The following is a 144,179-nucleotide window of genomic DNA, read 5'->3' on the forward strand; positions in this document are numbered from 1 at the left end:
CTTACTGGTGTGAGGCTCTAATCACACCCTGGCACATTAATTGACAGCATAGTCTGCAGTATATGACGTCAGAGGCAGCTGTCAATCAATATGATAGGGAGTTATTACAGCACATTCATTGCACCACTCCAATAACTGGAAGCAAGCAGCTGCAGGGAAAGTAAAACTTAATTTTCTCCATGTAGCTGCTGGTCAAGTACGATACGATACTATACACTTTATCGATCCTAGGGGGAAATTACAGTATTACAGCAGCAATACAAACAGCAGTACATCAAATATTTGGACACAAATCTTGCACAGGTATACCAACATTATACCAAGTAAGCTGGCCATGCAAGAACATATGCTTTTTTCCTACAGATTTCCTCTATATGTGCTGGTAAAAAGCATTTCTGTAAATGTGCTGCCATGCTCATTATGAAGTGAGCTAGAAACGAGCAGCCATAGGGAGGATATAACTTCATTTTCTCCCTGTAGCTGCTGCTCCAGTAAAGCAGCCAGGCATGATTATCATTATTTCTGCAGGTAAATAGCATATCTGGATTTGACAGGTTCTCTATAAATACACTCTTGTTTTTAAATTTTTCTGATGTCCATAAAAAGTGGATTCAATTCTGTTTCTGTGTCACTTCCAAATACTGTAGAAAACATAGATAGGACTATTTCGATATTTTGGTCTATCTGCAAAGGGCTCCTGAGGTCACATATGCAAGACATTAACTTTTAATTTGAATTTCTATTTTACTAATATTTGCATTTTGGAAAACTGAAACCATTGTGATATATCAAGTGCTTCTGATGACGTACAGGTTCTTGAGAGCTACTTGGACAGGCATGTTAACACAGGCAAATTACATCAGGGGATAAGTTCTCTGTAAATACAATAGAGGAAGAGAGAACAGGATTGTAGGGCCATGGAATGACACATCCATACCTGACAATCCTATGATATTGAACTATTAGAATGTCTGCTATTATTATCTACTTTGAGGTTACAGGCATTAGATGATAGTGGCCATGGCTTGTCTGAACTCAGTTTTGATTTGAGATATACTGTATGGGGATTTCGATATATCGACATATTGACATATCTGAAGATCAAACGATCATTTGGTGATTATAGACTTTTTACTGCTAACCATTTAGGGCTAGTAGTGCAAAGCGCCAATGGGGTGCAACTGTTTGTTCAACCTCAAAGTCCAGAAACATGGTTATGTTGAAGTGTTAGGAAATTGCTTTTCATGTATTTACTACCATTTTTTAGTTATTAGCGAAATCATTCAAAGCACAAGCAGAATCATGTAGAGTTAGAAGGACAAAAGGGTTACTTAAAGGGTTAGTTAAAGTTCTAGGGCCTCAAATCAAAATCTGTAAGAATAAGTTCATATTGTGTTTGGACAGTTCAGTGGCTTCGCCTAAAGCCTTGAAAAATGTGATGCAGCGAAAACCCTAATAGGGCCACTGAAGCAGACAAGGTCGCTTTATACTCTGTCTTGCATCTGTTTTGATAGAGTCCACCTTCTTGAGGTGAGCACAAAAACATGGTCAATGCTGAAATTGAGGCCAGACAGGATACAAAGTGACTCTGTTTCATTAGTGTTAATTACCCTGTCAAGACTTTCACCTAAATCCATTTTCACGGCTTTAGATGGAAACTTCGACAGAACCACAGACTTGTTGCTCAAACGTAATATGAATGTAGTGTCACAAGACCTTTCCTTTTTTGCTCTATGTAAATTTTAATACTTGCATTTTTATGCAACTGCTATCTCTGCAGTCCCTATAGCTACATTGCTGGGGGTAGCTTCACCTTAGCTTATTAAAGAAACAGTCCCATGAAAATGTACATCTTCTTAATTAGATATGGGAGACCCTGAACCAGTGACGCTGCTACCATTAGACGATTTGAGCTCTTTGGCTCAGGCGGCAGAAGAGAGGGGGCGGCAGATTCTGTAGTACCCAGCCCCCCAGCCAGGAGTGGACATACCACCAATGCCACTGCTCTGGGGCCCAGAGGTGGAGGGTGGCCCCTGCAGGCAGGCCCGGTATCATGTAGCATCGGGCCCCTGTCACTGGCTCCTGTAATCCTGCCAACACCCTCAGCTCGGGAGAGAGCGGCGCGGGAAGTGCAGGACTTCAAAAGGGGGGCGTGTCATGCAAGGAGAGACGCTGGCCAATGAACGCTTTCCTCACCAGACTGAGGAGAGCGCTCACTGGCTGCTGTCTCTGTCCTCCTGCATGGAGCGTCCATGGTGAGTGGTGAGTGAGTACTCCCTCCCTTACAGTACAGTCAGGGGCCCCGCAGTGGAGGAAGAGCAGGACTTACAGTGTGTCTTCTTCCTCCACTGCTCTGTTCCCAGCAGGCTGCAGCATCTCCGTCCTCACTGTGAAGAGCTGGGGGAGGAGCTCACTGCACGGGACAGCACAGCAGCACCAGGGGGCTGTTATCAGTGCTGTCTGCTCTGTGTCCCATCCCCCACAGTGAGTTCTGCAGCCCTCTCCAGCTGAACTGCCCTCCTCCAAGGCTCCTCTGATCACCTGTACAAGATTAGTATGTGTGTATGTATATGTATGTATGTATGTATGTGTGTATGTACAGTATGTGTGTATCTATGTGTATGCTTCTGTGTGTATCTGTGTATGCATGTACAGTATATGTGTATGTCTGTGTGTATAATATGTGTGTATCTGTATGTGCGATATATTTGTATGTATATACGGTATGTATGTTTATGTGCATGTACAGTGGGGCAAAAAAGTATTTAGTCAGTCAGCAATAGTGCAAGTTCCACCACTTAAAAAGATGAGAGGCGTCTGTAATTTACATCATAGGTAGACCTCAACTATGGGAGACAAACTGAGAAAAAAAAATCCAGAAAATCACATTGTCTGTTTTTTTATCATTTTTTTTGCATATTATGGTGGAAAATAAGTATTTGGTCAGAAACAAAATTTAATCTCAATACTTTGGAATATATCCTTTGTTGGCAATGACAGAGGTCAAACGTTTTCTGTAAGTCTTCACAAGGTTGCCACACACTGTTGTTGGTATGTTGGCCCATTCCTCCATGCAGATCTCCTCTAGAGCAGTGATGTTTTTGGCTTTTCGCTTGGCAACACGGACTTTCAACTCCCTCCAAAGGTTTTCTATAGGGTTGAGATCTGGAGACTGGCTAGGCCACTCCAGGACCTTGAAATGCTTCTTACGAAGCCACTCCTTTGTTGCCCTGGCGGTGTGCTTTGGATCATTGTCATGTTGAAAGACCCAGACACGTTTCATCTTCAATGCCCTTGCTGATGGAAGGAGGTTTGCACTCAAAATCTCACGATACATGGCCCCATTCATTCTTTCTTGTACCCGGATCAGTCGTCCTGGCCCCTTTGCAGAGAAATAGCCCCAAAGCATGATGTTTCCACCACCATGCTTTACAGTAGGTATGGTGTTTGATGGATGCAACTCAGTATTCTTTTTCCTCCAAACACGACAAGTTGTGTTTCTACCAAACAGTTCCAGTTTGGTTTCATCAGACCATAGGACATTCTCCCAAAACTCCTCTGGATCATCCAAATGCTCTCTAGCAAACTTCAGACGGGCCCGGACATGTACTGGCTTAAGCAGTGGGACACGTCTGGCACTGCAGGATCTGAGTCCATGGTGGCGTAGTGTGTTACTTATGGTAGGCCTTGTTACATTGGTCCCAGCTCTCTGCAGTTCATTCACTAGGTCCCCCCGCGTGGTTCTGGGATTTTTGCTCACCGTTCTTGTGATCATTCTGACCCCACGGGGTGGGATTTTGCATGGAGCCCCAGATCGAGGGAGATTATCAGTGGTCTTGTATGTCTTCCATTTTCTAATTATTGCTCCCACTGTTGATTTTTTCACTCCAAGCTGGTTGGCTATTGCAGATTCAGTCTTCCCAGCCTGGTGCAGGGCTACAATTTTGTTTCTGGTGTCCATTGACAGCTCTTTGGTCTTCACCATAGTGGAGTTTGGAGTCAGACTGTTTGAGGGTGTGCACAGGTGTCTTTTTATACTGATAACAAGTTTAAACAGGTGCCATTACTACAGGTAATGAGTGGAGGAAAGAGGAGACTCTTAAAGAAGAAGTTACAGGTCTGTGAGAGCCAGAAATCTTGATTGTTTGTTTCTGACCAAATACTTATTTTCCACCATAATATGCAAATAAAATGTAAAAAAAACAGACAATGTGATTTTCTGGATTATTTTTTCTCAGTTTGTCTCCCATAGTTGAGGTCTACCTATGATGTAAATTACAGACGCCTCTCATCTTTTTAAGTGGTAGAACTTGCACTATTGCTGACTGACTAAATACTTTTTTGCCCCACTGTATGTACAGTATATGTGTATGTCTGTGTGTACAGTATGTGTATACTTTGTGTATATAACTGTATATGTATGTACGGTACGAGTATGTGTACCTGTATGCATGTACGGTATATGTATGTGTATCTATGTGTATGTACGGCATATGCGTGTATGTATGATGGTATGTGTATCTGTGTGTATGTACAGTATATGTATGTACGGTATGTGTACGGTATGTGTGTGTACGGTGTGTGTGTATGTACGGTATATGCATGTGTGTATCTATAGTACATGTATGTATGACAGTATATATATGTGTATCTGTGTGTATGTACGGTATATGTGAGTGTTTGCATATACAGTATATGTATATGTATCTGTGTGTATGTATGTACGGTATATTTATGGGTGTGTATGAATGTACAGGGTGTGTATGTATGTACGGTATATGTATGTGTATCTGTATGCATGTACACTGCAGTATGTGTGTTTGCATATAAGGTATATGTATGTGTATCTATGTGTAACATATATATTTATTACAAACACACTATATATATATATATATATATATATATACATATCCTCTAGCTGAAGAGCCTGGCGTTGCCTGGGCATAGTAAATATCTGTGGTTAGTTATAGCACCTCACGTCTCTTATTTTCCCATCATGCCTCTCATTTTCTCCTTTACACCTCTCATTTTCTCCCTTTCACCTCTCATTTTCCCCCTCACTCCTCTTATTTCCCTCCTCACTCCTCTCATTCCCCCCTAACACTTGTCATTTCGACCTCACATCTGTCATTTTCCGATCACTCCACTATTTTCCCTCACTCCTCTCATTTTGCACTCACACCTTTTCTTTTTCACCTCACACCCCTCATTTTCACCTCAGTATATACATGTTTGTCATCTCCCTTATATATAGTATACACCTGTATGTCTTCTCTTGTATATAGTATATACCTGTATGTCATCTCCCCTGTAAATAGTTTATACCTGCTGTATGTCATCTCCTCCTGTATATTGTATATACCCATGTGTCATCTCCTCCTGTATATAGTATATACCTGTATGTCAACTCTTCTCTATATACTATATACCTGTATGTAATTTCCTCCTATATATAGTATATACCTGTATGTCATCTCCTGTATATAGTATATACCTGTATGTCATCTCCCCTGTATATAGTATATACCTGCTGTATGTCATCTCCTCCTCTATATACCTATGTGTCATCTCCTCTTTTATATAGTATATACCTGTATGTCATCTCCTCCTGTATATAGTATATACGTGTGTCATCTCCTCCTGTATATAGTATGTACCTGTAAGTCATCTCCTCCTGTATATAGTATATACCTGTGTATCATCTCCTCCTGTATATAGTATATACCTGTATGTCATCTCCTCCTGTATATAGTATATACCTGTGTGTCATCTCCACTGTATATAGTATATACCTGTGTGTCATCGCCCCTGTATATAGTATGTACCTGTATATCATCTCCCCTGTATATAGTATATACCAGGTTGTCTGTTGTGAATTCTGTGGCAGAGCTCCCTCCTGTGGTCACAAGTGGTACTTCGGCTGATTCTCTCTATGAACTTCCGTTGGTGGAGGAAAGTGGTAATGTGGCTTCTGAGTTTCCTTCCTCAGGTGATGTGGTGAAGTCGTTAGGTGCTGCTCTATTTAACTCCACCTAGGGCTTTGATCCTGGCCTCCAGTCAATGTTCTAGTATTGAACTTGCTTCCTCCTGGATCGTTCCTGTGGCCTGCTGCTCTGCATAGCTAAGTTGTTCTTGTGTTATTTTTGTTTGCTGTTTTTTTCTGTCCAGCTTGTTTATTTGTTTTTCTTGCTTGCTGGAAGCTCTGAGACGCAGAGGGTGTACCTCTGTGCCGTTAGTCGGTACGGAGGGTCTTTTTGCCCCCTTTGCGTGGTTGTTTGTAGGGTTTTGTGTTGACCGCAAAGTTACCTTTCCTATCCTCGCTCTGTTCAGAAAGTCGGGCCTCACTTTGCTAAATCTATTTCATCTCTACGTTTGTCTTTTCATCTTAACTCACAGTCATTATATGTGGGGGGCTGCCTTTTCCTTTGGGGTATTTCTCTGAGGCAAGGTAGGCTTATTTTCTATCTTCAGGCTAGCTAGTTTCTCAGGCTGTGCCGAATTGCATAGGGAGCGTTAGGCGCAATCCACGGCTGCCTCTAGTGTGATTGGAGAGGAATAGGGATTGCGGTCAGCAGAGTTCCCACGTCTCAGAGCTCGTTCTATGTTTTTGGGTTATTGTCAGGTCACTGTATGTGCTCTGACTTCTATGTCCATTGTGGTACTGAATTACCTTATCATAACAGTTGTCAACTCCTGTATATAGTATATACCTGTATGTCATCTCCTCCTGTATATAGTATATACCTGTATGTCATCTCCTCCTGTATATAGCATATACCTGTGTGTCATCTCCTCCTGTATATAGTATATACCTGTGTGTCATCTCCTGTATATAGTATATACCTGTATGTCATCTCCTCCTGTTTATAGTATATACCTGTATGTCATCTCCTCCTGTATATAGTATATACCTGTATGTCATCTTCTCCTGTATATAGTATATACCTGTATGTCATTTCTCCTGTATATAGTATATACCTGTGTGTCATCTCCTTCTGTATATAGTATATACCTGTGTCATCTCCTCCTGTATATAGTATATACCTGTATGACATCTCCTCCTGTATATAGTATATACGTGTGTCATCTCCTCCTGTATATAGTATATACTTGTAAGTCATCTCCTCCTGTTTATAGTATATAACTGTGTGTCATCTGCTCCTTTATATAGTATATACCTGTGTGTCATCTGCTCCTGTATATAGTATATACCTGTGTGTCATCTGCTCCTGTATATAGTATATACCTGTGTGTCATCTTCTCCTGTATATAGTGCATACCTGTGTGTCATCTCTGCTGTATATAGTATATACCTGTGTGTCATCTCCTCCTGTATATAGTATATATCTGTGTGTCATCTCCTCCTGTATTAGACCGCGTTCACACGTTATTTGGTCAGTATTTTTACCTCAGTATTTGTAAGCTAAATTGGCAGCCTGATAAATCCCCAGCCAACAAGAAGCCCTCCCCCTTGGCAGTATATATTAGCTCACACATACACATGATAGACAGGTCATGCGACTGGCAGCTGCCGTATTTCCTTTATAGTACAGTTGTTGCTCTTGTAGTTTGTCTGCTTATTAATCAGATTTTTATTTTTGAAGGATAATACCAGACTTGTGTGTGTTTTAGGGCGAGTTTCATGTGTCAAGTTGTGTGTGTTGAGTTGCATGTGGCAACATGCATGTAGCGACTTTTGTGTGATGAGTTTTGTGTGGTGACATGCGTGTAGCAACTTTTTGTGTGTCGAGTTGCATGTGACAGGTTAGTGTAGCAAGTTGTGTGCAGCAAGTTTTGCGCATGGCGAGTTTTGCGCGTGGCGAGTTTTATGTGTGGTGCATTTTCAGTATGTGCAAGTTTTTTGTGAGGCAACTTTTGCATGTGTTGCAACTTTTGTGCATGTGGCAATTTTTCCACGTGTGCAAGTTTTGCGTGTGGCGAGCTTTCCATGAGGTGAGTTTTGCACGTGTGGCGAGTTTTGCGTGAGCCTAGTTTTGCATGTGTCGAGTTTTGCGCATGGCGAGTTTTGAGCGGCGACTTTTGTGTTTCGACTTTTATGTGGCGAGGTTCGTGTATGTGTGGTGAAATGTGTGCTGAGGGTGGTATATGTGTTCAAGCACGTGGTAGTAACATAGTAACATAGTAACATAGTTAGTAAGGCCGAAAAAAGACATTTGTCCATCCAGTTCAGCCTATATTCCATCATAATAAATACCCAGATCTACGTCCTTCTACAGAACCTAATAATTGTATGATACAATATTGTTCTGCTCCAGGAAGACATCCAGGCCTCTCTTGAACCCCTCGACTGAGTTCGCCATCACCTCCTCCTCAGGCAAGCAATTCCAGATTCTCACTGCCCTAACAGTAAAGAATCCTCTTCTATGTTGGTGGAAAAACCTTCTCTCCTCCAGACGCAAAGAATGCCCCCTTGTGCCCGTCACCTTCCTTGGTATAAACAGATCCTCAGCGAGATATTTGTATTGTCCCCTTATATACTTATACATGGTTATTAGATCGCCCCTCAGTCGTCTTTTTTCTAGACTAAATAATCATAATTTCGCTAATCTATCTGGGTATTGTAGTTCTCCCATCCCCTTTATTAATTTTGTTGCCCTCCTTTGTACTCTCTCTAGTTCCATTATATCCTTCCTGAGCACCGGTGCCCAAAACTGGACACAGTACTCCATGTGCGGTCTAACTAGGGATTTGTACAGAGGCAGTATAATGCTCTCATCATGTGTATCCAGACCTCTTTTAATGCACCCCATGATCCTGTTTGCCTTGGCAGCTGCTGCCTGGCACTGGCTGCTCCAGGTAAGTTTATCATTAACTAGGATCCCCAAGTCCTTCTCCCTGTCAGATTTACCCAGTGGTTTCCCGTTCAGTGTGTAATGGTGATATTGATTCCCTCTTCCCATGTGTATAACCTTACATTTATCATTGTTAAACCTCATCTGCCACCTTTCAGCCCAAGTTTCCAACTTATCCAGATCCATCTGTAGCAGAATACTATCTTCTCTTGTATTAACTGCTTTACATAGTTTTGTATCATCTGCAAATATCGATATTTTACTGTGTAAACCTTCTACCAGATCATTAATGAATATGTTGAAGAGAACAGGTCCCAATACTGACCCCTGCGGTACCCCACTGGTCACAGCGACCCAGTTAGAGACTATACCATTTATAACCACCCTCTGCTTTCTATCACTAAGCCAGTTACTAACCCATTTACACACATTTTCCCCCAGACCAAGCATTCTCATTTTGTGTACCAACCTCTTGTGCGGCACGGTATCAAACGCTTTGGAAAAATCGAGATATACCACGTCCAATGACTCACCGTGGTCCAGTCTATAGCTTACCTCTTCATAAAAACTGATTAGATTGGTTTGACAGGAGCGATTTCTCATAAACCCATGCTGATATGGAGTTAAACAGTTATTCTCATTGAGATAATCCAGAATAACATCCCTCAGAAACCCTTCAAATATTTTACCAACAATAGAGGTTAGACTTACTGGCCTATAATTTCCAGGTTCACTTTTAGAGCCCTTTTTGAATATTGGCACCACATTTGCTATGCGCCAGTCCTGCGGAACAGACCCTGTCGCTATAGAGTCACTAAAAATAAGAAATAATGGTTTATCTATTACATTACTTAGTTCTCTTAGTACTCGTGGGTGTATGCCATCCGGACCCGGAGATTTATCTATTTTAATCTTATTTAGCCGGTTTCGCACCTCTTCTTGGGTTAGATTGGTGACCCTTAATATAGGGTTTTCATTGTTTCTTGGGATTTCACCTAGCATTTCATTTTCCACCGTGAATACCGTGGAGAAGAAGGTGTTTAATATGTTAGCTTTTTCCTCGTCATTTACAACCATTCTTTCCTCACTATTTTTTAAGGGGCCTACATTTTCAGTTTTTATTCTTTTACTATTGATATAGTTGAAGAACAGTTTGGGATTAGTTTTACTCTCCTTAGCAATGTGCTTCTCTGTTTCCTTTTTGGCAGCTTTAATTAGTTTTTTAGATAAAGTATTTTTCTCCCTATAGTTTTTTAGAGCTTCAATGGTGCCATCCTGCTTTAGTAGTGCAAATGCTTTCTTTTTACTGTTAATTGCCTGTCTTACTTCTTTGTTTAGCCACATTGGGTTTTTCCTATTTCTAGTCCTTTTATTCCCACAAGGTATAAACCGCTTACACTGCCTATTTAGGATGTTCTTAAACATTTCCCATTTATTATCTGTATTCTCATTTCTGAGGATATTGTCCCAGTCTACCAGATTAAGGGCATCTCTAAGCTGTTCAAACTTTGCCTTCCTAAAGTTCAATGTTTTTGTGACTCCCTGACAAGTCCCCCTAGTGAAAGACAGGTGAAACTGCACAATATTGTGGTCGCTATTTCCTAAATGCCCAACCACCTGCAGATTTGTTATTCTGTCAGGTCTATTAGATAGTATTAGGTCTAAAAGTGCTGCTCCTCTGGTTGGATTCTGCACCAATTGTGAAAGATAATTTTTCTTGGTTATTAGCAGAAACCTGTTGCCTTTATGGGTTTCACAGGTTTCTGTTTCCCAGTTAATATCCGGGTAGTTAAAGTCCCCCATAACCAGGACCTCATTATGGGTTGCAGCTTCATCTATCTGCTTTAGAAGTAGACTTTCCATGCTTTCTGTTATATTTGGGGGTTTGTAACAGACCCCAATGAGAATTTTGTTACCATTTTTCCCTCCATGAATTTCAACCCATATGGACTCGACATCCTCATTCCCTTCGCTAATATCCTCCCTTAAAGTGGACTTTAGACAAGACTTTACATAGAGACAAACCCCTCCTCCTCTCCGATTTTTACGATCCTTTCTAAACAGACTGTAACCCTGTAAGTTAACTGCCCAGTCATAGCTTTCATCTAACCATGTCTCGGTTATTCCCACTATGTCAAAGTTACCTGTAGATATTTCTGCTTCTAGTTCTTCCATCTTGTTTGTCAGGCTTCTGGCGTTTGCGAGCATGCAGTTTAGAGGATTTTGTTTTGTTCCAATCTCCTCACTGTGGATTGTTTTAGAAATGTTCTTACCTCCCTTCTGAGTATGTTTTCCTGGGTCGTCTTTGTTCGAGTCTAATGTTTTTCTTCCCGTCCCCTCTTCTTCTAGTTTAACGCCCTCCTGATGAGTGTAGCATGTGTAGTGTGTGGTGCATTTTGTGTGTGTGTTCATATCTCCGTGTGTGGTGAGTATCCCATGTCGGGGCCACACCTTAGCAACTGTACGGTATATACTCTTTGGCGCCATCGCTCTCACTCTTCCCCTTGTTCACATCTGGCAGCTGTCAATTTGCCTCCAACACTTTTCCTTTCACATTTCCCCATTATGTAGATAGGGGCAAAATTGTTTGGTGAATTGGAAAGCGTGGGGTTAAAATTTCACCTCACAACATAGCCTATGACGCTCTCAGGGTCCAGACGTGTGACTGTGCAAAATTTTGTGGCTGTAGCTGCGACGCCTCCAACACTTTTCCTTTCACTTTTTTTTCCCCATTTTGTAGATAGGGGCAAAATTGTTTGGTGAATTGGAACGCGCGAGGTTAAAATTTCACCTCACAACATAGCCTATGACGCTCTCAGGGTCCAGACGTGTGACTGTGCAAAATTTTGTGGCTGTAGCTGCGACGCCTCCAACACTTTTCCTTTCACTTTTTTTCCCATTATGTAGATAGGGGCAAAATTGTTTGGTGAATTGGAAAGCGCGGGGTTAAAATTTCACCTCATAACATAGCCTATGATGCTCTCAGGGTCCAGACGTGTGACTGTGCAAAATTTTGTGGCTGTAGCTGCGACACCTCCAACACTTTTCCTTTCACTTTTTTCCCCATTATGTAGATAGGGGCAAAATTGTTTGGTGAATTGGAACGCGCGGGGTTAAAATTTCGCCTCACAACATAGCCTATGACGCTCTCGGGGTCCAGACGTGTGACTGTGCAAAATTTTGTGGCTGTAGCTGCGATGGTGCAGATGCCAATCCCGGACATACATACATACATTCACACACACATACACACACACATTCAGCTTTATACTGTACTAGCTGAAGAGCCCGGCGTTGCCTGGGCATAGTAAATATCTGTGGTTAGTTATAGCACCTCACTTCTCTTATTTTCCCATCACGCCTCTCATTTTCCCAATCATATCTTTCATTTTCCCCCTCACATCTCTCATTTTCTCCCTCACACCTCTCATTTTCTCCCTCACTCCTCTCGTTCCCCCCTAACACTTGTCATTTCAACCTCACATCTGTCATTTTCTGATCACTCCACTATTTTTCCTCACTCCTCTCATTTTGCACTCACACCTTTTCATTTTCACCTCACACCTCTCATTTTCACCTCATCACCTCAGTATATACATGTTTGTCATCTCTCTTATATATAGTATACATCTGTATGTCATCTCCTGTATATTATATATACCTGTATGTCATCTCCCCTATATATAGTATATACCTGAATGTCATCTCCTTCTATATATAGCATATACCTGTATGTCATCTCCTCCTGTATATAGTATATACCTGTGTGTCATCTCCCCTGTATATAGTATATATCTGAGTGTCATCTCCTCCTGCATATAGTATATACCTGCATGTCATCTTCTATATATAGCATATACCTGTTTGTCATCTCCTCCTGTATATAGTATATACCTGTGTGTCATCTCCCCTGTATATAGTATATATCTGAGTGTCATCTCCTCCTGCATATAGTATATACCTGCATGTCATCTTCTATATATAGCATATACCTGTATGTCATCTCCTCCTGTATATAGTATATACCTGTATGTCATCTCCTCCTGTATATATATGTACCTATATGTCATCTCCTCCTCTATATAGTATATACCTGTGTGTCATCTCTCCTGTATATAGTATATATCTGTGTGTCATCTCCCTTGTATATAGTATATACCTGTGTGTCATCTCCTCCTGTATTAGACCTCGTTCACACGTTATTTGCTCAGTATTTTTACCTCAGTATTTGTAAGCTAAATTGGCGGCCTGATAAATCCCCAGCCAACAGGAAGCCCTCCCCCTGGCAGTATATATTAGCTCACACATACACATAATAGACAGGTCATGTGACTGACAGCTGCCGTATTTCCTATATGGTGCAATTGTTGTAGTTTGTCTGCTTATTAATCAGATTTTTATTTTTGAAGGATAATACCAGACTTGTGTGTGTTTTAGGGCGAGTTTCGTTTGTCAAGTTGTGTGTGTTGAGTTGCGTGTGGCGACATGCATGTAGCGACTTTTGTGAGATGAGTTTTGTGTAGCAACATGCGTGTAGCAACTTTTTGTGTGTCGAGCTGCATGTGACAGGTTAGTGTAGCAAGTTGTGTGCAGCAAGTTTTGCACATGGCGAGTTTTGCGCGTTGCGAGTATTATGTGTGGTGCCTTTTGAGTATGTGCAAGTTTTGTGTGAGGCAACTTTTGCATGTGTTGCAACTTTTGTGCATGTGGCAATTTTTCCGCGTGTGCAATTTTTGCGTGTGGCGAGTTTTTCATGAGGAGAATTTTGCACTTGTGGCGAGTTTTGCAAGAGCCTAGTTTTTGCATGTGGCGAGTTCTGCGCGTGGCGAGTTTTGAGTGGCGACTTTTGTGTTTTGACTTTTATGTGGCGAGGTTGGTGTATTTGTGGTGAAATGTGTGCTGAGGGTAATATGTGTTCAAGCACGTGGTAGTGTGTGGCGCATTTTGTGTGTGTTCATATCCCCGTGTGTGGTGAGTATCCCATGTCGAGGCCCCACCTTAGCAACTGTACGGTATATACTCTTTGGCCCCATCGCTCTCATTCTTTAAGTCCCCCTTGTTCACATCTGGCAGCTGTCAATTTGCCTCCTACACTTTTCCTTTCATTTTTTCCCATTATGTAGATAGGGGGAAAATTGTTTGGTGAATTGGAAAGCGCAGGGTTAATATTTCACCTCACAACATAGGCTATGACGCTCTCGGGGTCCAGACGTGTGACTGTGCAAAATTTTGTGGCTGTAGCTGCGATGGTGCAGATGCCAATCCCGGACATACATACATACATACACACACACATACACACACACATTCAGCTTTATACTGTACTAGCTGAAGAGCCCGGCGTTGCCTGGGCATAGTAAATATCTGTGGTTAGTTATAGCACCTCACTTCTCTTATTTTCCCATCACGCCTCTCATTTTCCCAATCATATCTTTCATTTTCCCCCTCACATCTCTCATTTTCTCCCTCACACCTCTCATTTTCTCCCTCACTCCTCTCGTTCCCCCCTAACACTTGTCATTTCAACCTCACATCTGTCATTTTCTGATCACTCCACTATTTTTCCTCACTCCTCTCATTTTGCACTCACACCTTTTCATTTTCACCTCACACCTCTCATTTTCACCTCATCACCTCAGTATATACATGTTTGTCATCTCCCTTATATATAGTATACATCTGTATGTCATCTCCTGTATATAGTATATACCTGTATGTCATCTCCCCTGTATATAGTATATACCTGCTGTGTGTTATCTCCCCTATATATAGTATATACCTGAATGTCATCTCCTTCTATATATAGTATATACCTGTATGTCATCTCCCCTGTATATAGTATATATCTGAGTGTCATCTCCTCCTGCATATAGTATACAGTGGGGCAAAAAAGTATTTAGTCAGTCAGCAATAGTGCAAGTTCCACCACTTAAAAAGATGAGAGGCGTCTGTAATTTACATCATAGGTAGACCTCAACTATGGGAGACAAACTGAGAAAAAAAAATCCAGAAAATCACATTGTCTGTTTTTTTAACATTTTATTTGCATATGATGGTGGAAAATAAGTATTTGGTCAGAAACAAAATTTCATCTCAATACTTTATAATATATCCTTTGTTGGCAATGACAGAGGTCAAACGTTTTCTGTAAGTCTTCACAAGGTTGCCACACACTGTTGTTGGTATGTTGGCCCATTCCTCCATGCAGATCTCCTCTAGAGCAGTGATGTTTTTGGCTTTTCGCTTGGCAACACGGACTTTCAACTCCCTCCAAAGGTTTTCTATAGGGTTGAGATCTGGAGACTGGCTAGGCCACTCCAGGACCTTGAAATGCTTCTTACGAAGCCACTCCTTCGTTGCCCTGGCGGTGTGCTTTGGATCATTGTCATGTTGAAAGACCCAGCCACGTTTCATCTTCAATGCCCTTGCTGATGGAAGGAGCTTTGCACTCAAAATCTCACGATACATGGCCCCATTCATTCTTTCATGTACCCGGATCAGTCGTCCTGGCCCCTTTGCAGAGAAACAGCCCCAAAGCATGATGTTTCCACCACCATGCTTTACAGTAGGTATGGTGTTTGATGGATGCAACTCAGTATTCTTTTTCCTCCAAACACGACAAGTTGTGTTTCTACCAAACAGTTCCAGTTTGGTTTCATCAGACCATAGGACATTCTCCCAAAACTCCTCTGGATCATCCAAATGCTCTCTAGCAAACTTCAGACGGGCCCGGACATGTACTGGCTTAAGCAGTGGGAAACGTCTGGCACTGCAGGATCTGAGTCCATGGTGGCGTAGTGTGTTACTTATGGTAGGCCTTGTTACATTGGTCCCAGCTCTCTGCAGTTCATTCACTAGGTCCCCCCGTGTGGTTCTGGGATTTTTGCTCACCGTTCTTGTGATCATTCTGACCCCACGGGGTGGGATTTTGCGTGGAGCCCCAGATCGAGGGAGATTATCAGTGGTCTTGTATGTCTTCCATTTTCTAATTATTGCTCCCACTGTTGATTTCTTCACTCCAAGCTGGTTGGCTATTGCAGATTCAGTCTTCCCAGCCTGGTGCAGGGCTACAATTTTGTTTCTGGTGTCCTTTGACAGCTCTTTGGTCTTCACCATAGTGGAGTTTGGAGTCAGACTGTTTGAGGGTGTGCACAGGTGTCTTTTTATACTGATAACAAGTTTAAACAGTTGCCATTACTACAGGTAATGAGTGGAGGAAAGAGGAGACTCTTAAAGAAGAAGTTACAGGTCTGTGAGAGCCAGAAATCTTGATTGTTTGTTTCTGACCAAATACTTATTTTCCACCATAATATGCAAAAAAAAATGTTAAAAAAACAGACAATGTGATTTTCTGGATTTTTTTTCTCAGTTTGTCTTCCATAGTTGAGGTCTACCTATGATGTAAATTACAGACGCCTCTCATCTTTTTAAGTGGTGGAACTTGCACTATTGCTGACTGACTAAATACTTTTTTGCCCCACTGTATACCTGCATGTCATCTTCTATATATAGCATATACCTGTTTGTCATCTCCTCCTGTATATAGTATATACCTGTGTGTCATCTCCCCTGTATATAGTATATATCTGAGTGTCATCTCCTCCTGCATATAGTATATACCTGCATGTCATCTTCTATATATAGTATATACCTGTATGTCATCTCCTCCTGTATATAGTATATACCTGTATGTCATCTCCTCCTGTATATATATGTACCTATATGTCATCTCCTCCTCTATATAGTATATACCTGTGTGTCATCTCTCCTGTATATAGTATATATCTGTGTGTCATCTCCCTTGTATATAGTATATACCTGTGTGTCATCTCCTCCTGTATTAGACCTCGTTCACACGTTATTTGCTCAGTATTTTTACCTCAGTATTTGTAAGCTAAATTGGCAGCCTGATAAATCCCCAGCCAACAGGAAGCCCTCCCCCTGGCAGTATATATTAGCTCACACATACACATAATAGACAGGTCATGTGACTGACAGCTGCCGTATTTCCTATATGGTGCAATTGTTGTAGTTTGTCTGCTTATTAATCAGATTTTTATTTTTGAAGGATAATACCAGACTTGTGTGTGTTTTAGGGCGAGTTTCGTTTGTCAAGTTGTGTGTGTTGAGTTGCGTGTGGCGACATGCATGTAGCGACTTTTGTGAGATGAGTTTTGTGTAGCAACATGCGTGTAGCAACTTTTTGTGTGTCGAGTTGCATGTGACAGGTTAGTGTAGCAAGTTGTGTGCAGCAAATTTTGCGCATGGCGAGTTTTGCGCGTTGCGAGTATTATGTGTGGTGCCTTTTGAGTATGTGCAAGTTTTGTGTGAGGCAACTTTTGCATGTGTTGCAACTTTTGTGCATGTGGCAATTTTTCCGCGTGTGCAATTTTTGCATGTGGCGAGTTTTTCATGAGGAGAATTTTGCACTTGTGGCGAGTTTTGCAAGAGCCTAGTTTTTGCATGTGGCGAGTTCTGCGCGTGGCGAGTTTTGAGTGGCGACTTTTGTGTTTTGACTTTTATGTGGCGAGGTTGGTGTATTTGTGGTGAAATGTGTGCTGAGGGTAATATGTGTTCAAGCACGTGGTAGTGTGTGGCGCATTTTGTGTGTGTTCATATTCCCGTGTGTGGTGAGTATCCCATGTCGAGGCCCCACCTTAGCAACTGTACGGTATATACTCTTTGGCCCCATCGCTCTCATTCTTTAAGTCCCCCTTGTTCACATCTGGCAGCTGTCAATTTGCCTCCTACACTTTTCCTTTCATTTTTTCCCATTATGTAGATAGGGGAAAAATTGTTTGGTGAATTGGAAAGCGCGGGGTTAATATTTCACCTCACAACATAGCCTATGACGCTCTCGGGGTCCAGACGTGTGACTGTGCAAAATTTTGTTGCTGTAGCTGCGACGCTTCCAACACTTTTCCTTTCACTTTTTTCCCCATTATTTAGATAGGGGCAAAATTGTTTGGTGAATTGGAACGCGCGGGGTTAAAATTTCACCTCACAATATAGCCTATGACGCTCTCAGGGTCCAGACGTGTGACTGTGCAAAATTTTGTTTCTGTAGCTGCGACGACTCCATCACTTTTCCTTTCACTTTTTTCCCCATTATGTAGATGGGGGCAAAATTGTTTGGTGAATTGGAAAGCGCGGGGTTAAAATTTCACCTCACAACGTAGCCTATGACGCTCTCAGGGTCCAGACGTGTGACTGTGCAAAATTTTGTTGCTGTAGCTGCGACGCTTCCAACACTTTTCCTTTCACTTTTTTCCCCATTATGTAGATAGGGGCAAAATTGTTTGGTGAATTGGAACGCGCGGGGTTAAAATTTCACCTCACAATATAGCCTATGACGCTCTCGGGGTCCAGACGTGTGACCTTGCAAAATTTTGTGGCTGTAGCTGCGACGGTGCAGATGCCAATCCCGGACATACACACACACATACACACACACACACACACACACACACACACACATTCAGCTTTATATAGTAGACTAGCTGAAGAGCCCGGCGTTGCCTGGGCATAGTAAATATCTGTGGTTAGTTATAGCACGTCACTTCTCTTATTTTCCCATCACGCCTCTCATTTTCCCAATCACATCTTTAATTTTCCCCCTCACATCTCTCATTTTCTCCCTCACACCTCTCATTTTCTCCCTCACTCCTCTCATTCCCGCCTAACACTTGTCATTTCGACCTCACATCTGTCATTTTCCGATCACTACACTATTTTCCCTCACTCCTCTCATTTTGCACTCACACCTTTTCATTTTCACCTCACACCTCTCATTTTCACCTCAGTATATACATGTTTGTCATCTCCCTTATATATAGTATACATCTGTATGTCATCTCCTGTATATAGTATATACCTGTATGTCACCTCCCCTATATATAGTATATACATGAATGTCATCTCCTTCTATATATAGTATATACCTGTATGTCATCTCCTCCTGTATATAGTATATACCTGTGTGTCATCTCCCCTGTACATAGTATATATGTGTGTCATCTCCTCCTGTATATAGTATATACCTGCATGTCATCTTCTATATATAGCCTATACCTGTATGTCATCTCCTCCTGTATATAGTATATACCTGTAGGTCATCTGCTCCTGTATATAGTATATACCTGTGTGTCATCTCCTCCTGTATATAGTATATACCTGTATGTCATCTCCTCCTGCATATAGTATATACCTGTAGGTCATCTGCTCCTGTACATAGTATATACCTGTGTGTCATCTCCTCCTGTATATAGTATATACCTGTATGTCATCTCCTCCTGTATATATATGTAACTGTATGTTATCTCCTCCTCTATATAGTATATACCTGTGTGTCATCTCTCCTGTATACAGTATATATCTGTGTGTCATCTCCCTGTATATAGTATATACCTGTGTGCCATCTCCTCCTGTATTAGACCTCGTTCACACGTTATTTGCTCAGTATTTTTACCTCAGTATTTGTAAGCTAAATTGGCAGCCTGATAAATCCCCAGCCAACAGGAAGCCCTCCCCCTGGCAGTATATATTAGCTCACACATACACATTATAGACAGGTCATGTGACTGACAGCTGCCGTATTTCCTATATGGTACATTTGTTGCTCTTGTAGTTTGTCTGCTTATTAATCAGATTTTTATTTTTGAAGGCTAATACCAGACTTGTGTGAGTTTTAGGGCGAGTTTCGTTTGTCAAGTTGTGTGTGTTGAGTTGTGTGTGGCGACATGCATGTAGCGACTTTTGTGAAATGAGTTTTGTGTGGCAACATGCGTGTAGCAACTTTTTGTGTGTCGAGTTGCATGTGACAGGTTAGGGTAGCAAGTTGTGTGCAGCAAGTTTTGCGCATGGCGAGTTTTGCGCGTGGTGAGTTTTATGTCTGGTGCCTTTTGAGTATGTGCAAGTTTTGTGTGAGGCAACTTTTGCATGTGTTGCAAATTTTGTGCATGTGGCAATTTTTCCGCGTGTGCAAGTTTTGCGTGTGGCGAGTTTTCCATGAGGTGAGTTTTGCACTTGTGACGCGTTTTGCGTGAGCCTAGTTTTTGCATGTGGCGAGTTTTGCGCGTGGTGAGTTTTGAGCGGCGACTTTTGTGTTTCGACTTTTATGTGGCGAGGTTGATGTATGTGCGGTGAAATGTGTGCTGAGGGTGGTATATGTGTTCAAGCACGTGGTAGTGTGTGGCGCAGTTTGTGTGTGTGTTCATATCCCCATGTGTGGTGAGTATCTCATGTCGGGGCCCCACCTTAGCAACTGTACGGTATATACTCTTTGGAGCCATCGCTCTCATTCTTTAAGTCCCCCTTGTTCACATCTGGCAGCTGTCAATTTGCCTCCTACACTTTTCCTTTCACTTTTCCCCATTATGTAGATAGGAGCAAAATTGTTTGGTGAATTGGAAAGCGCGGAGTTAAAATTTCACCTCACAACATAGCCTATGACGCTCTCAGGGTCCAGACGTGTGACTGTGCAAAATTTTGTGGCTGTAGCTGCGACGCCTCCAACACTTTTCCTTTCACTTTTTTCCCCATTATGTAGATAGGGGCAAAATTGTTTGGTGAATTGGAAAGCGCGAGGTTAAAATTTCACCTCACAACGTAGCCTATGACCCTCTCAGCGTCCAGACGTGTGACTGTGCAAAATTTTGTGGCTGTAGCTGCGACGGTGCAGATGCCAATCCCGGACATACACACACACATACACACACACACACACACACACATTCAGCTTTATACTGTACTAGCTGAAGAGCCCGGCGTTGCCTGGGCATAGCAAATATCTGTGGTTAATTATAGCACGTCACTTCTCTTATTTTCCCATCACGCCTCTCATTTTCCCCCTCACATCTCTCATTTTCTCCCTCACACCTCTCATTTTCTCCCTCACTCCTCTCATTCCCCCCTAACACTTGTCATTTCGACCTCACATCTGTCATTTTCCGATCACTACACTATTTTCCCTCACTCCTCTCATTTTGCACTCACACCTTTTCATTTTCACCTCACACCTCTCATTTTCACCTCCGTATATACATGTTTGTCATCTCCCTTATATATAGTATACACCTGTATGTCATCTCCTGTATATAGTATATACCTGTACGTCATCTCCCCTGTATATAGTATATACCTGCTGTGTGTCATCTCCCCTGTATATAGTATATACCTGTGTGTCATCTCCCCTGTATATAGTATATACCTGTATGTCATCTCCTCCTATATATAGTATATACCTGTATGTCATCTCCTCCTATATATAGTATATAACTGTATGTCATCTCCTCCTATATATAGTATATACCTGTATGTCATCTCCTTCTACATATAGTATATACCTGTATGTCATCTCCTCCTGTATATAGTATATACATGTGTGTCATCTCCCCTGTATATAGTATATATCTGTGTGTCATCTCCTCCTGTATATAGTATATACCTGTATGTCATCTTCTATATATAGCATATATCATATACCTGTATGTCATCTCCTCCTGTATATAGTATATACCTGTAGGTAATCTGCTCCTGTATATAGCATATACCTGTGTGTCATCTCCTCGTGTATTTAGTATATACCTGTATGTCATCTCCTCCTGTATATAGTATGTACCTGTATGTCATCTCCTCCTCTATATAGTATATACCTGTGTGTTTTCTCTCCTGTATATAGTATATATCTGTGTGTCATCTCCCCTGTATATAGTATATACCTGTGTGATCTCCTGTATTAGACCTCGTTAACATGTTATTTGCTCAGTATTTTTACCTCAGTATTTGTAAGATAAATTGGCAGCCAACAGGATGCCCTCCCCCTGGCAGTATATATTAGCTCACACATACACATAATAGACAGGTCATGTGACTGACAGCTGCTGTATGTCCTATATGGTACATTTGTTGCTCTTGTAGTTTGTCTGCTTATTAATCAGATTTTTATTTTTGAAGGCTAATACCAGACTTGTGTGTGTTTTAGGGTGAGTTTCGTTTGTCAAGTTGTGTTATGAAAGGTAATTCAGTACCACAATGGACATAGAGGTCAGTGCAGATACAGTGACCTGGCAATAACCCAAAAAATAAGAACGAGCTCTGAGACGTGGGAACTCTGTTGACCGCAATCCCTGATCCTCTCAAACCACACTAGAGGCAGCCGTGGATTGCGCCTAATGCTGCCTATGCAACTCGGCACGGCCTGAGAAACTAGCTAGCCTGAAGATGGAAAATAAGCCTACCTTGCCTCAGAGAAATACCCCAAAGGAAAAGGCAGCCCCCACATATAATGACTGTGAGTTAAGATGAAAAGACAAACGTAGAGATGAAATAGACTTAGCAAAGTGAGGCCCAACTTTCTGAACAGAGCGAGGATAGGAAAGGTAACTTTGCGGTCAACACAAAACCCTACAAAAACCATGCAAAGGGGGCAAAAAGACCATCCGTACCGAACTAACGGCACGGAGGTACACCCTCTGCGTCCCAGAGCTTCCAGCAAGCAGAAAAAACAAATTGACAAGCTGGACAGAAAAAAACAGCAAACAAAATAGCAAAGAAGAACTTAGCTATGCAGAGCAGCAGGCCACAGGAACGATCCAGGAGGAAACAGATCCAACACTAGAACATTGCCTGGAAGCCAGGATCAAAGCACCAGGTGGAGTTAAATAGGGTAGCACCTAACGACTTCACCATAGCACCTGAAGAAGGAAACTCAGAAGCCGCAGTACCACTTTCCTCCACCAACGGAAGCTCACAGAGAGAATCAGCCGAAGTACCACTTGTGACCACAAGAGGGAGCTCTGCCACAGAATTCACAACAGTACCCCCCCCTTGAGGAGGGGTCACCGAACCCTCACCAGAGCTCCCAGGATGACCAGGATGAGCCATATGAAAGGCACAAACAAGATCGGGAGCATGGACATCAGAGGCAAAGACCCAGGAATTATCTTCCTGAGCATAACCCTTCCACTTAACCAGATACTGGAGTTTCCGTCTAGAAACACGAGAATCCAAAATCTTCTCCACAATATACTCCAACTCCCCCTCCACCAAAACCGGGGCAGGAGGATCAACAGATGGAACCACGGGTGCCACGTATCTCCGCAACAATGACCTATGGAATACGTTATGTATGGAAAAAGAATCTGGAAGGGTCAGACGAAAAGACACAGGATTAAGAACCTCAGAAATCCTATACGGACCAATAAAACGAGGTTTAAACTTAGGAGAGGAAACCTTCATAGGAATATGACGAGAAGATAACCAAACCAAGTCCCCAACCCGAAGTCGGGGACCCACACAGCGTCTGCGATTAGCGAAACGTTGAGCCTTCTCCTGGGACAAGGTCAAATTGTCCACTACATGAGTCCAAATCTGCTGCAACCTGTCCACCACAGTATCCACACCAGGACAGTCCGAAGACTCAACCTGCCCTGAAGAGAAACGGGGATGGAACCCAGAGTTGCAGAAAAACGGTGAAACCAAGGTAGCCGAGCTGGCCCGATTATTAAGGGCGAACTCAGCCAAAGGCAAAAAGGACACCCAGTCATCCTGATCAGCAGAAACAAAGCATCTCAGATATGTTTCCAAGGTCTGATTGGTTCGTTCGGTCTGGCCATTAGTCTGAGGATGGAAAGCCGAGGAAAAAGACAAGTCAATGCCCATCCTACCACAAAAGGCTCGCCAAAACCTCGAAACAAACTGGGAACCTCTGTCAGAAATGATATTCTCTGGAATGCCATGTAAACGAACAACATGCTGGAAAAACAATGGCACCAAATCAGAGGAGGAAGGCAATTTAGACAAGGGTACCAAATGGACCATCTTAGAGAAGCGATCACAGACCACCCAAATTACTGACATCTTTTGAGAGACGGAAAGATCTGAAATAAAATCCATAGAGATATGTGTCCAAGGCCTCTTCGGGAACGGCAAGGGCAAAAGCAACCCACTGGCACGAGAACAGCAGGGCTTAGCCCGAGCACAAATCCCACAGGACTGCACAAAAGCACGCACATCCCGCGACAGAGATGGCCACCAAAAGGATCTAGCCACTAACTCTCTGGTACCAAAGATTCCAGGATGACCAGCCAACACCGAACAATGAACCTCAGAGATGACTTTATTCGTCCACCTATCAGGGACAAGCAGTTTCTCCGCTGGGCAACGATCAGGTTTATTAGCCTGAAATTTCTGCAGCACCCGCCGCAAATCAGGGGAGATGGCAGACACAATTACTCCCTCTTTGAGGATACCCGCCGGCTCAGATACACCCGGAGAGTCGGGCACAAAACTCCTAGACAGAGCATCCGCCTTCACATTTTTAGAGCCCGGAAGGTATGAAATAACAAAGTCAAAACGGGCAAAAAACAACGACCAACGAGCTTGTCTAGGGTTCAACCGCTTGGCGGACTCGAGATAAGTCTAGTTCTTATGATCAGTCAAGACCACCACGCGATGCTTAGCTCCTTCAAGCCAATGACGCCACTCCTCGAATGCCCACTTCATGGCCAGCAACTCTCGATTGCCCACATCATAATTTCGCTCAGCAGGCGAAAACTTCATGGAAACGAAGGCGCATGGTTTCATCACCGAGCAATCAGAACTTCTCTGCGACAAAACAGCCCCTGCGCCAATCTCAGAAGCATCAACCTCGACCTGGAATGGAAGCGAAACATCTGGCTGACACAACACAGGAGCAGAAGAAAAACGATGCTTCAACTCTTGAAAAGCTTCCACAGCAGCAGAAGACCAATTGACCACATCAGCACCTTTCTTGGTCAAATCGGTCAACGGTTTAGCAATACTAGAAAAATTGCAGATGAAGCGACGATAAAAATTAGCAAAGCCCAGGAACTTTTGCAGACTTTTCAGAGATGTCGGCTGAGTCCAATTATGGATGGCTTGGACCTTAACAGGGTCCATCTCGATAGTAGAAGGGGAAAAGATGAACCCCAAAAATGAAACCTTCTGAACACCAAAGAGACACTTTGATCCCTTTACAAACAAAGAATTAGCACGCAGGACCTGAAACACCGTTCTGACCTGCTTCACATGAGACTCCCAATCATCCGAGAAGATCAAAATGTCATCTAAGTACACAATCAGGAATTTATCCAGGTACTCTCGGAAGATGTCATGCATAAAGGACTGAAACACTGATGGAGCATTGGCAAGTCCGAATGGCATTACCAGGTACTCAAAATGGCCCTCGGGTGTATTAAATGCAGTTTTCCACTCATCGCCTCGCTTAATACGCACAAGATTATACGCACCACGAAGATCTATCTTGGTAAACCAACTAGCCCCCTTAATCCGAGCAAACAAATCAGATAACAATGGCAAGGGGTACTGAAATTTAACCGTGATCTTATTTAAAAGGCGGTAATCTATACAAGGTCTCAGTGAACCATCCTTCTTGGCTACAAAAAAGAACCCTGCTCCCAATGGCGACGATGACGGGCGAATATGCCCCTTCTCCAAAGACTCCTTCACATAACTCCGCATAGCGGCATGCTCAGGCACAGATAAATTAAACAGTCGACCTTTTGGGAATTTACTACCAGGAATCAAATCGATAGCACAATCACAATCCCTATGCGGAGGTAGGGTATCGGACTTGGGCTCATCAAATAAATCCCGGTAATCAGACAAAAACTCAGGAACCTCAGAAGGGGTGGATGACAAAATAGTCAGAAATGGGACATCACCATGCACCCCCTGACAACCCCAGCTGGACACAGACATGGATTTCCAATCTAATACTGGATTATGGACTTGTAGCCATGGCAACCCCAACACGACCACATCATGCAGATTGTGCAACACCAGAAAGCGAATAACCTCCTGATGTGCAGGAGCCATGCACATAGTCAGCTGGGTCCAGTACTCAGGCTTATTCTTGGCCAAAGGCGTAGCATCAATTCCTCTCAATGGAATAGGACACTGCAAGGGCTCCAAGAAAAACCCACAACGCCTAGCATACTCCAAGTCCATCAAATTCAAAGCAGCGCCTGAGTCCACAAATGCCATGACAGAACACGATGACAAAGAGCAGATCAAGGTAACGGACAGAAGAAATTTTGACTGTACCGTACCAATGGTGGCAGACCTAGCGAACCGCTTAGTGCGCTTAGGACAATCAGAGATAGCATGAGTGGAATCACCACAGTAGAAACACAGCCCATTCAGACGTCTGTGTTCTTGCCGTTCAACTCTGGTCAAAGTCCTATCGCACTGCATAGGCTCAGGTCTAAGCTCAGGTAATACCGCCAAATGGTGCACAGATTTACGCTCGCGCAAGCGTCGACCGATCTGAATGGCCAAAGACATAGACTCATTCAGACCAGCAGGCATAGGAAATCCCACCATGACATCCTTAAGGGCTTCAGAGAGACTTTTTCTGAAAATAGCTGCGAGCGCACCTTCATTCCACTGAGTGAGTACGGACCACTTTCTAAATTTCTGACAATATACCTCTATTTCATCCTGACCCTGACACAGAGCCAGCAAATTCTTCTCTGCCTGATCCACAGAATTAGGCTCATCGTACAGCAATCCGAGCGCCAGGAAAAACGCATCGATATTACTTAATGCAGGATCTCCTGGCGCAAGAGAAAATGCCCAGTCCTGAGGGTCGCCACGCAAAAAAGAAATAACGATCCTAACTTGTTGAACTGGGTCACCAGAGGAGCGAGGTTTCAAGGCCAGAAATAGCTTACAATTATTTTTGAAACTCAGAAATTTAGTTCTATCTCCAAAAAACAAATCAGGAATAGGAATTCTCGGTTCTAACATAGAATTCTGAACCACAAAGTCTTGAATACTTTGTACTCTTGCCGTGAGCTGATCCACACATGATGACAGACTTTTAATGTCCATTGCTACAACTGTGTCCTGAACCACCCAAATGTCTAGGGGAAAAAAAAGGCAAAACACAGTGCAAAGAAAAAAAAATGGTCTCAGAACTTCTTTTTTCCCTCTATTGAGAATCATTAGTACTTTGGCTTCCAGTACTGTTATGAAAGGTAATTCAGTACCACAATGGACATAGAGGTCAGTGCAGATACAGTGACTAGGGTTGAGCGAAACGGGTCGTTCATTTTCAAAAGTCGCCGACTTTTGGCAAAGTCGGGTTTCATGAAACCCGATCCGACCCCTGTGCGGGGTCGGCCATGCGGTACGCGACTTTCGCGCCAAAGTCGCGTTTCAATGACGCGAAAAGCGCCATTTCTCAGCCAATGAAGGTAAACGCAGAGTGTGGGCAGCGTGATGACATAGGTCCTGGTCCCCACCATCTTAGAGAAGGGCATTGCAGTGATTGGCTTGCTGTCTGCGGCGTCACAGGGGCTATAAAGGGGCGTTCCCGCCGACCGCCATCTTACTGCTGCTGATCTGAGCGAAGGGAGAGGTTGCTGCCGCTTCGTCAGAAGCAGGGATAGCGTTAGGCAGGGTCCATTAACCACCAAACCGCTTGTGCTGTAGCGATTTCCACTGCCCAACACCACCTTCGGTGTGCAGGGACAGTGGAAGCTACATTTTTTTTTTTTTTCCCCCTCAGCGCTGTAGCTCATTGGGCTGCCCTAGAAGGCTCCCTGATAGCTGCATTGCTGTGTGTACGCCGCTGTGCAAACCAACTGCTTTTTTCAAAGCACAAATCCTCTTGTTCCTTCCTTTCTGCACAGCTATCTTTTTTGTTTGTACACACTTTTTATTTAATTTGTGCATCAGTCCACTCCTTATTGCTGCCTGCCATACCTGGCTGAGATTACTGCAGGGAGATAGTAATTGAAGGACACTCCCTGTTTTTTTTTTTTTTTTTTTTTTGTGGGAGATTAAGATTGACATTTCTGCTAGAGTGCCATCCCTGTGTGTGCCATCTCTCAGTCAGTGGGCCATAGAAAGCCTATTAATTTTTTTGCTTGATTTGGGTTCTAAAATCTACCTGAAAAAATCACTGCATCAATCAGTGGGAGAAAAATATTGGCCTCAGGGCTTGTGTGCCACTCCTGACTCCTGTGTGCATCATCACTCACTCAGTGGGCCATAGAAAGCCCTTTTTTTTTTTTTTTGCTTTATTTGTGTTCTAAATTCTACCTGAAAAAATCAATAAATCAATCAGTGGGAGATTAATATTGGCCTTTGGGCTTGTGTGCCAGTCCTAAGCGTGCCATCTCTCTCTCTCAGATAGTGGGCCATAGAAAGCATATTTATTATTTTTTTTATTGGGTTTATAAATTTTCCCTGGAACAAAAAAAAAAAAGTGGGAGATTAATATTGGCCTCTGGGCTTGTGTGCCAGTCCTGAGCGTGCCATCTCTCTCACAAATAGTGGGCCATAGAAAGCCTATTTATTTTTTTGCTTGATTTGGGTTATAAAATCTACCTGAAAAAATCACTACATCAATCAGTGGGAGAAAAATATTGGCCTCAGGGCTTGTGTGCCACTCTTGACTCCTGTGTGTGCCATCTCTCAGTCAGTGGGCCATAGAAAGCCTATTTATTTTTTTGCTTGATTTTGGTTCTAAAATCTACCTGAAAAAATCACTACATCAATCAGTGGGAGAAAAATATTGGCCTCAGGGCTTGTGTGCCACTCCTGACTCCTGTGTGCATCATCACTCACTCAGTGGGCCATAGAAAGCCCCTTTTTTTTTTTTTTGCTTTATTTGGGTTCTAATTTCTACCTGAAAAATTCAATAAATCAATCAGTGGGAGATTAATATTGGCCTTTGGGCTTGTGTGCCACTCCTAAGCGTGCCATCTCTCTCTCTCAGATAGTGGGCCATAGAAAGCCTATTTATTATTTTTTTTATTGGGTTTATAAATTTTCCCTGGAACAAAAAAAAAAGAAGTGGGAGATTAATATTGGCCTCTGGGCTTGTGTGCCAGTCCTGAGCGTGCCATCTCTCTCACAAATAGTGGGCCATAGAAAGCCTATTTATTTTTTTGCTTGATTTGGGTTATAAAATCTACCTGAAAAAATCACTACATCAATCAGTGGGAGAAAAATATTGGCCTCAGGGCTTGTGTGCCACTCTTGACTCCTGTGTGTGCCATCTCTCAGTCAGTGGGCCATAGAAAGCCTATTTATTTTTTTGCTTGATTTTGGTTCTAAAATCTACCTGAAAAAATCACTACATCAATCAGTGGGAGAAAAATATTGACCTCAGAGCTTGTGTGCCACTCCTGACTCCTGTGTGCATCATCACTCACTCAGTGGGCCATAGAAAGCCTATTTTTTTTTTTTTTTGCTTTATTTGGGTTCTAAATTCTACCTGAAAAAATCAATAAATCAATCAGTGGGAGATTAATATTGCCCTTTCTGCTTGTGTGCCAGTCTTGACTCCTGGGTGTGCCATCTCTCTCTCTCTCTCCAATTGTGGGCCATAGAAAGCCTATTATTTATTTAGCTTGATTTGGGTTCCAAAATCTACCTGAAAAAATCACTACATCAATCAGTGGGAGATAAATATTGGCCTCTGGGCTTGTGTGCCACTCCTGACTCCTGTGTGCGTCATCTCTCACTCAGTGGGCCATAGAAAGCCTTTTTTTGTTTTATTTGTTTTCTAAATTCTCCCTGAAAAAATCATTTTATTTTATTTGGTTTCTAAATTCTTCCTGAAAAAATCATTTTATTCTATTATTTTTTTTTCCTAAAGTCTCCCTGAAAAAAATAAATAAATAAAAACAGTGGGAGATTAATATTGCCCTTTCTGCTTGTGTGCCAGTCTTGACTCCTGGGTGTGCCATCTCTCTCTCTCTCCAATTGTGGGCCATAGAAAGCCTATTATTTTTTTAGCTTGATTTTGGTTCCAAAATCTACCTGAAAAAATCACTACATCAATCAGTGGGAGATAAATATTGGCCTCTGGGCTTGTGTGCCACTCCTGACTCCTGTGTGCGTCATCTCTCACTCAGTGGGCCATAGAAAGCCTTTTTTTGTTTTATTTGTTTTCTAAATTCTCCCTGAAAAAAATCATTTTATTTTATTTGGTTTCTAAATTCTTCCTGAAAAAATCATTTTATTCTATTATTTTTTTTTCCTAAAGTCTCCCTGAAAAAAAAAAAAAAACAGTGGGAGATTAATATTTACATTTGTGCTTCAGTGACAGTCCTGCGTGTGTGGCATCTCTCTCATTTGTTGCCACCAACAACAGAGTGTGTAACATTGTGCCTGATTTTCGTTGTGGTCTCACTCACCTGTAAAGGGGTAGCTAAATCATACTGAAGTTATAGCTCACCGTGTAATTTGTATGACAGCAACAAATACCGTTAGTTTGTTTACGTTTTTAAAACAATGAGGAAGTCTGGTGGAAGAGGTCATGGCCGGGGGCGTTCATTGTCAGCTGGTAATGAGGGTAGTGGTAGTGGTGGAGCATCAGCTGGTCGTGGGAAAAAAAATATTGCACCTAAGTCTGGAGCTGTGGAGCCTGGTTCGTCGTCTGGCTACACAAGGCCTCGAACGCTCCCTTTTCTGGGAGTAGGAAAACCGCTTTTAAAGCCGGAGCAGCAAGAGCAAGTTTTGGCTTATCTTGCTGACTCAGCCTCTAGCTCTTTTGCCTCCTCTCGTGAAACTGGTAAATGTCAAAGCAGCGCGTCGTTAGTGGATGTTCACGGTCAGGGACAAGTCGCTTCCTTGTCCTCTTCAGCAAAAACAACAACAGAGAAGAATGCAGCAGGCGACACAACGGGTTACTCCATGGAGCTCTTTACACATACCGTCCCTGGCTTAGAAAGTGAAGCAGTTAACAGTCCATGCCCATTACAAGTTGAATCTGACATGGAGTGCACTGATGCACAGCCACAGCCAGACTACTATGCTGGTCCTTTGACTCAGACCACAACATTGCCCTCGCAGGGTAATGATCAAGAATCAGACCCTGATGAGACTATGTTGCCCCATCACGAACGCTATACCACCAACCGACACGGTGACACAGACGAAGTTGCACACGAGCTACAAGAAGAGGTAATAGATGACCCAGTTCTTGACCCCGATTGGCAGCCATTGGGGGAACAGGGTGCAGGCGGCAGCAGTTCTGAAGCGGAGGAGGAGGGGCCGCAGCAGGCATCAACATCGCAACAGGTTCCATCTGCCGGGCCCGTATCTTGCCCAAAACGCGTGGCAAAGCCAAAACCTATTGGAGGACAGCGTGGCCATCCGGTTAAAGCTCAGTCTGCAATGCCTGAAAAGGTATCCGATGCTAGAAAGAGTGCAGTCTGGCATTTTTTTAAACAACATCCAATTGATCAGCGCAAAGTCATCTGTCAAAAATGTTCAACTACCTTAAGCAGAGGACAGAATCTGAAAAGTCTCAATACAAGTTGCATGCATAGACATTTAACCACCATGCATTTGCAAGCCTGGACTAACTACCAAACGTCCCTTAAGGTTGTAGCACCCTCGGCCAATGAAGCTAGTCAGCAACGCAACATCCCTTCTGGCAGTGTAGGGCCACCATTTTCCGCACCACCTGCAGTATCTGTGCAGGTTTCTTTGCCAGGCCAAAGCAGTCAGGGTCAGGGAATCACCAGTTTTGTAGTAGGAAACACTGCATCTAGGGCACCGGTGGCAACAATACCATCTCCCACCGTCTCTCAGTCTGCCATGTCCACCGGCACCCCCGCTAGTTCCACGATCTCCAGCTCTCCAGTCCAGCTCACCCTACATGAGACTATGGTTAGAAAAAGGAAGTACTTAGCCTCGCATCCGCGTACACAGGGTTTGAACGCCCACATAGCTAGACTAATCTCGTTAGAGATGATGCCCTACCGGTTAGTTGAAAGCGAAGCTTTCAAAGCCCTGATGGACTACGCTGTACCACGCTACGAGCTACCCAGTCGACACTTTTTTTCCAGAAAAGCCATCCCAGCCCTCCACCAGCATGTTAAAGAGCGCATCGTCCATGCACTCAGGCAATCTGTGAGCACAAAGGTGCACCTGACAACAGATGCATGGACCAGTAGGCATGGCCAGGGACGTTACGTGTCCATCACGGCACACTGGGTAAATGTGGTGGATGCAGGGTCCACAGGGGACAGCAATTTTGGGACAGTTCTGCCTAGCCCACGGTCTAGGAAACAGTTGGCTGTAGCCGTTCGCACCCCCTCCTCCTCCTCTTCGTCCTCCTGCAGAAGCGAGAGCTCGTCCACAGACCGCAGTCGCACAACCACTCCATCCGCAGCTGCCACTGTTGCACACCAGGTCTCCCATTATGGGGCAGCTACTGGCAAACGTCAGCAGGCTGTATTGGCTATGAAGTGTTTGGGCGACAACAGACACACCGCGGAAGTTCTGTCCGAGTTCTTGCAGAAAGAAACGCAGTCGTGGCTGGGCACTGTAGATCTTGAGGCAGGCAAGGTAGTGAGTGATAACGGAAGGAATTTCATGGCTGCCATCTCCCTTTCCCAACTGAAACAAATTCCTTGCCTGGCTCACACCTTAAACCTGGTGGTGCAGTGCTTCCTGAAAAGTTATCCGGGGTTATCCGACCTGCTCCTCAAAGTGCGTGGACTTTGCTCACATATCCGCCGTTCGCACGTACACTCCACCAGTATGCAGACCTATCAGCGTTCTTTGAACCTTCCCCAGCATCGCCTAATCATAGACGTTGCAACAAGGTGGAACTCAACACTGCACATGCTTCAGAGACTGTGCGAACAGAGGCGGGCTGTTATGTTTTTGTGGGAGGATACACATACACGGGCAGGCAGTAGGATGGCAGACATGGAGTTGTCAGGTGTGCAGTGGTCGAAGATTCAAGACATGTGTCAAGCCCTTCAGTGTTTTGAGGAATGCACACGGCTGGTTAGTGCAGACAGCGCCATAATAAGCATGAGCATCCCCCTAATGCGTCTGCTGATGCAAAGTTTGACGCACATAAAGGATCAGGCGTCTGCAGCTGAGGAAGAGGAAAGCCTTGATGACAGTCAGCCATTGTCTGGCCAGGGCAGTGTACAGGACGAGTTAGCGGGCGAAGAGGAGGAGGAGGACGAGGAGGATGATGGGGATGATTATATTTTTAATGAGGAAGCTTTTCCGGGGCCACTGGAAATTGGTGGCGCGGCAAGGCCGGGTTCTGGTTTTTGGAGGGACACAAGTGACGTGGATTTGCCTGAAACTGCCCCTCAACCAAGCACAACCGCAGATTTGAGAACTGGAACTTTGGCCCATATGGCTGATTATGCCTTACGTATCCTCAAAAGGGACACACGCATAACTAAAATGATGAACGATGACGATTACTGGTTGGCCTGCCTCCTTGATCCTCGCTATAAAGGCAAATTGCAAAATATAATGCCACATGAGAACTTGGAACTAATATTAGCAACCAAACAATCAACTCTTGTTGACCGTTTGCTTCTGGCATTCCCTGCACACAGCGCCCGTGATCGTTCTCACACGAGCTGCAGGGGCCAGCAGACCAGAGGAGTTAGAGGGGCAGAAATCAGAAGTGGCGTTGGCCAGAGGGGTTTTCTGACCAGGTTGTGGAGTGATTTTGCTATGACCGCAGACAGGACAGGTACTGCAACATCAATTCAAAGTGACAGGAGACAACATTTGTCCAGTATGGTTACAAACTATTTTTCATCCCTTATCGATGTTCTCCCTCAACCGTCATTCCCATTTGATTACTGGGCATCCAAATTAGACACCTGGCCAGAATTGGCAGAATATGCATTGCAGGAGCTTGCTTGCCCGGCAGCTAGTGTCCTATCAGAAAGAGTATTCAGTGCTGCAGGTTCAATACTAACAGAAAAAAGGACTCGTCTGGCTACCCAAAATGTAGATGATCTAACCTTCATTAAAATGAACCACAACTGGATTTCGAAATCTTTTGCCCCACCTTGCCCGGCCGACACCTAGCTTTCCTATGAAAAGGTCTTGCCTGTGGACTATTCTGAATGCCTTTTCCAATCTCGTAATTTTCTGCACCTGATTGTCCAGTATACGACATGTTTACACCTCACTAAATGGCCAAACTCCCCCCACGGGGCCGTGGTATCGACACTTGGCGACAGCACCCGTGAGAGTGCTGTTTGTCTGAAGAGGTGGGTGTGCCCGCTTTTGGTCAACGGCACTGCCACTGGGTCCCTCCTAGTACAATAAAGTGTCTCTGGCGGTGGTGGTGCGCACCCAACGTCAGACACACCGTTGTAATATGAGGGGCCCTGGGCCTGTACCGCCGGCCACAAGACAGTTCCCCCCCAGCTCAAACAGTGCTCTACCACTTGCAAAATTATCTCACAGCTCCACCAATGTTTAGTCTATGCGCTGACATCCTTCAATGCCTGCCACTGACAATACCATTGTATTGACATTTTTGTTATGTTAGGCCTTCGAAGCCTGTCTGCGGTCACTCCTTACACTATGCCTCCACTGACCACACCACTGCTGCCCGTGTACCCCTGGAACCAATTTAAAATTGCCTACAGCCAGCCCAATTTTTTTATTTTAGGCTTTCGATGACTGTCTGCGGTCCGTTCTTTCTACTACTACTACACTGACCAGGCCACTGCTGCCCGTGTACCCCTGGAACCAATTTAAAATTGCCTACAGCCATGTGTTATTATTTTAGGCCTTCGATGCCTGTCTGCGGTCACTCCTTACAATATGCCTCCACTGACCACACCACTGCTGCCCGTGTACCCCTGGAACCAATTTAAAATTGCCTACAGCCAGCCCAATTTTTTTATTCTAGGCCTTCGATGCCTGTCTGCGGTCCATTCTTTCCACTACTACTACACTGACCAGGCCACTGCTGCCCGTGTACCCCTGGAACCAATTTAAAATTGCCTACAGCCATGTGTTATTATTTTAGGCCTTCGATGCCTGTCTGCGGTCACTCCTTACAATATGCCTCCACTGACCACACCACTGCTGCCCGTGTACCCCTGGAACCAATTTAAAATTGCCTACAGCCATGTGTTATTATTTTAGGCCTTCGATGCCTGTCTGCGGTCACTCCTTACAATATGCCTCCACTGACCACACCACTGCTGCCCGTGTACCCCTGGAACCAATTTAAAATTGCCTACAGCCAGCCCAATTTTTTTATTCTAGGCCTTCGATGCCTGTCTGTGGTCCATTCTTTCCACTACTACTACACTGACCAGGCCACTGCTGCCCGTGTACCCCTGGAACCAATTTAAAATTGCCTACAGCCATGTGTTATTATTTTAGGCCTTCGATGCCTGTCTGCGGTCACTCCTTACAAGATGCCTCCACTGACCACACCACTGCTGCCCGTGTACCCCTGGAACCAATTTAAAATTGCCTACAGCCATGTGTTATTATTTTAGGCCTTCGATGCCTGTCTGCGGTCACTCCTTCCACTACGCCTCCACTGACCACACCACTGCTGCCCGTGTACCCCTGAAACCAATTTAAAATTGCCAACAGCCAGCCCAATTTTTTTATTTTAGGCCTTCGATGCCTGTCTGCGGTCCATTCTTTCTACTACTACTACACTGACCAGGCCACTGCTGCCCGTGTACCCCTGGAACCAATTTAAAATTGCCTACAGCCATGTGTTATTATTTTAGGCCTTCGATGCCTGTCTGCGGTCACACCTTCCACTACGCCTCCACTGACCACACCACTGCTGCCCGTGTACCCCTGGAACCAATTTAAAATTGCCTACAGCCAGCCCAATTTTTTTATTCTAGGCCTTCGATGCCTGTCTGCGGTCCATTCTTTCCACTACTACTACACTGACCAGGCCACTGCTGCCCGTGTACCCCTGGAACCAATTTAAAATTGCCTACAGCCATGTGTTATTATTTTAGGCCTTCGATGCCTGTCTGCGGTCACTCCTTACAATATGCCTCCACTGACCACACCACTGCTGCCCGTGTACCCCTGGAACCAATTTAAAATTGCCTACAGCCAGCCCAATTTTTTTATTCTAGGCCTTCGATGCCTGTCTGTGGTCCATTCTTTCCACTACTACTACACTGACCAGGCCACTGCTGCCCGTGTACCCCTGGAACCAATTTAAAATTGCCTACAGCCATGTGTTATTATTTTAGGCCTTCGATGCCTGTCTGCGGTCACTCCTTCCACTACGCCTCCACTGACCACACCACTGCTGCCCGTGTACCCCTGGAACCAATTTAAAATTGCCTACAGCCAGCCCAATTTTTTTATTTTAGGCCTTCGATGCCTGTCTGCGGTCCATTCTTTCTACTACTACTACACTGACCAGGCCACTGCTGCCCGTGTACCCCTGGAACCAATTTAAAATTGCCTACAGCCATGTGTTATTATTTTAAGCCTTCGATGCCTGTCTGCGGTCACTCCTTACAATATGCCTCCACTGACCACACCACTGCTGCCCGTGTACCCCTGGAACCAGGGCCGGCGTCAGCACCCGGCACACCGGGCAAATGCCGGGGCCCTGGGGAGAGAGGGGGGCCCACTCACGCTGTCATAGATACAGCTGGGAGAGCAGAGCAGGAGATAACGTGCTCTCTCCGCCCACAAAGTCTCTTAACCCCTATGTGCCAGCTCTGACACAAGCATCTTCTCACTCAGTGAGTGCAGCCAGGCAGGCACACATAGGGGTTAAGAGAAGGCAGCCAGTGTGACATTGTTTGTGGGCGGAGAGAGCACGTTCTCCTGCTCTGCTCTCCGCCTCTGGCTGGCTGCCATGCTGCTGAAGTTATTATGAGGCAGATTCAGGAGGAGCTCCCAGTCCTACCAGTGCCTGAGTGAGTGGCGCTGCTATATACTACGTGGGCTGCGCTGCTATATACTACGTGGGCTGTGCTATATACTACATGGGCTGCTATATGCTACGTGGGCTGCTATATGCTACGTGGGCTGCTATATGCTACGTGGGCAGTGTTATATACTACATGGCTGTATTTATATGTGATCATGAATCGGGGTATGTGTTAAAGGGGGGGCCCACTGAGACTCTTTCGCCCGGGGCCCTCAAAAACCTGGAGCCGGCCCTGCCTGGAACCAATTTAAAATTGCCTACAGCCAGCCCAATTTTTTTATTCTAGGCCTTCGATGCCTGTCTGCGGTTCATTCTTTCCACTACTACTACACTGACCAGGCCACTGCTGCCCGTGTACCCCTGGAACCAATTTAAAATTGCCTACAGCCATGTGTTATTATTTTAGGCCTTCGATGCCTGTCTGCGGTCACTCCTTCCACTAGGCCTCCACTGACCACACCACTGCTGCCCGTGTACCCCTGGAACCAACATCAGAAAATATAAAAATAAGTATTTTGCTTATAAAAAAGAAAATACTGGAGAGATATCAAATGCAGACATTTTAACATTAAAAACAAACACATACAACAAAAATCTGGTACAGTACTAAAAATGGCCACCAGCTACAATAACTTTCTCCTGCAAGTAGTTAACTGAAAGTTTTTTTCAACTTAAAACACAGATATGGCATCCACCGAGTGTTGTCCTGTCGCGTCTTCTTCATATTATTGCCAAGAAGATGCAAAACAATGAAAATAATAAAATCATTATTTACCAAAAAAATAGAGTAAGTCAAAACCACATTGCAAATAAACATTCATTACAAACAAAGAAGCAGGGCGCGTCCGAGGGTGAGTATATACCTAATAAGAATATAATCACCCTCGGACGCGCCCTGCTTCTTTCCGACAGCCTTCCTTCCTAAGAATCAGCCCTTCCATGGTGTAGAGAGAGGGTTTGTTACACTCCAAGGTGTTCCCCAGGTTGCCTTTCCTGAGCTTCGATCTTCATGCTCTCGTTTAGTAGTTGTCGGAAAGTAGGCTGCATTAGGCCTACAAATTGGGTATGGGGTGGAGAGAGATGGTTTGTTACACTCCAAGGTGTTCCCCAGGTTTCCTTGCCATTGCTTCGGTCTTCCGACTCTCGTTTAGTAGTTGTAGAAAACTACACTGCATTAGGCCTAAAAAATGGGTATCGGGTGGAGAGAGATGGTGTGTTCCACTCCAAGGTGTTCTCCAGGTTGCCTTTCCTGAGCTTCGATCTTCCGGCTCTCGTTTAGTAGTTGTTGGAAACTACGCTGCATTAGGCCTACAAATTGGGTATGGGGTGTAGAGAGATGGTGTGTTCCACTCCAAGGTGTTCCCCACGTTTCCTCGCCAATGCTTCGATCTTCATGCTCTCGTTTAGTAGTTGTTGGAAACTAAGCTGCATTAGGCCTACAAATTGGGTATGGGGTGTAGAGAGATGGTGTGTTCCACTCCAAGGTGTTCTCCAGGTTGCCTTTCCTGAGCTTCGATCTTCCGGCTCTCGTTTAGTAGTTGTTGGAAACTACACTGCATTAGGCCTACAAATTGGGTATGGGGTGTAGAGAGATGGTGTGTTCCACTCCAAGGTGTTCTCCAGGTTGCCTTTCCTGAGCTTCGATCTTCCAGCTCTCGTTTAGTAGTTCTTGGAAACTACACTGCATTAGGCCTACAAATTGGGTATGGGGTGTAGAGAGATGGTGTGTTCCACTCCAAGGTGTTCTCCAGGTTGCCTTTCCTGAGCTTTGATCTTCCGGCTCTCGTTTAGTAGTTGTTGGAAACTACGCTGCATTAGGCCTACAAATTGGGTATGGGGTGTAGAGAGATGGTGTGTTCCACTCCAAGGTGTTCTCCAGGTTGCCTTTCCTGAGCTTCGATCTTCCGGCTCTCGTTTAGTAGTTGTTGGAAACTACACTGCATTAGGCCTACAAATTGGGTATGGGGTGTAGAGAGATGGTGTGTTCCACTCCAAGGTGTTCTCCAGGTTGCCTTTCCTGAACTTCTATCTTCAGGCTCTCATTAAATTGTGGTTAAACGGAACCACTGCATTTGGCGTACTAGTTGGTTTGGGGCCTACTATCGGTGTCTGCCACTCCTTGCTGTTCTCCTGGTTTCCTGTCCTGAAATTCCGTTTTCAGGCGCTCGTTAAGTAGTTGTTAATGTTAGACTGCATTTGGCCTACTAGTTGGGTTGGGGCCTACTATCGGTGTCTGCCACTCCTTGCTGTTCTCCTCCACTGAACAAAGCTGTGCCGCCTGTTTACTACGGTTGCCAATTTTGAACTGCATTTCGACTACTTACTGATTTGGGCCTACTCTCTGTGTCAGCCTCTCATTCCAGTTGTCCTCCACTGCAGTGCCCCCTGGTTATTCCTGTGTTACCAATTTTGAACTGCATTTAGCCAACTTTATTCTTTGGGCCTATATCTGTGTTTCCTCCTCATCCTGCCCATTGCCCAGCCAGTGATAGATGAGTCTGCTGGTACATTGACCCATAACGCAACATTCCCCGTGCACGCTACACAACAACATTGTGACCCTGCTGAAAGTCAGGTTGCTCTTCCCGCATACCATACCACCTTACACGGGGACAAAGAGGAAGGTGCAGATGAAAGTTCAGGTTCCTTCATCAGGTGGGGGGAGGAATACTAGTTGGCGACGTCACTGGCACAGGGCCTCTCATAGTACGCAAAAGTGTTGCTGCCGGTGGGAAGCTCCCCCGCCGTGCAAACACACCGCTGTACTTTGAGGGGCCCTGTGCCAGTGCCAATGCCAACCAGTGGGCCCCCCCTGCTTGCTCAGGTTCACAGCACTTGCAAAGTTGAAATACTTACCTCTCCCTGCTCCACTGCCGTGACGTGGTCCAGATTTCCTGGGCCCACTAATTACTTGAACCAGCCCTACCCACCACAACTTTAGCCAAATGACCCCCAATTTCAAATGCCTTCCAATTATTATAAGGTAAATTACGCTTGACAAGCTTCATTAAGAAGAATGGATGGTTTTGACATTAAAATGGGCACTCTAGGTGTTTTCCTGGCCCCCACTCACTGCCGACTATGCTGCCCCATTGACTTGCATTGGGTTTCGTGTTTCGGTCGATCCCGACTTTACGTCATAATCGGCCGATTTCACTCGACCCGACTTTTGAGATAGTCGGGTTTCGCGAAACCCGACTCGACTCTAAAAAGGTCAAGGTCGCTCAACTCTAACAGTGACCTGGCAATAACCCAAAAAATAAGAACGAGCTCTGAGACGTGGGAACTCTGTTGACCGCAATCCCTGATCCTCTCAAACCACACTAGAGGCAGCCGTGGATTGCGCCTAACGCTGCCTATGCAACTCGGCACGGTCTGAGAAACTAGCTAGCCTGAAGATGGAAAATAAGCCTACCTTGCCTCAGAGAAATACCCCAAAGGAAAAGGCAGCCCCCACATATAATGACTGTGAGTTAAGATGAAAAGGCAAACGTAGAGATGAAATAGACTTAGCAAAGTGAGGCCCAACTTTCTGAACAGAGCGAGGATAGGAAAGGTAACTTTGCGGTCAACACAAAACCCTACAAAAACCACGCAAAGGGGGCAAAAAGACCCTCCGTACCGAACTAACGGCATGGAGGTACACCCTCTGCGTCCCAGAGCTTCCAGCAAGCAGAAAAAACAAATTGACAAGCTGGACAGAAAACAACAGCAAACAAAATAGCAAAGAAGAACTTAGCTATGCAGAGCAGCAGGCCACAGGAACGATCCAGGAGGAAACAGATCCAACACTAGAACATTGCCTGGAAGCCAGGATCAAAGCACCAGGTGGAGTTAAATAGGGTAGCACCTAACGACTTCACCATAGCACCTGAAGAAGGAAACTCAGAAGCCGCAGTACCACTTTCCTCCACCAACGGAAGCTCACAGAGAGAATCAGCCGAAGTACCACTTGTGACCACAAGAGGGAGCTCTGCCACAGAATTCACAACAAAGTTGTGTGTGTTGAGTTTTGTGTGGCAACATGCGTGTAGCAACTTTTTGTGTGTCGAGTTGCATGTAACAGGTTAATGTAGCAAGTTGTGTGCAGCAAGTTTTGCGCATGGCGAGTTTTGCGCGTGGTGAGTTTTATGTCTGGTGCCTTTTGAGTATGTGCAAGTTTTGTGTGAGGCAACTTTTGCATGTGTTGCAAATTTTGTGCATGTGGCAATTTTTCCGTGTGTGCAAGTTTTGCGTGTGGTGAGTTTTCCATGAGGTGAGTTTTGCACTTGTGGCGAGTTTTGCGTGAGCCTAGTTTTTGCATGTGGCGAGTTTTGCGCGTGGTGAGTTTTGAGCGGCGACTTTTGTGTTTCGACTTTTATGTGGCGAGGTTGGTGTATGTGTGGTGAAATGTGTGCTGACGGTGGTATATGTGTTCAAGCACGTGGTAGTGTGTGGCGCAATTTGTGTGTGTGTTCATATCCCCATGTGTGGTGAGTATCTCATGTCGGGGCCCCACCTTAGCAACTGATCGGTATATACTCTTTGGCGCCATCGCTCTCATTCTTTAAGTCCCCCTTGTTCACATTTGGCAGCTGTCAATTTGCCTCCAACACTTTTCCTTTCACTTTTCCCCATTATGTAGATAGGGGAAAAATAGTGTGGTGAATTGGAAAGCGCGGGGTTAAAATTTCACCTCACAACGTAGCCTATGACGCTCTCAGGGTCCAGACGTGTGACTGTGCAAAATTTTGTGGCTGTAGCTGCGACGCCTCCAACACTGTTCATTTCACTTTTTTCCCCATTATGTAGATAGGGGCAAAATTGTTTGGTGAATTGGAAAGCGCGGGGTTAAAATTTCACCTCACAACATAGCCTATGACGCTCTCAGGGTCCAGATGTGTGACTGTGCAAAATTTTGTGGCTGTAGCTGCGACGGTGCAGATGCCAATCCCGGACATACACACACACATACACACACACACACACACATTCAGCTTTATATAGTAGACTAGCTGAAGAGCCCGGCGTTGCCTGGGCATAGTAAATATCTGTGGTTAGTTATAGCACCTCACTTCTCTTATTTTCCCATCACGCCTCTCATTTTCCCAATCACATCTTTCATTTTCCCCCTCACATTTCTCATTTTCTCCCTCACACCTCTCATTTTCTCCCTCACTCCTCTCATTCCCCCCTAACACTTGTCATTTCAACCTCACATCTGTCATTTTCTGATTACTCCACTATTTTTCCTCACTCCTCTCATTTTGCACTCACACCTTTTCATTTTCACCTCACACCTCTCATTTTCACCTCATCACCTCAGTATATACATGTTTGTCATCTCCCTTATATATAGTATACATCTATATGTCATCTCCTGTATATAGTATATACCTGTATGTCATCTCCCCTGTATATAGTATATACCTGCTGTGTGTCATCTCCCCTATATATAGTATATACCTGAATGTCATCTCCTTCTATATAGAGTATATACCTGTATGTCATCTCCTCCTGTATATAGTATATACCTGTGTGTCATCTCCCCTGTATATAGTATATATCTGAGTGTCATCTCCTCCTGCATATAGTATATACCTGCATGTCATCTTCTATATATAGCATATACCTGTATGTCATCTCCTCCTGTATATAGTATATACCTGTGTGTCATCTCCCCTGTATATAGTATATATGTGAGTGTCATCTCCTCCTGCATATAGTATATACCTGCATGTCATCTTCTATATATAGCATATACCTGTATGTCATCTCCTCCTGTATATAGTATATACCTGTATGTCATCTCCTCCTGTATATATATGTACGTATATGTCATCTCCTCCTCTATATAGTATATACCTGTGTGTCATCTCTCCTGTATATAGAATATATCTGTGTGTCATCTCCCCTGTATATAGTATATACCTGTGTGTCATCTCCTCCTGTATTAGACCTCGTTCACACGTTATTTACTCAGTATTTTTACCTCAGTATTTGTAAGCTAAATTGGCAGCCTGATAAATCCCCAGCCAACAGGAAGCCCTCCCCCTGGCAGTATATATTAGCTCACACATACACATAATAGACAGGTCATGTGACTGACAGCTGCCGTATTTCCTATATGGTGCAATTGTTGTAGTTTGTCTGCTTATTAATCAGATTTTTATTTTTGAAGGATAATACCAGACTTGTGTGTGTTTTAGGGCGAGTTTCGTTTGTCAAGTTGTGTGTGTTGAGTTGCGTGTGGCGACATGCATGTAGCGACTTTTGTGAGATGAGTTTTGTGTAGCAACATGCGTGTAGCAACTTTTTGTGTGTCGAGTTGCATGTGACAGGTTAGTGTAGCAAGTTGTGTGCAGCAAGTTTTGCGCATGGCGAGTTTTGCGCGTTGCGAGTATTATGTGTGGTGCCTTTTGAGTATGTGCAAGTTTTGTGTGAGGCAACTTTTGCATGTGTTGCAACTTTTGTGCATGTGGCAATTTTTCCGCGTGTGCAAGTTTTGCGTGTGGCGAGTTTTTCATGAGGAGAATTTTGCACTTGTGGCGAGTTTTGCAAGAGCCTAGTTTTTGCATGTGGCGAGTTCTGCGCGTGGCGAGTTTTGAGTGGCGACTTTTGTGTTTTGACTTTTATGTGGCGAGGTTGGTGTATTTGTGGTGAAATGTGTGCTGAGGGTAATATGTGTTCAAGCACGTGGTAGTGTGTGGCGCATTTTGTGTGTGCTCATATCCCCGTGTGTGGTGAGTATCCCATGTCGAGGCCCCACCTTAGCAACTGTACGGTATATACTCTTTGGCGCCATCGCTCTCATTCTTTAAGTCCCCCTTGTTCACATCTGGCAGCTGTCAATTTGCCTCCTACACTTTTCCTTTCATTTTTTCCCATTATGTAGATAGGGGAAAAATTGTTTGGTGAATTGGAAAGCGCAGGGTTAAAATTTCACCTCACAACATAGCCTATGACGCTCTCGGGGTCCAGACGTGTGACTGTGCAAAATTTTGTTGCTGTAGCTGCGACGCTTCCAACACTTTTCCTTTCACTTTTTCCCCATTATGTAGATAGGGGCAAAATTGTTTGGTGAATTGGAAAGCGCGGGGTTAAAATTTCACCTCACAACGAAGCCTATGACGCTCTCAGGGTCCCGACGTGTGACTGTGCAAAATTTTGTTTCTGTAGCTGCGACGCCTCCAACACTTTTTCTTTCACTTTTTTCCCCATTATGTAGATAGGGGCAAAATTGTTTGGTGAAATGGAAAGCGCGGGGTTAAAATTTCACCTCACAACATAGCCTATGACGCTCTCTGGGTCCAGACGTGTGACTGTGCAAAATTTTGTTGCTGTAGCTGCGACGCTTCCAACACTTTTCCTTTCACTTTTTTCCCCATTATGTAGATAGGGGCAAAATTGTTTGGTGAATTGGAACGCGCGGGGTTAAAATTTCGCCTCACAATATAGCCTATGACGCTCTCGGGGTCCAGACGTGTGACCTTGCAAAATTTTGTGGCTGTAGCTGCGACGGTGCAGATGCCAATCCCGGACATACACACACACATACACACACACACACACACATTCAGCTTTACATAGTAGATATTAGATCTCGGTGAAAAAATATAAATATATATATTTTTTAGAGGTGTGGGGCCCAAAATAGAACTTTTGCTATGGGGGCCCTGTGATTGCTATGTATGCCCCTGCTTGCAGGGCAGTAATAATGTGGGCAATCTGACTTGTTTCTCAGAGTCCGAGGCTCCAGGGTGCCATTGCCAGATTGCCATCATCATAAGCAGTGTATCAGGCAGGAAGGGGGGCCCAGACACATTTCTTGAACAGGGGCAACAAGCTATTAGTGTCCGCCCCTGCCCCCAGCCAGTGGCGTGTCGCTAATAGCAGCACACCATGCAGCTGCTATGGGGCCCGTGAGTCAAAGGGGCTCGCCCGGTGCCAGTGAAGGAAGAGCAGTGGGTGACAAGAGGCAGGTGCTGCGGCTAAAGCCTGTGCCCGCTGCTAAAGAGAAATTCATAGTCACTACTCCCCACACCCATAGTCGCTCCCACCACTATGCACTGAAGCCGATGCCGAGAGATGGGAGGGACTATAGGAGTGGAGAGCAGTGAATATTCACTTCACTTTAATAGGGGTCACAGTAGCCGCAGCTGCAGGCTTCCTGCTGCTAGGCGATCACATGTGCCCGCTACTAAAGGAAATGAATATTCACTGCTCTCAACACCCATGAATACGATATATATCAGTGAGCGAGTGAGTACATGGTGGCCATAATGCTGTAGGACTGCATTATATTCTGTTGGGGACTGCATTATATTCTATGGTGGGGTCTGCATTATATTCTATGGGGGGTTGTGGAGCGCCCCCAGACACAGGGCCACAGGTCACTCAGCACCAGTCCTTTCTGCTCGGTTACGCGGTTGTCACGGTGGCTGGACCCGGTCGTGACCCTGCTAAGGGGCATCCAATAAAGGTGATGGTACAGTCTGTCAGGGGTTCGTGACGCCACCTGTGGTGTTCGGTCAGGGTGACCGACGCTGCTGTGGGGTCCGCTGGGGTGATGGAATGGCAGCTGGATGGTATACCTTCCCACAGGTGAAGTATGTCCCCAGGGCTTCCCAGTAAGGTGGATGGTGATGGTGTGAGGTGCAGGCAATATCAAGGACACAAGGTTGCAGTCTCTTTACCTCTTTACTGAAGGCTTCAATATCCTCAGTCCAGGGCACGTTCAACCGGGCTATCAGAGACCGGCCGGTCCGATGGGCACATACAGAGTTTCCTTCGCAGATGGAAATCGTTGCCTACCAATAGCGCCTGTGTGTTGTAGTCCTACCCTGCTGAGCATTCGGAATAGTCCTCACAACTGCTGCTCTCGTTCGTTCGTTCTCTACAGCTTTCTTCCTCTCTCTCGTTCTTTGGTTCCACATGTTGCTAGTTTCTAACGTCCCCCAGATATGTTATGGCTAGGACGCCACCCGTTTGACGGGAAGGCTTGGAGGTCTTCCGGGACCCTAGAGACGCCCCTCTCCCAATGTTGCCCCCTATGTCTTCGTAGGTGTAGAAGGTAGACAGCCAACCTATGGTTAACTGTCCAGCGGAATTTGAAGTAAGGCCTGAAGTCAGTTACTCCTACGGTGATCCGGCCACCGATTACGCGCCTCAGTAAGATGTTGCCTCTCTCTCTCGGCACGACTCTTACTGGCTCTCTTTTGTGCTGATCTCGTTTACACTGTTCCACAATATCCTTCCCTTCGTGTCTCTCTCCTGGATACCGCCGCAGGGTGTGCAGGAGCAGTTCCGTTACGTTCTGTTCTGTTCGCTAGGCACCTGCCAGGTTCCCACGCCTGACAGGGACCCCCCTGTGCCTTCTCCCTGCAACACCCCCTGCCACGGGATGTTGCCTGGTTCCAACCCAGTCAGCTTCTGACTAACTTCCTCCCCAGCCCCTAGTTTTACCAGTGTGAGGAGTGGCCCAATAAATAAAGCCTTTTTCTCCCCCTAGTGGCCGGAGTGTGAAGTGTAATGTGTTCTGGTGATACCTGGTCAGGAGAACTCTTTAGTGCCATCAGACGTACCGCTACTCTCCTTAGTGGCCGAGTGCCATACTGCAACGACCAGGTCTCTGGGGCGCTGCACTCCCCCCCGGTTAAATCCAGTACTCCTGGACTGGGAAAGAAGAACAACAATATAATACAGTGCAAGACATACAAAAATTTTGAATGCTAAGAACAAGTAATTAGAATAGGTGCTTCCCTTTATGGGAGGTAAGGACGCTTAAACGTTGCAAACAATAACAAGATTAAATAGTTTTAAATAACATTTAGATTATAAATAACTAGTGTTGAGCGATACCGTCCGATACTTGAAAGTATCGGTATCGGATAGTATCGGCCGATACCCGAAAAGTATCGGATATCGCCGATACCGATACCCGATACCAATACAAGTCAATGGGACACCAAGTATCAGAAGGTATCCTGATGGTTCCCAGGGTCTGAAGGAGAGGAAACTCTCCTTCAGGCCCTGGGATCCATATTAATGTGTAAAATAAAGAATTAAAATAAAAAATATTGATATACTTACCTCTCCGGAGGCCCCTGGACATCACCGCTGGTAACCGGCAGCCTTCTTTGCTTAAAATGAGCGCGTTTAGGGCCTTCCATGACGTCACGGCTGATGATTGGTCGCGTGCCGCTCACGTGACCGCCACGCGACCAATCACAAACCGTGACGTCATTCTCAGGTCCTAAATTCCTAGAATGAGGAGTTTAGGCCTGAGAATGACGCCGCGGCTTGTGATTGGTCGCGTGGCAGTCACATGAGCGGCACGCGACCAATCAGAAGCCGTGACGTCATGGAAGGCCCTAAACGCGCTCATTTTAAGCAAAGAAGGCTGCCGGTTACCAGCGGTGATGTCCAGGGGCCTCCGGAGAGGTGAGCATATCAATATTTTTTATTTTAATTCTTTATTTTACACATTAATATGGATCCGATACCGATTCCCGATACCACAAAAGTATCGGAACTCGGTATCGGAATTCCGATACCGCAAGTATCGGCCGATACCCTATACTTGCGGTATCGGAATGCTCAACACTATAAATAACCTTTAGTACTCAGCCGGGTATTCTACTTAAGTGCAAATTTTGAACAATTAACTAACTCTTCCTTTAAGGGCGTGTTCGCTGAACCCACTAAAGGCCTACTATAAAATGCTACATAACTCGTTTATTTCCATTCTAACATTCTAACAGAGACGGACTACACCTCAACAAACCTGGGAAACACACATTCGCCAGAAGACTCGCTACACTCATCAGGAGGGCGTTAAACTAGAAGAAGAGGGGACGGGAAGAAAAACATTAGACTTCAACAAAGAAGATCCAGGAAAACATACTCAGAAGGGAGGTAAGAACATTTCTAAAACAATCCACAGCGAGGAGATTGGAACAAAACAAAATCCTCTAAACTGCATGCTCGCAAACGCCAGAAGCCTGACAAACAAGATGGAAGAACTAGAAGCAGAAATATCTACAGGTAACTTTGACATAGTGGGAATAACCGAGACATGGTTAGATGAAAGCTATGACTGGGCAGTTAACTTACAGGGTTACAGTCTGTTTAGAAAGGATCGTAAAAATCGGAGAGGAGGAGGGGTTTGTCTCTATGTAAAGTCTTGTCTAAAGTCCACTTTAAGGGAGGATATTAGCGAAGGAAATGAGGATGTCGAGTCCATATGGGTCGAAATTCATGGAGGGAAAAATGGTAACAAAATTCTCATTGGGGTCTGTTACAAACCCCCAAATATAACAGAAACCATGGAAAGTCTACTTCTAAAGCAGATAGATGAAGCTGCAACCCATAATGAGGTCCTGGTTATGGGGGACTTTAACTACCCGGATATTAACTGGGAAACAGAAACCTGTGAAACCCATAAAGGCAACAGGTTTCTGCTAATAACCAAGAAAAATTATCTTTCACAATTGGTGCAGAATCCAACCAGAGGAGCAGCACTTTTAGACTTAATACTATCTAATAGACCTGACAGAATAACAAATCTGCAGGTGGTCGGGCATCTAGGAAATAGCGACCACAATATTGTACAGTTTCACCTGTCTTTCACTAGGGGGACTTGTCAGGGAGTCACAAAAACACTGAACTTTAGGAAGGCAAAGTTTGACCAGCTTAGAGATGCCCTTAATCTGGTAGACTGGGACAATATCCTCAGAAATAAGAATACAGATAATAAATGGGAAATGTTTAAGAACATCCTAAATAGGCAGTGTAAGCGGTTTATACCTTGTGGGAATAAAAGGACTAGAAATAGGAAAAACCCAATGTGGCTAAACAAAGAAGACAGGCAATTAACAGTAAAAAGAAAGCATTTGCACTACTAAAGCAGGATGGCACCATTGAAGCTCTAAAAAACTATAGGGAGAAAAATACTTTATCTAAAAAACTAATTAAAGCTGCCAAAAAGGAAACAGAGAAGCACATTGCTAAGGAGAGTAAAACTAATCCCAAACTGTTCTTCAACTATATCAATAGTAAAAGAATAAAAACTGAAAATGTAGGCCCCTTAAAAAATAGTGAGGAAAGAATGGTTGTAGATGACGAGGAAAAAGCTAACATATTAAACACCTTCTTCTCCACGGTATTCACGGTGGAAAATGAAATGCTAGGTGAAATCCCAAGAAACAATGAAAACCCTATATTAAGGGTCACCAATCTAACCCAAGAAGAGGTGCGAAACCGGCTAAATAAGATTAAAATGGATAAATCTCCGGGTCCGGATGGCATACACCCACGAGTACTAAGAGAACTAAGTAATGTAATAGATAAACCATTATTTCTTATTTTTAGGGACTCTATAGCGACAGGGTCTGTTCCGCAGGATTGGCGCATAGCAAATGTGGTGCCAATATTCAAAAAGGGCTCTAAAAGTGAACCTGGAAATTATAGGCCAGTAAGTCTAACCTCTATTGTTGGTAAAATATTTGAAGGGTTTCTGAGGGATGTTATTCTGGATTATCTCAATGAGAATAACTGTTTAACTCCATATCAGCATGGGTTTATGAGAAATCGCTCCTGTCAAACCAATCTAATCAGTTTTTATGAAGAGGTAAGCTATAGGCTGGACCACGGTGAGTCATTGGACGTGGTATATCTCGATTTTTCCAAAGCGTTTGATACCGTGCCGCACAAGAGGTTGGTACACAAAATGAGAATGCTTGGTCTGGGGGAAATTGTGTGTAAATGGGTTAGTAACTGGCTTAGTGATAGAAAGCAGAGGGTGGTTATAAATGGTATAGTCTCTAACTGGGTCGCTGTGACCAGTGGGGTACCGCAGGGGTCAGTATTGGGACCTGTTCTCTTCAACATATTCATTAATGATCTGGTAGAAGGTTTACACAGTAAAATATCGATATTTGCAGATGATACAAAACTATGTAAAGCAGTTAATACAAGAGAAGATAGTATTCTGCTACAGATGGATCTGGATAAGTTGGAAACTTGGGCTGAAAGGTGGCAGATGAGGTTTAACAATGATAAATGTAAGGTTATACACATGGGAAGAAGGAATCAATGTCACCATTACACACTGAATGGGAAACCACTGGGTAAATCTGACAGGGAGAAGGACTTGGGGATCCTAGTTAATGATAAACTTACCTGGAGCAGCCAGTGCCAGGCAGCAGCTGCCAAGGCAAACAGGATCATGGGGTGCATTAAAAGAGGTCTGGATACACATGATGAGAGCATTATACTGCCTCTGTACAAATCCCTAGTTAGACCGCACATGGAGTACTGTGTCCAGTTTTGGGCACCGGTGCTCAGGAAGGATATAATGGAACTAGAGAGAGTACAAAGGAGGGCAACAAAATTAATAATGGGGATGGGAGAACTACAATACCCAGATAGATTAGCGAAATTAGGATTATTTAGTCTAGAAAAAAGACGACTGAGGGGCGATCTAATAACCATGTATAAGTATATAAGGGGACAATACAAATATCTCGGGGAGGATCTGTTTATACCAAGGAAGGTGACGGGCACAAGGGGGCATTCTTTGCGTCTGGAGGAGAGAAGGTTTTTCCACCAACATAGAAGAGGATTCTTTACTGTTAGGGCAGTGAGAATCTGGAATTGCTTGCCTGAGGAGGTGGTGATGGCGAACTCAGTCGAGGGGTTCAAGAGAGGCCTGGATGTCTTCCTGGAGCAGAACAATATTGTATCATACAATTAGGTTCTGTAGAAGGACGTAAATCTGGGGATTTATTATGATGGAATATAGGCTGAACTGGATGGACAAATGTCTTTTTTCGGCCTTACTTACTAACTATGTTACTAACTTCCCCAATGCAGGACCGCCTAGCTCCTTGGCTGGGCCTACTGTCATTGTACCAACCATCTTTCTACGTTTCTCAAGAGGACCCTCTCTCTAACCCCTATGGGTTCACTTCCAGGCTTTCCTGTCCTCAATCTTTACCAATCATTATTAACTATCTAAATTCTCCAACATTATTAACGTTTCAACCTCTATGAAAGTAATCGTCAAACATTCCCTTTAAGAGGGACCCAAGTCTCTGGTGCAGACTCTCTTTCAGCAGCAAGTTCGCAATCAGCAAGTCCTTCTGCATCAGGTCTTCGCAAAGTCATCTTCGTCTTATAAAACCAATAGGGAGCACCTTTAAGAAGGTGCAAACTATTTACAAGGCAGTTCTGAATCATTCACCGTCCATGATCCGACAGTCTTTAAAACAATGATGAACGTTGGTTAACAGTAGAAAAGAAAACAATAGGAAACAATAGGGATCCCGGGTAAACAAAGGGACCCCTTTAAGAAATAACCCCGGTCAGGTTTAAAGTAGCAGCAACAGCAGGAAACAGTTAACTATTTACATCTTCGGGTTATTGAGGTTTGTTACTGTAAGTCAGGGGGTAGCACCGGTCGGAGTAGCCCAGGTGGATACTGGCGGCTACCAGGTGCCACATAAGGGGCTCCCTCACTCCAGATGGGGGCCTTATGGCTTTGCATATCTCTTTTCTCATCCGATACGGTATCAATGTCACTAATCGGTTGTTCAGGTATAATCTGGGTTCGAATGTCACTTTTGGTAGTAGGTTCAGTAGTGGCAATAATGCCCACTGTGGTAGTAGTATCAGGATTTGTCAGTTCAGAGTTAGTCTTAGTCATGGCAGCAGGTGGCGCTGCTACGGAGCTTATCAGTAAGTCTTCTGTCACTGGGGCAGGGTCAGCGTTCTTACCTGCCACCACGGTGTCCTCGGGATCGGCCTGCTCCGTCTCCGCTGGGATCTGAAACGCTGACTGCGGCGTTGCCATCTCTGTTAGCAGTAGCTCGCTTTCCGGCAGGACCTTGATTTCTGGCTTCGGAGCGCTGGAACTTCTTTCTCGCTCCGGACCACACGAGGCTGCCGACAGACGTCTGGTGAGGCCCCCGGTGACGATCTCCTTCCACCCGGCCTCAGTGTTCAGCTGCGTCCGCCGGAGTCGATCGCTGAGCTCGTCCACTCCAGCCTGCAGGAAGTCGGGGCCAACAGGTGACGCTTGGCCGCGGTATCTCTCTGGGTAGCTGGGGTAGTCCTCTGCTCCGACCCCACGCTCCGATCCCGATCCCGGTCGGCTGGCCATGGCGTCTCCCACGTGGTTCAGTTCATCTCCCTCCTTGTCCTTTTCCCGCTCTCTCCTTCGTTGGCGGTTTCGTTTTCTTTGTCTCCGCCCTCCACTGAGGATCAGGAGGCGGATCTCGGCTGCTGACGGACACGTCCTCAAAGTACAGAAATATTTAGACTGGGCGGCCATTACTTTTCGCGCTCTTCAGTTTGCTCACGCCCACTTCCACGCCCTTCTTCTTCTCCTGCGCTCCTCGTGGCGTGGCAATGGCGGCGCTTTTGGCAGGAATCTTGCGGCAATAGCAGTACACAGTCTTTGCTATAAATCGCAGTCCAACACATTTCAATCACAGTTCCAAGGCACACATGACCTGATTCTTCAGGCTTAAGTACGATCCTGTTCGTGACGCCAAGTTGGAGCGCCCCCAGACACAGGGCCACAGGTCACTCGGTACCGGTCCTTTCTGCTCAGTTACGCGGTTGTCACAGTGGCTGGACCCAGTCGTGACCCTGCTAAGGGGCGTCCAATAAAGGTGATGGTACAGTCTGTCAGGGGTTCGTGACGCCACCTGTGGTGTTCGGTCAGGGTGACCGACGCTGCTGTGGGGTCCGCTGGGGTGATGGAATGGCAGCTGGATGGTATACCTTCCCACAGGTGAAGTATGTCCCCAGGGCTTCCCTGTAAGGTGGATGGTGATGGTGTGAGGTGCAGGCAATAACGAGGACACAAGGTTGCAGTCTCTTTACCTCTTTACTGAAGGCTTCAATATCCTCAGTCCAGGGCACGTTCAACCGGGCTATCAGAGACCGGCCGGTCCGATGGGCACATACAGAGTTTCCTTCGCAGATGGAAATCGTTGCCTACCAATAGCGCCTGTGTGTTGTAGTACTACCCTGCTGAGCATTCGGAATAGTCCTCACAACTGCTGCTCTCGTTCGTTCGTTCTCTACAGCTTTCTTTCTCTCCCTCGTTCTTTGGTTCCAGATGTTGCTAGTTTCTAACGTCCCCCAGATATGTTATGGCTAGGACGCCACCCGTTTGACGGGAAGGCTTGGAGGTCTTCCGGGACCCTAGAGACGCCCCTCTCCCAATGTTGCCCCCTATGTCTTCGTAGGTGTAGAAGGTAGACAGCCAACCTATGATTAACTGTCCAGCGGAATTTGAAGTAAGGCCTGAATTCAGTTACTCCTACGGTGATCCGGCCACCGACTACGCGCCTCAGTAAGATGTTGCCTCTCTCTCTCGGCACAACTCTTACTGGCTCTCCTTTGTGCTGATCTCGTTTACACTGTTTCACAATATCCTTCCCTTCGTGTCTCTCTCCTGGATACCGCCGCAGGGTGTGCAGGAGCAGTTCCGTTACGTTCTGTTCTGTTCGCTAGGCACCTGCCAGGTTCCCACGCCTGACAGGGACCCCCTGTGCCTTCTCCCTGCAACACCCCCTGCCACGGGATGTTGCCTGGTTCCAACCCAGTCAGCTTCTGACTAACTTCCTCCCCAGACCCTAGTTTTACCAGTGTGAGGAGTGGCCCAATAAATAAAGCCTTTTTCTCCCCCTAGTGGCCGGAGTGTGAAGTGTAATGTGTTCTGGTGATACCTGGTCAGGAGAACTCTTTAGTGCCATCAGACGTACCGCTACTCTCCTTAGTGGCAGAGTGCCATACTGCAACGACCAGGTCTCTGGGGCGCTGCAGTTGCGTTATACTATATGTCAGTATTATATTCTATATGGGGACTGCATTACACTCTGGAGGACTGTTACTATTTAGGTTCTGTAGAAGGACGTAAATCTGGGGATTTATTATGATGGAATGTAGGCTGAACTGGATGGACAAATGTCTTTTTTCGGCCTTAATAACTATGTTACTATGTTACTATGGGAGTTTATTATACTCTATGGAGGACTATGGGGAGTCTATTATACTCTATGGAGAACTATGGAGAGTGCGTTATACTATATGGAGGATTAGAGGGAATATATTATACTATATGGAGGACTATGGGGAGTCTATTATACTATGGAGGACTATGGGGAGTCTATTATACTTTATGGAGGACTATGGGGAGTCTATTATACTATATAGAGGACTACGGGGAGTGTATTATACTATATGGAGGACTAGTGGGAGTACCTTATACTATATAGAGGACTAGGGAAAGTACATTATACTATATGGAGGACTAGGGGGAGTACATTATACTATATGGGGGACTATGGGAGTGTATTATACTATATGGAGAACTAGGGGGAGTGTAAAATGCAAGATATTCATCAAGTGATTGGATTGGTTATGCCTGAACAAAAATCATTGTTCTCATCAGCACATCGCCCAGTGAAAACTGTAGATATGCTGCTGCTAAGATGATGCTTTATGAGGACAGATTGATCTATTGATTATTCTGAGCCCATCATTATTCCTCAGCCGATGTAAAGAGGCCGGGAAACAAGTGTCAAATTACTTCAATATTGTTAATCACACTCAATTAGTGGCCTGAAATCGGCGCATCTAACTACATCCGAAATATTTCTGTGTGATGGTGCAATTTGTTAGCATTTGGGGCCCCATTTTAAACTTTTGCCTAGGGCCCCACTTTGCCTAAAATCGGCCCTGCCTAGGGCAGAGGGGGCCCTAGGCAGCTGCCTAGTCTGCCTGCCCCTAACGCCGGCCCTGCGTATATACTCGAGTATAAGCCGAGATTTTCAGCCCATTTTTGGGGGCTGAAAGTCCCCCTCTCAGCTTATACTCGAGTCATACCCGGGGGTCGGCAGGGGAGGGGGGGCGGTTATGTAATTATACTCACCTACTCCCGGCGCGGTCCGTGCACATTCTTGCTTCTTCCAGCGCTGCAGAATCTTCCTGCACCTCCCACAGAGGTCGAGCCGCATATTCATTTCTGTAATGAGCGGTAACTGTGACCGCTCAATACAGGAAGAAGATGCAGCGGTGGAAGAAGCAGGAACGCAGCGCCAGGAGCAGGTGAGTATACAGGGAGCGCTGCGCGATATTTACCTCTCCTCGTTCCAGTGCGGCTCCATCTTCAGCATCCTCTGGCAGTGACGCTCAGGTCAGAGGGCGCGGTGACGTAGTAAGTGCGCGTCCTCTGCTGAACGTCAGTGCAGAAGACGGAGCCGCACGAGGAGCAGGTAAATATTGCCAGTGCCGGGGTCCTGAGTGAAGAAAGGTGAGTATGTGATTTTTTTTTTTTTATCACAGCAAAAGCATATGGGGCAAGTGGCTGTACGGAGCATTTTATGGGGCCATAACACTTGTGCAGCACTATAAGGGGCAAGTGGCTGTGCGGAGCATCTTATGGGGCCATAACACTTGTGCAGCACTATAAGGGGCAAGTGACTGTATGGAGCATCTTATGGGGCCATAACGCTTGTGCAGCACTATATAGGGCAAATATCTCTATGGAGCATCTTATGGGGCCCTTATTACCCTTTATGCAGGATTATATGTGGCATATTTTAATATGGAGCATCTAATGGGGCCCATCAAACTTTATGGAGCATTATATGGGGCTCCTGATTTAATATGCTTATTCAAAAACACTTAACCTACTGATGTCTCAATTAATTTTACTTTTATTGGTATCTATTTTTACTTTTGACATTTACCGGTAGCTGCTGCATTTTCCACCCTAGGCTTATACTCAAGTCATAAAGTTTTCCCAGTTTTTTGTGGCAAAATTAGGGGGGTCGGCTTATACTCGGGTCGGCTTATACTCGAGTATATACGGTAACTGGATTTGCGCTGCTAGGCTTTTTTTTATTATAAAACCCGGGGGTCAAGTGCCCGCCCCCCCTCCTCCCTCCTTCCCGTCCCCCCTCCAGCAGGGACTGTGTGTGTGTGGGGCGGCGCCATTTTTCCATTCGCCTCAGGCAGCAGAGAGGCTAGGTTCACCCCTGCCCTGAACAGTAAAGTTTAAGGTCCAAACCGATCATCTGGTATCTGTGCACAGCCCCGAATATGGACTTCTCCATGAAGTTCATGTTACTGTTTGGGTGTGGCACCCCAAACATTGTCTGTTTCCCACGCTGTCATCTGTGTGACAGCGCGAGAAACATCGGCAGCTCTGATTGTCGTGGCACCCCTCTATTCTTGATAACCAGCAATGATAAAGCTGACAACTGAGGTTTGCAGCCTGCAGCTGTCAGTTTTGCCTGCGCTGGTTATCAAAAATAGAAGAGACTCCATGTCATTTTTTTATTTGTTCATAGCACAAGCCCCAGCTGATGAATACTCCCATTAGAGGTGCCCCCTCTCTCTGTTATCAGATAGATAATCAGTGACAGCAGGCATATGCTGATGAGAGTAGTACTCTATCATCAACCAATGACTGTGATCGGTGGTAACCTTTTTACCGACTGTCATAGATGCTGGCTCACGCTGTCATCTGACAGCATGGTTTGAAGCTCTCAAACCGGTGGTAATAATCTTACTGCCGATCAGAGTCCCTGTTTGCTGCACTGTCAGATGACATCGTGGCAAACAATGGATATTCGGACCCCCATTCATCTGAATTGGGTGCGGATTCGGGTACTATTCTGGTGTCCGAACTGAACTTTTTTTTAGATGTTTGACTGAACCCGCTGGACCTTCACCATCCATGGATTCTCCCATCACTACTCTTAATATATTGCAATCATCGTATTTTACAGCACTGTGTACTTAAAATTGTTCATTTTGCATTTCCACCCAGATAATTTTTCTTTTTCTATTAGGTCTATGATATCACATGATGAAAAACGGAATAGCTGAATCCTTTTACACTCTAAGTAAATCACTGCAAAAGTCAACAGCAAGAGGAGGAGTGGATCAACTGGGTCAGCAGTTGAACAGGGGAATGATAAATGCCGGGACATGATACTTCCTGTTTCTACATAGAGCAGAGAAAAAAGAATTAGCTGGGTAGAAAGGCAAAATAAGGAATTGCAAGTTCACAGTGCTATATAATATGATGATTGCACTGTACTAAGAGCATGCAAACTTTGATAGGAGCGCTTCTTTATTTGGTTTAGCATAAAGTAAACCCATAGCACTATATCATACTTGTCAATTGTCTTGGATGGTTTCTGAAAAAGGGGACACCTAACTTAAAATCTTGGAAAAATCTTCTAGCCATGAACCTGTTTGGTGCTACATGTTTGAGTGTGTTACCAGGAGTACAATTCTTGCTGGCCTAACAAAATAGTGAATGGTGGCAGCAAGAAGCTTTGTGTGAATGTTTAACCCCTTAGTGACAGAGCCAATTTGGTACTTAATGACCGAGCCAATTTTTACAATTCTGACCACTGTCACTTTATGAGGTTATAACTCTGGAATGCTTCAACGGATCCCGCTGATTCTGAGATAGTTTTTTCGTGACATATTGTACTTCATGTTAGTTGTAATATTTCTTCGATATTACTTGCGATTATTTATGAAAAAAACGGAAATATGGCGAAAATTTTTTAAATTTTGCAATTTTCAAACTTTGAATTTTTATGCTCTTAAATCAGAGAGATATGTCACACAAAATAGTTAATAAATAACATTTCCCACATGTCTACTTTACATCAGCACAATTTTGGAACCAAATTTTTTTTTGTTAGGGAGTTATAAGGGTTAAAAGTTGACCAGCAATTTCTCATTTTTACAACACCATTTTTTTTTAGGGACCACATCACATTTGAAGCCATTTTGAGGGGTCTATATGATAGAAAATAACGAAGTGTGACACCATTCTAAAAACTACACCCCTCAAGGTTCTCAAAACCACATTCAAGAAGTTTATAAACCCTTTATGTGCTTCACAGGAACTGAAACAATGTGGAAGGAAAAAATGAACATTTAACTTTTTTTTGCAAACATTTTAATTCAGAACCATTTTTTTTATTTTCACAATTGTAAAAACAGAAATGTAACCATAAATTTTGTTATGCAATTTCTCCTGAATACGCCAATACCCCATATGTGGGGGTAAACCACTTTTTGGGCGCACCGCAGAACTTGGAAGTGAAGGAGCGCCGTTTGACTTTTTCAATGCAGAATTGGCTGGAATTGAGATCGGACGCCATGTCACGTTTAGAGAGCCCCTGATGTGCCTAAACAGTAAAAACCCCCAACAAGTGACACCATTTTGGAAACTAGACCCCTTATGGAACTTATCTAGATGTGTGGTGAGCACTTTGAACCCCCAAGAGCTTCACAGAAGTTTATAACGTAGAGCCGTGAAAATAAAAAATCGCATTTGTTTACACAAAAATGATCTTTTCGCCCATAAATTCTTATTTTCACAAGGGTAACAGGAGAAATTAGACCACAAAAGTTGTTGTGCGATTTCTCCTGAATACGTCGATACCACATATGTGGGGGTAAACCACTGATTGGGCGCACCGCAGAGCTAAACAGTGGAAACCCCCCACAAGTGACACCATTTTGGAAACTAGACCCCTTAAGGAACTTATTTTGATGTGTAAGAAGCACTTTAAACCCCCAGGTGCTTCATAGAAGTTTATAATGTAGAGCCGTGAAAATAAAAAAATCGCATTTTTTCTACAAAAATGATCTTTTTGCCCCCAAATATTTATTTTCACAAGGGTAATAGGAGAAATTAGATGACAAAAGTTGTAGTGCAATTGCTCCTGAGTACGTCAATACCCCATATGTGGGGGTAAACCACTGTTTGGGCGCACCGCAGAGCTTGGAAGAGAAGAAGTGCCGTTTTACTTTTTCAATGTAGAATTGGCTGGAATTGAGATCGGATGCCATGTCGCGTTTGGAGAGCCCCTGATGTGCCTAAACAGTAGAAACCCTCCACAAGTGACCCCATTTTGGAAACTAGAACCCCAAGGAACTTATCTAGATGTGTGGTGATAACTTTGAATGCCCAAGTGCTTCCCAGAAGTTTAGAATGCAGAGTCGTGAAAATAAAAAAATATTTTTTTTCCACAAAAAAGATATTGTAGCCCCCAAGTTTTTATTTTCTCAAGGGTAACAGGAGAAATTGGACCGCAATAGTTGTTGTCCAATTTATCCCGAGTATGCTGATGTGCCATATGTGGGGGTAAACCACTGTTTGGGCGTACGGCAGAGCTCGGAAGGGAAGGAGCGCCGTTTTGGAATGCAGACTTAGATAGAATGGTCTGTGGGCGTTATATTGCGTTTGCAGAGCCCCTGATGTACCTAAACAGTAGTAACCCCCCACAAGTGACCCTGTTTTGGAAACTAGACCCCCCAAGGAACTTATCTAGATGTGTGGTGAGAACTTTGAATGCCCAAGTGCTTCACAGAAGTTTATAATGCAGAGCCATGAAAATTAAAAAAAAATTTTTTCCACAAAAAAGATTTTGTAGCCCCCAAGTTTTTATTTTCACAAGGGTATCAGGAGAAATTGGATCCCAAAAGTTGTTGTCCAATTTATCCCGAGTACGCTGATGCCCCATATGTGGGGGTAACCCACTGCTTGGGCGCACGGCAGAGCTCAGAAGGGAGGGAGCACCATTTGACTTTTTGAGCGCAAAATTGGCTGTCGTGTTTGGAGACCCCCTGATGTACCTAAACAGTGGAAACCCCCCAATTCTAGCTCCAACCCTAACCCCAACACACCCCTAACCCTAATCCCAACCCGATCCATAATCCTAATCACTAACCCTAACGATAATCACAACCCTTACCCCAAAACAACCCTAATGTCAACCCTAACCATAACCCTAATCAAAACCTTGAATCCAACACACCCCTAATCCTAATCTCAACCCTAACCTCAAACCTAACCCTAATCCCAATAAACCCCTAATCACAACCCTAACCTTAACCCTAATCCAAAGCGTAACCCAAATGCCAACCCTAACCCTAATACCAACCCTAATCCAAACCCTAACCCTAATCCCAACTCTAACCCTAACTTTAGCCCCAACCCTAGCCCTAACTTTAGCCCCAACCCTAACCCAAGCCCTAAGGCTACTTTCACACTTGCGTCGTTTGGCATCCGTCGCAATCCGTCATTTTGGACAAAAAACGGATCCTGCAAATGTACCCGCAGGATCCGTTTTTTGCCCATAGACTTGTATTGCCGATGGATCGTGACGGATGGCCACACGTCGCGTCCGTCGTGCACTGGATCAGTTGTGTTTTGGCGGACCGTCGGCACAAAAAACGTTCAATGTAATGTTTTTTTGTACGTCGCGTCCGCCATTTCTGACCGCACATGCGTGGCCGTAACTCCGCCCCCTCCTCCCCAGAACATAGATTGGGCAGCGGATGCGTTGAAAAACTACATCCGCTGCCCACGTTGTGCACAATTTTCACAACGTGCATCGGTATGTCGGGCCGACGCATTGCGACGGCCCCGTACCGACGTAAGTGTGAAAGAAGCCTAACCCTAAATTTAGCCCCAACCCTAACCCTAAATTTAGCCCCAACCCTAACCCTAAATTTAGCCCAAACCCCAACCCTAAATTTAGCCCCAACCCTAACCCTAAATTTAGCCCCAACCCTAACCCTAGCCCTAACCCTAGCCCTAACCCTAACCCTAGCCCTAACCCTAGCCCTAACCCTAACCCTAACCCTAACCCTAGCCCTAACCCTAACCCTAGCCCTAACCCTAGCCCTAACCCTAACCCTAGCCCTAACCCTAATTTTAGCCCCAACTGCTCTTCTCCTGCCAGCCAGCAGATGGCGACAGATGGCGGGTGCACTGCGCATGCGCCCGCCATTTTCTTTTGCCATGAAGACGCCGGCGGCCACGAGGAGCAGCAGGAGGACCCAGGGACACTGGTAAGTATGGCAGGGTCCCCGAATCCCCCTATTTCTCTGTCCTCTGATGTGCGATCACATCAGAGCACAGAGAATTACACATTACTTTTTTTTTTTTTTTTGCGGTCGCCGGTAAACAGTTAATCATTGGCGATCACAAAATAGGGTCGGTAAAACCGACCCCGATCATGTTCTTTGGGGTCTCGGCTACCCCCGGCAGCCGAGATCCCAAAGATTCTCCCGATGCCGGCCATTTTTTTGCCGGAAAAAGATGGTGGCGCCCATCGGGAGCCACGAGGACAACCGGGGGAGACAGGTAAGTATTGGGGGGCCACCTGGGACCCCATTTCTCTGTCCTCTGATGTGCGATCACATTGGAGGACAGAGAAATTAAAAAGAAATCGTGTTTTTTTTTTTGATCACCGGTAAACGGTTAATTACCGGTGATCGCAAAAGCGGGGTCGGTAAAAACCGACCCGAATCATGTTCTGTGGGGTCTCGGCTACCCCTGGCAGCCGAGACCCCGGAGAAAATCGGACTCTGGGGGGCACTATTTAGTTTTTCCACAGCGCCATTAATTATCGACGCTGTGGTTTAAGTACCCTTAGCGGCCGCCATTAAAAGGCGTATCGGCGGTCGTTAAGGGGTTAAACGAACAGGTTTTAAGATGCATTTATTTCATTTTTACCCTTTCTGGAAAACTGATTAACAATTTATCATCTCATTTCAGTAACGAGGACTGTGGATGGCAACCTTGACAAAGGATGTGAAGAGGTGTAAGTGGGGGAGGAACAGATTTGGCCTGAAAAAAAGATGCCATGATCCCTGTCCTTAAGAGACACCATTGACAATTGCCAACTATGATATACATTTTTGAATTAGCTAATACATTAATTACTTTTTATTCTTAATATTGTACTTATATACTCTCATCTTAACCTATCTACAAAATAAGAGACTTTTACAAGAGCCCACATCAATGAAAGTGTCAACAGTGACTCAGAATAGACTCACATGGAGATGACTGACGCGTAGGAATTAAATCAGATCTAAAGTAGAAGATAATGGGACAGGAGGGTGTGACTCCTAGTATTACCACTATTTATCATTACTGTACTGTGTGAACTGCATTCAAAAGGTGAACAAGAATGTGTGATACTTAGTAATATGCAGTCATAGGGCATGATGAAAGGTCGATCACCACGCAGGCTCTGGGGGTTGGTTCATGGGATAATATCTTAAGAACGTAAAATGAACAGTTAGTCATACAATCGTCTACATGATATTTGTTTCTAGTGCTGCAGGATTGAAAGGTGGACCAGGGTCAAATGGGGAAACAGTTTATGTTTTTAAAGAATATAAGATGGGGCATGTAGGAAACATCATGTAAAAGATAGGGCAATCGGTACAATAGTAATTATTTACTGAACAGTTTAAAACACCCTTAGGCCATGTTCCCACAGTGCGTTTTTTACCGCGGAACCGCGGCGGTTTTGCCGCTGCGGTTCCGCAGCTGTTTTCCATGCAGGGTACAGTACACTGTACCCTATGGAAAACAGGACACACTGTGCACATGGTCCGGAAATTGTAAAAAAAAAGACGCGCTGAATAGCTCCCGGAAAAAAGAAGGAGCATGTCAATTCTTTTTCCGGAGCCGCAGCGGTTCTGCACCCATAGACCTCCATTGTGAGGTCCAAACCGCAGTAAAACCCGCAGATCAAAAATATATCTGCGGGTTTTACTGCGATTTGATGTGCAGAACCGCTGCAGCAGGAAGTGCGGGGAGCGGGCGGAAGTGCGTGGGCGGAGTGTGGCTGCCCCCCCCGTGTTCCGATCCCGCCCCCCCGTGCTCCGATGCCCCCCCCCAGTGCTCCGATGCCCCCCCCCAGTGCTCTGATGCCCCCCCCGTGCCCTAATCTCCCCCCCTTATACTCACCCGGCGTCCCGGTGTCCGTCCGGCCGTCTTCTCCCTGGGCGCCGCCATCTTGCAAAATGGCGGGCTCATGCGCAGTGCGCCCGCCGAATCTGCCGGCCGGCAGATTCGTTCCAAAGTGCATTTTGATCACTGAGATATAACCTATCTCAGTGATCAAAATAAAAAAATAGTAAATGACACCCCCCCCCTTTGTCACCCCCATAGGTAGGGACAATAAAAAAAATAAAGAATTTTTTTTTTTTTTTTTCACTAAGGTTAGAATAGGGGTAGGGGTAGGGTTAGGGGTAGGGTTAGGGGTAGGGTTAGGGTTAGGGGTAGGGTTAGGGTTAGGGGTAGGGTTAGGGTTAGGGGTAGGGTTAGGGGTAGGGTTAGGGGTAGGGTTAGGGTTAGGGGTAGGGTTAGGGGTAGGGTTAGGGTTAGGGGTAGGGTTAGGGTATTTTCAGCCATTTTAACCTTAAAAAAATTCCTAGAAAACACACAGACTCTGGCTAGAAAACTGCATCAAAAAAACGCATCAAAAAACGCATCAAAAAACGCATCAAAAACGGACCAAAAAAGGACCAAAAAAAGGACCTGCGTTTTCTGCCAAGAGCTGCAGTTTTTTAAAAAACAGTCAGGAAAAAAAAAGGATGGAAATCCTGAACGTGTGAACATACCCTTAGTCGGTTTTCATTTACCAGCATTCGGTAATGTAAATCATATTGCACATGTCTATTTTTTATTGCATCGAAAACTTTAATGTTACTATTGCACATGCAGGACCAGTGGCGCTCTCATAGGGCAAAAGGGTGATGTTGGATCTGGACCACCCAGATGTACTGCAATTTTTTTTATTTTTCTTAATGCAGTAAAGAACATGAGGCAATGGTATCCTGCAGCAAAGCCAGTGATATATAATTGCATCTTTGTCCAGTCTAAGAAGAAAAATCTGCAGCCACTCTATGTGACTAACCTGCTGCTAAACCCCTCTAGTGGTCTTTTCTAGGGTTGAGCGAAACGGGTCGAACATTTTCAAAAGTCGCCGACTTTTGGCGAAGTCGAGTTTCATGAAACCCGATCCGACCCCTGTGCGTGGTCGGCCATGCGGTACGCGACTTTCGCGCCAAAGTCGCGTTTCAATGACGCGAAAAGCGCCATTTCTCAGCCAATGAAGGTAAACGCAGAGTGTGGGCAGCGTGATGACATAGGTCCTGGTCCCCACCATCTTAGAGAAGGGCATTGCAGTGATTGGCTTGCTGTCTGCGGCGTCACAGGGGCTATAAAGGGGCGTTCCCGCCGACCGCCATGTTACTGCTGCTGATCTGAGCTTAGGGAGAGGTTGCTGCCGCTTCGTCAGAAGCAGGGATAGCGTTAGGCAGGGTCCATTAACCACAAAACCGCTTGTGCTGTAGCGATTTCCACTGCCCAACACCACCTTCGGTGTGCAGGGACAGTGGAAGCTCCTTTTTTTTTTTTTTTCCTCAGCGCTGTAGCTCATTGGGCTGCCCTAGAAGGCTCCCTGATAGCTGCATTGCTGTGTGTACGCCGCTGTGCAAACCAACTGCTTTTTTCAAAGCACAAATCCTCTTGTTCCTTCCTTTCTGCACAGCTATCTTGTTTGTTTGTCCACACTTTTTATTTAATTTGTGCATCAGTCCACTCCTTATTGCTGCCTGCCATACCTGGCTGAGATTACTGCAGGGAGATAGTAATTGAAGGACAGTTCCTTTTTTTTTTTTTTTTTTTTTTTTGTGGGAGATTAAGATTGACATTTCTGCTAGAGTGCCATCTCTGTCTGTGTCATCTCTCACTCAGTGGGCCATAGAAAGCCTATTTATTTTTTTGCTTGATTTGGGTTCCAAAATCTACCAGAAAAAATCACAACATCAATCAGTGGGAGAAAAATATTGGCCTCAGGGCTTGTGTGCCACTCCTTACTCCTGTGTGTGCCATCTCTCACTCAGTGGGCCATAGAAAGCCTATTAATTTTTTTGCTTGATTTGGGTTCTAAATTCTACCTGAAAAAATCAATAAATCAATCAGTGGGAGATTAATATTGGCCTTTGGGCTTGTGTGCCAGTCCTAAGCGTGCCATCTCTCTCTCTCTCAGATAGTGGGCCATAGAAAGCCTATTTTTTTATTATTTTATTGGGTTTATAAATTTTCCCTGGAAAAAAAAAAAAGTGGGAGATTAATATTGGCCTCTGGGCTTGTGTGCCAGTCCTGAGCGTGCCATCTCTCTCACAAATAGTGGGCCATAGAAAGCCTATTTATTTTTTTGGTTGATTTGGGTTCATAATTCTACCTGAAAAAATCAATCAATCAATCAGTGGGAGATTAATATTGGCCTTTGGGCTTGTGTGCCAGTCCTAAGCGTGCCATCTCTCTCTCTCAGATAGTGGGCCATAGAAAGCCTATTTATTATTATTTTTTTTATTGGGTTTATAAATTTTCCCTGGAAAAAAAAAAAATGGGAGATTAATATTGGCCTCTGGGCTTGTGTGCCAATCCTGAGCGTGCCATCTCTCTCACAAATAGTGGGCCATAGAAAGCCTATTAATTTTTTTGCTTGATTTGGGTTCCAAAATCTACCAAAAAAAATCACTAAATCAATCAGTGGGAGATTAATATTGGCCTCTGGGCTTGTGTGCCACTCCTGACTCCTGTGAGCGTCATCTGTCACTCAGTGGGCCCTAGAAAGCCTATTTTTTGTTTTATTTGTTTTCTAAATTCTCCCTGAAAAAATCATTTTATTTTCTTTGGTTTCTAAATTATTCCTGAAAAAAATCATTTTTTTTGTATTTTTTTTTCTCTAAAGTCTCCCTGAAAAAAAAAAAAAAAATCTGTGGGAGATTCATATTGCCCCTTCTGCTTGTGTGCCAGTCTTGACTCCTGGGTGTGTCATCTCTCTCTCTCTCCCCAATTGTGGGCCATAGAAAGCCTATTAATTTTTTTGCTTGATTTGGGTTCCAAAATCTACCAAAAAAAATAACTAAATCAATCGGTGGGAGATTAATATTGGCCTCTGGGCTTGTGTGCCACTCCTGACTCCTGTGTGCGTCCTCTCTCACTCAGTGGGCCCTACAAAGCCTTTTTTTTTTTTTTTTTCCTAAATTCTCCCTGAAACAATCATTTCATTTTATTTGTTTTATAAATTCTTCTGTAAAAAATAATTTTTTTTTAATTTTTTTTTTTTCTGAAGTCTCCCTTTTAAAAAAAACAAACACAAATCAGTGGGAGATAAATATTTACATTTGCGCTTCAGTGACAGTCCTGCGTGTGTGCCATCTCATTTATTGCCAACAACAACAGAGTGTGTAACATTGTGGCTGATTTTCGTTGTGGTCTCACCCACCTGTAAAGGGGTAGCTAAATCATACTGAAGTTATAGCTCACTGTGTAAGTTGTGTGACAGCAACAAATACCGTTCGTTTGGTAACGTTTTTAAAACAATGAGGAAGTCTGGTGGAAGAGGTCGTGGCCGGGGGTGTTCATTGTCAGCTGGTAATGAGGGTAGTGGTAGTGGTGGAGCATCAGGTGGTCGTGGGAAAAAAAATATTGCACCTAAGTCTGGAGCTGTGGAGCCAGATTCGTCGTCTGGCTACACAAGGCTTCGAACCCTCCCTTTTCTGGGAGTAGGAAAACCGCTTTTAAAGCCGGAGCATCAAGAGCAAGTTTTGGCTTATCTTGCTGACTCAGCCTCTAGCTCTTTTGCCTCCTCTCGTGAAACTGGTAAAAGTAAAAGCAGCGCGTCGTTAGTGGATGTTCACGGTCAGGGACAAGTCGCTTCCTTGTCCTCTTCAGCAAAAACAACAACAGAGAAGAATGCAGCAGGCGACACAACGGGTTACTCCATGGAGCTCTTTACACATACCGTCCCTGGCTTAGAAAGTGAAGCAGTTAACAGTCCATGCCCATTACAAGTTGAATCTGACATGGAGTGCACTGATGCACAGCCACAGCCAGACTACTATGCTGGTCCTTTGACTCAGACCACAACATTGCCCTCGCAGGGTGCTGATCAAGAATCAGACCCTGATGAGACTATGTTGCCCCATCACGAACGCTATACCACCGACCGACACGGTGACACAGACGAAGTTGCACACGAGCTACAAGAAGAGGTAATAGATGACCCAGTTCTTGACCCCGATTGGCAGCCATTGGGGGAACAGGGTGCAGGCGGCAGCAGTTCTGATGCGGAGGAGGAGGGGCCGCAGCAGGCATCAACATCGCAACAGGTTCCATCTGCCGGGCCCGTATCTTGGCCAAAACGCGTGGCAAAGTCAAAACCTGTTGGAGGACAGTGTGGCCATCCGGTTAAAGCTCAGTCTGCAATGCCTGAAAAGGTATCCGATGCTAGAAAGAGTGCAGTCTGGCATTTTTTTAAACAACATCCAATTGATCAGCACAAAGTAATCTGTCAAAAATGTTCAACTACCTTAAGCAGAGGGCAGAATCTGAAAAGTCTCAATACAAGTTGCATGCATAGACATTTAACCACCATGCATTTGCAAGCTTGGACTAACTACCAAACGTCCCTTAAGGTTGTAGCACCCTCGGCCAATGAAGCTACTCATCAACGCAACATCCCTTCCGGCAGTGTAGGGCCACCATTTTCTGCACCACCTGCAGTATCTGTGCATGTTTCTTTGCCAGGCCAAAGCAGTCAGGGTCAGGGAATCTCCAGTTTCGTAGTAGGAAACACTGCATCTAGGGCACCGGCGGCAACAATACCATCTCCCACCGTCTCTCAGTCTGCCATGTCCACCGGCACCCCCGCTAGTTCCACGATCTCCAGCTCTCCAGTCCAGCTCACCCTACATGAGACTATGGTTAGAAAAAGGAAGTACTTAGCCTAGCATCCGCGTACACAGGGTTTGAACGCCCACATAGCTAGACTAATCTCGTTAGAGATGATGCCCTACCGGTTAGTTGAAAGCGAAGCTTTCAAAGACCTGATGGACTACGCTGTACCACGCTACGAGCTACCCAGTCGACACTTTTTTTCCAGAAAAGCCATCCCAGCCCTCCACCAGCATGTTAAAGAGCGCATCGTCCATGCACTCAGGCAATCTGTGAGCACAAAGGTGCACCTGACAACAGATGCATGGACCAGTAGGCATGGCCAGGGACGTTACGTGTCCATCACGGCACACTGGGTAAATGTGGTGGATTCAGGGTCCACAGGGGACAGCAAGTTTGGGACAGTTCTGCCTAGCCCACGGTCTAGGAAACAGTTGGCTGTAGCCGTTCGCACCCCCTCCTCCTCCTCCTCCTCCTCGTCCTCCTGCAGAAGCGAGAGCTCGTCCACAGACCGCAGTCGCACAACCACTCCATCCGCAGCTGCCACTGTTGCACACCAGGTCTCCCATTATGGGGCAGCTACTGGCAAACGTCAGCAGGCTGTATTGGCTATGAAGTATTTGGGCGACAACAGACACACCGCGGAAGTTCTGTCCGAGTTCTTGCAGCAAGAAACGCAGTCGTGGCTGGGCACTGTAGATCTTGAGGCAGGCAAGGTAGTGAGTGATAACGGAAGGAATTTCATGGCTGCCATCTCCCTTTCCCAACTGAAACACATTCCTTGCCTGGCTCACACCTTAAACCTGGTGGTGCAGTGCTTCCTGAAAAGTTATCCGGGGTTATCCGACCTGCTCCTCAAAGTGCGTGGACTTTGCGCACATATCCGCCGTTCGCCTGTACACTCCAGCCGTATGCAGACCTATCAGCGTTCTTTGAACCTTCCCCAGCATCGCCTAATCATAGACGTTGTTACAAGGTGGAACTCAACACTGCACATGCTTCAGAGACTGTGCGAACAGAGGCGGGCTGTTATGTTTTTGTGGGAGGATACACATACACGGGCAGGCAGTAGGATGGCAGACATGGAGTTGTCAGGTGTGCAGTGGTCGAAGATTCAAGACATGTGTCAAGTCCTTCAGTGTTTTGAGGAATGCACATGGCTGGTTAGTGCAGACAACGCCATAATAAGCATGAGCATCCCCCTAATGTGTCTGCTGATGCAAAGTTTGACGCACATAAAGGATCAGGCGTCTGCACCAGAGGAAGAGGAAAGCCTTGATGACAGTCAGCCATTGTCTGGTCAGGGCAGTGTACAGGACGAGGTAGCGGGCGAAGAGGAGGTGGAGGATGAGGAGGATGATGGGGATGAGTATATTTTTAATGAGGAAGCTTTCCCGGGGTCATTGGAAATTGGTGGCGTGGCAAGGGCGGGTTCTGGTTTTTTGAGGGACACAAGTGACGTAGATTTGCCTGCAACTGCCCCTCAACCAAGCACAACCGCAGATTTGACAACTGGAACTTTGGCCCACATGGCGGATTATGCCTTGCGTATCCTCAAAAGGGACACACGCATTACAAAAATGATGAACGATGATGATTACTGGTTGGCCTGCCTCCTTGATCCTCGCTATAAAGGCAAATTGCAAAATATTATGCCACATGAGAACTTGGAACTAATATTAGCAACAAAACAATCAACTCTTGTTGACCGTTTGCTTCTGGCATTCCCTGCACACAGCGCCCGTGATCGTTCTCACACGAGCTCCAGGGACCAGCAGACCAGAGGTGTTAGAGGGGCAGAAATCAGAAGTGGCGTTGGCCAGAGGGGTTTTCTGACCAGGTTGTGGAGTGATTTTGCTATGACCGCAGACAGGACAGGTACTGCAGCATCAATTCAAAGTGACAGGAGACAACATTTGTCCAGTATGGTTACAAACTATTTTTCATCCCTTATCGACGTTCTCCCTCAACCGTCATTCCCATTTGATTACTGGGCATCCAAATTAGACACCTGGCCAGAATTGGCAGAATATGCATTGCAGGAGCTTGCTTGCCCGGCAGCTAGTGTCCTATCAGAAAGAGTATTCAGTGCTGCAGGTTCAATACTAACTGAAAAAAGGACTCGTCTGGCTACCCAAAATGTAGATGATCTAACCTTCATTAAAATGAACCACAACTGGATTTCGAAATCTTTTGCCCCACCTTGCCCGGCTGACACCTAACTTTCCTATGAAAAGGTCTTGCCTGTGGACTCTTCTGAATGACTTTTCCAATCTCGTAATTTTCTGCACCTGATTGTCCAGCATACGACATGTTTACTCCTAACAAAATGGCCAAACTCCCCACACGGGGCCGTGGTATCGCCACTTTGCGCCAGCACCCGTGAGAGTGCTGTTTGTCTGAAGAGGTGGGTGTGCCCGCTTTTGGTCGACGGCACTGCCACTGGGTCCCTCATAGTACAATAAAGTGTCTCTGGCGGTGGTGGTGCGCACCCAACGTCAGACACACCATTGTAATATGAGGGGCCCTGGGCCTGTACCGCCGGCCACAAGACAGTTCCCCCCCCCAGCTCAAACAGTGCTCTACCACTAGCAAAATTATCTCTCACAGCTTCACCAATGTTTAGTCTATGCGCTGACATCCTTCAATGCCTGGCACTGACAATACCATTGTTTTGACATTTTTGTTATGTTAGGCCTTCGAAGCCTGTCTGCGGTCCGTTCTTTCTACAACTACTACACTGACCAGGCCACTGCTGGCCGTGTTCCCCTGGAACCAATTTAAACTTGCCTACAGCCAGCCCAATTTTGTTATGTTAGGCCTTCTTAGCCTGTCTGCCGTCACTCCTTCCACTAGACTTCCACTGACCAGACCACTGTTGCCCGTGTACCCCTGGAACCAATTTTAAATTGCCAACAGCCCAATGTTATGATGTTAGGCCTTTGATGCCTGTCTGCCGTCACTCCTTCCACTAGGCCTCCACTGACCTGTCTACTGCTGCCCGTGTTCCCATGGAACCAATTGTAAATTGCCTACAGCCAGCCCATTTTATTACGTTAGGCCTTCGAAGCCTGTCTGCGGTCCCTCCTTCCACTAGGCCTCCACTTACCTGTCTACTGCTGCCCGTGTTCCCCTGGAACCAATTTTAAATTGCCTACAGGCAGCCCAATTTATTATGTTAGGCCTTCGAAGCCTGTCTGCGGTCCCTCCTTCCACTAGCCCTCCACTTACCTGTCTACTGCTGCCCGTGTTCCCCTGGAACCAATTTTAAATTGCCTACAGCCAGCCCATTTTATTATGTTAGGCCTTCGAAGCCTGTCTGCGGTCCCTCCTTCCACTAGGCCTACACTGACCTGTCTACTGCTGCCCGTGTTCCCCTGGAACCAATTTTAAATTGCCTACAGGCAGCCCAATTTATTATGTTAGGGCTTCGAAGCCTGTCTGCGGTCCCTCCTTCCACTAGGCCTCCACTGACCTGTCTACTGCTGCCCGTGTACCCCTTGAACCAACATCATAAAATAAAAAAAAAAGTATTTTGCTTATAAAAAAGAAAATACTGGTGAGATATCAAATGCAGACATTTTAACATTAAAAACAAACACACAACTAAAATCTGGTACAGTACTAAAAATGGCCACCAGCTACAATTACTTTCTCCTGCAAGTAGTTAACTGAAAGGTTTTTTAAATTGAAAACACAGATATGGCATCCACCGAGTGTTGTCCTGTCGCGTCTTCTTTATATTATTGCCGAGAAGATGCAAAACAATGAAAATAATAAAATCATTAATTACCAAAATAATAGAGAAAGTCAACACCACATTGCAAATAAACATTCATTCCAAATAAAGAAGCAGGGCGCGTCCGAGGGTGAGTATATACCTAATAAGAATATAATCACCCTCGGACGCGCAATGCTTATTTCCAACAGCCTTCCTTCCTAAGAATCAGCCCTTCCGTGGTGTAGAGAGACGTTGTGTTACACTCCAAGGTGTTCCCCAGGTTGCCTTTCCTGAGCTTCGATCTTCCGGCTCTCGTTTAGTAGTTGTTGGAAACTACGCTGCATTAGGCCTTCAAATTGGGTATGGGGTGTAGAGAGATGGTGTGTTCCACTCCAAGGTGTTCCCCAGGTTGCCTTTCCTGAGCTTCGATCTTCCGGCTCTCGTTTAGTAGTTCTTGGAAACTACACTGCATTAGGCCTTCAAATTGGGTATGGGGTGTAGAGAGAGGGTGTGTTACACTCCAAGGTGTTCCCCAGGTTGCCTTTCCTGAGCTTCGATCTTCATGCTCTCGTTTAGTAGTTGTCGGAAACTACGCTGCATTAGGCCTACAAATTGGGTATGGGGTGTAGAGAGAGGGTTTGTTACACTCCAAGGTGTTCCCCAGGTTGCCTTTCCTGAGCTTCGATCTTCCGGCTCTCGTTTAGTAGTTGTTGGAAACTACGCTGCATTAGGCCTTCAAATTGGGTATGGGGTGTAGAGAGAGGGTGTGTTACACTCCAAGGTGTTCCCCAGGTTGCCTTTCCTGAGCTTCGATCTTCCGGCTCTCGTTTAGTAGTTCTTGGAAACTACACTGCATTAGGCCTTCAAATTGGGTATGGGGTGTAGAGAGAGGGTGTGTTACACTCCAAGGTGTTCCCCAGGTTGCCTTTCCTGAGCTTCGATCTTCCGGCTCTCGTTTAGTAGTTCTTGGAAACTACACTGCATTAGGCCTACAAATTGGGTATCGGGTGGAGAGAAATGGTGTGTTACACTCCAAGGTGTTCCCCAGGTTTCCTTGCCATTGCTTCGGTCTTCCGACTCTCGTTTAGTAGTTGTAGAAAAGTACACTGCATTAGGCCTACAAAATGGGTATGGGGTGGAGAGAGATGGTGTGTTACACTCCAAGGTGTTCCCCAGGTTGCCTTTCCTGAGCTTCTATCTTCAGGCTCTCATTAAATTGTGGTTAAATGGAACAACTGCATTTGGCGTACTAGTTGGTTTGGGGCCTACTATCGGTGTCTGCCACTCCTTGCTGTTCTCCTGGTTTCCTGTCCTGAAATTCCATTTTCAGGCTCTCGTTAAGTAGTTGTTAATGTTAGACTGCATTTGGCCTACTAGTTGGGTTGGGGCCTACTATCGGTGTCTGCCACTCCTTGCTGTTCTCCTCCACTGAACAAAGCTGTGCCGCCTGTTTACTACGGTTGCCAATTTTGAACTGCATTTCGACTACTTACTGATTTGGCCCTACTCTCTGTGTCAGCCTCTCATTCCAGTTGTCCTCCACTGCAATGCCCCCTGGTTATTCCTGTGTTACCAATTTTGAACTGCATTTAGCCCACTTTATTCTTTGGGCCTATATCTGTGTTTCCACTTCATCGTGCCCATTGCCCATATATCTGTGTTTCCACTTCATCGTGCCCATTGCCCAGCCAGTGATAGATGAGTCTGCTGGTACATTGACCCATAACGCAACATTCCCCGTGCATGCTACACAACAACATTGTGACCCTGCTGAAAGTCAGGTTGCTCTTCCCGCATACCATACCACCTTACACGGGGACAAAGAGGAAGGTGCAGATGAAAGTGCAGGTTCCTTCATCAGGTGGGGGGAGGAATACTAGTTGGCGACGTCACTGGCACAGGGCCTCTCATAGTACGCAAAAGTGTTGCTGCCGGTGGGAGGCGCCCCCGCCGTGCAAACACACCGCTGTACTTTGAGGGGCCCTGTTCCAGTGCCAATGCCAACAAGTGGGCCCCCCCTGCTTGCTCAGGATCACAGCACTTGCAAAGTTGAAATACTTACCTCTCCCTGCTTCACTGCCGTGACGTGGTCCAGATTTCCTGGGCCCACTAATTACTTGAACCAGCCCTACCCCACACAACTTTAGCCAAATGACCCCCAATTTCAAATGCCTTCCAATTATTATAAGGTAAATTACGCTTGACAAGCTTCATTAAGAAGAATGGATGGTTTTGACATTAAAATGGGCACTCTAGGCGTTTTCCTGGCCCCCACTCACTGCCGACTATGCTGCCCCATTGACTTGCATTGGGTTTCGTGTTTCGGTCGATCCCGACTTTTCGCCATAATCGGCCGATTTCACTCGACCCGACTTTTGAGATAGTCGGGTTTCGCGAAACCCGGCTCGACTCTAAAAAGGTCAAGGTCGCTCAACTCTAGTCTTTTCCATTATAAGCAATGGAAAACAGGCCTGGGACAGATTCATTATTGGATGGAAAGCATTGGAACCTGACTATCCCAGCTGACTATAATGTGCTTTGTCAACTTTCTGTCAAGGTTGAGATTATATTTCATACTTAAGTTCTAGCTCTTATAAGTCCACGCTCGGGTTGTCTCCTCATAGACTCCTCAGTATTTCTCTATGCTCTCAGGCCATCTCCTCAGTAATCCTCTTTGCTCTCCAGAAGTCTCCTCAACTTTCACGCTATCTCTTCAGTGTTCCTCTCTGCTCTGAGGCCATCTCCTCAGCATTTCTTTTTGCCCTCAGGACATTTCCTCAGTGCTCTTCTCTGCTCTGGGGCCATCTCCTCACCATCCTCTCTCTCAAACTGTATTTTCAGCATTCCTTTTTGCCCTCTGGCCATCTGCTCAGAGTTCCTATTTACCCTCAGGCCGTCTAGAGGATTAGTTATGTGCCAAATTACTATGAAAGCATGGCCTTGTACATTACATGCTGTTTTAGTGTGGAAATAATTATGCAAACAATGCTATGCAAGCAATGTTATAATTACATTACTCTCATCACTTCTGTTTGCACATCAAACCAGTCTAAAACATTGACATTGCATGCATTGCTTGTCACAATCTTCAGGAACATGAACCCTCTCTCCAAGGGTGCATCTGTGCACAGGACATACAGTATCATCCATATGGTCTAAAAGGTATTTGTGAACATTCCATAAAAAATGGACTCTAGTGGTAAATAATTGGCTCCAACATCATCTTCAGAAGGTAATGTCGTCTGAAAGTCTTTGGCATCACTGTTGTATTAGATCCTATCATTATACAAAAATGAAGAACCACTGGAGAATTCTTGTGTGTCTTTGGTAAATCAGTCTAAAGGTACCGTCACACTAAGCGACGCTGCAGCGATACCAACAACGATGTCGATCACTGCAGCGTCGCTGTTTGGTCGCTGGAGAGCTGTCACAAAGACAGCTCTCCAGCGACCAACGATCCCGAAGTCCCCGGGTAACAAGGGTAAACATCGGGTTACTAAGAGCAGGGCCGCGCTTAATAACCCGATGTTTACCCTGGTTACCATTGTGAATGTAAAAAAACAAACACTACATACTTACATTCCTGGTGTCTGGTCAGGTCCCTCGCCTTCAGCTTCCCGCACTGACTGAGCGCCGGCCGTAAAGTACAGCGGTGACGTCACCGCTGTGCTGTGCTTTACGGCTGGCCGGCGCTCACCAGTCAGTGCGGGAAGCTGACGGCGAGGGACCTGACCAGACACCGAAATGTAAGTATGTAGTGTTTGTTTTTTTACATTTACAATGGTAACCAGGGTAAACATCGGGTTACTAAGCGCGGCCCTGCGCTTAGTAACCCGATATTGACCCTGGTTACCAGTGAAGACATCGCTGAATCGACGTCACACACGCCGATTCAGCGATGTCAGCGGGAGATCCAGCGACAAAATAAAGTGCTGGACTTTCCCCAGCGACCAACGATCTCCCAGCAGGGGCCTGATCGTTGGTCGCTGTCACACAAACGATTTCGTTAACGATATCGTTGCTACGTCACAAAAAACAACGATATCGTTAACGATATCGTTATGTGTGACGGTACCTTTAGGCTGCCGTCACACTAGCAGTATCTGGTCAGTATTTTACATCAGTATTTCTAAGCCAAAACCAGGAGTGGAACAATTAGAGGAAAAGGATAATAGAAACATATGAACCACTTCTGCATTTATCACCCACTCCTGGTTTTGGCTCACAAGTACTGATTACTGATGTAAAATACTGACCAAATACTGATAGTGTGACGGCAGCCTTACACTGTCTAGAATATCATCTTGCTAGAAAGACAGTTTCCACTCCATAACTATACTTTCAGTATCTGAGGACAAAACGTTGCAAGTACTGTTAGGGCAGTGAGAATCTGGAGTTGCTTGCATGAGGAGGTGGTGATGGCGAACTCAGTCGAGGGGTTCAAGAGAGGCCTGGATGTCTTCCTGGAGCAGAACAATATTGTATCATACAATTATTAGGTTCTGTAGAAGGACGTAAATCTGGGGATTTATTATGATGGAATATAGGCTGAACTGGATGGACAAATGTCTTTTTTCGGCCTTACTAACTATGTTATGTTACTATGTTATGTTACTATGTTAAGTATTTTGGAGGCCTGGCAAATTGCATTTAGTCATGCAGTCACGTAGACTCCAATTGATCAAGATCAGTGATTTTCTGGAGGCATGGTGGAGTCAGGCATTTCTGATTCATGAAGAGTGCCGAGTGACTGTGCGTTATGTCAGAATCTTACACCATTTTCTAACTGGAGTAAGACTTTTGGCATAAGAAACGCAATTGCTTGTCATGAATTAAATGAGCAGTGGCATCACACCCCGTCACTTTCCCAACATGCCCAAGATCCACCTAAATCAACCCATTTTGACATAGCTGAGAGAGACTGGCGTGAAAACGCTAAAAGCCACAAAACGTTTGTGCAACTCCAAGTTGAGAAAATATTTTGAAAATGTAAGCCACAATTCTACCAAAATTGCAACTTCCAGTATACTCCTACTCTATATAGCCATTGAAAACACAAAAGCCCCAATTAATCATTGATGCTTTGTTATTTTTCTGAAGTAGCTTGCTGTTTATTTGTAGAGATGAGCGGTGTTCGAGTCGAACTGTTCGCCAATTTCAAATTCGAGCTGTTTTGCGCAGTATTCGAATCGTTCGACAAACTCAAACAATTTGCTTAAAATTCGGCTGTTCGAGTTTCTGTTCGATAACTGTTCGTTCAGCAAAAGCCTCGCTTGATTTGCACATTAAAACTGTTTATCAATGTTAATAGACTTTTTCAGTGTATAGTGTGCGAGGGGGGGGGGGGGAATAGATCTGCGCTGAAATAATGCCGATCTCCATTTTTTTTTCTTTCCCGCATTTACAGTGGAGCGGTGCAGTCTCCCAGTCTATCAGCAGTGCACACACACAGCAATGTGCATGTGATGCACACAAGCAAGGGCATGTGTCATTGGCTGTGTATGTCACATGTCCTTGCCCTATAAGAACCAGCCATTTGCCCCGTTGCCACCATTTCCTCACTGCTGCAATGCAACTTAGTGTTAGACGGCACCGCTGCTGCTGTGGCCACTATACAGACAAAGAGTGTTTTTTGGAGCGAATTGTCAGAGAGATAGGTTTAGGGAGTCGGGAGGAGTCGGGACTAGTTGTAATATCAGCCCTTTTCAGGGTAGGTTACAGCAGTTCATAGCACTGTTTGCCAGGCAGGTCTCTGCCAGTGCTGTGCAAGTGTTTGTCACAGCATTTAGTGTAATCTAGTTCAGCCAATCCTTTTGGGCTAGTAGTGTAAGAGGGTAGTGCTGTTATGGACAGTGACACGCTGCCACTTTAAGAGACAGCACCCCCTTGTCTGGTGCGATGGAATGTCCTGCTTCCCCCTGCTATAGACGGTGAAGATAAACTGCCCTAGGATAAGGGGAGGAGTTGAGCCTGAACGGTGTGTGTGAGCTGAAGCTGCTGGAGAGAACTGTGTGCTGTTTGCTACAAGAAAGGTCCCACAGCTTGGGACGAAGTTTACTTGTGAAATTTGCAAGACTTTTCCGGGTACAGCAAAGGTGGCTGTTCTGTGCTAGTTTATGAAGCCACGAAGATACTGAGAAAGGGACTTACAGTTTCCAGGAGCATCCCTAGGATCCAGAAGCACCCAAGAAGAGGTGCGAAACCGGCTAAATAAGATTAAAATAGATAAATCTCCGGGTCCGGATGGCATACACCCACGAGTACTAAGAGAACTAAGTAATGTAATAGATAAACCATTACTTCTTATTTTTAGGGACTCTATAGCGACAGGGTCTGTTCCGCAGGACTGGCGCATAGCAAATGTGGTGCCAATATTCAAAAAGGGCTCTAAAAGTGAACCTGGAAATTATAGGCCAGTAAGTCTAACCTCTATTGTTGGTAAAATATTTGAAGGGTTTCTGAGGGATGTTATTCTGGATTATCTCAATGAGAATAACTGTTTAACTCCATATCAGCATGGGTTTATGAGAAATCGCTCCTGTCAAACCAATCTAATCAGTTTTTATAAAGAGGTAAGCTATAGGCTGGACCACGGTGAGTCATTGGACGTGGTATATCTCGATTTTTCCAAAGCGTTTGATACAGTGCCGCACAAGAGGTTGGTACACAAAATGAGAATGCTTGGTCTGGGGGAAAATGTGTGTAAATGGGTTAGTAACTGGATTAGTGATAGAAAGCAGAGGGTGGTTATAAATGGTATAGTCTCTAACTGGGTCGCTGTGACCAGTGGGGTACCGCAGGGGTCAGTATTGGGACCTGTTCTCTTCAACATATTCATTAATGATCTGGTAGAAGGTTTACACAGTAAAATATTGATATTTGCAGATGATACAAAACTATGTAAAGCAGTTAATACAAGAGAAGATAGTATTCTGCTACAGATGGATCTGGATAAGTTGGAAACTTGGGCTGAAAGGTGGCAGATGAGGTTTAACAATGATAAATGTAAGGTTATACACATGGGAAGAATGAATCGATATCACCATTACACACTGAATGGGAAACCACTGGGCAAATCTGACAGGGAGAAGGACTTGGGGATCCTAGTTAATGATAAACTTACCTGGAGCAGCCAGTGCCAGGCAGCAGCTGCCAAGGCAAACAGGATCATGGGGTGCATTAAAAGAGGTCTGGATACACATGATGAGAGCATTATACTGCCTCTGTACAAATCCCTAGTTAGACTGCACATGGAGTACTGTGTCCAGTTTTGGGCACCGGTACTCAGGAAGGATATAATGGAACTAGAGAGAGTACAAAGGAGGGCAACAAAATTAATAAAGGGGATGGGAGAACTACAATACCCAGATAGATTAGCGAAATTAGGATTATTTAGTCTAGAAAAAAGACGACTGAGGGGCGATCTAATAACCATGTATAAGTATATAAGGGGACAATACAAATATCTCGCTGAGGATCTGTTTATACCAAGGAAGGTGACGGGCACAAGGGGGCATTCTTTGCGTCTGGAGGAGAGAAGGTTTTTCCACCAACATAGAAGAGGATTCTTTACTGTTAGGGCAGTGAGAATCTGGAATTGCTTGCCTGAGGAGGTAGTGACGGCGAACTCAGTCGAGGGGTTCAAGAGAGGCCTGGATGTCTTCCTGGAGCAGAACAATATTGTATCATACAATTATTAGGTTCTGTAGAAGGACGTAGATCTGGGGATTTATTATGATGGAATATAGGCTGAACTGGATGGACAAATGTCTTTTTTTGGCCTTACTAAATATGTTACTAATATGTAATATGTTACTAATATGAGAAGACCACGGTTCACAGAGCTGACAGAAAGCCGTGCGCACCACCATATTGGACTTCTGGGGGCCCCCCTGGGATTGGACCTGAGTCCCCAACATCAATGTGAGTCTGTTCCTGTTTGGTGCACCTGTTAGGGCCTAGTGTAGGCTTCAGTAGTCAGTACACGGGAGCCGTGTGGCCTGCTTAGTAAAGGCCAGGGAGGTTATACATAGAGTAGCATCGTTATTTGTTAATTGTTTAAACTTGCTTGTGAGACATATTCTGAGTCTGTAATAGTTGTAGCACCATGCTATTTTACAGGAAAGATAACACATGTACATTGTCTTTTGAGTAAACCCCTGTTTGCATCTTCCTTGTTCCCTTCCTTCCTTGCCTTCCAATAAATCTACCCTTTGTTGTTTGCACCTCATCTTGTGCACAGTAGTCTTCCTGCACCATGGTGGTTCCAGTGGCAATCGCTTCAGTAGTATTGTCTGATAGTCATCTGAGTAGCGCGCCTGTGAAGGTAGCTACACCCCCTGTTTATCTAAATTTTTACTGCATCTAACCCAGTTAATAGTTTAGGGCCTAGGAGCAGTGTCTGCACGTCAGTGAAGTAGCCCGCCTGTGAAGCTAGCTACACCGCCTGTGTATCTAAATTTTTACTGCATCTAACCCAGTTAATAGTTTAGGGTCTAGGTGCAGTGTCTGCACGTCAGCGGAGTAGCCCACCTGTGAAGCTAGCTACACCGCCTGTGTATCTAAATTTTTACTGCAACTAACCCAGTAAATAGTTTTGGGCCTAGGAGCAGTGTCTGCATGTCAACAGTGAACCCCACCTGTGAAGCTACACTGCCTGTGTATCTAAATTTTTACTGCATCTAACCCAGTAAATAGTTTTGGGCCAAGGAGCAGTGTCTGCACGCCTGTGTATCTCAATTTTTACTGCATCTAACCCAGTAAATAGTTTTGGGACTAGGAGCAGTCTCTGCACACCTGTGTATCTCAATTTTTACTGCAACTAACCCAGTAAATAGTTTTGGGACTAGGAGCAGTGTCTACACGCCTGTGTGTCTAAATTTTTACTGCATCTAACCCAGTAAATAGTTTTGGGCCAAGGAGCAGTGTCTGCACGCCTGTGTATCTCAATTTTTACTGCATCTCACCCAGTAAATAGTTTTGGGCCTAGGAGCAGTGTCTGCACGCCTGTATATCTTAATTTTTACTGCATCTAACCCAGTAAATAGTTTTGGGACTAGGAGCAGTGTCTGCACGCCTGTGTATCTCAATTTTCACTGCATCTAACCCATACCTCCCAACTTTTGAAGATGGGAAAGAGGGACAAAGTTTGCGGCGCGCAAATTTTAGGCCACGCCCCTGACAACACCCATTTATAATTAGTCACACCCATATCAACATCCCAACCACACCCATTTAGCACTGCTGATCACACTGTTTCATATACAATAATTATAAACAAAAAAATATGGTCACACAGTGCTCCAAACTGTATAATAGCCACACATGATGCTCCATACTGTATGATGACCGCAGATGATGCTCCATACTGTATAATGGCCGCACATGATGCTCCATACTGTATAATGACCGCACATGATGCTCCATGCTGTATAATGACTGCACATGATGCTCCATACTGTATAATGACCCCACATGATGCTCCATACTGTAATGACCGCATATGATTCCATACTGTATAATGACCCCACATGATGCTCAATACTGTATAATGACCGCACTTGATGCTCCATACTGTATAATGGCTCCACATGATGCTCCATACTGTATAATGGCCACACATGATGCTCCATACTGTATAATGACCGCACATGATGCTCCATACTGTATAATGACCGCACATGATGCTCCATACTGTATAATGACTGCACATGGTGCTCCATACTGTATATTGGCTGCACATGATGCTCCATACTGTATAATGACTGCACATGATGCTCCATACTATATAATGACCCCACATGATGCTCAATACTGTATAATGACCGCACATGATGCTCCATACTGTATAATGGCTCCACATGATGCTCCATTCTGTATAATGACCACACATGATGCTCCATACTGTATAATGGCCACACATGATGCTCCATACTGTATAATGACCGCACATGATGCTCCATACTGTATAATGACCGCACATGATGCTCCATACTGTATAATGACTGCACATGGTGCTCCATACTGTATATTGGCTGCACATGATGCTCCATACTGTATAATGACTGCACATGATGCTCCATACTATATAATGACCCCACATGATGCTCAATACTGTATAATGACCGCACATGATGCTCCATACTGTATAATGGCTCCACATGATGCTCCATTCTGTATAATGACCACACATGATGCTCCATACTGTATAATGGCCACACATGATGCTCCATACTGTATAATGACCCCACATGATGCTCAATACTGTATAATGACCGCACATGATGCTCAATACTGTATAATGACCGCACATGATGCTCCATACTGTATAATGGCTCCACATGATGCTCCATTCTGTATAATGACCACACATGGTGCTCCATACTGTATAAGGACCGCACATGATGCTCCATACTGTACAATGACTGCACATGATGCCCCATACTGTATATTGGCTGCACATGATGCTCCATACTGTATAATGACCCCACATAATGCTCAGTACTTTATAATGACCGCACATGATGCTCCATACTGTGTAATGGCCACACATGATGCTCCATACTGTATAATGACCGCACATGATGCTCCATACTGTATAATGACCGCACATGATGCCCCATACTGTATAATGGCCACACATGATGCTCCATACTGTATAATGACTGCACATGATGCTCCATACTGTATATTGGCTGCACATGATGCTCCATACTGTTTAATGACCCCACATGATGCTTAATACTGCATAATGACCGCACATGATGCTCCATACTGTATAATGACCGCACATGATACCTTGTACAATATAATGGTGACACATAGCTACTTCTACACACGCGGCTGCGCTCCGTACACTTTGCACACACGGCTCCGCTCCGTACACCTCGCACACACACGGCTCCGCTCCGTACACCTCGCACACACACGATTCCGCTCCGTACATCTCGTACACACACGGCTCCGCTCCGTACACCTCGCACACACATGGCTCCGCTCCGTACACCTCGTACACACACGGCTCCGCTCGATACACCTCGTACACACACAACTCCGCTCTGTACACCTCGTACACACGGCTCCGCTCCGTACACCTCGCACACACACGGTTCCGCTCTGTACACCTCGTACACACACAGCTCCGCTCCGTATACCTCATACACACACGGCTCCGCTCCATACACCTCATACACACACGGCTCCTCTCCGTATACCTCATACCCACACGGCTCCGCTCCGTACACCTCATACACACACCGCTCCGCTCCGTACACCTCGCACACACACGGCTCCTCTCCGTACCCCTCACACACACGGCTTCTCTCCGTACACCTCGCACACACACGGCTTCTCTCCGTACACCTCGCACACACACGGCTCCGCTCCGTACACCTCGCACACACACGACTCCGCTCCGTACACCTCGCACACACATGGCTCCGCTCCGTACACCTCGCACACACGGCTCCGCTACATACACCTCGCACACACACAGCTCCGCTCCGTACACCTCGCACACACATGGCTCCGCTCCGTACACCTCGCACACACGGCTCCGCTCCGTACACCTCGCACACACACGGCTCCGCTCCGTACACCTCCCACACACACGGCTCTGCTCCATACACCTCCCACACACATGGCTCCGCTCCGTACACGTCGCACACACACGGCTCTGCTACATCCACACTGTACACCTCCTGACCCCACACAAGGCAGCATAGTTACCTCATCCAGCAGCACCATGTGGCAAGTTGGGAACCAGCACAAGCAGCCGAGTCCTGCAATCCACGGAGGTTCCGATCATGTGACCGCTGACTCCTCCCCTCCTGTGACTTCATCACAGGTCCTGTGCACAGAAAGCAGGGAGCCATACGGAAGGGTAAGGGCTCGGGGCATGGCTTAACACAAGGGGGCGTGTCGGTCCTGCTGTCTGCGGGATCAGAGCGTCCCGTGCTGGACAGCAGGGCAAAGGCTCACAACCGGGACAATCCCGCACAATGAGGGACGGTTGGGAGCTATGTCTAACCCAGTATATAGTTTTGGGACTAGGAGCAGTGTCTGCACGCCTGTGTATCTAAATTTTTACTGCATCTATTCCAGTAAATAGTTTTGGGCCTAGGAGCAGTGTCTGCACGCCTGTGTATCTCAATTTTTATTGCACCTAACCCAGTAAATAGTTTTGGGACCAGGAGCAGTGTCTGCACGCCTGTGTATCTCAATTTTTACTGCATCTAACCCAGTAAATAGTTCTGGGCCTTGGAGCAGTGTCTGCACGTCAGCGGAGTAGCCCGCCTGTGAAACTAACTACACCGCCTGTGTATCTAAATTTGTACTGCATCTAACCCAGTAAATAGTTTTGGGCCTAGGATCAGTGTCTGCACGCCTGTGTATCTCAATTTTTACTGCATCTAACCCAGTAAATAGTTTTGGGCCAAGGAGCAGTGTCTGCACGCCTGTGTATCTCAATTTTTACTGCATCTAACCCAGTAAATAGTTTTGGGCCAAGGAACAGTGTCTGCACGCCTGTGTATCTAAATTTTTACTGCATCTAACCCAGTAAATAGTTTTGGGCCAAGGAGCAGTGTCTGCACGCCTGTGTATCTAAATTTTTACTGCATCTAACCCAGTAAATAGTTTTGGGCCTAGGAGCAGTGTCTACACACCTGTATATCTCAATTTTTACTGCATCTAACCCAGTAAATAGTTTTGGGCCTAGGAGCAGTGTCTACACACCTGTATATCTCAATTTTTACTGCATCTAACCCAGTAAATAGTTTTGGGACTAGGAGCAGTCTCTGCACACCTGTGTATCTCAATTTTTACTGCAACTAACCCAGTAAATAGTTTTGGGACTAGGAGCAGTGTCTACACGCCTGTGTGTCTAAATTTTTACTGCATCTAACCCAGTAAATAGTTTTGGGCCCAGGAGCAGTGTCTGCACGCCTGTGTATCTCAATTTTTACTGCATCTCACCCAGTAAATAGTTTTGGGCCTAGGAGCAGTGTCTGCACGCCTGTATATCTTAATTTTTACTGCATCTAACCCAGTAAATAGTTTTGGGACTAGGAGCAGTGTCTGCACGCCTGTGTATCTCAATTTTCACTGCATCTAACCCATACCTCCCAACTTTTGAAGATGGGAAAGAGGGACAAAGTTTGCGGCGCGCAAATTTTAGGCCACGCCCCTGACAACACCCATTTATAATTAGTCACACCCATATCAACATCCCAATCACACCCATTTAGCACTGCTGATCACACTGTTTCATATACAATAATTATAAACAAAAAAATATGGTCACACAGTGCTCCATACTGTATAATAGCCACACATGATGCTCCATACTGTATGATGACCGCAGATGATGCTCCATACTGTATAATGGCCGCACATGATGCTCCATACTGTATAATGACCGCACATGATGCTCCATGCTGTATAATGACTGCACATGATGCTCCATACTGTATAATGACCCCACATGATGCTCAATACTGTATAATGACCGCACATGATGCTCAATACTGTATAATGACCACATATGATGCTCCATACTGTATAATGACCCCACATGATGCTCCATACTGTAATGACCGCATATGATTCCATACTGTATAATGACCCCACATGATGCTCAATACTGTATGATGACCGCACTTGATGCTCCATACTGTATAATGGCTCCACATGATGCTCCATACTGTATAATGGCCACACATGATGCTCCATACTGTATAATGACCGCACATGATGCTCCATACTGTATAATGACCGCACATGATGCTCCATACTGTATAATGACTGCACATGGTGCTCCATACTGTATATTTGCTGCACATGATGCTCCATACTGTATAATGACTGCACATGATGCTCCATACTATATAATGACCCCACATGATGCTCAATACTGTATAATGACCGCACATGATGCTCCATAGTGTATAATGGCTCCACATGATGCTCCATTCTGTATAATGACCACACATGATGCTCCATACTGTATAATGGCCACACATGATGCTCCATACTGTATAATGACCCCACATGATGCTCAATACTGTATAATGACCGCACATGATGCTCAATACTGTATAATGACCGCACATGATGCTCCATACTGTATAATGGCTCCACATGATGCTCCATTCTGTATAATGACCACACATGGTGCTCCATACTGTATAAGGACCGCACATGATGCTCCATACTGTACAATGACTGCACATGATGCCCCATACTGTATATTGGCTGCACATGATGCTCCATACTGTATAATGACCCCACATAATGCTCAATACTTTATAATGACCGCACATGATGCTCCATACTGTATAATGACCGCACATGATGCTCCATTCTGTATAATGACAGGCCCCACAGTGCTCCATACTGGATAATGACCGCACATGATGCTCCATACTGTATAATGACTGCACATGATGCTCCATACTGTATATTGGCTGCACATGATGCTCCATACTGTATAATGACCCCACATGATGCTCCATACTGTATAATGGCCACACATGATGCTCCATACTGTGTAATGGCCACACATGATGCTCCATACTGTATAATGACCGCACATGATGCTCCTTACTGTATAATGACCGCACATGATGCCCCATACTGTATAATGGCCACACATGATGCTCCATACTGTATAATGACTGCACATGATGCTCCATACTGTATATTGGCTGCACATGATGCTCCATACTGTTTAATGACCCCACACGATGCTTAATACTGCATAATGACCGCACATGATGCTCCATACTGTATAATGACCGCACATGATACCTTGTACCATATAATGGTGACACATAGCTACTTCTACACACGCGGCTGCGCTCCGTACACTTTGCACACACGGCTCCGCTCCGTACACCTCGCACACACACGGCTCCGCTCCGTACACCTCGCACACACACGATTCCGCTCCGTACATCTCGTACACACACGGCTCCGCTCCGTACACCTCGCACACACATGGCTCCGCTCCGAACACCTCGTACACACACGGCTCCGCTCGATACACCTCGTACACACACGACTCCGCTCGATACACCTCGTACACACACGACTCCGCTCTGTACACCTCGCACACACACGGCTCCGCTCCGTAAACCTCGCACACACATGGCTCCGCTCCGTACACCTCGTACACACGGCTCCGCTCCGTACACCTCGCACACACACGGTTCCGCTCTGTACACCTCGTACACACACAGCTCCGCTCCGTATACCTCATACACACACGGCTCCGCTCCATACACCTCATACACACACGGCTCCTCTCCGTATACCTCATACCCACACGGCTCCGCTCCGTACACCTCATACACACACCGCTCCGCTCCGTACACCTCGCACACACACGGCTCCTCTCCGTACACCTCGCACACACACGGCTTCTCTCCGTACACCTCGCACACACACGGCTCCGCTCTGTACACCTCGCACACACACGACTCCGCTCCGTACACCTCGCACACACATGGCTCCGCTCCGTACACCTCGCACACACGGCTCCGCTACATACACCTCGCACACACACAGCTCCGCTCCGTACACCTCGCACACACATGGCTCCGCTCCGTACACCTCGCACACACGGCTCCGCTCCGTACACCTCGCACACACACGGCTCCGCTCCGTACACCTCCCACACACACGGCTCTGCTCCGTACACCTCCCACACACATGGCTCCGCTCCGTACACGTCGCACACACACGGCTCTGCTACATCCACACTGTACACCTCCTGACCCCACACAAGGCAGCATAGTTACCTCATCCAGCAGCACCATGTGGCAAGTTGGGAACCAGCACAAGCAGCCGAGTCCTGCAATCCACGGAGGTTCCGATCATGTGACCGCTGACTCCTCCCCTCCTGTGACTTCATCACAGGTCCTGTGCACAGAAAGCAGGGAGCCATACGGAAGGGTAAGGGCTCGGGGCATGGCTTAACACAAGGGGGCGTGTCGGTCCTGCTGTCTGCGGGATCAGAGCGTCCCGTGCTGGACAGCAGGGCAAAGGCTCACAACCGGGACAATCCCGCACAATGAGGGACGGTTGGGAGCTATGTCTAACCCAGTATATAGTTTTGGGACTAGGAGCAGTGTCTGCACGCCTGTGTATCTAAATTTTTACTGCATCTATTCCAGTAAATAGTTTTGGGCCTAGGAGCAGTGTCTGCACGCCTGTGTATCTCAATTTTTATTGCACCTAACCCAGTAAATAGTTTTGGGACCAGGAGCAGTGTCTGCACGCCTATGTATCTCAATTTTTACTGCATCTAACCCAGTAAATAGTTCTGGGCCTTGGAGCAGTGTCTGCACGTCAGCGGAGTAGCCCGCCTGTGAAACTAACTACACCGCCTGTGTATCTAAATTTGTACTGCATCTAACCCAGTAAATAGTTTTGGGCCTAGGATCAGTGTCTGCACGCCTGTGTATCTCAATTTTTACTGCATCTAACCCAGTAAATAGTTTTGGGCCAAGGAGCAGTGTCTGCACGCCTGTGTATCTAAATTTTTACTGCATCTAACCCAGTAAATAGTTTTGGGCCTAGGAGCAGTGTCTACACACCTGTATATCTCAATTTTTACTGCATCTAACCCAGTAAATAGTTTTGGGCCTAGGAGCAGTGTCTACACACCTGTATATCTCAATTTTTACTGCATCTAACCCAGTAAATAGTTTTGGGACTAGGAGCAGTGTCTGCATGCCTGTGTATCTAAATTTTTACTGCATCTATCCCAGTAAATAGTTTTGGGCCAAGGAGCAGTGTCTGCATGCCCGTGTATCTCAATTTTTACTGCATCTAACCCAGTAAATAGTTTTGGGACTAGGAGCATTGTCTGCACGCCTTTGTATCTAAATTTTTACTGCATCTAACCCAGTAAATAGTTTTGGGTTTTGGAGCAGTGTCTGCACGTCAGCGGAGTAGCCCGCCTGTGAAACTAACTACACCGCCTGTGTATCTAAATTTTTACTGCATCTAACCCAGTAAATAGTTTTGGGTTTTGGAGCAGTGTCTGCACGTCAGCGGAGTAGCCCGCCTGTGAAACTAACTACACCGCCTGTGTATCTAAATTTGTACTACATCTAACCCAGTAAATAGTTTTGGGCCTAGGATCAGTGTCTGCATGCCTGTGTATCTCAATTTTTACTGCATCTAACCCAGTAAATAGTTTTGGGCCTAGGAGCAGTGTCTGCACACCTGTGTATCTCAATTTTTACTGCATCTAACCCAGTAAATAGTATTGGGCCTAGGAGCAGTGTCTGCACGCCTGTGTATCTTAATTTTTACTGCATCAAACCCAGTAAATAGTTCTTCGCCTAGGAGAAGTGTCTGCACGCCTGTGCATCTAAATTTCTACTGCATCTAACCAAGTAAATAGTTTTGGGCCTAGGAGCAGTGTCTGCACGCCTATATATCTCAATTTTTACTGCATCTAACCAAGTAAATAGTTTTGAGCCTAGGAGCAGTGTCTGCACGCCTGTGTATCTAAATTTTTACTGCATCTAACCCAGTAAATAGTTTTGGGCCTTGGAGCAGTGTCTGCACGTCAGCGGAGTAGCCCGCATATGAAGCTAACTACACCGCCTGTGCATCTAAATTTTTTCTGCATCTAACCCAGTAAATCCTTTTAGGCCTATTACCACAGTTTGGCCACTCACTTCTGCTCGGTTTTCATCCATTGGTTGTTGTGCCAACAACCACAGATACAGAGTTGCCAATTAGTTAAGCACTAAAATGAGAGTCAAAAGGCCTGCTGCTGGTGGAAAGGGGAATAGGCGTATTGGAAAGGGAAAAAAAGGTTGTGTCCGTGGGGTACGTGGTATGTACTCGTGTGCCTTGTTATCTGCTCATGTTTAATGTATTTGTCTATATTTGCCCCGTATTCACATGTAAAGCGCCATGGAATAAATGGCGCTATAAAAATGTATAATAATAATAATAATAATAAAGCAACAGTAACATCTGCAGAAAAAAGACCATCTTCCAGCCAAAGTAAGATGTCTACTTCTTTTCGTGGACAATCTGATATGATCCCTTTCTTACGACCATCGCTACGAGCATCGCCAAAAATTCAAGATGAGGCACAAAAACAGCAGGTGCTTGAACGGATATCAAGTGCTCGTTCAAGTGGGCTCTCCTCCATGTCAACTTCAACATCACAACTACTCCAGTCCTCAGAGTTGTCACCCCAATCGCACTTGCTTCCTCACAGCTCCCAAGTCTCCAGCCGCCCGTCTGAGCATGGGGTAACACACATGGTTGAGTCTGTAGAGCTGTTTACACATACTATAGCCTGGGAATCAGAGGTCTGCTCCAGAGCTTCTGTGAATCCAGACGAGGAAGTGATCTGCACTAATGCCCAGAATCTTTGTGAGTCGGATCCAGGCCCAGATGAAGAAGGTTCTGAGCATAATGTAGACCCTCATTCCCAAACTGTAACTCCTGTTGGTGGAGACAATGAGGAAGATGATAATGAGACTGAGATACCTGATTGGAACAAAAACTTGACTCTTCAGTCAGGGCAGGAAGAGGTTGGCTCTGAGGACGACGGGTGTGAGAACACACAGGATGATGATGACGAGGTTGGAGACCCCACTTACTGTCAACCCACAGTCCGCCAGTCCATGAGGTCAGCAGAGGAGGTGGAGGAGGATGCTAGTGACGAGTCTGACGACGAGGTTACATTGCGCCTTCCTGGACAGAGACGGAGTACTGGAAGCACGTCAACAACTGCATCCTCAACCCCAACTGTGCCTCTGAGCAGAAGTCGTGGTGGCTCTTCAGGTCGCACGGGCTCTAAGCCTTGCATAGCCTGGGCATTTTTTGACATCGCAAATGATGACGCAACTCATGTTTTCTGTAAGATTTGTCAACAAAATCTCAGTAGAGGCCAAAAAATGACTAGCTTGAGCACTTCATGCATGAACCGTCACATGGATATGAGGCATAAGTTGCAGTGGGAAGCTTACTGTGCTACAATGTGGCCTAGTGGGCTGGGTCAAGCACCGTCTACCCCATCAAGTGCATCCACGTCCTTTTCATCCTCTGTGACTGTGGGGACAGCAGTCGCACATTGTTTTGGATGCAGACCTTCCACCTCTTTACCCGCAATAGCCAGTGTGATTGGCAGGTCGTCAGGACATTTGCAAGTGGAAACACTTTCTGGTGTTGAGCGCTCTCCGACATCGACACCACATTTTGATGAAGGCAACATAACATCTCCGCCTGCACCTTCCTCACAGACCAGCAGTTTGCCAGGGACACCCTACTCAACTCCGTCTAAGCACGGCAGCCAGTCCTCAGTCCCTCAGATGTGGACAAGTAAAAGACCATTTCCTCCTAGCCATGACGAAGCTAAGAGGTTAAATTTCACCATCTGCAAGCTGTTGGCTACAGAAATGCTGCCTTTCCGCCTGGTTGACACAGAGGATTTTCAAGACCTTATGTCCGTTGCAGTGCCCCAGTACCAGATGCCCAGTCGCCACTACTTCTCAAAGAAAGCTGTGCCTGCGCTACACCAGCATGTTGCACGCAACATCACCGCTTCCTTGAGAAACTCTGTGTGTGACAGGGTGCATTTCACCACAGACACTTGGACGAGTAAACATGGACAGAGGCGTTACATGTTAGTGACTGGGCACTGGGTAACTATGGCGACATCAGGAGAAGGGGCTGCTGTCCAAGTTTTGCCGTCCCCACGAGTTGCTCGTCGATCCTCTGTATCTAGAAGTTCCTCCAGTGCTTCTGCCTCCTCAACCTCCTCTCGGTCCTCCACCTGCACCCAAAGCCTGTCTGGTAATGCCACCCGCGTTCTAACTGCGCAGAAGGAATCCTGCATGACTCTACTATACTGTATAATGACCCCACATGATGCTCAATACTGTATAATGACCGCACATGATGCTCAATACTGTATAATGACCGCACATGATGCTCCATACTGTATAATGGCTCCACATGATGCTCCATTCTGTATAATGACCACACATGGTGCTCCATACTGTATAAGGACCGCACATGATGCTCCATACTGTACAATGACTGCACATGATGCCCCATACTGTATATTGGCTGCACATGATGCTCCATACTGTATAATGACCCCACATAATGCTCAATACTTTATAATGACCGCACATGATGCTCCATACTGTGTAATGGCCACACATGATGCTCCATACTGTATAATGACCGCACATGATGCTCCATACTGTATAATGACCGCACATGATGCCCCATACTGTATAATGGCCACACATGATGCTCCATACTGTATAATGACTGCACATGATGCTCCATACTGTATATTGGCTGCACATGATGCTCCATACTGTTTAATGACCCCACATGATGCTTAATACTGCATAATGACCGCACATGATGCTCCATACTGTATAATGACCGCACATGATACCTTGTACCATATAATGGTGACACATAGCTACTTCTACACACGCGGCTGCGCTCCGTACACTTTGCACACACGGCTCCGCTCCGTACACCTCGCACACACACGGCTCCGCTCCGTACACCTCGCACACACACGATTCCGCTCCGTACATCTCGTACACACACGGCTCCGCTCCGTACACCTCGCACACACATGGCTCCGCTCCGTACACCTCGTACACACACGGCTCCGCTCGATACACCTCGTACACACACGACTCCGCTCTGTACACCTCGCACACACACGGCTCCGCTCCGTAAACCTCGCACACACATGGCTCCGCTCCGTACACCTCGTACACACGGCTCCGCTCCGTACACCTCGCACACACACGGTTCCGCTCTGTACACCTCGTACACACACAGCTCCGCTCCGTATACCTCATACACACACGGCTCCGCTCCATACACCTCATACACACACGGCTCCTCTCCGTATACCTCATACCCACACGGCTCCGCTCCGTACACCTCATACACACACCGCTCCGCTCCGTACACCTCGCACACACACGGCTCCTCTCCGTACACCTCGCACACACACGGCTTCTCTCCGTACACCTCGCACACACACGGCTTCTCTCCGTACACCTCGCACACACACGGCTCCGCTCCGTACACCTCGCACACACACGACTCCGCTCCGTACACCTCGCACACACATGGCTCCGCTCCGTACACCTCGCACACACGGCTCCGCTACATACACCTCGCATACACACAGCTCCGCTCCGTACACCTCGCACACACATGGCTCCGCTCCGTACACCTCGCACACACGGCTCCGCTCCGTACACCTCGCACACACACGGCTCCGCTCCGTACACCTCCCACACACACGGCTCTGCTCCATACACCTCCCACACACATGGCTCCGCTCCGTACACGTCGCACACACACGGCTCTGCTACATCCACACTGTACACCTCCTGACCCCACACAAGGCAGCATAGTTACCTCATCCAGCAGCACCATGTGGCAAGTTGGGAACCAGCACAAGCAGCCGAGTCCTGCAATCCACGGAGGTTCCGATCATGTGACCGCTGACTCCTCCCCTCCTGTGACTTCATCACAGGTCCTGTGCACAGAAAGCAGGGAGCCATACGGAAGGGTAAGGGCTCGGGGCATGGCTTAACACAAGGGGGCGTGTCGGTCCTGCTGTCTGCGGGATCAGAGCGTCCCGTGCTGGACAGCAGGGCAAAGGCTCACAACCGGGACAATCCCGCACAATGAGGGACGGTTGGGAGCTATGTCTAACCCAGTATATAGTTTTGGGACTAGGAGCAGTGTCTGCACGCCTGTGTATCTAAATTTTTACTGCATCTATTCCAGTAAATAGTTTTGGGCCTAGGAGCAGTGTCTGCACGCCTGTGTATCTCAATTTTTATTGCACCTAACCCAGTAAATAGTTTTGGGACCAGGAGCAGTGTCTGCACGCCTGTGTATCTCAATTTTTACTGCATCTAACCCAGTAAATAGTTCTGGGCCTTGGAGCAGTGTCTGCACGTCAGCGGAGTAGCCCGCCTGTGAAACTAACTACACCGCCTGTGTATCTAAATTTGTACTGCATCTAACCCAGTAAATAGTTTTGGGCCTAGGATCAGTGTCTGCACGCCTGTGTATCTCAATTTTTACTGCATCTAACCCAGTAAATAGTTTTGGGCCAAGGAGCAGTGTCTGCACGCCTGTGTATCTCAATTTTTACTGCATCTAACCCAGTAAATAGTTTTGGGCCAAGGAACAGTGTCTGCACGCCTGTGTATCTAAATTTTTACTGCATCTAACCCAGTAAATAGATTTGGGCCAAGGAGCAGTGTCTGCACGCCAGTGTATCTCAATTTTTACTGCATCTAACCCAGTACATAGTTTTGGGCCTAGGAGCAGTGTCTACACACCTGTATATCTCAATTTTTACTGCATCTAACCCAGTAAATAGTTTTGGGCCTAGGAGCAGTGTCTACACACCTGTATATCTCAATTTTTACTGCATCTAACCCAGTAAATAGTTTTGGGACTAGGAGCAGTGTCTGCATGCCTGTGTATCTAAATTTTTACTGCATCTATCCCAGTAAATAGTTTTGGGCCAAGGAGCAGTGTCTGCATGCCTGTGTATCTCAATTTTTACTGCATCTAACCCAGTAAATAGTTTTGGGACTAGGAGCATTGTCTGCACGCCTTTGTATCTAAATTTTTACTGCATCTAACCCAGTAAATAGTTTTGGGTTTTGGAGCAGTGTCTGCACGTCAGCGGAGTAGCCCGCCTGTGAAACTAACTACACCGCCTGTGTATCTAAATTTTTACTGCATCTAACCCAGTAAATAGTTTTGGGTTTTGGAGCAGTGTCTGCACGTCAGCGGAGTAGCCCGCCTGTGAAACTAACTACACCGCCTGTGTATCTAAATTTGTACTGCATCTAACCCAGTAAATAGTTTTGGGCCTAGGATCAGTGTCTGCATGCCTGTGTATCTCAATTTTTACTGCATCTAACCCAGTAAATAGTTTTGGGCCTAGGAGCAGTGTCTGCACACCTGTGTATCTCAATTTTTACTGCATCTAACCCAGTAAATAGTATTGGGCCTAGGAGCAGTGTCTGCACGCCTGTGTATCTTAATTTTTACTGCATCAAACCCAGTAAATAGTTCTTCGCCTAGGAGAAGTGTCTGCACGCCTGTGCATCTAAATTTCTACTGCATCTAACCAAGTAAATAGTTTTGGGCCTAGGAGCAGTGTCTGCACGCCTATATATCTCAATTTTTACTGCATCTAACCAAGTAAATAGTTTTGAGCCTAGGAGCAGTGTCTGCACGCCTGTGTATCTAAATTTTTACTGCATCTAACCCAGTAAATAGTTTTGGGCCTTGGAGCAGTGTCTGCACGTCAGCGGAGTAGCCCGCATATGAAGCTAACTACACCGCCTGTGCATCTAAATTTTTTCTGCATCTAACCCAGTAAATCCTTTTAGGCCTATTACCACAGTTTGGCCACTCACTTCTGCTCGGTTTTCATCCATTGGTTGTTGTGCCAACAACCACAGATACAGAGTTGCCAATTAGTTAAGCACTAAAATGAGAGTCAAAAGGCCTGCTGCTGGTGGAAAGGGGAATAGGCGTATTGGAAAGGGAAAAAAAGGTTGTGTCCGTGGGGTACGTGGTATGTACTCGTGTGCCTTGTTATCTGCTCATGTTTAATGTATTTGTCTATATTTGCCCCGTATTCACATGTAAAGCGCCATGGAATAAATGGCGCTATAAAAATGTATAATAATAATAATAATAATAAAGCAACAGTAACATCTGCAGAAAAAAGACCATCTTCCAGCCAAAGTAAGATGTCTACTTCTTTTCGTGGACAATCTGATATGATCCCTTTCTTACGACCATCGCTACGAGCATCGCCAAAAATTCAAGATGAGGCACAAAAACAGCAGGTGCTTGAACGGATATCAAGTGCTCGTTCAAGTGGGCTCTCCTCCATGTCAACTTCAACATCACAACTACTCCAGTCCTCAGAGTTGTCACCCCAATCGCACTTACTTCCTCACAGCTCCCAAGTCTCCAGCCGCCCGTCTGAGCATGGGGTAACACACATGGTTGAGTCTGTAGAGCTGTTTACACATACTATAGCCTGGGAATCAGAGGTCTGCTCCAGAGCTTCTGTGAATCCAGACGAGGAAGTGATCTGCACTAATGCCCAGAATCTTTGTGAGTCGGATCCAGGCCCAGATGAAGAAGGTTCTGAGCATAATGTAGACCCTCATTCCCAAACTGTAACTCCTGTTGGTGGAGACAATGAGGAAGATGATAATGAGACTGAGATACCTGATTGGAACAAAAACTTGACTCTTCAGTCAGGGCAGGAAGAGGTTGGCTCTGAGGACGACGGGTGTGAGAACACACAGGATGATGATGACGAGGTTGGAGACCCCACTTACTGTCAACCCACAGTCCGCCAGTCCATGAGGTCAGCAGAGGAGGTGGAGGAGGATGCTAGTGACGAGTCTGACGACGAGGTTACATTGCGCCTTCCTGGACAGAGACGGAGTACTGGAAGCACGTCAACAACTGCATCCTCAACCCCAACTGTGCCTCTGAGCAGAAGTCGTGGTGGCTCTTCAGGTCGCACGGGCTCTAAGCCTTGCATAGCCTGGGCATTTTTTGACATCGCAAATGATGACGCAACTCATGTTTTCTGTAAGATTTGTCAACAAAATCTCAGTAGAGGCCAAAAAATGACTAGCTTGAGCACTTCATGCATGAACCGTCACATGGATATGAGGCATAAGTTGCAGTGGGAAGCTTACTGTGCTACAATGTGGCCTAGTGGGCTGGGTCAAGCACCGTCTACCCCATCAAGTGCATCCACGTCCTTTTCATCCTCTGTGACTGTGGGGACAGCAGTCGCACATTGTTTTGGATGCAGACCTTCCACCTCTTTACCCGCAATAGCCAGTGTGATTGGCAGGTCGTCAGGACATTTGCAAGTGGAAACACTTTCTGGTGTTGAGCGCTCTCCGACATCGACACCACATTTTGATGAAGGCAACATAACATCTCCGCCTGCACCTTCCTCACAGACCAGCAGTTTGCCAGGGACACCCTACTCAACTCCGTCTAAGCACGGCAGCCAGTCCTCAGTCCCTCAGATGTGGACAAGTAAAAGACCATTTCCTCCTAGCCATGACGAAGCTAAGAGGTTAAATTTCACCATCTGCAAGCTGTTGGCTACAGAAATGCTGCCTTTCCGCCTGGTTGACACAGAGGATTTTCAAGACCTTATGTCCGTTGCAGTGCCCCAGTACCAGATGCCCAGTCGCCACTACTTCTCAAAGAAAGCTGTGCCTGCGCTACACCAGCATGTTGCACGCAACATCACCGCTTCCTTGAGAAACTCTGTGTGTGACAGGGTGCATTTCACCACAGACACTTGGACGAGTAAACATGGACAGAGGCGTTACATGTTAGTGACTGGGCACTGGGTAACTATGGCGACATCAGGAGAAGGGGCTGCTGTCCAAGTTTTGCCGTCCCCACGAGTTGCTCGTCGATCCTCTGTATCTAGAAGTTCCTCCAGTGCTTCTGCCTCCTCAACCTCCTCTCGGTCCTCCACCTGCACCCAAAGCCTGTCTGGTAATGCCACCCGCGTTCTAACTGCGCAGAAGGAATCCTGCATGACTCCTTACTATGCTGTCTCCAGGTCTCAACTGCATCAGGCAGTGTTTACATTGAAATGTCTGGGAAATGTGAGTCACACAGCTGAGGAGTTGTGGTCAGCTCTGGAGACTGAGTTCTATCAATGGTTGTCTCCACTCAACCTGCAGGGGGCGACAATGCTGCAAACCTTGGTGTGGCCCTTCGCCGGGGCAATGTCACACACGTGCCTTGTATGGCTCATGTTTTGAACCTGGTTGTCCAGCAATTTTTATCCCACTATCCCGGACTAGATGGGCTTCTACAGAGGGCACGGTTGCTGTGTGCTCACTTCTGCCATTCGTATCCTGCAGCTCAACGACTTACATCTCTACAGAAGTCGTTGGGCCTACCAGTTCACCAGCTGAAATGCGATGTGCCCACATGGTGGAATTCAACTCTGCACATGTTGCAGCGACTGTGGCAGCACCGACGAGCCCTGGTGCAATACGTTATGATGTGTAGCCTGGGCCAACGAGATCCAGAGGTGGGGCAACTCACGCTGCAGGAGTGGTCTCAGATCAGGGACTTATGCACTCTTATGCACAGTTTTGAAATAGCAACGAAGATGTTTAGTGCTGACAATGCCATTATCAGCATGACCATTCCGGTGATTTACATGCTAGAGCACACCTTAAACAGTATTCGGAGTCAGGTGGTGGAATAAGAGGAGGAGGAGGAGGAACAGGAGGAGTCGTATGCGGAAGAGATAATATTTCCAAGGTCCAGACGGTTGGCAGCACCAAGGCATCTGGCATTGTAGGCTAGGGGAGCGGGATTACCGAGGGCGAATGGTAGCAGTCAAACTGTTGAGGAAGGTGCAGGAGGCGAGGAAGAAGTGGAGGACAAACTGGCACTGGGCATAGAAGACTCATCCGATAAGGGAGACCTTGATCAAATTTCTGTTGTGCGAGGTTGGGGGGAGATGGCAGAGGATGACAGCATGATTCTCACCTCGCCACCACCAAGACAACAAGGACTTGGTCCTCCTGGATGCGCAAGACACATGAGTGCCTTCTTGCTGCACTACCTGCAACATGACCCTTGGATTGTCAGAATTCAAAGTAATGCCGACTACTGGGTTGCCACACTCTTAGATCCCCAGTACAAAATAAATTTGGCGAAATAATTCCTGCCATAGAAAGGGATTCACGCATGCAGGAGTATCAGCATAGACTGTTACAGAATCTAACATCTGCTTTTCCACAAAACACCCGTGGTGCACGTAGTGAATCTCTGAGTTCTACACTTGCCAACCGTGGGACTATTGAGTCATCACTCAAACCGTAACAGTAACATCATATCTGGTGGTAACAGCAATTTTTTCCAATCGTTTCAAGATTTTTTTAGACCATCCTTTCAAGACCACAGGAGACAAGAATTCTGATGCACAGCCAATGCCTAGAGAGGATGGTACAAGAGTATCTCCAAGTTAACATCGATGCCATGACTGTGGAACTGGACCTTTGAACATTTTGAGCTTCCAATCTTGAAAAATGGCCTGAGCTCACCACTCACGCCTTGGAGATCTTGTCGAGCCCCACAGCCAGCGTTCTCTCTGAACGTGTGTTCAGCGCTTCTGGTGGTGTGCTGACAGATAAGCGCACGCGGCTGTCCAGTGACAATGTAGACAGACTAACGTTCATCAAGACGAACAAATCCTGGATCTGCAAGGACTTTTCTACCCCTGTGTCATCTTGGGGAGACTAAAAGCTTGATGATTTTTGAAAATCACCTCATCAACCGTTTTAAAAAACTCTGGCAAAATTTATGCCACTTAAGTGGTGTCTGTGGCCGAATTTTTTGAAAAAATGGAGATTTGCTGTGTTTGACATGAATTTGCCATCGTCAATTCCAGGTGGGTGGGGTCATCTGCAGAGTTGTTTTCTCATACTATGGCCTGGGATTCAGAGGTCTGCTCCAAAGCTTCAGTGTCTGCTAGACAGCAGAGTAGCCCAGCCACCCACCGCCTGTTGACCTAAGTACTATTTTTAATGGCATCTGGCCCAGGAAATCCTTTTGGGCCTTGTAGAATTTGGTGCTACTCAGCAGCGTACTTCACTCAGGAAGCGAGCTACACCACCTGTTTACCTAAGTACTATTTTGTAACGGCATCTAGTCCAGGAAATCCTTTTGGGCATAGTAGAATTTGGTGCTACTCAGCAGCATACCCCACCCATGAAGCAAGCTACACCGCCTGTTTACCTAAGTACTATTTTTTAACGGCATCTAGCCCAGGAAATCCTTTTGGGCCTAGTAGAATTTAGTGCTACTCAGCAGCGTACCCCACCCATGAAGCAAGCTACACCGCCTGTTGATCTAATTACTAATTTTTAACTGTATCTAGCCCAGGAAATCGTTTTGTACCTAATAGCATTTTGTGCTACTCAGCAGAGTACCCCACCCATGAAGCAACCAACACCGCCTGTTGATCTAATTACTAATTTTTAACTGCATCTAGCCCAGGAAAACGTTTTGTACCTAATAGCATTTTGTTCTACTCAGCAGAGTACCCCACTCATGAAGCAAGGTACACCGCCTGTTTAGCTAAGTACTATTTTTTAATGGCATCTAGCCCAGGAAATCCTTTTGGGCCTAGTAGAATTTGGTGCTACTCAGCAGCGTACTTCACCCATGAAGCAAGCTACACTGCCTGTTTAGCTAAGTATTATTTTTTAACGGCATCCCATAAATTTACAAGGAAGTCAAACGCCAAAATATATAGAAACAATAATAAATTTTATTTCAATACTATTAGACACAACATTTAAAACACACATAGAGGGGAACACAGACAGAAAGAAACTGCAAACACGTGCATGTATCACAAAGTATATCAGCACCTACAGTGCCTACAAGTAGTATTCAACCCCCTGCAGATTTAGCAGGTTTAATAAGATGCAAATAAGTTAGAGCCTTCAAACTTAAAACAAGAGCAGGATTTATTAACAGATGCATAAATCTTACAAACCAAAAAGTTTTGTTGCTCAGTTAAATTTTTATAAATTTTAAACATAAAAGTGTAGGTCAATTATTATTCAACCCCTAGGTTTAATATTTTGTGGAATAACCTTTGTTTGCAATTACAGCTAATAATCGTCTTTTATAAGACCTGATCAGGCCGGCACAGGTCTCTGGAGTTATCTTGGCCCACTCCTCCATGCAGATCTTCTCCAAGTTATCTAGGTTCTTTGGGTGTCTCATGTGGACTTTAATCTTGAGCTCCTTCCACAAGTTTTCAATTGGGTTAAGGTCAGGAGACTGGTTAGGCCACTGCAACACCTTGATTTTTTGCCTCTTGAACCAGCCCTTGGTTTTCTTGGCTGTGTGCTTTGGGTTGTTCTCTTGTTGGAAGATGAAATGACGACCCATCTTAAGATCCTTGATGGAGGAGCGGAGGTTCTTGGCCAAAATCTCCAGGTAGGCCATGCTATCCATCTTCCCATGGATGCGGACCAGATGGCCAGGCCCCTTGGCTGAGAAACAGCCCCACGGCATGATGCTGCCACCACCATGCTGGACTGTAGGGATGGTATTCTTGGGGTCGTATGCAGTGCCATCCAGTCTCCAAACGTCACGTGTGTGGTTGGCACCAAAGATCTCGATCTTGGTCTCATCAGACCAGAGAACCTTGAACCAGTCAGTCTCAGAGTCCTCCAAGTGATCATGAGCAAACTGTAGACGAGCCTTGACATGACGCTTTGAAAGTAAAGGTAACTTACGGGCTCGTCTGGAACGGAGACCATTGCGGTGGAGTACGTTACTTATGGTATTGACTGAAACCAATGTCCCCACTGCCATGAGATCTTCCCGGAGCTCCTTCCTTGTTGTCCTTGGGTTAGCCTTGACTCTTCGGACAAGCCTGGCCTCGGCACGGGAGGAAACTTTCAAAGGCTGTCCAGGCCGTGGAAGGCTAACAGTAGTTCCATAAGCCTTCCACTTCCGGATGATGCTCCCAACAGTGGAGACAGGTAGGCCCAACTCCTTGGAAAGGGTTTTGTACCCCTTGCCAGCCTTGTGACCCTCCACGATCTTGTCTCTGATGGCCTTGGAATGCTCCTTTGTCTTTCCCATGTTGACCATGTATGAGTGCTGTTCACAAGTTTGGGGAGGGTCTTAACTAGTCAGAAAAGGCTGGAAAAAGATAATTAATCCAAACATGTGAAGCTCATTGTTCTTTGTGCCTGAACTACTTCTTAATACTTTAGGGGAACCAAACAGAATTCTGGTGGGTTGAGGGGTTGAATAATAAATGACCCTCTGAAAAGACTTTTCACAATTTAAAAAAAAAAATAAACAAAGAAATAACATTCTTTTTTGCTGCAGTGCATTTCACACTTCCAGGCTGATCTACAGTCCAAATGTCACAATGCCAAGTTAATTCCAAATGTGTAAACCTGCTAAATCTGCAGGGGGTTGAATACTACTTGTAGGCACTGTATCTTAATACAATGCGTTACAATTCCAAACCAATGTAAAATACCCTAAGCTAGCCCACTGTATAATAAATGAGTCTACCACACAGTCTATTCAATATGGATGTAGAACAATAAAGTAAGGTGCATATAGTGTTTCTAAGTTATATAATGAACTGCCATAGTAAATAAGTGTATAGAGAAGTCAAATGCTTATAAATAAACAATATGGGCAAGTTCAATTACTAATCACTTGTATATAGGTGGGTAGATTCAGTCATAGAGTGTATCACATATAGGCTAAATGCTCATTAAGGCATATAAATAAATTAATATGTACCATATGTCCGCATTTTGCCATAAATTACACTACTTCCCTAGAGGTCAGTAAATTTGCTATAGTCAAGCATAACAAGTTACGGTATACCTCATATATTTAGATCTGCTAAGGTGCAGAGTGCTTAGTGCATCAATAATCTGTAGAGCATATGCACAGTTCACAATAGGTTATCCATACTCAAATGCAACAAGTTGTACCTCATACAGGTAAGTCTGCTAAAGTGCAAAGTGCTGAATGCAAAAATGACCAGTATTCAAGCCACGGTACATTAAAGTGCTGAGTGCTTAATATGCTAATAAGCAAGAGAAGGCATAATCTATATGCAAAGTGCAAGCAATGGAAAGGCTAGAGGTGCCGAGTGATACATAATCTGCGTGAGCAGCTGAGCCCTGACGCGCGTTTCGTGACAGCTTCTTCCAGGGGGGTTGTCGTATAAAGAATGGTAAGTTTTGTGCTCTTTTTATACATGATCCTGTTACTAATCACAGTGATTTGGCCATTAGGGTGCCCCTTCCCAACTTCTTGCCTCGTCAAAGGAGGTACAGTACATAGTACTGTACTTGGTTCCGCGTCGATGTTGTCGTATACTGACCTGCCCCTTCGATATGACAAATGGTGGACTAGTCGGAATATATTGGGTTCCTTTTTTGGCACAACTCCCAACGGGGGTACCACTACGTCTTCTAAGGAAAGTGTTCTGAATGGACCTGCCCCCATTCTACCTAAAGATATTTCTTTTTTAATTTTTTTGTCACGACGTCTGTGTGTTGGTAGGGTGATTTTAGATTTTTACTCCAGCCTTTCTTGATTTTAGAAGGGCATGACATGCCTATATCTGTCTCCTCCTCCTTTTACTCCTCCACCTCTTTTCTTTTCGCATGACTATATGTAGTTGTGACTTTTCCATTTGTTTGTTATGTCTTCTGAGCAGTTTGTCAGCTTTTGGACACCTTTTAAGGTGTTTTCTATGTGTTTGTGTTTGCCTGCCATTGGTTTCAATGGGGTTCGACGGTATTCATCAAACATTCGTCGAACACGTCCCAGTTCAACGAACCGAACTCGAACACTAGGGAGGCTCAACACTATTTATTAGTGGCTTTAGTATTTTCTTCTTAATCTCTTATACCATTTGCACCATTTTTCAGCTGCCTGTCTGTTTTGACAACTTTGATCATTCCAATTTTTTTTAGCCACATTCATGAAATATGTGTTAGGTGTCGAGTTCCCGCCTCTGCACAGGGGGAATCTCAAACCATCTCTGCTGCGGTCTCCCATTCTTCTCCAGCCGCAGTGGAGTCTGCTCAGCGAAGATGTCGTTCCCAGCGTCTTGCTCAGTCTCACTCTGTGCATAAGATTACTGCTGCTTTTCCTGCTTCTGCCATTAAAGCCAGTGCTGGGCAGCGGTGAGCAGACGCTTTTGGGACTAACTCCTGCTTTTTCCCTTCTGAGCATGCCCAGGGTGAGATCTCCCGTTGGAGATCGAGGGTCACATGCTCAGATGCTGCAGCGGTTCCCATTGGTCCTTTAGTGGAAGGTCATGAACGTGCTGCAGCTATATAAGCTGCGCATGACTGAACGGCCATGCGCTAGTGTACAATTGCATACGTGTGTTTGTTGTGAGTGCAAGTCGTCCTTGGATACCCCTACCCTATTGTATGACTGTTCGCGTAAGGTGTATGGCTGCTATCTAGCGCCCGACTAACCTCACTACGTCTTACACATGAATCAGCGTCCATTGCTGTGACCGCCAGTGCGGCGCCACGTGCCAGTAGTGCGCTTCCTACCCACGTCCGGGTGTCTGGTGGTGTCTGCTAGCACAGCACAGTTCGCACTTCGGTGCTCTCACTATTTGTTATTACACCCAGTTGCGGTGTTGTGTGCAAGTAGTCAGAACGGACTTCTACCCTGAGGCTTGGGACTGAGTTCGCTGACTCCTTGCTTACACTCTTTAGTGCGGTATTGCGGTCCTGTGGCTTAACAGGGTTCGCTTCCACCGCCATATAGTCCATCATCACTTGGCAGCAGGTTCCATCTCTGCACGGTGGACCCCGGGCTGCGAACGCACCTTAATCTATCTTATTATTTGGTGCATTCCGCTAGCCCTAACAATATGTTTTTTTCAAATGTCACATTTTCTGGCGCATTTCGCTTGGTCAAACTTGCTTCATCTGTCTCCTCCTAACAACCACGACAACAGAGAGGGGATCATTATCCTCTTCATCTCCTGACTGTTGCACGCCCATGACCTCTTCCTTCCCATCATTCTCCATATGCTCCTCAGCTCCTACACCTTCACTAACAGTTTGTCTTGTATCATGAGCCCCCATCAATTGCTGTAATCAACTCTCCCATGGCACTCACCTGTGTGATGACAGTCCTGAACTTAGAGATATTGTTATCCCTTCCGCATCCTCCTCTGCTTCCATCTCTTCCTCTGGCACCACCACCTCCTCATGTAGACTTTTCAAAGTGTGGTCCAGCATGTAGATGATGACAGCATCATCAGCACTAACCGTCTTAGTAGTCATTTCAAAACTGTGCAGAATGGTGCAGTTATCCTTCATCCGCAAGCGTGATTTACACCACATCTATACTGCGTTGACCCAGGCTTTGCAAAAGGATATACTGCTCCAGGGCTTGTCGCTGCTGCCACAGTCGCTGCAACATGTGCAGAGTGGAATTCCAACATGTCGGCACATTGCATATGCAGCAACCCAGGTAACAGGTTGCTCGAGTGATGTTGCTTTTCCTTCGGGGAAGGTAATGCCATGCTCAGAGGCAATGGAGTTCTCTTCACCAGGTAAGGCACATACATGCAACACATTCTGAATCCAGGCCAGGAGGGGGAGCTCAAGACCCGGATTCAGCGGAGCTTTCCCAGGCTACATGAATCCTGTCCTGGAGGAGGAGCTAGACAGTTGGTCCCAGGAGATCAAGCAGGGGAGTCTAGGAGAGACACAGAAGGAGAAAGACATCTGGAGCAGACGTGAGAGGCCTGGCAGCCACGAGGGAGCTGCAACCTCTGGGAAAGGAGAAACAACCTGTAAGGGTTGTATGTGGAGTAGCCAGAAGGGAAGGGAAAGGAGAGCAACAGGGAACAGGAACTGTGACTGGGCACCCAGAGAGCCATAGCGCAGAAGCCGAGTACTGGGAGCCCGAGGCCTTAGTGGAACTGTATGACACTTGGCAGAACCAGAGGACTAAGAACTTTATGTGATTGGCCCACACCACACCTGAGACGCAGCAGCACCTGAGCGGCCTGGGGCATGATAGAGTCCCTGTAAAAAGGCTCAAGCTGCCCATCATGCAGGTACCTGTCTTAGGACAGGGGGAATAGAGGACTCTGCAGGAAGCTTCAGGCAGAAGGGACCTCACCTTTAACAGCGCTGGTTGGAAAGGCTCACGGACCTCTACTGGAGAAGGGAACCCTCCATTGCTTCTGAGCCGGCTGGACCACCATCATCCGTGCCTGGTACCCTGAACTGTGGCCTACTATCTGCAGTAAACCAGGTAAAGACTTACAAGTTATTAAAACCTACAAGAGAAAAAAATAAGCAAAAACCCTGATGTAACTAAGTAAAAAAGCTTTTTAACTTAGTTACATCGGGGTTTTTGCTTATCTTTTTCTCTTGTAGGTTTTAATGTTTTGTGGCCAATGTGAACATGCGTTTAACCTCTGCATGTGTACCAACTCAAATTAAGCTAAATTTTTGTGTTTTTTTTTAAAGACTTACAACTTGTCTCTTCCATTTATTCATCGGCACATACCATCATCTTGGCCACACAACATAGGAGCCCTGGGGACCCCGCTTCACCTGTGGGAAGTGTAACATCCGTGCTGCGACAACATCCCCCAGGGGACCCCTTCAATGCAGTGTCGGTCCCACTACTGACCAAACACCACCGGTGGCATCACGACAGACTTTGAACATTTTCCCCTTTAAAGACCGTTCCCCTTTAACATTGAGCCTCAGGACCACGGACCGGGTCGCAGCCACCTTGACATCCCCCCTGCAGACCGGACCCGGTACCATGTACCCCACTTCCTAGGCTGGGCGACTCACATATCAACCAATAAACTGGCAGCTAGAAAGATCTCTGTAGCAATACAAGTTAATGACCTGTTGGGTGTGAACAGCAGATGTGAGCACACAGTGACCGTGCTTTCTGTAGCTGCACATCCAGGCCCAGGATAGTGGAGGAGAAATTACTGTACCACCAGGCAGAGAACGTAAGCCATGCAAGGCACATGTGTGAGGTTGCCCTGGTGTATGGCAGCTACCAGGTTTGCACTGTTATCGCACATGGCCTTCCCTGCCTCCAGGTTCAGTGGAAACAGCCATTGCTCAAACTCATCCTGGATAGCTGTATACAACTCTTCAGCTGTGTGACTGTGATCTTCAAGGCATATTATTTAAAACACTTTCTGACTGCGGTGAGCCCTGGCTGCACAGTACGGAGGTGAGGGGGATACTCTCTGCACTGTTAAAATGCATGCCTCATTAAGGGAGAGTTTGAGGGCACAGGTGGAGGCTATAGATGAGGTGGAGGAAGCAGAAGCAGTGGGGGAAGTGTTAGATACAGAAATTTGTCCTGCAAGCCTTGGTGATTTCAAGATTTGGTGTGTACACCAAATACACCTTTCTGTCTACTAGTTTAGTTTACCATCTCTTGGTGTGTAGTGGTTTAGTTCTAAAAACCCCAGGTGTTTAGTTGTTTTCTTCTCTGACTCCTGTTGTCTAATAGTTTAGTTCTTCATTTTCTGCTGTGTAGTGGATTAGTTCTCCATCTCTTGGTGTTTAGTAGTTTAGTTCCCTCGGTGTGTAGTCATTTAGTTATCCAATCCTAAGTGTTTAGTAGTTTAGTTCTCCAACAACTGTTGTCTAGTAGTTTAGTTCTTCATCCTCTGGGGACTAGTGGTTTAGTTCTCCATCCTCAAGCGCCATGCAAGTCTTGGGGATTCAAAGGCTTGCTGTGGTGCATAAACCTACTATTCGGCCACCCCTAAACAGTGTTCATGAGCAGAAACAGTTGCAGTGGGCCCAGACATACATGAAGACTAATTTTCAAACAGTCTTGTTTACTGATGAGTGTCGAGCAACCCTGGATGGTCCAGATGGATAGAGTAGTGGATGATGGGTGGATGGCCACCATGTCGCAACAAGGCTGTGACGTCAGCAAGGAGGTGGAGAAATCATGTTTTGTGCCAGAATTATGGGGAAACAGCTGGTGGGACCCTTTAAGGTCCCTGAAGATGTGAAAATGACCTCTGTAAAGTAAATAGCGTTTCTGACTGACAACTTTCTTCCATGGTCTAAAAGCAGAAACGTGCCTTCAGGAGCAAAATCATCTTCATGCATGACAATGCCCCATCTCATTCTGCAAATAATACCTCTGAGTCATTGGCTGCTATGGGCATAAAACGAGATAAACTCATGGTGTGGCCACCATCTTCCCCTGACCTCAACCCTATAGAAAACCTTTGGAGTATCATCCAGCACAAGATCTATGAGGGTGGGAGGCAGTTCACATCAAAACAGCAACTCTGGGAAGCAATTCCGACTTCATGCAAAGACGTACAAGCAGAAACTCTCCAAAAACTCAAGAATGCAAGAATTGTGAAGGTGATATCAAAGAAGGGGTCCTATGTTAACATGTAACTTGGCCTGTTAGGATATTTTGGAGTTAAATAGCTTTTTTGTTCAGTGAATGTGACCTCCTAATGCTGCAAATTCCACAAATGAGCATTTTCAGTTCTTTAAAACATATCAAATGTTTAGAAATTCTACTGTGCCTAATAATTTGGAACAGTGCATTTTGAGTTTTTATTCAATTTGGAGATTATACTGTTATCATTGGGAGGTTTCTTCAATAAAATTCGATGTATACTCTAATGAGTGATGACTTTTATTAGACTGACTGTCATTTGCACCGACCATTTAGGAAAATCCGAGAAAAATGTAATCTGCATAATAATTTGGAACACAGTGTATATACACCATGCGGAAAGGCGGTAATTCCATGGCCAACAGATTGGAGGAAGTGAAGTTCACGCTCTTAGTTTTGGCATATATAGGAGGAAACAATATTTTACATGACCACAACTGAATGCCCGTGTGCTGGCTGCTAGGGTTGAGCGAAACGGGTCGAAAATATTCAAAAGTCGCCGACTTTTGGCAAGGTCGGGTTTCATGAAACCCGACCCGACCCCTGTGTGGGGTCGGCCATGAAGTCGGCGATCTTTTGAATCTAGAATCGGAATTCCGATACCGATTCCCGATATGTTTAAGATATCGGGAATTGGTATCGGAATTCAGATTTAAGTGTAAAAAAAAGAATTAAAATAAAAAATATCGCAATACTTACCCTCTGACGCACCCTGGTACTACCCGGGAACCTTCCTTCCTTAGAATCAGCCTTCCAGGACCTTGCGGTGAGTCCAGGACCTTGCGAGGGTGAGTATATTCCTATTAGGTATATACTCACCCTCGGACGCGCCCTGCTTCTTTCCGGCAGCCTTCCTTCCTAAGAATCAGCCCTTCCAGGACCTTCGGTGACGTCGCGGTGACGTCGCGGCTTGTGATTGGTCGCGCGAGCGGTCACATGGGCGACGTCACCGCAAGGTCCTGGAAGGCTGATTCTAAGGAAGGAAGGTTCCCGGTTAGTACCAGGGCGCGTCAGAGGGTAAGTATTGCGATATTTTTTATTTTAATTCTTTATTTTACACTAAAATATGGATCGCAGGGCCTGAAGGAGAGTTTCCGCTCCTTCAGACCCTGGGAACCATGGAAACCCAATGCACTGCATTGGGTTTCAGGTTTCGGCCGACCCCGACCCCGACTTTTTTATAGGATCGGCCGATTTCACTCCCGATCCTATAAAAGTAAAGGTCGCTCAACCCTACTGGCTGCTGTTCAGAGAGAGGGTGGAGCAGGGTGAATATGACAAATTGCTGGACTGTGAGTGAGGTGCAGGCTGAGATGTTATGGTGGATTGAGTCTGTGATCAGTCAAAAACAGCAGGCATGTCCACTTCCATAACAGCTGTTGGGATCTCACTCATCCTGACTGTAGCGGGTAAACAAGTGGAGGTTCTGTGGCCAGAGATCTGTGTGGAAATGCTTGCCACAGTGACGGAGGAGGAAGATGCAACAGATGAGGATGATGAGCGCAGTGAGATTTGCAGACTAACGCATGTTGATCAGGCTTATGTTGGTTCATGCATGTTGTAGTCAACTGAGTCTTTTATCTCAAAATTAGCAGATAATGTGAGTTGTGTCATCCTTTTCAGTCTCAAAAAAGGCCCAAGCTAGGCAATCCTTGCCACCCATGTGAATTGCAGACACATGACCGCTGCTGACCACAGCCAGAGTTGTGACCGAAGATGCAGTGCTTGTCGTGGTTGCATCATCAAGTTTCTGTCCAGGAAGCCACAACTTAAACTCCTTATCTTTCTCTTCTTTCACCTCCTCAGCTGAGCTACTCAGCTGCGTGCCTCTGGATTCTCACCAAGTGGATCTACAACCTCACCTTCATTCTCTCTGTTCTCCCAATCCTCGCCCTGAGAGTCACCCTCCTCCTCTATCTGCCCTGACAGCAAAGTACAGTCCGCTTGTTCCTCAGTTATCTAAGTCTTATTAACATCTAGTGACAAGGATCTGAATTCTGCTTGGAACCTACTTCATACAGCTCTGGATTCAACTGAAAAAATGTTGGCCATCAGTGCACATGCTTTATGTCCTCTTGAGTCTGTGAATTTTTAGAGCAGACCTCTGATGCTTATGGAGTAGAATATGTGTACAGCTCTGCACACTCGCCCATCTATGGTTCCCAACAGTCAGTTAGCATGTGCCTTACATGGCTCATGTCCTCAACCTGGTGTACAGCGTTTACTCTGCGACTATTCTGGCCTGGGTGAGCAGCTCCAGAAAGCACGTAAGCTGTGTGCTCATTTCCGCTGTTCGCACCCCTGAGGTCATCGACTTGCATCGATACAGAGGTCTTTGTCCATGCCAGTTAACAGGTTGATATGCAATGTGCCGACATGGTGGAATTTCACTCTGCACATGTTGCAGCGACTGTGGCAGCAGCAACGAGCCCTGACACAGTATGTCATGTCGTATAGCCTGGGCCAACACAGTACAGATGTGACGCATATCACGTTTACAGAGTGGGCATAGATTAAGGACTTCTGCACCCTTCTGCACAATTTCTAAATGGCTACTAGGATGGTTAGTGCTGACAACGCCATCATCAGCTTCACTATTCCGGTCATCTATATCCTGGAGAAGACTTTGAACAGCCTGTGGGAGGAGATGGTGGTCCCAAAATAAGAGGAGGAAGCAGAGGAGGATGCAGAAGGAATAACATTGTCTCTAAGTTCCAGACTGTCGTCACACAGGCAGGTGCCAAGGGAGGGTGGATTACTGTGATCAAGGGGGCTGTTGATAACAGACAAACTGTTATCGAAGAGGAACAAATGGAAGAGGAAGAGGCAATGGGCGAGCAACTGTCAGATGAAGAGGATAATCCTCTCTCTGTTGTCCGTGGTTGGCGGGAGGGGACAGAGAAAATGAACCTCATTGTTACCAAGCCACCAACACCAGCATGGGTTTGGACCTTATAGCAGAGCCCGATATATGAGGGCCTTCTTGCTGCACTATCCACAACACGATCACCATATAATTATGATTAGGAATACTGCTAACTACTGGGTTGCCACTCTGTTTTATCCACGTTATAAAACCAAATTTTGCCAGTTGCTTCCTGCCCTGGAAAGGGACCTGCGAATGCTGGAGTATCGATACACGCTTTTACACAACCTTAAGAGAGCTTTTCCCTAACACAGCAGTGAAGCACACAGTTCACATCACAGCGCTAGACTTTAAACCTTCGGCACCTCAATTCGTCAATGTCAAAACATTAGCAGCAGCAGCAATTGTGTAAGTGGAAGTAGCAATATCTGTGCATCCTTTGACACTTTTTTAGACCAGCTCGTGCACCAGCACAATAGAGTCCAAGTCTTACATGTGGTGAATGAAAGGAGAGTATAATGCAGGAGTATCTAGAACTGAATTTCAATACCATCAGGGAGGGTTTGGACCCTTTCACATTTTGGTCTTAAAAAATAGATGAGTGGCCTGTAGAGTTGAGCGACTTTCACTTTTTTTAGGATTGAGTCGGGTTTCGCGAAACCCGACTTTTTCAAAAGTCAGGTCGGGTGAAATCGGCCGATTATTTCGAAAAGTCGGGGGCCGACCGAAACACGAAACCCAATGCAAGTCAATTGGGAATCAAAGTCGGCAGTGAGTGAAGGACAGGAAAACACCTACAGTGCCCATTTTAATGCCAAAAACATCAATTCTTATTACGTAAGTTTGTCAATCTTAATTTACTTTATAATAATCGTTAGGCATTGAAAACTGGGGGTCATTTGGCTAAAGTTGTGGGGGGGGTAGGGCTGGCTCAACATTTTTGTGGGCCCAGGAAACGCGGAATACATCACGGTGGTGGAGCAGGGAGAGGTAAGTATTTCAACTTTGCAAGTGCTGTGATCCTGAGTAAGCAGGGGGCCTACTCGTTGGCACTGGCACAGGGCCCCTCATAGTACGGCGGTGTGTTTGATGGCGGGTGGCACATCCCACTGGCAGAGACACTTTTGCGTACTTTGAGGGGCCCTGTGCCAGTGACGTTGCCAATGAGTATGCCCCTTCACCTGATAAAGGAACCTGCACTTTCATCTGCACCTTCCTCTTTGTCCCCGTGTAAGGTGGTATAGTATGCGGGAAGGGGAACCTGACTTTCAGCAGGGTCAGATTCTGGGTGTGTAGAGTGCAAGGGGAATGTAGTGGTCTGGGTCATTGTACCAGCAGACTCATCTAGCTGTGGCTGGGCAATGGGCAGGATGAGGAGGAAACACAGATATATGCCCAAACAATAAAGTAGGCTAAATGCAGTTCAAAATTGGTAACAGGACTAAACAGGCGGCATAGCTTTGTTCAGTGGAGGACAACTGTAATGAGTGGTGCAGACACAGTTAGTAGGCCCAAAATAAAAAAGTAGGCTAAAAGCAGTTCAAAATTGGTAACAGGACTAAACAGGCGGCATTGCTTTGTTCAGTGGAGGACAACTGTAATGAGTGGCGCAGACACAGTTAGTAGGCCCACAATAAAAAGTAGCCTAAATGCAGTTCAAAATTGAAAACAGGACTAAACAGGTGGCATTGCTCTGTTCAGTTGAGGACAACTGTAATGAGTGGTGCAGACACAGTTAGTAGGCCCAAAATAAAATAGTCGGCTAAAAGCAGTTCAAAATTGGTAACAGGACTAAACAGGCGGCATAGCTTTGTTCAGTGGAGGACAACTGTAATGAGTGGCGCAGACACAGTTAGTAGGCCCAAATACAAAAGTAGGCTAAATGCAGTTCAAAATTGGTAACAGAACTAAACAGGCGGCCTAGCTTTGTTCAGTGGAGGACAACTGTAATGAGTGGTGCAGACACAGTTAGTAGGCCCAAAATAAAAAAGTAGGCTAAATACAGTTCAAAATTGGTAACAGGACTAAACAGGCGGCATTGCTTTGTTCAGTGGAGGACAACTGTAATGAGTGGCGCAGACACAGTTAGTAGGTCCAAAATAAAAAACTAGGCTAAATGCAGTTCAAAATTGGTAACAGGACTAAACAGGCGGCATAGCTTTGTTCAGTGGAGGACAACTGTAATGAGTGGCGCAGACACAGTTTGTAGGCCCACAATAAAAAAGTAGGCTAAATGCAGTTCAAAATTGGTAACAGGACTAAACAGGCGGCATTGCTTTGTTCAGTGGAGGACAACTGTGAAGGATTACCCCTTCCTCCCACGTCACCAATCCGTGGCGTCACTACACAGGTCCAGCTCTCCGGCGCCCCCTTTGTCTCTCAGGTCAGTAAAGGGACTGCACCTAGAGCAAATGGCCGCCGGGGAGACTGCCCTGTTACCCACCCTGGGTATTCTAAGATTCGCAATCAGAGTAAAAGGATCAGCCCAAAATTAATTTATGATTTAATTGCCTTAAGGGCGCACTAGATAATTACAAGAAATATACAATCACAATATATCAAGAGTTACAGTCAGAGTACAATATAACAACAATAATACAAGGCTTAAAGGTATAAAGCTGGAGGTCAATTTACCAGGTCGAAGGTCGCTTGTGGAAGCCGGGGGGCATAGCATTCCGCAGGTCCAAAAACTTAGTTGCCGGGCAGCCCCCAGAAAGCATGTGCTTGCTCCCCTCTGGCTGGCATACCCTGTTCCTTAAGATGTCATCATCATCATCTTCTTCTGTGGAGTGAGACCCTCCCAGTGACCTCAGCTTCTTCTTATACCTGGCTGAGCCCCCCTGCCTGCAGCTGGGTGGGCTTAGCAATCTCCACCCCCTCTGTCTCCCTGCAAGATTTATTCCAATATCTAATAAATGGGATAACTTCTCTCAGGATGATCAGATCAGCACACGGGCAGTACCAGCGCCTGTGGTTTGTTCTGCCGGTCGTACTGGGATCAAACCTGGACCCATTCGGTCCCTGTGGGAGGCTGATCCCTATATCTCGGGTTTCAGACCTTCCACCGTCACGGGAGTCACACTGTTGGATGCACAATTTCTTTAGGGTAAGGAGAATATTTTTTATGAGCCTGTACCTCGGACGATGCGTCCATAATTCACAATTCCATGTTGGAGACGGTTTGGCTGGGCTGCCATAATAGATGTGTATCCAGTGGCCACTTGGCATGCGTGTTTTAATTAAGCCCCCAAGCATTTCCAAGCCCCCAAGCGTGCCCTAAAAACTCATTTGTTCAGACTGGCCTACCGCCTCAATGCATTAACCTAACGATCCCTGTGTGGCCTATTTATAATAAAAAAAAAAAAAAAAAAGGTTCCTCGCATCATGTTCTCATACACTTTATGCAGTATTAGCCCTCTGTGTCTGTACTGCTACATACTTAGGCAGGTAACTGGTTCATGCAGCTTTACATGAACACCTGAGCCTTACACTATAGATGGTCCGAATAACTAAAGCAATTGTTACCATCCACCTCTCGTGTCTCCCCTTTTCCCCATAGTTTGTAAGCTTGCGAGCAGGGCCCTCACTCCTCCTGGTATCTGTTTTGAACTGTATTTCTGTTATGCTGTAATGTCTATTGCCTGTACAAGTCCCCTCTATAATTTGTAAAGCGCTGCGGAATATGTTGGCGCTATATAAATAAAATTATTATTATTATTATTATTATTATAACTGTAATGAGTGGCGCAGACACAGTTAGTAATCCCAAAATAAAGAAGTAGGCTAAATGCAGTTCAAAATTGGTAACAGGACTAAACAGGCGGCATAACTTTGTTCAGTGGAGGACAACAGTAATGAGTGGCGCAGACACAGTTAGTAGGCCCAAATAATAAAGTAGGCTAAATGCAGTTCAAAATTGGTAACAGGACTAAACAGGCGGCATAGCTAGGTACTGGGGTGGGCTCCTCTGCTGGGTAGCAGACAGTGCTAGTAGGCGCAAAGTATTAACTGGTCTAAATGGAGGCCAGGGCCCCTGTATATTTTAACTATCATCTATCATTTCAACAAATTTGTATTGGCAGTGCCATTGAAGGATTTAACAGCACAGACTACACAGTGGTGGAGCAGGGAGAGGTAAGTATTGCCAGTGGTAGAACACTGTTCTAGCTGGGGGGAACACGGTCTCGTGGGCGGCGGTACTGGCACAGGGTCCCTCATATTACGATGGTGTGTCTGACGTTGGTTGTGCACCACCACCATCAGAGACACTTCATTGTACTATGAGGGACCCTGTGCCAGTGCCGTCGCCCAAGTGTGGGTGCACCCAACTGTCCAGGCAAACGGCACTCGCACGGGTGCTTGCGCCAGGTGGTGACCTTGGCCCTGTGGGGGGAGTCAGTCCATTTAGGGAGGTATAAAAATGGCCTATGGTGGACATTCAGCAGCTGCAAATGGCGGAATTGGAGAAGTCAGTAAGAGGAGGCAAAAAGCAAGACATTTTTCAGGCAAGCTACGTGTCAGCAGGAGAAGGTGGGGCAAAATAATTTGAAATCCATGATTGGTTCATTTTAATGAAGGTTAGATCATCAACATTCTGGGTAGCCAGACGTGTCCTTTTTTCGGTCAGTACTGAACCAGCACTGAAGACTCTTTCTGATAGCACACTAGAAGCAAGGCAAGCGTGCTCCTGTAATGCATATTCAGCCAATTCAGGCCAGGCGTCTATTTTAGATGCCCAGTAATCAAAGGGGAATGACCTGTGAGGGAGAACATCGATAAGGGAGGAAAAGTAGTTTGTAACCATACTGGACAAATGCTGTCTCCTGTCAATTTGAATCGATGCAAAAGTACCTGTCGTGTTAGCGGTCATTGCGAAATCACTCCACAACCTGGTCATAAAACCCCTCTGTCCAACGCCACTTCGGATTTGTGCACCTCTAACACCTCTGCCATGTTGCCACCTATGGCTCGTGTGAGAACCATCACGCCGCTGTGTGCTGGGAATGCCTGAACCAAACGGTCTACAAGAGTTGCTTGTTTGGTAGCCAATATTTGCTCAAGGTTCTCATGTGGCATGATATTTTGTAATTTTCCTTTATATCGTGGATCCAGGAGGCAGGCCAACCAGTAATCGTCATCGGTCATCATTTTGATAATGCGGGGGTCCCTTTTTAGGATACGCAAGGCATACTCAGCCATGTGGACCAATGTTCCAGGTGTCAATTCACTGCTTGTGCTGGGTTGAGGAGCAATTTCTTGCAAATCAACATCACTTGTGTCCCGCAAAAACCCTGTACCTGACCTTGCAACGCCACCAGTTTCTATTGCCCCCTGTGAAGCATCCTCCTCCCATAAATATTCATTCCCATCATCCTCCTCCCCCTCCTCTTCATCCGCCACCTCGTCCAGGAGAGTTCCCTAAGCAGACATTGGCTGACTGTCATCAAGGCTTCCCTCCTCCTCGGCTGCAGATGCAAGCTCCTAATGTGCGTCAAACTTTGCATCAGCAGACGCATTAATGGGATGCTCATGCTTATGTTGGCGTCATCTGCACTTACCAGCCGTGTGCATTCCTCAAAACACTGAAGGACTTGACAGAGGTCTTGGAGCTTTGACCACTGCACACAAGACAACTCCATGTCTGCCATCCAACTGCCTGCCCGTGTATGTGTATGCTCCCACAAATTAATTACAGCACGCCTCTGTTCGCACAGCCTCTGAACCATGTGCAGTGTGGAGTTCCACCTTGTTGCAACGTCGATTATTAGGCAGTGCTGGGGAAGATTCAGCGATCGCTGATGGTTCAGCATACGGCTGGAGTGTACGGGCGACCGGCGGATGTGCGAGCAAAGTCTTCACACCTTCAGGAGCAGGGCTGGTAACTCCGGATAATATTTGAGGAAGCACTGCACCACCAGGTTCAAGGTGTGAGCCAGGCAATTATGTGTTTAAGTTCTGAAAGGGCTATGGCAGCCATAAAATTCCTTCCGTTATCACTGACTACCTTGCCTGCTTCAAGATGTACACTGCCCAGCCATGACTGAGTTTGTTGCTGCAAGTACTCGGCCAGTACTTCCACGGGGTGTCTGTTGTCGCCCAAACACTTCAGTTCTAACACAGCCTGCTGACACTTACCACTAGCTGTTCGATAATGGGACACTTCGTGTGCAACACTGGCAGCTGCGGATGGAGTGGTCGTGCGACTGCGCTCTGTGGACGACCTTTCGCTTCTGGAGGAGGAGGAGGGGTGGCGAACGCCTACAGCCAACTGTTTCCTAGACCATGGGCTAGGCAGAACTGTCCCACTATGGCTGTCCCCTGTGGACGCTGCATCGACCACATTAACCCAGTGCACCATGATGGACAAGTAACGTCCCGGGCTATGCCTCCTGGTCCATGCATCTGTTGTGAGGTGCACCTTTCTTCTGACTGATTGCCTCAGTGCATGGACAATGCGGTCTTTGACATGCTGGTGGAGGGCTGGGATGGCTTTTCTCGCAAAGAAGTGTCGACTGGGTAGGTCGTAGCGTGGTACTGCGTAGGCCATCAGTGCTTTGAAAGCTTTGCTTTCAACCAACCGGTAGGGCATCATCTCTAACGAAATTAGTCTAGCAATGTGGGTGTTCAAACCCCGTGTACGCGGATGAGAGGATGAGTACTTTCTTTTCCTAACGAGAGTCTCTTGTAGGGTGAGCTAGACTGGAGAGGTGCATATGGTGGAACTAGCGGTGGTGGTGGTGGTGAACATGGCAGATTGAGAGAGGGTTGGTGATGGTATTCTCGATGTTGGCCTACATACAGTGTTTCCTACCAATAACCTTGTGATTCCCTGACTGCTTTGGCCTCCACATTTGCTGCTGGTGGTGTCCTAATCGGTGGGCTTACAGTGAGGGAAGCAATGTAGCGTTGCTGACTACCTTCATTCTGAGCAGGTGCACCAACGGTATGGGACGTTTGGTAGTTAGTCCAGGCTTGCAAGTGCATGCTGGTTAAATGTCTAAGCATGCATGTTGTATTTAAATTTTGAAGATTCTTCCCTCTGCTGAAGGTCTTTGAGCATTTCTTACAGATAACTTTTGACTGATCATTCGGATCTTTGTTAAAAAATGGCCACACTGCACTCTTCCTACTATGGAATACCTTTTCAGGCATTGCACGCTGTGCTACTTTCACTGGATGGCCACGCTGTCCTAAAACTGTTTTTGTTTTTGACAAAAGGTTTCGGCCTGATACGGGCCTGCCAGATGACAGCTGTTGCGATGTAGATGGCTGCTGCGGATCATCCTCCTCCGCTTCTGAGCTACTGGCAGCGGCACCCTCTTCCCCCAATGGCTGCCAATCTGGATCAACAACTGGGTCATCTATCACCTCCTCTTCAATATCATGTGCACCTTCCTCTGTGTCACTGTGTAAGGTGCTATAGCGTTCGGGACGGGGCACCATAGTCTCATCAGGGTCAGATTCTGGCTCAGTACACTGCGAGGGCAATGTAGTGATCTGAGTCAATGGAACAGCATTATAATCTAGCTGTGGCTGTGCATCAGTGCACTCCATGTCCGATTCATCTTGTAATGGGCAGTTAACAATTTTCCTTTCTAACCCAGGCACGGTATGTGTAAAGAGCTCCATGGAGTAACCTGTAGTGTCGCCTGACGCATCCTTCTTTTTTGGTTTGGGTGAAGGACACAAGGAAATGTCTTGTTCCTGACCGGGAGCATCCACTGACGACTCACTACTTTTATATTTGGAACGTTCTAAAGAGGAGGCAAAAGAGCTAGAGGCTGACTCAGCAAGGAAAGCCAAAACTTTTTCCTGCTGCTCTGGCTTTAAAAGCCATTTTCCCACTCCCAGATAAGGGAGCCTTCGAGGCCTTGTGTAGCCAGACGATGACGCGGACTCAACATCTCCAGCCTTAGTTGCTATTGTGCTTTTGCCACTACCACCAGATGCACCACCACCACCATCAGTACCAGCTCGCAACCACCGTCCACGGCCTCTTCCACCTGACTTCCTCATTTTTTGGAAAATCTAACCAAAATAACAACCGTTATATGGTACTGTAAAACAAGGTAGAGGTGTATATAAACATGTTGATATTTTAAATCTCCCTTTTTTGGGGGGGAGGCTGAACAAAAAATCAGGCCCTGTGCAAAAAACAACACAATGTAAGTGGCTGAAAGTGGCTGGCTGATATACCACAAACTAACAGGACTGCAGTATATCCACTTTGTGATAATTTGAATCTCACTTTTTGGGGGGAGACTAAACCAAACCTCAGGCCCTGTGCATAAAACAACACAATATAAGTGGCAGAAAGTGGCTGGCTGATATACCACAAACTAACAGGACTGAAATATATCCACTTTGTGATAATTTGAATCTCACTTTTTTTGGGGGGAGACTAAACCAAACCTGAGGCCCAGTGCATAAAACAACACAATGTAAGTGGCAGAAAGTGGCTGGAAGATATATGAAAAAATACAAGGACTGTAGTACAATTTCAATCTCCCTACAATGATCTCAGGACAAGTATGGCAGCAATAAAAAGGACTGCTGCACATAAAAGTGTGGACAAATAAACAAGATACCTATGCAGAGAGGAGCAACAGGATTTTTGCTTTTAAAAAAGCAGTTGGTTTGCATTGCGGCGAGCAAACAGCAATGCAGCTATCAGGGAGCCTTATAAGGCAGTCTAATAAGCTACAGAGCCGATGCACAAAAATATACCCTCCACTGTCCCTGTAAACAAATGGTGGTGTTGGACAGTGGAAATCGCTACAGCACAAGCAGTTTCAGGGGTTAATCTTCCCTCCCTAACTATATCCCTTCTTCTGATGAAGCTGCGGCAACCTCTCCCTATGCTACGATTGGCAGAAATAAGATGGCGGTCAGCGTGCACGCCCCTTTATAGCCCCTGTGATGCCGCAGAAAGCAAGCCAATCACTGTCATGCCCTTCTCTAAGATGGTGGGGACCGAGACCTATGTCATCACGCTGCCCACACTCTGCATCCTCCTTCATTGGCTGAAAAATGGCGCTGAAAGCGTCATATGAAACGCGACTTTTGCACACAGATCGGCGACCTCATGGCCGATCCCACATTAGGATCGGGTCGGGTTTCATGAAACCCGACTTTGCCGAAAGTCGGCGATTTTTGAATTTGTCCAATCCGTTTCGCTCAACCCTAACCCCTAACCCTAATCCCAACCGTAAATGTAATCCAAACCGTAACCCTAACTTTAGCCCAAACCCTAACCCTTAGTTTAACCCCAACCCTAACTTTAGCCCCAGCCCTAACCCTAGCCCAACCCTAACCCTAGCCCTAACCCTAGCCCCAACCCTAACCCTAGCCCTAACCCTAGCCCAAACCCTAACCCTAGCCCTAACCCTAGCCCTGACCCTAACCCTAGCCCCAACCTTAACCCTAGCCCCAACTCTAACCAAAAAAAATTCACAGAAAAAAATCCCCAGTGTAAACTAGATAAAAATTACCTTTATTGTTTTTATATTAAAACCTAACAAAAATAAGTGCACTTAATGTGAACCATCACCATGACAACAGCATATCATAGAAAAGACCAGGGTGGTGCCTAGCCCTATATTGCACTACCTGCACCCTGCCTAGCAGCGGAGGTTGGCACCCTATAGTCCTGCGCAATTGGCGCCCCCGCTCACCGTCGACTATCCCTCCTACCCCTATTGGGCCCTAATAGGATGGGATGGGAACACATAAACAGTCATACAAAACAACAATCGTCTGTATGATAGAAAGAAGGGAGGGGGGAGTCTATAATACTATCTACTCTGCCCCTACCTGTCAGCGGAGGTTGGCACCCTATTGTGGTACGACAGTGGCGCCCCCGCTCCACGATGACTATCCACTAACCTGTCCCTTGTTAGATGTTTAAGGGTATAATTTATAATAAGGTGCTGTAGTGCTTGTCAACCATGTATAAACGCTCCCAAGGGTTAAACATACATGTACGGATCCCCTTAATATAACACTCATTCATAATACATGTATTCCAGACATAATGTAGTTTGATATACAAAAGATATAAGTATCTGGCCTAGTGCTCATCCAGATCACCCTGGTGCACTGATTGGACACCAAAATACGCAATCCAAAACCACTGGGTGTCACAACTAATCGGACCCCAAGCAAAAGACCACAATCAATCGGTCCCCTTGCTGTTAGGATACCGTACAAAACCCTTGAGGCCAACAATGTATATTATTTATATATCTGAAAAAGCATCCCTTATAGACTCGACGCGTTTCCCCTCACTGTTACATGAGGTTCATCAGGAGCAATACATATTAATAAGGGGTTACTTAGCTCATCACAGTTGAAATGTCAAAACCGATACATGGTACAGCATCCCAGGGCAAATCCCCTCTCGATATGGTGCAGGTAGGCAGGGTGCAGGTAGTGCAATATAGGGCTAGGCACCACCCTGGTCTTTTCTATGATATGCTGTTGTCATGGTGATGGTTCACGTTAAGTGCACTTATTTTTGTTAGGTTTTAATATAAAAACAATAAAGGTAATTTTTATCTAGTTTACACTGGGGATTTTTTTCTGTGAATTTTTTAAGGATATAGGTCCCCATAGATATATTTTTTCTTCTCTGTGAACGTGCCCCAACTCTAACCCTAGCCCCAACCCTAACCCTAGCCCCAACCCTAACCCTAGCCCCAACCCTAACCCCAACCCTAACCCTAGCCCCAACCATAGCCCCAACCTTAACCCTAACCCTAGCCCCAACCCTAACCCTAATGGGAAAATGGAAATAAATACATTTTTTTATTTTATTTTTCCCTAACTATTGGGGTTGTGAAGGGGGTTTGATTTACTATTTATAGTGGGGGTTTTAGCAGATTTTTGTGATTGTCAGCTGTCATACACTAAAAGACGCTTTTTATTGCAAAAAATAGTTTTTGCGTCTCCACATTTTGAGAGCTATAATTTTTCCATATTTTAGTCCAGAGACATGTGAGGTCTTGGTTTTTGCGGGACGAGTTGACATATTTATTGGTACCATTTTCGGGCATGTGACATTTTTTGATCGCTTTTTAATCTAATTTTTGTGAGGCAGAATGACCAAAAAACATAAATTTCTTTTTGGGGGGCGTTTATACCGTTCCACGTTTGGTCAAATTGATAAAGCAGTTTTATTCTTCGGGATAGTACGATTACAGCGATATCTCATTATATCATTTTTTATGTTTTGGAGCTTTTATACGATAAAAACTATTTTATAGAAAACATAATTATTTTTGCATCGCTTTATTCTGAGGACTATAACTTTTTTATCTTTTCGCTGATGATGCTGTATGGCGGGTGATCTTTTGCGGGACAAGATGACATTTTCAGTGGTACCATGGTTATTTATATCCGTATTTTTGATTGCGTGGTATTCCACTTTTTGTTCGGCGGTATGATAATAAAGAGTTGTTTTTTGCCTCTTTTTTTTACGGTGATCACAGAAGGGGTTAACTAGTGGGACAGTTTTACTAAATATGTGTACTTTTATTGCTTTTTTTTGTTTTTTTAGATAATGAAATGTATTTATGGGAATAATATTTTCTTTTCTTTATTTAGGAATTTTTTTTTTTACATATGTGAATATTTTTTTTTTACTTTATACCATTGCCCCGGGAGGGGCATCATGTTATAGGGTCAGATCGCTAATCTGACACTTTACAGAGCACTGTGTCAGATCGGTGATCTTACAGGCACTGCAAGGACGCTTGCAAGCGCTTGCTCTGAGAAGGCGCTTGCAAGCACCTCCCTGCAGGACCCGGAAGCAGCCCCGCTGCCATATTGGATCCGGGGCCTGCAGGGAGGAGGAGGTAGGAGACCCTAGGAGCAACGCGATCACATCGCATTGCTCCGAGGGTCTCAGCGCGATGCTTCCCTATGCCGCCGGAGCACTGCAATCATGTTTGATGGCAGTGTGCCGGGGGTGGTCCGTGACTGCTCCTGGCACATAGTGCCGGATGTCAGCTTTGATAGTCAGCTGACACCCTGCCGTGATCGGCTGCGCCCCCCCCCGTGAGCGCCGCCGATCGCGTATGACGTACTACCCCGACACTGGGAATTAAGTCACAGGTCACCTTGACGGGATAGTACGTCATATGGGATAAAGGGGTTAATATATAGTGCCCCTCTTTTATTGCATAGTCTCCTCTCTTGTTAGATTTAAAATGACTACTGATGGAGCTCCTCCATTAGAAAAACAGCTTTCCTATGACCCATCAGAAGTCATTGGATTATACATCTAACAAAACAGGACAATATGTAATAAAGACAGAGCTCTTTATAATCCGATATGTAAGGGACGGTGCTGTACACAACAAAAGAGGGCACTGTGTAATAAAGGACAGCAGCATACTGTACATAATAAAGGAGACTTTGTAATATATATAGCTTTGTCACAATAAAAGGAGGAGGCCCAGACACATTTCCTGCTCAGGGGCCCCAAGCTGTCAGTGTCTGCCCCTGCTCTAAACAATTATAAAAATGAGATCTTCCCTACTGTGTCACGTTAGTAAATGACAACGTGGGATATGGAGTGCTGAATCCCATTAACAACTGAAAAAAATATATATTTTTACTGTGCAACAGCTCAAATCACAGAACAATTTCACCACCATCTCCTCTTTCCCCACCTATAATAAAAGGATGGTGTGATCCCCTGAGAGGTTTCACGTTCATTGTTTTCCAAGGTTCAAATATTTAGGGAAAGAAATTGTTCTTGCCGATATCAGTCTCAGCATTGTACGGTACTGCCCATACAGTACAGGCTTCCTTTTCTGTGAATAAATTGTGGGTATAGTTGCATATAAGGCTACTTTCACACTAGCGTCATTCGACGCACGTCACAATGCGTCGTTTTGAAGAAAAAATGCACCCTGCAAAGTTGCCTGCAGGATGCGTTTTTTCTCCATAGACTTTAATTAGCGACACATTGCGACGGATTGCCACACGTTGCATCCGTCATGCGACGGATGCAACGTGTTTTTTTGTCCGTCGGCTCCGCTTTTTCCGACCGCGCATGTGCAGCCGGAACTTCGCCCCCTCCCCGGACCTTATCATGGGGCAGCGAATGCGTTGTAAAACTGCATCCGCTGCCCCCGTTGTGATTTTACTTCACAGCATGCGTCGGTACGTCGGCCCGACGCACTGCGATGTAGCGAAGTAGCCTAAGTGAGACTGGAAAACTCCATCTTCATCCATCTTAACATTTACATTGTACTGCCCCCTACTTATTTAAAATGTTCCAATAATGACCAGTAAGCCACAGATCTTAGAATGTATATTTCACCTATTCCACATGGTTTTATTGCAAAAGGGAACCATTGTAAAATATCCACTCATACCATAGGCTGTAAATAATGCACACAAACAACAAAGTTAGTACACATCCATATAACACCCTATAATTACATACCAAGAGACATTTCTATTAGTTTACTTAGTATTTGTAAAGTGCATAAACATATTATTTTATGTGTCAAGGGATTTCTCCTTATTGGTATATGTCTCCTTGGTATGACTGCCTAATGTCATTCTATACATTAAAGTCTTTAAGACAGCAAGACAACATCTTCTAAGAAAATCATCCATTGATTTACCTCAGTTCTGGATGGCATGACCAGGGTCGGCGTCAGCACCTGGCGCACCCGGGCAAGTGCCAGGGTCCTGAGCAGGTGGGGGGACCCACTCACGGTCGGGGATGTAACAACCATGCCGGCATCACTGCATGGCCTTCCATCCCCCACCTGCCTGTTTCATCAACTCACTCACCCAGTGCCATGCTGTGAGATCTGTCTGCTGCCGGCTCCATGCCGTGTGCTCCATGGCCGCTTACTCTGTGTACACTTCCTGGCTGTGTGCATAGGGGGGCGGCGCCAGCAACTCCAGATTCTTATTGAGACTGTGCACCTCCCTAAGGTGTCCCTGGCCAATAGCCTAGAGGCCTCTGATACTTAAGGCATCTTCACCCATTGGAGGATGCCTGAGCAAACTTACTTCCTCAGTCAGTACTTTGCTGCTAAGGTGTCTGTTCTGTCTCTGTGTCCGCCACCCAGTGGGGCGTCGTACCCTGATCTGTGTTCTGTGTTCGCCACCCAGTGGGGCGTCGTACCCTGGTCTGAATCTGTGTTCCGTTACTTCTGTGTCTGAACTCTGGTCTATGTCCGTTCCTGTTCCTTCTTTGTTTGTTTGCCATTCCCACTCTGCTGTGTTTACCTCTGCCTTATCTCTCTACTCTGTTGGCCCTACCAGTGGCTCTGCACCTTTCTGCTCTGATCGTCACTATCCATGGCTCTGTTCTGTGCTTCTTTGCTTTGCTCGCCACAACCTGTGGCTCTGTGCCTTCTGGCTCTTGGCTCCGCCTCCAGCGTCTCCACTCTTGGCTCTGCCTCCAGCGTCTCCGCCTCCAGCATCTCCACTCTTGGCTCCTCCTCTAGCATCTCCGCTCTTGGCTCCGCCTCCAGCATCTCCGCTATGGGTGCCGCCTCCAGCGGCTCCGTCCTTAGCTCTGCCTTCTCCTTCTCTGCTCTAAGCTCTGCCTTCTTCTCTGCTCTTAGCTCTGCCTTCTCCTTCTCTGCTCTTAGCTCTGCCTTCTCCTTCTCTGCTCTAAGCTCTGCCTTCTTCTCTGCCCTTAGCTCCATCTTCTCCTTCTCTGCTCTTAGCTCCGCCTTCCTCTTCTCTGCTCTTAGCTCTGCCTTCTCCTTCTCTGCTCTTAGCTCCGCCTTCCTCTTCTCTGCCCTTATCTCCATCATCTCCTTCTCTGCTCTTACCTGCGTTTCTGTTCCTGGCTCTGCCTCCTGCATTTCTGTTCTTGGCTCCACCTCCTGCTCTTAACCCCGCCTCCTGGGGTTCAGCTTTGCATCTGCTCTTGCTCCACCCCTGTTCTGCAACTTGCCGTACAGGTCTCTACCTGTTTCTTTATATTCACAAGTCCGAACAGGTCCCTACCTCTTCCCATTTAACCTCCAGTCTGAACAGGATCTTAGCTGTCTCCATACATTCGCCTGTCTGCCAGAGTGCCAGCCATGCCCGCCTGTCTGCCAGAGTGCCAGCTGTGCCTGTGTCCTGTCCATCGGTGGGATCAGCATCCACAGTCAGACTCCACCCTGGAGTGGTACCTGGTAGCTACCTGCCGCACAAGTCTGACCTCACCATCAGAGGCTCCAGGAAGCTACTTAGTTACGCTCCTTCCAGGGAAGTCTGGTCTGTGGTCCAGTGGGGCCACACCCCCGCACGCCCACGCCAACCAGTCTGGGTGCAAGCATTACAGGGGGCACTGATGCGCTATGGGAGCCCGGTTCCAGCGCCCTTGAGTGGACTCCCCCATGCGTTCAGGGCCCCAGCACTTGCGATACTTATCTTTTCCTGTTCCTGCTCTGCGGCGTCTTCTGACTCAGACATTTCAGGTAAGAGGGTGCGATGATGTCACCTGTGTGCACTATCTGCCTGAACAGTCAGTGCAGAGAGCCAGAAGACAGCTGAGGAGTTCGGAGCAGAGCCGGTGCCAGTGAGGAGAGGTATTTCATTTTTTTAACGTTTGAAGCCCATCATATATGGAACATCATATGAGGCCCATTATATATGCAGAATCATATGGGACCCATCATATACTAGAGCATCATATGGGGCCCATCATATATGGAGCATCATATGGGACCCATTATATATGGAGTATCGTATGAGATTCATCATATATGGAGCATCATATGGGACCCATCATATATGGGACATCAAATAGGACCCATTATATATGGAGTGTCATATGGAACCCATCATATATGGAGCATCATATGGGGCCCAGATGGAACATCATATGTTGCCATCATATACTGGAGCATCATATGGGACCCATCATTTATGGAGCATCATATGGGACCCATTATATATGGAGCACCATATGGGGCCCATTATATATGGGGCCATCATATACTGGAGCATCATATGGGGCCATCATATCCTGAAGCATCATATGGGGCCCATCATATACTGGAGCATCATATGGGACCCATCATATACTGGAGCATCATATGGGACCCATCCCACAGTAGAGCATCATATGGGGCCATCATATCCTGAAGCATCATATGGGGCCCATCATATACTGGAGCAACATATGGAGTCCATCATATACTGGAGCATCATATGGGACCAATCATATACTGGAGCATCATATGGGGCCCATTATGTATGGAGCAATATATGGAGCCCATTCTGCATAGAACATTATATGGCGCCCATCACATATTGGAGCATTAAATGGGGCCCATTATATATGGAGCAATATATGGGACCCATCATATACTGGAGCAGTATATGGGGCCCATCATATAGTGGAACAGTATATGGGGCCAATCATATACTGTATGGAGCATTATATGGGGCCTATTATGTATGTAGCCTTATATGGGGTTCATTATGTATGGAGCATTACATGGGGTCCATTATTCTGTATGGAGCATTATATGGGGTCCATTATACTGTATGGAGCATTATATGGTGCACATTATTCTGTATGGAGCATTATATAGGATCCATAATACTGTATGGAGCGCTATTTGGGGTCCATTATTCTGTATTAAGCAATATATAGGGCTCATTATTCTGTATGGAGCATTATGTGGTGCCCATAATACTGTAAATAGCACTATGTGGTACCTATAATACTGTATGGAGGACTATACTGTCTGGTTTCTGAGCTATAGAAATCACTCATGTGGAGGAGAGAAGGTTTTTCCACCAACATAGAAGAGGATTCTTTACTGTTAGGGCAGTTAGAATCTGGAATTCCTTGCCTGAGGAGGTGGTGATGGCGAACTCAGTCGATAGGTTCAAGAGAGGCCTGGATGTCTTCCTGAAGCGTAACAATATTGTATTATTATTAGTGTTGAGCATTCCGATACCGCAAGTATCGGGTATCGGCCGATATTTGCGGTATCGGAATTCCGATACTGAATTCCGATACTTCCCGCGTATCGGATACCGGAATCGGAAGTTCCCAGAATTCAAATTGAACGCAGCAGCCAATGAGGAATGAATGAAAGTGTGGGCACATCCTGTTTAGCATGGTGGGCATGTAAGTACTGGCAAGGCTTGGATTGGCTGCTGAAATGATGTCACTCTGCACTATAAAAAAGCGCTGCCGCCATTTTGCGCTCACTCTGCTGTGATTTCAGTTAGGGACAGGACGCTGTGTTCTAACTGAGGGCCAGTTGAGCTAGCTAATTGCTTTATTTTCCTTTCCAAAGGCTAATTTAGCAAAACGCTGTGTGTTCTTCACTGTTCACCTTGCTCTTGCCTTGCAGCGCTGTTTTAACAGCGTTCTGCAAGGTCTCTGTGTGTGTGTGTGTGCAGCTCACTCTGTAGTCTGTGTGCAGCCATATACCCGGTTGTATTCAGCTCAGGGGGGGTTCACACTGCCTCACACAGTTGTTCTTTTTTGCTCTTAGTGCAGCCTGCTGCACATTTTTTCTCAAATTTCCTATTAGTGTTTTTCCACCAGTCTCCAGCTCTATTGTGGAAAAACACTACATAGGATAACCTAGAGGGGGGTTTTTGGGCCTTGCAGCGCCGTTTACGGCTGTCTGCACGGTCTCCGTGTGAGCCCAGCTCGCCCTGTAGTCTGTGTGCAGCCATAGCCGGTTGGATTCAGCTCAGGGTTCGTTACTGGCTCATACCTTGAGAAAAATTTTCCTTTTTTTCAAATAGTGCAGCCTGTTTAAAATTTGAAAAAAAAAATTCCTATTAGTGTCTTTCCACTCGTATCCAGCTAAATAGTGGAAAAACACTATATAGGATAACCTAGAGGAGGGTTTTTTGGCCTTGCAGCGCCGTTTACGGCTGTCTGCACGGTCTCCGTGTGAGCCCAGCTCGCCCTGTAGTCTGTGTGCAGCCATAGCCGGTTGGATTCAGCTCAGGGTTCGTTACTGGCTCATACCTTGAGAAAAATTTTCCTTTTTTTCAAATAGTGCAGCCTGTTTAAAATTTGAAAAAAAAAATTCCTATTAGTGTCTTTCCACTCGTATCCAGCTAAATAGTGGAAAAACACTATATAGGATAACCTAGAGGAGGGTTTTTTGGCCTTGCAGCGCCGTTTACGGCTGTCTGCACGGTCTCCGTGTGAGCCCAGCTCGCCCTGTAGTCTGTGTGCAGCCATAGCCGGTTGGATTCAGCTCAGGGTTCGTTACTGGCTCATACCTTGAGAAAAATTTTCCTTTTTTTCAAATAGTGCAGCCTGTTTAAAATTTGAAAAAAAAAATTCCTATTAGTGTCTTTCCACTCGTATCCAGCTAAATAGTGGAAAAACACTATATAGGATAACCTAGAGGAGGGTTTTTTGGCCTTGCAGCGCCGTTTACGGCTGTCTGCACGGTCTCCGTGTGAGCCCAGCTCGCCCTGTAGTCTGTGTGCAGCCATAGCCGGTTGGATTCAGCTCAGGGTGCGTTACTGCCTCATACCTTGAAAAACAATTTCCTTTTTTTCAAATAGTGCAGCCAGTTTAAAATTTGAAAAAAAAAATTCCTATTAGTGTCTTTCCACTTGTATCCAGCTAAATAGTGGAAAAACACTATATAGGATAACCTAGAGGAGGGTTTCTTGGCCTTGCAGCGCCGTTTACGGCTGTCTGCACGGTCTCCGTGTGATTTAAACTAGCTCTGTAGCCCGATCTGCACCAAAAAAAAGGTTAAGTTCACCAAACACAACTTACACTTGTGTAGGCCACATTTGAAAAATAATAAAGTTTAGTCCACAATTTACAACATTAGTGTTTCTTACACCTGTTAGGAGGAGCATTACAGGAATAAGCACACTAAGGCCTTAGTACTTTTCTGCTTATCTTTATCTGTCAACCAAGATGAAGAGGGCAGGGAGTAAGGCACGTGGGCGTGGGCGCGGAGCAGGGAGAGGAGCAGGGAGAGGACGTGGTGATTCTGTGCCTGCTGCGGGCGCCGGTGACTCGTCGTCACTCAGTTTCAGCAGGGAACAGTCCTTCATGCGCAGCTTTGTCGGAGAGCGCCGTGCACCGCTGCTGCGTGAAGACCAAATTGAAGCCGTTGTCGGGTGGATGGCAGCTAACGCCTCGGCATCGACTTCAGTTAGTGCCACATCCTCTCAGGCACAGAGCACTGGAGAGCAGCCATCTGTCTCTTCACCACCTGCCAAATTGGCCAGGCAGTCAGAGAGCCCAGGACAGGAGCCGTCTCTACTTCTGTTCTCTGAATCTCTTGGCTTGGAAACAGGGGGCCAGCCAAGCAGCATTGGAGAAATGGAAGAAGAGGCAGTGTGCAGTGATGCCCAACACCTTTTTCTCTCTGACTCTGAAGAGGCAGGTGGGCCAGTGCCTCCGGTGACCACAGCGCAGTACGCATCTGATGATGAAACTCAGGTGCCGCTTTCTCGTGCGTACTGTGCTGCTGAGACTACCCAGGAGGAGCAGTTGGTGGCAGAGGGTAGTGGAGATGATGAGGTCCTTGACCCATCGTGGCGTGAGGAACAGGAAGGTGGTGGGAGCAGCTCAGAGGAAGAGCTTCCTCTTACGGGCCAAAGAGGGAGAGGGAGGGGGAAGACTGCGGAGCCTGTAGCCTCCACTTTGGCACCCGTTAGGAGCCTGTCTCTTTCCAAAGCCAAAAAGGGCGCTCCCAAGACTTGCAGTGCCTGGTCCTTTTTTGACACAGTTGCAGATGACATTTGTTTTGTCAAATGCAAGCTGTGTCATCATAAAGTAAAAAGAGGGAAAAATGTCAGCAACCTCAATACCACAAATATGTGGAAACATGTGCGGACCAGGCACGCGGTGGAGTTACAGAAACACACTGAAGATGTAGGCCAACCAACAGCGGCAGCTACCACCTCTTCAGCTCGTGTTGCCTCTTCCTCCAGCTCACGCACAGCTGGTTTGGCTTCCTCCCAGAGACCTTGTGTAATTCCACCCACAGCACCACCTTCCCAGTCATCCTCACACTCCCAGTCTACTCTACAGCCATCGGTAGTACAGGCATGGGAGAAAAGGCGGGCATTCTCGGCCAACCACCCCCGAGCACAGGCTCTGAATGCAGGCATTGCCAAACTGTTGTCCCTGGAAATGCTCTCGTTCAGGCTGGTGGAGACTGACAGCTTCCGTGACTTGATGGCATTGGCAGTCCCACAGTACAAGGTGCCCAGCCGCTTTTACTTCAGCAGGCAGGCTGTCCCTGCCCTGCACAGGCATGTTGAGGCAAACATAAAACATGCGCTACTGAACGCCGTCAGTAGCAAGGTCCACCTCACCACCGATGCGTGGACCAGTCAGCATGGACAGGGGCGATATGTTTCCCTCACTGCCCATTGGGTTAATGTTGTTGAGCCAGGTACAGATCGTGCGAGTGGCGCAGGACGTGTCCTGCCCACTCCAAGGATTGCAGGAATCCAGTCTGTACGCATCGACTCCTCCTCTTACACCAGTTCCTCTGATTCCTCTCTGCAGGATCCGTCACAGTCCACCCCCACATGGACCCGTGAACGTTTACCTATGACCGACATGAGCACAGCCGTGGCCAAACGTCAGCAGGCCGTCTTGAAACTAGTTTCATTGGGGCATCGAAGCCACACAGCGCAGGAGCTCTGGAATGCCATAAAGCAGGAGAGCGATGTGTGGTTACTGCCAGCGAATCTCCAGCCAGGCATGGTAGTGTGTGACAATGGCCGAAATCTGGTGGCAGCTTTGGCCCTTGGCAACCTCACTCACATCCCATGTCTGGCACATGTGCTCAATTTGGTTGTGCAGAGTTTTCTGAGGGACTATCCGGATCTTGATGCCCTGCTGCACAAGGTCCGCCTAGAGTGTGCTCACTTGCGGCGTTCCAGCTTGGCCAGATCCCGCATTGCTGCTCTGCAGCGCCGATTCCGCCTTCCGGAACACCGCATCATATGTGACCTACCTACCCGGTGGAATTCCACGTTACATATGTTGGAGCGGTTGTGTGAGCAGCAGCAAGCAGTTATGGAGTACCAGCTGCATCAGGCGCAAAGAAGTCGCAGTCAGCGCCGATCAGACTTCACAACCACAGAGTGGGCCACTATGAAGGACGTCTGCCAGGTTTTGCGTCCTTTTGATTATTCCACGCGGATGGCAAGTGCAGATGATGCACTAGTCAGCATGACTGTCCCCCTTATCTGCCTGCTTCAGCAAACTTTGCAAGGGTTAAGGGATGATGTGGTGGAAGAGGTGGAGGATGAGGAGTCACCTTTTCCATCAGCTTCTGGAGAGTCAGCGCCACGTGGTTCCTCACAAAGGGGTACGCAGGGGCCAATTTGTGAGGAGGATGAGGAGGAGTCAATGGAGGAGGAAGAGCTCCGTCCAGAGGAGGGAGCGACACAATTGTCCAGTGGTCAGTGTGTACAGCGAGGGTGGGGTGATGACGAGCGGGCAGAGATCATGTCTCAAGCAGGGGACAGCGTTTCTGGGCCGGTTGGCACTCTGCAGCACATGGTGGATTTCATGCTGCAGTGCCTGAGAAACGACCGCCGCATCGACCACATTCTCAACATGCCTGATTATTGGGTGTTCACCCTCCTCGATCCTCGCTACCGGGACAACGTCCAAAACCTCATCCCTGCGTTGACCCGGGAGCGTAAATTGCGGGAGTACCACGACACACTGGTGAATTCCATCATCTTCTCCTGTCCAACTGAGAGGAGTGCTGCTAGTGCTTTACAAAGCAGCTCAGTGCGTCGAGGCAGTGGGGGAGGCTCTGCCCAAAGAGGGAGCAGAAGCAGTGCCTCTGCCCAAGGCAAGCCCAGTATGGCACAACTCTGGCACACTTTTGTGTGCCCGCCCCAAATGTCTACACCATCACCGGCGGCTCCAGTCAGCAGGAGGCAACGGTTCCGTCAGATGGTGACAGACTACATGGCTTGCCCTCTTACTGTACTCCCAGACGGCTCTTCCCCGTTCAAGTTTTGGGTCTCTAAGCTGGATACATGGCCAGAGCTAAGCCAGTATGCATTGGAGGTGCTGGCTTGCCCTGCGGCTAGTGTCTTATCGGAACGTGTCTTTAGTGCCGCAGGTGGTGTACTAACAGACCGTCGCATGCGACTATCCTCCGATAACGTTGACCGGCTTACTTTCCTGAAAATGAACCAGGCCTGGATCTCGCAGGAATTTGCCACTCCTCTGCCTGATTAAGTAATTGGGTGTCATCCAGGTCTCCTGCTGTGTTCATCTTTCTACCACCTGAACTGCTATTCCTGGGCTCCAACACCGCCAGTTGCGGCTCAGAAGTGCAGGCTGCACAGTAAAAACATACGACCCAGTGTTATTGGGTTTCAGTAACGTCAGCTGATCCCCAGCTGTGTAGCCGGCAATGTGTCCTGCGACCGCCACGCTGGCACAACAACCTAAATGTAAGGGAACCTGTCCCCCCCCCCCCCCCCGTCGTTTGTTACTGAAAGAGCCATCTTGTGCAGCAGTAATGCTGCACAAGGAAAAGGTAGCTCTTTTTTTTTAGCTCTTTGCACACGCAGAACTTAACACTTATAAAATGTGTTCACTGATACCGTTATACCGTCCCGGAGCTGGGACTTTCCTTCGTAATGTGACGCAGCACAGCCGTCATTCCTACCCCCTTGGTGCCATGCGCTGCCTCCTCAGCGTTGTTTTAAGCTGTCACGGAGCCTGCGCTGTTCTGTTATCCCTTGGGCATGCCCTATTTGCGCTGCCTGTCTTCTGACATAATTTGGTGTCAGGCTGGCTGCGCCTGTGCGGCCGCGGTGCCCGAGATCCCGCCTCGCAGTGTCTTCTGATTGAGTCACACTGCGGGCCTGGGATCCATGGGCATGCGCAGTGCATATCTTCCCCTCGGGCTCTCGCTCATTTCCCTCCGCCTTCTTTAGACTGTGCGCCGTCAGCTGATCCCTAGCATGCCACGGCCGTGACACCGCACAGTCTGAAGAAGAGGGAAGGAGGGGAGTGAGAGTCGAGGTTATGCACTGTGCATGCCCATGGTTCCAAGGCCCGCAGTGGGATTACGTTAGATGAGACTGCGAGGTGGGATCTGGAGCAGCGTGGACGCACAGGCACTGACAGCCTGACACCAAATTATGTCAGAAGACAGGCAGCGCTAATTGGGCATGGCCAAGGGCTAACAGAACAGCGCAGGCTCCGTGGCAGCTTAAAACAACGCTGAGGAGGCAGCGCACGGCATCAAGGGGATAGGAATGACAGCTGTGCTGTGTCCCATTACGAAGGAAATTCGCACCTCCGGAACGGTTTAACGGTATAAAGGGACACATTTTTAGTGTTTACTTCGGTGTTTGCAAGGAGCATAATTAAAAGAGCAACCTTTTCCTTTTGCATCCTTAGTGCTGCACAACATGGCTCTTTCAGCTACAAACGTCTTGGGGGGGGGGGTTAAAGGTTTCCTTTCAACTTGCTCCAATCAGGCTTCGGCCTACACTCTGTTCCTCTGCTCCTCCTGCTGTCCCTGGGCTCTAACACCGCCAGTTGGTGCCTGGAAGTGCTGTGTGCACAGTCAACAGTCGCTCCTCTGTTATTGGGGTTCAGTAACGTCAGCTGATCCCCAGCTGTGTGTGCGGCAATACCTCCAATCTGCTCCTCCTGCTGTCCCTGGGCTCTAACACCGCCAGTTGGTGCCTGGAAGTGCTGTGTGCACAGTCAACAGTCGCTCCTCTGTTATTGGGGTTCAGTAACGTCAGCTGATCCCCAGCTGTGTATCCGGCAACGTGTCATGCGACCGCCACGCTGGCACAACTAAAATGTAAGGGGACCTGTCCCCCCCCCCCCCCTAGGCGTTTGTTACTGAAAGAGCCACCATGTGCAGCACTAATACTGCACAAGGGAAAGGTCGCTCTTGAAATTATGCTCCTTGCAAACGCTGAACTACACACTCATGTAATGTGTCCCCTCACACCGTCCAACCGTCCCGGAGGTGGGACTTTCCTTTGTAATGTGACACAGCACAGCCGTCATTGCTACCCCCTTGGCACCGTGCGCTGCCTCCTTAGCGTTGTTTGATTCCGTCATGGACCCTGCGCTGTTATGTTATCCCTTGGCCATGCACAGTTTGCGCTGCCCGTCCTCTGACATCATTTGTTGTCGTCCTGGCTGCGCCTGTGCGTCCACGCTGCCCGAAATCACACCTCGCAGTGTCGTCTAATGTGATCCCACAGTGGGCCTGGTATCCATGGCCATGCGCAGTGCATATACTAGCCTCTCACTCCCCTTCTTCACGCTTCTTCAGACTAGGCGGCGTCAGCTGATCCCTAATAGCATGCCACGGCCGTGACGCCGCACAGTCTGAAGAAGCAGGAAGGAGGTGAGTGAGAGGCGATGATATGCACTGCGCATGCCCATGGATCCCTGGCCCGCAGTGGGACTACATTAGATGACACTGCAAGGTTGGATCTCGGGCAGCTTGGACGCACAGGCACTGCCAGCCTGACACCTACATGATGTCAGAAGACGGGCACCGCTAACTGTGCATGGCCAAGGGATAACATTACAGTGCGGGCTCCGTGACAGAACCAAACAACGTTGAGGAGGTGGTGCCCGGCACCAAGGGGGTTGGAATGACGGCTGTGCTGTGTCACATTACAAAGGAAAGTCCCACTTCCGGGATGGTTTGACGGTGTGAGGGGACACATTATATGAGTGTGTACTTCAGCGTTTGCAAGGAGCATAATTTTCGGAGCCACCATTTTCCATGTGCAGTATTACTGCTGTACAAGATGGCTCTTTCAGCAACAAATGCCTGGGGGGGGGGGTTAAAGGTTCCCTTTCAACTTGCTCCACTGCAGGCTTCGGCCTACACTCTGCTCCTCTTTGATTCCCTGGGTTTCAACACTGTCAGTTGCCACCTGGAAGTGTTGTCTACACAGAAAAAAACACTAGGTGATGTGTCAGTGGGGTTCAGCACCGCCAGCTGTTCCCCTGCTGTGTAGTCGGCAACGTGTCCAGCACAAGCCACGCTGGCACAACAGAACAAAAGCTGCCACCAGTGCAGGCTTCGGCCTACACTCTGCTCCTCTCCTCCTCCTGCTGACCCTGGGCTCAAACACCGCTAGTTTTTGCCCGGAAGTGCTAGCTGCACAGAGAAAAACACCAGCCAATGTGTTAGTGGGGTTCAGCAACGCCAGCTGTTCCCCTGCTGTGTAGCCGGCAACGTGACCTGCAAACGCCATGCAGGCACAGGAACTGAAATTAAAAGGGAACCTGGCCCCACCCCCCCAGGTGTTTCTATGTATAACAGCCACCTAGTACAGCAGTACTGCTGCATTTGTACAAGGTGGCTGACTTTTTCTCCTTGCCCACGTGGAACTCAACACGTACAAAATGTGTCTCATTGAGACCATTCCACTGTCCCTGAGGTGTGACTTTCCTTTGTAATGATACGCAGCACCCCCCTTGGTAGCGTTTCCCGTCTTTTGTCATCATGGTTAGCTGGCTGCGCCTGTGCATCCGCCCTGCTAGAAACAACGCCCCTCGTTGTCATATTTATTTTGTCAGCGAGGGTGTGGTTTATGGGCACGAGCAGTGCATATGTTCGCCTGTCTTAACTCATCTCCTTCCGCCTTCTTCAGACTGTGCGGCCTCCTGGCCGTGGTAGGCGATAAGGGATCAGCTGAGGCCGCCCAGTCTGGAGCCGGTGTAAGGACATGTGTAAGCGGCAAACCTATTTACTGCACAAGGCCACGAATCCCAGCCACGTAGTGTGATTGTTTGAAAACACACTGTGGGTCTGGGATTCATGTCCATCGCTAACCGCAACGGCCGACATGAAATGAGGTCAGAAGACAGGAAGCGCTCACAGCGCATGGCCAAGGGATCACAATAGCGCAGACTCCTGTACAGCAAATAACAACGCTCAGGAATCTGCGCCCAGTACCTAGGTGCAAATTTTGACACCTGTGCTGCGTCTCGTTAAAAAGACAAGTCACGCCTCCACAACTGTTTGACAGTATAATGGGCTAAATAGTGTACGTGTTTTAGTCAGCGTGTGCAAGGAGCAAAACAAATAGAGCAACCTTTTACTTGTGCAGCATTAATGCTGCACAAGGTGTGGCTCTTGTACCTTGCAACACCTGAGGGGGGGGTTAAAGGTAACCTTTGAAATTGGTTCAACTAGGCTTCGGCCTACACTCTGCTCCTCTACTCCTCCTGCTGACCCTGGGCTCAAACACCGCTAGTTTTTGCCCGGAAATGCTAGCTGCACAGAGAAAAACACCAGCCAATGTGTTAGTGGGGTTCAGCACCGCCAGCTGTTCCCCTGCTGTGTAGTCGGCAACGTGTCCAGCACAAGCCACGCTGGCACAACCGACCAAAAGCTGCCACCAGTGCAGGCTTCGGCCTACACTTTGCTCCTCTCCTCCTCCTGCTGACCCTGGGCTCAAACAACGCCAGTTTCTGCCCGGACATGCTAGCTGCACAGAGAAAAACACCAGCCAATGTGTTAGTGGGGTTCAGCACCGCCTGCTGTTCCCCCGCTGTGTAGCCGGCATCGTGTCCAGCACAAGCCACGCTGGCACAACCGACCAAAAGCTGCCACCAGTGCAGGCTTCGGCCTACACTTTGCTCCTCTCCTCCTCCTCCTGCTGACCCTGGGCTCTAACACCGCTAGTTTTTGCCCGGACATGCAATCTGCACAGAGAAAAACACCAGTCAATGTGTCAGTGGGGTTCAGCAACGCCAGCTGTTCCCCTGCTGTGTAGCTTGCAACGTGACCTGCAAACGCCACGCAGGCACATGAACTGAAATTGAAGGGAGCCTGCCCCCCACCCACAGGTGTTTCTATGTATATCAGCCACCTTGTACAGCAGTACTGCTGCATTTGTACGAGGTGGCTGACTTTTTCTCCTTGCCCACGTGGAACTCAACACGTACAAAATGTGTCTCATTAGAGACCATTACAATGTCCCTGAGGTGTGACTTTCCTTTGTAATGACACGCAGCACCACCCTTGTTAGCGCTGCCCGTCTTTTGACATCATTGGTTAGCTGGCTGCGCCTGTGCATCTCCCCTGCTCGAAACAACGGCCCTCGGTGTCTTATTTTTTTGGACAGCGAGGGTGTGATTGATGGGCATGTGCAGTGCATATGTTTGCCTGTGTTCACTCATCTCCTTCCGCCTTCTTCAGACTGGGTGTCCTCATGGCCGCGGCAGGCGATAAGGGATCAGATGAGGCCGCCCAGTCTGAAGCAGGTGTAAGGACATGTGTGAGCGGCAAACATATTTAGTGCACCAGGGCACGAATCCCAGCACCGCAGTGTGATTTTTTAAAAACACACTGTGGGTCTGGGATTCATGTCCATCGCTAACCGCAACGGCCGACATGAAATGAGGTCAGAAGACAGGAAGCGCTCACAGCGCATGGCCAAGGGATCACAATAGCGCAGACTCCTGTACAGCAAATAACAACGCTCAGGAATCTGCGCCCAGTACCTAGGTGCAAATTTTGACACCTGTGCTGCGTCTCGTTAAAAAGACAAGTCACGCCTCCACAACTGTTTGACAGTATAATGGGCTAAATAGTGTACGTGTTTTAGTCAGCGTGTGCAAGGAGCAAAACAAATAGAGCAACCTTTTACTTGTGCAGCATTAATGCTGCACAAGGTGTGGCTCTTGTACCTTGCAACACCTGAGGGGGGGGTTAAAGGTAACCTTTGAAATTGGTTCAACTAGGCTTCGGCCTACACTCTGCTCCTCTACTCCTCCTGCTGACCCTGGGCTCAAACACCGCTAGTTTTTGCCCGGAAATGCTAGCTGCACAGAGAAAAACACCAGCCAATGTGTTAGTGGGGTTCAGCACCGCCAGCTGTTCCCCTGCTGTGTAGTCGGCAACGTGTCCAGCACAAGCCACGCTGGCACAACCGACCAAAAGCTGCCACCAGTGCAGGCTTCGGCCTACACTTTGCTCCTCTCCTCCTCCTGCTGACCCTGGGCTCAAACAACGCCAGTTTCTGCCCGGACATGCTAGCTGCACAGAGAAAAACACCAGCCAATGTGTTAGTGGGGTTCAGCACCGCCTGCTGTTCCCCCGCTGTGTAGCCGGCATCGTGTCCAGCACAAGCCACGCTGGCACAACCGACCAAAAGCTGCCACCAGTGCAGGCTTCGGCCTACACTTTGCTCCTCTCCTCCTCCTGCTGACCCTGGGCTCAAACAACGCCAGTTTCTGCCCGGACATGCTAGCTGCACAGAGAAAAACACCAGCCAATGTGTTAGTGGGGTTCAGCAACGCCAGCTGTTCCCCTGCTGTGTAGCTTGCAACGTGACCTGCAAACGCCACGCAGGCACATGAACTGAAATTGAAGGGAGCCTGCCCCCCACCCACAGGTGTTTCTATGTATATCAGCCACCTTGTACAGCAGTACTGCTGCATTTGTACGAGGTGGCTGACTTTTTCTCCTTGCCCACGTGGAACTCAACACGTACAAAATGTGTCTCATTAGAGACCATTACAATGTCCCTGAGGTGTGACTTTCCTTTGTAATGACACGCAGCACCCCCATTGTTAGCGCTGCCCGTCTCCTGACATCATTGGTTGGCTGGCTGTGCCTGTGCGTCCCCCCTGCCCGACACAACGCCCCCCGTTGTCTCATATATTTTGACTGCGAGGGTGTGATTGATGGGCACGAGCAGTGCATATGTTCCCCTGTTTTCACTCCCCTCCTTCCGCCTTCTTCTGACTGTGCGGCCTCATGGCCGCGGCATGCGATAAGGGATCAGCTGAGGCCGCCCAGTCTGAAGCAGGTGTAAGGACATGTGTGAGCGGCGAACATATTTACTGCACAAGGCCACGAATCCCAGCACCGCAGTGTGACTTTAGGAAAAGCCACTGTGGGTCTGGGATTTATGGCCATCGTTAACCGCACCGGCCAACATGAAATGAGGTCATGAGACGGCCTGCACTAACAGGGTATTGCCAAGGGATAACACAAGAGCGCAGACTCCTGTACAGCAAATAACAACGCTCAGGAATCTGCGCCCAGTACCTAGGTGCAAATTTTGACACCTGTGCTGCGTCTCGTTAAAAAGACAAGTCACGCCTCCACAACTGTTTGACAGTATAATGGGCTAAATAGTGTACGTGTTTAATTCAGCGTGTGCAAGGAGCAAAATTAAATAGAGCAACCTTTGACTTGTGCATCATTAATGCTGTTCAAGGTGTGGCTCTTGTACCTTGCAACACCTGAGGGGGGGGTTAAAGGTAACCTTTGAAATTGGTTCAACTAGGCTTCGGCCTACACTCTGCTCCTCTACTCCTCCTGCTGACCCTGGGCTCAAACACCGCTAGTTTTTGCCCGGAAATGCTAGCTGCACAGAGAAAAACACCAGCCAATGTGTTAGTGGGGTTCAGCACCGCCAGCTGTTCCCCTGCTGTGTAGTCGGCAACGTGTCCAGCACAAGCCACGCTGGCACAACAGAACAAAAGCTGCCACCAGTGCAGGCTTCGGCCTACACTTTGCTCCTCTCCTCCTCCTCCTGCTGACCCTGGGCTCTAACACCGCTAGTTTTTGCCCGGACATGCAATCTGCACAGAGAAAAACACCAGTCAATGTGTCAGTGGGGTTCAGCAACGCCAGCTGTTCCCCTGCTGTGTAGCTTGCAACGTGACCTGCAAACGCCACGCAGGCACATGAACTGAAATTGAAGGGAGCCTGCCCCCCACCCACAGGTGTTTCTATGTATATCAGCCACCTTGTACAGCAGTACTGCTGCATTTGTACGAGGTGGCTGACTTTTTCTCCTTGCCCACGTGGAACTCAACACGTACAAAATGTGTCTCATTAGAGACCATTACAATGTCCCTGAGGTGTGACTTTCCTTTGTAATGACACGCAGCACCCCCATTGTTAGCGCTGCCCGTCTCCTGACATCATTGGTTGGCTGGCTGTGCCTGTGCGTCCCCCCTGCCCGACACAACGCCCCCCGTTGTCTCATATATTTTGACTGCGAGGGTGTGATTGATGGGCACGAGCAGTGCATATGTTCCCCTGTTTTCACTCCCCTCCTTCCGCCTTCTTCTGACTGTGCGGCCTCATGGCCGCGGCATGCGATAAGGGATCAGCTGAGGCCGCCCAGTCTGAAGCAGGTGTAAGGACATGTGTGAGCGGCGAACATATTTACTGCACAAGGCCACGAATCCCAGCACCGCAGTGTGACTTTAGGAAAAGCCACTGTGGGTCTGGGATTTATGGCCATCGTTAACCGCACCGGCCAACATGAAATGAGGTCATGAGACGGCCTGCACTAACAGGGTATTGCCAAGGGATAACACAAGAGCGCAGTTTCCTGTACTGCAAATAACAACGGTAAGGAATCTGCGCACAGCACCTAGGTGTAAATTTGTACACCTGTGCTGCGTCTCCTTAAAAAGACTAGTAGTCACGCCTCCACTACTGTTTGACAGTATAATGGGCTAAATAGTGTACGTGTTTAATTCAGCGTGTGCAAGGAGCAAAATTAAATAGAGCAACCTTTGACTTGTGCATCATTAATGCTGTTCAAGGTGTGGCTCTTGTACCTTGCAACACCTGAGGGGGGGGGTTAAAGGTAACCTTTGAAATTGGTTCAACTAGGCTTCGGCCTACACTCTGCTCCTCTACTCCTCCTGCTGACCCTGGGCTCAAACACCGCTAGTTTTTGCCCGGAAATGCTAGCTGCACAGAGAAAAACACCAGCCAATGTGTTAGTGGGGTTCAGCACCGCCAGCTGTTCCCCCGCTGTGTAGCCGGCATCGTGTCCAGCACAAGCCACGCTGGCACAAACCGACCAAAAGCTGCCACCAGTGCAGGCTTCGGCCTACACTTTGCTCCTCTCCTCCTCCTCCTGCTGACCCTGGGCTCTAACACCGCTAGTTTTTGCCCGGACATGCAATCTGCACAGAGAAAAACACCAGTCAATGTGTCAGTGGGGTTCAGCAACGCCAGCTGTTCCCCTGCTGTGTAGCTTGCAACGTGACCTGCAAACGCCACGCAGGCACATGAACTGAAATTGAAGGGAGCCTGCCCCCCACCCACAGGTGTTTCTATGTATAACAGCCACCTTGTACAGCAGTACTGCTGCATTTGTACGAGGTGGCTGATGACTTTTTCTCCTTGCCCACGTGGAACTCAACACGTACAAAATGTGTCTCATTAGAGACCATTACAATGTCCCTGAGGTGTGACTTTCCTTTGTAATGACACGCAGCACCACCCTTGTTAGCGCTGCCCGTCTTTTGACATCATTGGTTAGCTGGCTGCGCCTGTGCATCTCCCCTGCTCGAAACAACGCCCCTCGGTGTCTTATTTTTTTGGACAGCGAGGGTGTGATTGATGGGCATGTGCAGTGCATATGTTTGCCTGTGTTCACTCATCTCCTTCCGCCTTCTTCAGACTGGGTGTCCTCATGGCCTCGGCAGGCGATAAGGGATCAGATGAGGCCGTCCAGTCTGAAGCAGGTGTAAGGACATGTGTGAGCGGCAAACATATTTACTGCACCAGGGCACGAATCCCAGCACCGCAGTGTGATTTTTTAAAAACACACTGTGGGTCTGGGATTCATGTCCATCGCTAACCGCAACGGCCAACATGAAATGAGGTCATAAGACAGGAAGCGCTCACAGCGCATGGCCAAAGGATCACAAGAGCGCAGACTCCTGTACAGCAACTAACAACGCTCAGGAAGCTGCGCCCATGCAAAAAGGTGTTTTCGACACCTGTGCTGCTTTTCTTTAAAAAGACAAGTCACGCCTCCACTACTGTTAAACAGTATAATGGGCTAAATAGTCTACGTGTTGCATTCAGCTTGTGCAAGTAGACAAATTAATAGAGCAACCTTTTACTTGTGCAGCATTAATGCTGCAGAAGGAGTGGCTCTTGTTCTTTGTAACACCTGAGGGGGGGTTAAAGGTAACCTTTGAAATTGGTTCAACTAGGCTTCGGCCTACACTCTGCTCCTCTCCTCCTCCTGCTGACCCTGGGCTCTAACAACGCTAGTTTTTGCCCGGAAATGCTAGCTGCACAGAGAAAAACACCAGCCAATGTGTTAGTGGGGTTCAGCAACGCCAGCTGTTCCCCCGCTGTGTAGCCGGCATCGTGTCCAGCACAAGCCACGCTGGCACAACCGACCAAAAGCTGCCACCAGTGCAGGCTTCGGCCTACACTTTGCTCCTCTCCTCCTCCTCCTGCTGACCCTGGGCTCAAACACCGCTAGTTTTTTGCCCGGAAATGCTAGCTGCACAGAGAAAAACACCAGCCAATGTGTTAGTGGGGTTCAGCAACGCCAGCTGTTCCCCCGCTGTGTAGCCGGCATCGTGTCCAGCACAAGCCACGCTGGCACAAACCGACCAAAAGCTGCCACCAGTGCAGGCTTCGGCCTACACTTTGCTCCTCTCCTCCTCCTCCTGCTGACCCTGGGCTCAAACACCCGCTAGTTTTTGCCCGGAAATGCTAGCTGCACAGAGAAAAACACCAGCCAATGTGTTAGTGGGGTTCAGCACCGCCAGCTGTTCCCCCTGCTGTGCAGCTTGCAACGTGACCTGCAAACGCCACGCAGGCACATGAACTGAAATTGAAGGGAGCCTGGCCCCCACCCCCCAGGTGTTTCTATGTATAACAGCCACCTTGTACAGCAGTACTGCTGCATTTGTACAAGGTGGCTGATGTTTTCTCCTTGCCCACGTGGAACTCAACACGTACAAAATGTGTCTCTTTGAGACCATTCCACTGTCCCTGAGGTGTGACTTTCCTTTCTAATGATACGCAGCACCCCCCTTGGTAGCGCTTCCCGTCTTCTGACATCATTGGTTGGCTACTTGCGCCTGTTCGTCCGCCCTGCCTGAATAAAATGCTCCTCGTTGTCTTAATTATTTTGACTGCGAGGGTGTGATTGATGGGCACGAGCAGTGCATATCTTCGCCTGTCTTAACTCATCTCCTTCAGCCTTCTTCAGACTGTGCAGCCTCATGGCCGCGGCATGCAAGAAGGGATCAGCAGAGGCCGCCCAGTCTGAAGCAGGTGTAAGGACGTGTGTGAGCGGCCAAAATATTTACTGCTCAAGGCCACGAATCCCAGCACCGCAGTGTGGCTTTATGAAAAGACACTGTGGGTCTGGGATTTATGGCCATCGTTAACCGCACCGGCCAACATGAAATGATGTCATAAGATGGGCAGCGCTAACAGGGCATTGCCAAGGGATAACACAAGAGCGCAGACTCCTGTACAGCAAATAACAACGCTCAGGAAGCTGCTCCAAGCACCAAGGCGTTATTTTGGACACCTGTGCTGCGTCTCATCAAAAAACCAAGTCACGCATCCACTACAGTTTGACTGTAGAATGGGGTAAATTGTGTATGTCTTTCATTCAGCGTGTGCAAGTAGACAAATTAATAGAGCAACCTTTCACTTGTGCAGCATTAATACTGCACAAGGTGTGTCTCTTGTACTTTGTAACACCTGAGGGGGGGGTTAAAGGTTTCCTTTGAAATTGGTTCAACTAAGCTTCGGCCTACACTCTGCTCCTCTCCTCCTCCTCCTGCTTCAACACGGGCTCTAACATCGCTAGTTTTTGCCCGCAAGTGCTAGCTGCACAGAGAAAAACACACGCCATTGTGTTAGTGGGGTTCAGCAACGCCAGCTGTTCCCCCAGTGTGTAAGCCGGCAAAGTGTCCTGCAAACGCAACGCAGACACAAAGCTGCCTCCAGTGCAGGCTTCGGCCTACACTCATCTCCCCCTGCTTACCCTTTGCTCCAACACCGCTAGTTGGGGCTCTAGGAAGACAATCTTTAATAGGCAAGGCAACGCATCCGGGTTCCAGCACCGCCAGCTGGTTCTCGGCAGTGTTCTTGTCACAGGTACTCCCTCGTGCCAAGCCTGGTTTCAGCACCGTCAGCTGTTTCCGGGTTGTGTCAACTTCACTGAGACACCTATGCTTGCCTCGTCGTGGTGCGGTCGGGTTAGCCAACTCCAGGGTGCCTCCAGTTTAGGAGCTTCCTATGTGGGCTGCGTGAACTGGTAGTCAAGGCTGGTTCTGTAGTGCCAGTAGGCCCAGCTCCCCCTGTAGGACTGTTGGGGTTCGGTAACTGCGGCTGCCTCGCGGCCTAGCTGTTCTCTCCTCTCCTGTGGGCCTTCGGGTCCACCACCTGGTTCCAGCACCGTCAGCTGGTTCCGGGCCGAGCCTTTGGCTTAGGTGCCTCCTCCTGGGTATCCGAGTTCCGCCAACGCCAGGCGGTCCTTGGTAGTGCTTTTAAGCGCGGGCACCTACAGCTTAGTAACCGGGTTCCAGCACCGTCAGCTGGTCCTCGGTCGTGCCATTGGCTCTTGCACACTGGGGCAACGCATCCGGGTTCCAGCAC

Source organism: Ranitomeya imitator, chromosome 2 (assembly GCF_032444005.1).
Source record: "Ranitomeya imitator isolate aRanImi1 chromosome 2, aRanImi1.pri, whole genome shotgun sequence".
Classification (NCBI taxonomy): Eukaryota; Metazoa; Chordata; class Amphibia; order Anura; family Dendrobatidae; genus Ranitomeya; species Ranitomeya imitator.